This window comes from Heptranchias perlo, chromosome 7 (assembly GCF_035084215.1).
Source record: "Heptranchias perlo isolate sHepPer1 chromosome 7, sHepPer1.hap1, whole genome shotgun sequence".
In the NCBI taxonomy this organism is placed as follows: Eukaryota; Metazoa; Chordata; class Chondrichthyes; order Hexanchiformes; family Hexanchidae; genus Heptranchias; species Heptranchias perlo.
The window spans coordinates 3611000-3740552 of record NC_090331.1 but is presented as its reverse complement, the minus strand read 5'-3'; the positions used below and the strand labels follow the sequence as shown (position 1 = coordinate 3740552).

The 129553-nt window shown below is 46.6% G+C and overlaps 1 protein-coding gene and 1 pseudogene across 1 annotated transcript; both read left to right on the top strand.

The window, feature by feature from the left end:
• The first annotated feature begins 46192 nt into the window (after positions 1-46192).
• Positions 46193-84995, top strand: LOC137323244 (C-X-C chemokine receptor type 1-like). The gene is made up of 3 exons (XM_067986734.1): positions 46193-46337; positions 47987-48104; positions 83580-84995. Exon 3 carries the CDS (start codon positions 83583-83585, stop codon positions 84621-84623), a length of 1041 nt encoding a protein of 346 aa, XP_067842835.1. The 5' UTR covers positions 46193-46337; positions 47987-48104; positions 83580-83582; the 3' UTR covers positions 84624-84995.
• Positions 84996-99744: 14749 nt separating this feature from the next.
• Positions 99745-126733, top strand: LOC137323419 (C-X-C chemokine receptor type 2-like; annotated as a pseudogene).
• The last annotated feature ends 2820 nt before the right edge of the window (positions 126734-129553 follow it).

Genomic DNA, 129553 nt, shown 5'->3' with positions numbered 1-129553 from the left:
GGGATAAACCCGGCAATTACAGGCCAGTCAGCCTAACGTCGGTAGCGAGGAAACTTTTAGAGACATTAATCCGGGACAAAATTGACACTTGGAAAAATATGGGTTGATAAATGAAAGCCAGCATAGATTTGTTAAAGGCACGTAATAGACTTGTTGGCAAAACTGAAGCCCAAGGGATTAAAGGGACAGTGGCAGCGTGGATACAAAATTGGCTCAGGGACAGAAAGCAGAGAGTAACGGTGAACGGTTATTTTTCAGACTGGAGGGAAGTTTACAGTGGTGTTCCCCAGGGGTCAGTATTAGGATCACTGCTCTTTTTGATATATATTAATGACCTGGATATGGGTATACAGGACATAATTTCAAAGATTGCAGATGACACGAAACTCGGAAATGTAGTAAACAATGAGGATGACAGTAACAGACTTCAGGAGGATGTAGACAGATTGGTGAAATGGGCATACACGTGGCAGATAAAATTTAATGCAGAGAAGTGTGAAGTGATGCATTTTGGTAGGAAGAATGAGGAGAGGCAAAATAAACTAAATAGCACAATTTTAAAGGGGGTGCAGGAACAGAGAGTCCCGGAGGTGTACGTAAACAAGTTGTTGAAGGTGGCAGGACAAGTTGAGAAGCCTGTTAAAAAGGCATATGGGTTTCTTGGCTTTATAAATAGAGGCATAAGTACATAAGCATGGACCTTATGCTAAATCTTTAGAAAACACTGGTTAGGCCCCTCTGGAGTATTTGTGTCCAATTCTGGGGACCACACTTTAGGAAGGATGTCAAGGCCTTAGAGAGGAAGCAGAGGATATTTACTAGAATGATACCAGGGATGAAGGACTTCAGTTACGGGGGAGATCAGAGAATCTGGGATTGTTCTCTTTAGAGCAGAGAAGGTTAAGGGGAGATTTGACAGAGGTGTTCAAAATCATGATGGGTTTTGATAGAATAAATATGGAGAAACTGTTTCCAGTGGCAGAAGGGTCGGTAACCAGAGGACACAGATTTAAGGTAATTGGCAAAAGAACCAGGGGGGAGATGAGGAAAAACTTTTTTACGCAGCAAGTTGTTATGATCTGGACTGCATTGCTTGAATGAGTGGTGGAAACAGATTCAATAGTAACTTTCAAAAGGGAACTACATCGAAGCTACAATACAGAAACAGGCCATTTGGCCCAACAGGTGTTTATGCTCCCTTCCGACTTCATCTCACCCTATCAGCATATCCTTCTATTCCTTTCTCCCTCATGTGCTTTTCTAGCTTCCCCTTAAATGCATCTATGCTATTTGCCTCAAATACTCCTTGTGGTATTGTGTTCCATATTCTTACACTCTTGGGGTAAAGAAGTTTCTCCTCAATTCCCTATTGGATTTATTAGCGACTATCTTATATTCACGACTGCTAGGGACCAATTTTCGGATGGCCGAGTGGGTGTGTTGGGGGGGTGGGGGCTCCAAAAATGGTGGAATCCCGGAGCGGGTTCGGAGCCCGGCTCCAACCCGCTGACTTCCGGGTTCCCGAATGAAGCGTTCGGGTGCATGCACAGCTCCCGCATGCGGGACTCCCACCGGCAATTAAAGCCGGCGGGATGATAATTTAGATACTTATTTAGATACTTGAAGTACTTGACAGACCTCATTGACTGGAGATTTTGGCAGGGATGCAATTTTGAAGGATCATCAGCGTATTTCCCGTGCTGTGGGAAACACTCCCTGTTGGAGCAGACATGTTACAGCCATCAGCCAGTGGGAGATGCAAAGGATTTTTTGACAGGTGGGGGAAGTACCTCATTTATTGCAGCAGGGCACTCTGTCACTTCAGACAAAGTTTTGGCTGCAACACCTTTGTCTTTCCACTCAAAATTATTAATTTACACCCAAAACTCTGTTGTGCATTTACCTACTTTGCGGACCCCCTCAAACTCACACCGTCAGGATGGGGGGGCGCCATAGCTGCATTCATCACTTCATCCGAGGAGGAGCAGCATCACCGGCCTCGCCAGGCACGCCGTCCACCTCCGCCACCCGAAGCTCCACAACACAGTGCTGCACCACAGGCACCTGCACAAAATAGTCGTGCAACTACACATACACCCACTGTAGAGTGACCCCATGGGTGGCATCAAGTGTGGGTGCTCATGGTGAACCTCATGAAAGCGACTTATTACACAAGCCAGTCAAGAATGGCCAAGACGTGGCAGTAGTGGTGACAATAATATTTAATGTGCCATTAACAAAAATCAAATATAAATAAAAAACATGACAAACCATCAAACACCCCTGTGCTTCTCCTTTGTGCTCACAAAACCTTTGCCTTTCGCTTCCGACTACTCCTACGTGGTGCTTCCCCTGTGGCTGCAGCAGAGGTAGTGGCAGGTTGCTCTTGGTCATGTCCTGACCGATTAGATGATTTGTGCCTACGCCCTCTGGGTTTCGGTGCCCGTGAGGGCCCCTCCAAAGATTGCTCCACCTCCACCGCACTTACCCGCGACACTATCTCAGAGATGCCCTCACGTCCCTGTGACAGTATCTCAGAGATTCCCTCCTGTAGCTGTGCCACCATTCCACTCATGCAGGAGTTGGACTCCTCCATCCTCTGCACGATTGTGGAGAGTGCGCATGGCACCTGTTCCAGCACCTCGCAAATGTGCTGCTGTGCCTCGATCAATCTCTTTTTAAAGGATGGCCCCCAGGGTTCAGCATCTGTGTCCAGCTGAGCAGAGCCTGGAGAAGAGTGCTCCCACCAACGAGGACTCTCCACAGCTGCCCCTGCCACCAGTGTCTGCTCGTGCTCACACGTGTGTGGTGACTCGCCATGTGCCACCCCAACTAAGTGAGGACAGGGTCCCACCGAGGTGTGTGTATCTGCGCTGGCTCGCTCAGATGTGATGGTGCTCCCTCAGAGGCCGGCAGGTCCTCTGAGGAATCGCCCTCCACCGTCACGGCGGTCGCTGAAGGCCCAGTAAGAGAACAGAAGACAATATTAAGCATGACGACAGATGTTGAGGTGCTGAAGAAGGCAAGGCATGTTATCACCATTTGCTATTGTGAGTGCTGAATGTTAAAGTTCTGTCACCAGCCGTTTGTTGGGTGCCAGTCTCGGCTTCCCCGACGGACAGGCACTCGAGGGTGCGACTCAATTCAAGAGCCTCCTGCTCCGCGTCCGTGAGGACGACCTGATGTTGTGGCCCCCCTCTGGTCTTCGTTTTCTCCCGTGCATTCTGGGCTCTCTTCTCCTATAAGGGGAGAAAGTAGAGAGGCGTGAGTGAGAGATGGTGACGTGGCCAACCGCTGAATGCATTAGTTTGGGTAAGGCTGACCGTGAAAGAGATGCATTAGAGGGTGAGTATGAGACAGAGCCATGAGATTGTATGCGGATTGGGTTGAGTGGTAGTGGTGGGATGAGTACTGGGGAGGTGAGTAAGTGCAGGTAAGTTGAGCATGAGCTTTGAGTGGGTGTGAGCAGGTGATGTGATAGAGTAGTGTTGGCATGTACAGAAGGAGTTGTGGGGTAGGGGCAGTGATGTGGAAGACAGAGTGTAGGAGAATGAGTAAGTGTACTCACTTTGGCTGACCTAGTTAGGTCATTGAAGCGCTTCCTGCACTGGATCCATGTGTGGGAGACGTTGCTACTGCTGGTGACCTCCTCTGCCACCTCAAGCCAGGCCTTCTTGGTGGCAGAGACAGGCCACTTCCTCCGGTCCGCCAGGTAGAAAATATCCCTCCTCCTCCTCACCCCATCCAGTAAGACCTGGAGTGAGGCATCAGTAAATCTGGGAATAGCCTTTCCCCTGGGTTGCTCCATTCTATAATTTTGGTTCTTTGCTGCAGGAGCAGCATTGGAGGGCTGCCCCTTTAAAGAGGGCTCCTCCAGCAGACAGCCTGTGATGCGGGTGCACGGTCCGCCCGCTGCGCAGGTCTCCCGGAAACCACGTTAAGTGGCTTCAATTTACCCGCAATCGCGTGGGGAACGGACGGATTTCACTGGGCGGGTCACCCACACTCCCCGCCACCCCGGCTGCCATCCCTTCTCCCTGGTAATATCAGGGCCCCAGTGTTGGTCTCACCCACAAGTGGAAACATTTTCTCTAATTGGGGGGTGTGGGACGAATTGGAGAACTCTTTCAAAGAGCCGGCACAGGCACGATAGGCTGAATGGCCTCCTTCTGTGCTGTATGACACTATGATTCTATAGGGAAGGACGACTGATAGATTGTGGCCAGAGTCTCCACAATTTCCTCCCTTACTTCATATCTGGACCGGGTGACTTTTCCACTTTGAGCACTGCCAACATTTTAAGTCCCTCCCCTTTATCTATTTTTATCCTATCCCAGACCTCTACGACCTCCTCCTTTACTGTGGCATTGGCAGCATCCTCTTCTTCAGTGAAGACCGATGCAAAGTACTGATTTAGTATCTCAGCCATGCCCTCTGCCTCCACAAGAAGATCTCCTTTTTGGTCCCTAAATGGTCCCACCCTTCCTTTGACTACCCTTTTACAATTTATATGTTTATAAAAATGGTGAAAGTGGTAAAAGTGAATGGTGGTGGACAATTAAACAACTAAGGAGAGGAGGAGGCTCCGTGAACATCCCCATCCTCAATGATGACGGAGTCCAGCACATGAGTGCAAAAGACAAGGCTGAAGCGTTTGCAACTATCTTCAGCCAGAAGTGCCGAGTGGATGATCCATCTCGGCCTCCTCCCGATATCCCCACCATCACAGAAGACAGTCTTCAGCCAATTAAATTCACTCCACGTGATATCAAGAAACGGCTGAGTGCACTGGATACAGCAAAGGCTATGGGCCCCGCAACATCCCGGCTGTAGTACTGAAGACTTGTGCTCCAGAACTAGCTGCGCTTCTAGCCAAACTGTTCCAGTACAGCGACAACACTGGCATCTACCCGACAATGTGGAAAATTGCCCAGGTATGTCCTGTCCACAAAAAGCAGGACAAATCCAATCCGGCCAATTACCGCCACATCAGTCTACTCTCAATCATCAGCAAAGTGATGGAAGGTGTCGTCGACAGTGCTATCAAGCAGCACTTACTCACCAATAACCTGCTCACCGATGCTCAGTTTGGGTTCTGCCAGGACCACTCAGCTCCAGGCTTCATTGCAGGCTTGGTCCAAACATGGACAAAAGAGCTGAATTCCAGAGGTGAGGTTAGAGTGACTGCCCTTGACATCAAGGCAGCATTTGACCGAGTGTGGCACCAAGGAGCCCTAGTAAAATTGAAGTCAATGGGAATCAGGGGGAAAACTCTCCAGTGGCTGGAGTCATACCTAGCACAAAGGAAGATGGCAGTGGTTGTTGGAGGCCAATCATCTCAGCCCCAGGACATTGCTGCAGGAGTTCCTCAGGGCAGTGTCCTCGGCCCAATAATCTTCAGCTGATTGATCAATGACCTTCGCTCCATCATAACGTCACAAGGGCTGCAGGCACATGGAACAACACCACCTGCAAGTCACACACCATCCCAACTTGGAAATACATCGCCGTTCCTTCATTGTTGCTGGGTCAAAATCCTGGAACTCCCTACTTAACAGCACTGTGGGAGAAGCTTCACCACACGGACTGTAGCGGTTCAAGAAGGCGGCTCACCACCACCTTCTCAAGGGCAATTAGGGATGGGCAATAAATGCTGGCCTTGCCAGCGACGCCCACATTACATGAACGAATAAAAAAATACAACTTCATACAGGTGGTTAAGCTTACCGCCGCCTCATCACCTGAATTGTATTTCCCAACCCCTGCCTAGCCGGGACTGCTGCTCGACTCTCGTTCACCACCCACCACATGTAAATGGTGGCAGGACGGTGGAGCCTGGGCGCCTGGGGGATTCTCTCCTATCTTCCCATGTTACTACTTCTTCCCAGAGCTTTAACGGGGAAGGTGGTGGTAGGTCCAGGGAAGTGGCAGCAATCGCTGTGAACTGCCCCCATGGAGGGAGAGGGCGATGTTGTTGCCACCTCTCCCTCCATTCCGCCACCAGCATTTACCTGATATGGGGTAATGGTGTTGGCCGAGGCCTTCAGTGCGACATTGCTTCCAATCTTCGGGGTATTTCTGCCTCTTAAGGTGCCATACGAACATATGAATTAAGAGCAGGAGTAGGCCATTCGGCCCCTCGAGCCTGGTCTGCCATTTAATAAGATCATTGCTGATCTGATTGCGACCTCAACCCTACTTTCCTGTCTACCTACTATTGCCTTTGACTCCCTTGTTAATCAGAAATCTATCCAACTCAGCCTTAAAAATATTAAATGACAGAAGTGCCGAGTGGATGATCCATCTCGGCCGCCTCCCGAAATCCCCACCATCACAGAAGCCAGTCTTCAGCCAATTCGATTCACTCCACGTGATATCAAGAAACGGCTGAGTGCACTGGATACAGCAAAGGCTATGGGACCCGACATCATCCCGGCTGTAGTGCTGAAGACTTGTGCTCCAGAACTAGCTGCGCCTCTAGTCAAACTGTTCCAGTACAGCTACAACACTGGCATCTACCCGACAATGTGGAAAATTGCCCAGGTTGGACCTGTCCACAAAAAGCAGGACAAATCCAATCCGGCCAATTACCGCCCCATCAGTCCACTCTCAATCATCAGCAAAGTGATGGAAGGTGTCACCGTCTGTGCTATCAAGCGGCACTTACTCACCAATAACCTGCTCACCGATGCTCAGTTTGGGTTCCGCCAGGACCACTCGGCTCCAGACCTCATTACAGCCTTCGTCCAAACATGGACAAAAGAGCTGAATTCCAGAGGTGAGGTGAGAGTGACTGCCCTTGACATCAAGGCAGCCTTTGACCGAGTGTGGTACCAAGGAGCCCGAGTAAATTTGAAGTCAATGGGAATCAGGGGGAAAACTCTCCAGTGGCTGGAGTCATACCTAGCACAAAGGAAGATGATAGTGGTTGTTGGAGGCCAATCATCTCAGCCCCAGGACTTTGCTGCAGGAGTTCCTCAGGGCAGTGTCCGAGGCCCAACCATCTTCAGCTGCTTCATCAATGACCTTCCCTCCATCATAAGGTCAGAAATGGGGATGTTCGCTGATGATTGCACAGTGTTCAGTTCCATTCGCAACCCCTCAGATAATGAAGCAGTCCGAGTCCGCATGCAGCAAGACCTGGACAACATCCATCTTTGGGCTCATAAGTGGCAAGTAACATTCGCGCCAGACAAGTGCCAGGCAATGACCATCTCCAACAAGAGAGAGTCTAACCACCTCCCCTTGACATTCAACGGCATTACCATCGCCGAATCCCCCACCATCAACATCCTGGGGGTCACCATTGACCAGAAACTTAACTGGACCAGCCATATAAATACTGTGGCTACGAGAGCAGGTCAGAGGCTGGGTATTCTGCGGCGAGTGACTCACCTCCTGACTCCCCAAAGACTTTCCACCATCTACAAGGCACAAGTCAGGAGTGTGATGGAATATTCTCCACTTGCCTGGATGAGTGCAGCTCCAACAACACTCAAGAAGCTTGATACCATCCAGGACAAAGCAGCCCGCTTGATTGGCACCCCATCCACCACCTTAAACATTCACTCCCTTCACCACCGGCGCACAGTGGCCGCAGTGTGTACCATCCAAAGGATGCACTGCAGCAACTCGTCAAGGCTTCTTTGACAGCACCTCCCAAACCCGTGACCTCTACCACCTAGAAGGACAAAAGCAGCAGGCACATAGGAACAACACCACCTGCACGTTCCCCTCCAAGTCACACACCATCCCGACTTGGAAATATATCGCCGTTCCTTCATCGTCGCTGGGTCAAAATCCTGGAACTTCCTTCCTAACAGCACTGTGGGAGAACCTTCACCACACGGACTGCAGCGGTTCAAGAAGGCGGCTCACCACCACCTTCTCAAGGGCAATTAGGGATGGGCAATAAATGCCGGCCTCGCCAGCGACGCCCACATCCCATGAACGAATAAAAAAAAATGACCGTGCCTTCATCGCTTTCTGGGGAAGGGAATTCAAAAGACTCACGACGCTCTGAGAGAAAATTTTTTTTCCTTATGTCCGTCTTAGATGGGAGACCCCTTATTTTTAAATTGTGACCCCTCGTCTAGTCTCTCCCAAAAGGGGAAACGTCCTGTCAGCATCTACCTCTTCAAGTCCCCTCAGGATCTTATATGTTTCAATAAGATCACCTCTCATTCTTCTAAACTTCAGTGTATACAGGCCCAACTTGTCCAACCTTTCCTCATAAGATAACCCCCTCATCCCAGGAATCAGTCGAGTGAACCTTCTCTGAACCGCCTCCAAAGCAATTATGTCCTTACTTAAGGTGCTCTTCAGGTGCTGCACCATCGAGATCCTCCTCTTAGCACTGGTAGACGCCCTCTTGGCAGTGGGAATCCTTCCAAGAATCCACCATGCATCACAAATGCGTCCCAAACCAGGGAAACGGTCAGCGCTGGGGTCGATTCGCTGAAACTCTTTCCCAAAGATGAGAATCCTGAGCTTCATGGATTCTGTGCTCGCGCTGAAACATCACATTTGCTCAGAAGAATGCACAAAGGATTATGGAACAATTTCATCAGACTCTTGGGCCCCTTGCATGAACAGGGGTACGGTGACGCCTCAGAAGGCTAACACTATCCACTCAGAGGAAGACGAGGCAACTAGTTCATCCACGTCAGTTCACATAGATGAGGTCAAATAAGTTTTGGAAACATTGTTGACTACAAGCATACCATCGCTGAATCCCCCACCATCAACATCCTGGGGGGTCACCATTGACCGGAAACTTAACTGGACCAGCCATATAAATACTGTGGCTACGAGAGCAGGTCAGAGGCTGGGTATTCTGCGGCGAGTGACTCACCTCCTGACTCCCCAAAGCCTTTCTACCATCTACAAGGCACAAGTCAGGAGTGTGATGGAATACTCTCCACTTGCCTGGATGAGTGCAGCTCCAACAACACTCAAGAAGCTCGACACCATCCAAGATAAAGCAGCCCGCTTGATTGGCACATCATCCACCACCCTAAACATTCACTCCCTTCACCACCGGCACACTGTGGCGCAGTGTGTACCATCCACAGATGCACTGCAGCAACTCGCCAAGGCTTCTTCGACAGCACCTCCCAAACCCACGACCTCTACCACCTAGAAGGACAAGGGCAGCAGGTACATGGGAACAACACCACCTGCACGTTCCCCTCCAAGTCACACACCATCCCGACTTGGAAATATATCGCCGTTCCTTCATCGTCGCTGGGTCAAAATCCTGGAACTCCCTTCCTAACAGCACTGTGGGAGAACCTTCACCACACGGACTGCAGCGGTTCAAGAAGGCGGTTCATCACCACCTTCTCAAGGGAAATTAGTGATAGGTAATAAATGCCGGCCTCGCTAGCGACGCCCACATCCCATGAACAAATAATTTAAAAAAATATTGACACCTTAATTTGTAAAATAGACTGGCTATCTATGCTGTTAACTTGTCAACTATCTAAGGGGTCTAACCTAAATTGTTCTCATCAATTTATATCAATCTCAGAAACTGATCTCAACTGAAAATTTATAATCAGCAAACAGTTAATGCTGAATTACTGTAACATAACTGAACTTCATTTGTAACACGTAGTTTTTTACTTTATCAATTAACCATATCTACTAATTATTTGCATACCAATGTTTAATTTTAAGGGCTACTTACTATGATTCTGAAGTTCAGAAATTGGGGCTATTTTTGTTAGAACAATAGATTATGGGGTGATTTGATAAAGGTGTTTAAAATTATGAAGGGATGGGAATCAGTGGATAGAAAGAGACTGTTTCCAGTGATTGAGGGGTCAAGAACAAGGGGACAAGAGTAGGAGAAACTTTTTTTTACATAGAGGATTGTGTGGCTGTGGAAAACACTATGAGAGTTAGTGATTGAAGCAGAGACCATGTAAACATTTAAGAATGGGTTAGATCGGTGGTCGAAAGAAAGGGGAATAAAAGGATATGGGAACAGAGCGGCACATGGGAATAGGATATTGCTTGTGTGGAGGGTAAACACCAGCATGGACAGGTTGGAAAGAACAGCCTGTTTCCATGTTGCAATTTCTGTGGAACCATTTGCAAGAATGCAGGATGGAAAGTCTGAATAACTCACATTGTTCAATATTCCAATTACTAAGTATGGATTGTGACCCTGCAGTTTCAAACAATGACAAAACTAAAATTTCAAATACTGTTTTGTGGCAGCAGTTTCCCTTATTACCCAATCTAAGTTTCCTTACATTACAACAGTGACTACACTTTAAAAATAATTAATTGATAGTGAGATATCCTGAGGTTATGAAAGATGCTATATAAATGCAAGTTCATTATTTTCTTTCTTAAGTCTATGATGTAAGACTATTATTAATTGGCACTTGCCGACCTCTGCTTGATTCTAGAGAGTTCCTACAACATATAGGAGTGAGGGAGCTGTCACAATGACAAAGATCCTCTATCACTATAAGGATATGATGAAGGCAATGGTATACAAAATTCTATCCTGGAGAGACACTGATCTGGGGCTCAGAGAAAATGTCCTTTGTGAAGTTTACCAGTAGTTCTAAACCAGCTTTGCAAATGAACGTAGGAACATAGGAACAGGAGTAGGCCATTCAGCCCCTCGTGCCTGCTCCGCCATTTGATAAGATCATGGCTGATCTGTGATCTAACTCCATATACCTGCCTTTGGCCCATATCCCTTAATACCTTTGGTTGCCAAAAAGCTATCTATCCCAGATTTAAATTTAGCAATTGAGCTAGTATCAATTGCCGTTTGCGGAAGAGAGTTCCAAACTTCTACAACCCTTTGTGTGTAGAAATGTTTTCTAATCTCGCTCCTGATAGGTCTGGCTCTAATTTTTAGACTGTGCCCCCTACTCCTAGAATCCCCAACCAGCGGAAATAGTTTCTCTCTATCCACCCTATCCATTCCCCTTAATATCTTATAAACTTCAAACAGATCACCCCTTAACCTTCTAAACTCCAGAGAATACAACCCCAATTTGTGTAATCTCTCCTCGTAACTTAACCCTTGAAGTCCAGGTATCATTCTAGTAAACCTACGCTGCACTCCCTCCAAGGCCAATATGTCGTTCCGAAGGTGCGGTGTCCAGAACTGCTCACAGTGCTCCAGGTGCGGTCTAACCAGGGTTTTGTATAGCTGCAGCATAACTTCTGCCCCCTTGTACTCCAGTCCTCTAGATATAAAGGCCAGCATTCCATTAGCCTTATTGATTATTTTCTGCACCTGTTCATGACACGTCATGTACCTGAACCCCTAAGTCCCTTTGGACATCCACTGTTTTTAACTTTTTACCATTTAGAAAGTACCCTGTTCTATCCTTTTTTGATCCAAAGTGGATGACCTCACATTTGTCTGCATTGAATTCCATTTACCACAGTTTTGCCCATTCACCTAATCTATCAATATCGCTTTGTAATTTTATGTTTTCATCTACACTGCTTACAATGCCACCAATCTTTGTGTCATCGGCAAACTTAGATATGAGACTTTCTATGCCTTCATCCAAGTCGTTAATAAATATTGTGCATGTCAGCACTAAGTCAATGAATCGATAAGTTTGTAATTTGGAAAATTAAATTATACTGAATCATAATGAGCATTGATAAATGCTAATTCAAAATTTATTGTTAGTAATGTTTAAAGAACTGGAAGAACAAAATTTGTTGTAAAGTGTTGCATAAAGACAGGAACGTGGTCCCTGAAGTGGGTGAGTTGGTGATAACAGACACGGCATAATTATTAGGAGATTAAAATTAGACATTAGATAAAAATAATTGAGCAAACTAGCTGGAAGCTCAATTTTCTAAATGTTCACCTGGATTTTTGATATAACTAATTTTTAAATGGGGGAAGACAGATGTGTAGCAGGTAGGGTTGCTACCACCTTTGCTAAGTCCAAAAATGCAATGTCAGAATCCCAGTACATAAGAAACAGAAGAAATAGGAGCAGGAGTAGGCCATACGGCCCCTCAGGCCTGCTCCGCCATTTAATCAGATCACGGCTGATCTTTGACCTCAACTTCACTTTCCCGCCCTATCCCCATATCCCATGATTCCCTTAGTGTCCAAAATTCTATCGATCTCAGCCTTGAATATACTCAACAACTCAGCATCCAGAGCCCTCTGGGGGAGAGAATTCCAAAGATTCACAACCTCTGAGTGAAGAAATTTTTCCTCATCTCAGTCCTAAATGGCCGATGCCTTATCTTAAGACCATGACCCCTGGTTCTAGACTCTCCAGCCAGGGGAAACAGCCTCTCAGCATCTACCCTAAAACCCTCTAAGAATTTTAGATGTTTCAATGAGATCACCTCTCATTCTTCTAAACTTCAGAGAATATCGGCCCATTCTACTCAATCTCTCTTCATAGGACAACCTTTTCATCCCAAGAATCAATCTAGTGAACCTTCGTTGCACTACCTCTAAGGCAAGTATATCCTTCCTTAGGTAAGGAGACCAAAACTATACACAGTACTCCAGGTGTGGCCTCATCAAAGCCCTGTACAGCTGCAGCAAGACTTCCTTACTCTTGTACTCCAACCCCCTTGCAATAAAGGCTAACATACCATTGGCCTTCCTAATTGCTTGCTGTACCTGCATGTTAACTTTCTGTGTTTCGTGTACCAGGACACCCAAATCCCTCTGAATACCAACATTTCTTAGTCTCTCACCTTTTAAAAAATATTCTGCTTTTCTATTCTTCCTACCAAAGTGGATAATTTCACATTTCCCCAAATTATACTCCATCTGCCACATACTCGTCCACTCAATTAACCTGTCTCTATCCCTTTGCAGCCTCTTTGCGTCCTCCTCACAGTTTACTTTCCCACCTAGCTTTGTATCATCAGCAAACTTGGATACATTACACTTGATCCCTTCATCTAAGTCATTAATATAGATTGTAAACAGCTGAGGCCCAAGCACTGATCCTTGAGGCACCCCACTAGTTACAACCTGCCAACCTGAGAATGACCCGTTTATTCCTACTCTCTGTTTTCTGTCCGTTAACCCATCCTCAATCCATGCTAATACATTATCCCCAATCCCATGAGCCCTAATCTTGTATAACAACCTCTTGTGTGGTATCTTATCGAATGCTTTTTGAAAATCCAAATATACTACATCCATTGGTTCCCGTTTATCTACTCCACTGGTTACATCCTCAAAAATCTCTAATAGATTTGTCAAACACGATTTCCCTTTCATAAAACCATGTTGACGCTGCCTAATCACATTGTGATTTTCTAAGTGCCCTGTTACTGCATCCTTAATAATGGATTCTAGCATTTTCAAGTCCTCGAAAGTTCACGAAAAACTTCAAAAATCTAAATTTCTTGAGGGGCATTCCTTCAGAACCCTTAAACAATCAAATTTTCATCATCAGAATTCAATTCCCTCGAGCCTGCTCCGCCATTCAATAAGATCATGGCTGATCTGATCCTAATCTCAAATTTAAATTCATGTCCAATTTCCTGCCCGCTCCCCGTAACCCCTAATTCCCTTTACTTCCAGGAAACTGTCTATTTCTGTTTTAAATTTATTTAATGATGTAGCTTCCACAGCTTCCTGGGGCAGCAAATTCCACAGACCTACTACCCTCTGAGTGAAGAAGTTTCTCCTCATCTCAGTTTTGAAAGAGCAGCCCCTTATTCTAAGATTATGCCCCCTAGTTCTAGTTTCACCCATCCTTGGGAACATCCTTACCGCATCCACCCGATCAAGCCCCTTCACAATATTATATGTTTCAATAAGATCGCCTCTCATTCTTCTGAACTCCAATGAGTAGAGTCCCAATCTCATGGCTATGTCTCACACGCACCCTCCCATGCATCTCCCTCACGGTCACCCCCACCCACACCAATGCATGCAGCGGGTCACCATGCAACCATCACTCAATCACACCTCTCTGTGTTTTGCCTTGATAGGAGAAGAGATGCCAGAAGGCCCAGGAGAGGGATGATGGCAAAAGGGGGCATGGAAGTGGGGACGCCCACGTTGCTCCCCTCTCAACCAGTACCCGCAATGCTGCCTCCTCTCCAGGTGGCCGAGTCTGCCTCTGCACAGGTGCAGGTGGAGCAGTCTTTGGAGGGGCCCTCAAGGGCACTGAAACCCAGAGAGCATCCGCACAAAGCATCTCAACATTCACCTGAGGAAGGAGGAAGCCTCCGAAAGCTTGTGAATTTCAAATAAAATTGCTGGACTATAACTTGACATGGGAAATAGAGCCAATGCAGTTTTGTCACTGGATGAAGTACAGGGGTACGAGGGAACCAAAGAAATCAGGAATACTTCTTTAACTCTTGTATTCTACGACCTTATTTATAAAACACAAAATGCTGTTGACCCTTTTTATAGCTTTATCCACCTGCACTTGCACTTTCTGAGAATTATCAGTCAAAATTCTGTGGCTGTAATTTCAGAATGGTCACAAATTCAGCAAGGATCCATACACACTGTGGGGCGAAGTTTCCAGGATGGCCTTGTGCGATCGGGTGCTGAATAAGGCCATCGATGTAAGGGGAATGTGGGACTCTAGGAGGGAAGTCCCTAAATCGGGATTTCACATGCCCCTCAGTCAATACCTGGTGTAAGGTCGGTGGAGGTACACCTGGTCTTTGGAGCAGATGTGGAGCCCATGTGGTCCAGGCCAGAAACGGAACCTCGAAACCCAAATATGAAGAGCAGAAACTTTTCTTAAAAGCAGCCTCTTCCCCTTTTCAAGGAGGTAGGAACACGTAGCATTCCCCTGCCCACAAGGTAGCAGACGTCCTCTGGATTTCCTGCCCACTTTGGTGTGGAGGCGCCCTACATGCACTCCCAATCTGTTACTATTTGTGACCATTCCCCCTGACCCCATGAATGTTTGCAAGATTAGAAGAAGAGGCTACAGGCATGGTCTTCACAGCACTTATAATTGCATGCAACCCCTGTGGATTTTTGGGGCCAATGTATTTAAACAATTAGGCCTCTGTCTATCCACACTCTTCAGTGTCTTTCCAGTGAGTGTATCCTCCCAGTTCTTGTTTCTCCCCCCAAAATATATTACTTCACACTTACCCACATTAAATCTGCTGTGTGTCTTCTGTTAACCTGTTCAGCATTTCCGAAAGTCTTTTACAGTCCGCCACGCTTTTTTGCCAAACCCCTGCTTTTGTGGCATCAGCAAATTTTGAAATTGTGCTCCCTATATCCCAGTCCAAATCCACTACTGAGCATAAAAATGGACCCAGCACTAAATCCTCTCCATCACCAAGACCGCCTACTTCCATCTCCATAACATCGCCTGTCTCCACCCCTGCCTCAACTCATCAGCTGCTGAAACCCTCATCAATGCTTTTGTTACCTCTAGACTCAACTATTCCAATGCTCTCCCACCTTGCACCCTCCATAAACTTGAGCTCATCCAAAACTCTGCTGCCCGTGTCCGAACTCGCACCAAGTCCCGTTCACCCATCACCCCTGTGCTCGCTGACCTACATTGGCTCCTGGTCTGGCAATGCCTCGATTTTAAAATTCTCATCCTTGTTTACAAATCCCTCCATGGCCTCGCCCCCCCCCCTTATCTCTGTAACCGACTCCAGCCCTACAAACCTCCAAAATCTCTGCGTTCCTCCAATTCTGGCCTCTTGTGCATCCCCGATTTTCATCACCCCACCATTGGCGGCCTTCAGCTGCCTAGGCCTTAAACTCTGGAATGCCCTCCCTAAACCGCTCCGACTCTCTAGCTCTCTCTTCTCCTTTAAGAAGCTCCTTAAAACCTATGACCACGCCTGTCCTAATATTTCTTTATGTGGCTCATGTCAAATTTTGTTTGATAACGCTCCTGTGAAGCGTCTTGGGAAGTTTTACTATCTAAAAGGCGCTATATAAATGCAAGTTGTTATTGTTGTACACCACTTCCAATCCTTCTCCATCCAAGCAACAATCATTAACCATCACTGTTTGTTTCTTGTGAACCTTTCTATCCATATTGTTACATTTCCTCTTCTAACTTGCACCTGAATTTTTCTAACAAGGCTCTTGTGGGATACTTTATCAAATGCCTTCTGCAAATTCATATACACTATATCTGCTCTCAACTTGACTGAATGATTACATTTTTCCTTCTGGGTTTCACGTCCACAATCTGCGCATGACACGCTTGGAAGTCCACTGTTTAAAGGACCAATGCAAAAATGGAATTTGGAGGAGCCAGGAGGTATCTATCTCGGATTCACAAAGAGCAAGGCCTGCACCCAGATTCAATGATGCTTCCCTTGAAGTACTGCTGGGTGCAGTCGGGAGCAAAAGGGGGCATCGTTTTCCACAGCAATGTGTTGAAGAAACCTGCTGCTTTTACTAAGAAGGCGTGGCTGGAGGTAGCTGAGGAGGTGAGTAGCAGGAGCATTGGGCAGTGTCTTGGATGCAGTGCAGGAAGTGCTTTAATGACCTAATCAGGTCAGGAAAAGTGAGTACAGTTGCTGATTCACCCATATCCTGTGGTGTACAACAACCCCTTCTCACTCTGTCTTGCCAAGCATACTCCATCACATCACTCCTCACATTCACTTAAGTTTCAGCAGCACCCATCCTTCACTTTCTATGTACTTCCTCACCTCCCCAGGTATCCATCCACCACTGCCACTCACTCCAATCCTTACACAATGTGATGCATCCGTCGGATAGCCACCCACTGATTCATCCGTCTGATAGTCACCCTCTGATGCATCTGTGTGATAGTCACCCTCACTCAAAGCATTGCATCTATCAGGTGAATACATGACCATTTGATCTTTCGCCCCTTGTAGGAGAACATAAGAACTTAAGAAATAGGAGCAGGAGTAGGCCATACGGCCCCTCGAGCCTGCTCCACCATTCAATCAGGTCACGGCTCATCTTCGGCCTCAACTCCACTTTCCCGCCCGATCTCCATATCCTTTAATTCCCCTCGAGTCCAAAAATCTAACCATCTCAGCCTTGAATATATTCAATGACTCAGCATCCACAGCCCTCTGGGGTAATGAATTCCAAAGATTCACAACCCTCTGAGTTTTTTTTTATTCGTTCATGTGATGTGGGCATCGCTGGCAAGGCCAGCATTTATTGCCCATCCCTAATCGCCCTTGAGAAGGTGGTGGTGAGCTACCTTTTTGGACAGCTGCAGTCCGTCTGAGTGAAGAAATTCCTCCTCATCTCAGTCTTACATGGCCGGCCCCTTATCCTGCGACTATGCCCCCTAGTTCTAGACTCTCCAGCCAGGGGAAAGCATCTACCCTGTCAAGCCCCCTCATAATCTTATGTATTTCAATTAGATCACCTCTCATTCTTCTAAACTCTAGAGAGTATAGAAGAGAGTGCAAAATGCAAGGGAGAGGGAGAGGACTGGAGATAGCCCTCTGCAAGTAGTGCTGCTGACAGATGCAGTGGAGGATACCATGGAGATAAATGGCACATCTGCATCTCTTTCAATCAGAGATGGAGAGACTGGGAACTTGCAGATGCCTGGTGACAGAATTTTAAAAATCTCTGACAGACATGCTAACTTTATTTCATCAATGACTGAACTATGAGATGCCTAAGTATGGTGATTGTCAAGATTGTTACTTTGCCATGACTAATTCATGGTGCTTGGGCCTCAGCTATTTGCAATCTATATTAATGACTTAGATGAAGGGACCGAGAGGAATGTATCCAAGTTTGCTGACGATACAAAGGTAGGTGGGAAAGTAAGCTGTGAGGAGGACACAAAGAGTCTGCAAAGGGATACAGATAGGTTAAGTGAGTGGGCAAGAAGGTAGCAGATGGAATATAATGTGGGGAAATGTGAGAGTATGTTTGTGCAGGTACAGCAGGCAATTAGGAAAGCAAATGGCATGTTGGCCGTTATTGCAAGGGGGTTGCAGTACAAGAGTAAGGAAGTCTTACTACAATTGTACAGGGCTTTGGTGAGACCTCACATGGAGTAATGTGTACAGTTTTGGTCTCCTTATCTAAGGAAGGATATACTTTCCTTAGAGATGGTGCAATGAAGGTTCACCAGATTAATTCCTGGGATGAGAGAGTTGCCCTATGAGGACAGATTCATAGAATGATAGAAAGGTTACAGCACGGAAGGAGGCAATTCGTCCCATTGAGTCCGCGCTGGCTCTATGCAAGAGCAATCCAGCTACTCCCACTCCCCTGCCCTATCCCCGTGGCCCTGCAAACTTTTTCCTTTCAAGTACTTATCCAGTTCCCTTTTGAAAGCCAGCATTGAATCTGCCTCCGCCACCCCCTTGGGCAGTGCATTCCAGATCCTAACCACTCGCTGTGTAAAAAAGTTTTCCTCATGTCACCTTTGGTTCTTTTGCCAATCACCTTAAATCTATGCCCTCTGGTTCTTGACGCTTCTGCCAATGGGAACAGTTTCTCTCTATCTATCTGTCTACACCCTTCGTGATTTTGAATACCTCTATCAAATCTCCTCTCAACCTTCTCTGTTCCAAGGAGAACAAACCCAGCTTCTCCAGTCTATCCACGTAACTAAAGTCTCTCATCCCTGGAATCATTCTCGTAAATCTGTTCTGCACCCTCTCTAAGGCCTTCACATCTTTCCTAAAGTGCGGCGCCCAGAACTGGATACAATACTCCAGCTGTGGCCAAACCAGTGTTTTATAAAGGTTCATCATGACTTCCTTACTTTTGTAATCTATGCCTCCATTTATAAAGCCCAGGATGCTGTATGCTTTTTTAACTGCTTTCTCAACCTGCTCTGCCATCTTCAATGATTTGTGCTCATATACGCCCAGATCTCTCTGTTCCTTTACCCCTTTTAGAGTTGTGCCCTTTAGTTTATATTGCCTCTCCAAATTTTTCCGACCGAAATGCATCACCTCGCATTTTTCTGCGTTAAATTTCATCTGCCACGTGTCTGCCCATGCCACCAGCCTCTCTCTATCCTCTTGAAGTCTATCACTATCCTCCTCACTGTTCACTACACTTCCAAGTTTTCTGTCATCTGCAAATTTTGAAATTGTGTCCTGTACACCCAAGTCCAAGTCATTAATATATATCAAGAAAAGCAGTGGTCCCAGCACCGACCCCTGGGGAACACCACTGTACACCTCCCTCCAGTCCGAAAAACAACCGTTCACCACTACTCTCTGTTTCCTGTCATTTAGCCAATTCTGTATCCATATTTCTACTGCCCCCTTTATTCCATGGGCTGCAATCTTGATGACAAGCCTACCATGCGGAACTTTATCAAACACCTTTTGAAAGTCCATATACACAACATCAACTGCATTGCCCTCAACTACCCTCTCTGTTACCTCATCAAAAATCTCGATCAGGTTAGTTAAACACGATTTGCCTTTAACAAATCCGTGCTGACTTTCCCTAATCAATCCACCCTCGTCCAAGTGACTGTTAATTCTGTCCCGGATTATCGTTTCTAAAAGTTTCCCCACCACGGTTAAACTGACTGGCCTGTAGTTCCTTACACCTTTTTTTGAACAAGGGTGTAACATTTGCAATTCTCCAATCCTCTGGCACCACCCCCGTGTCTAAGTATGTTTGGAAGATTATGGCCAGTACCTCCATAATTTCTACCCTTACTTCCCTCTGCAACCTAGGATGTATCCCACCCTGACTGGGTGACTTATCTACTTTAAGTACAGCTAGCCTTTCTAGTACCTCTTCCATATTAATTTTTAGCCCATCCAGTATCTCAACTATATCTTCCTTTACTGAGACTCTGGCAGCATCGATGGGTGTATACTCTCTGGAGTTCAGAAGAATGAAATGTGATCTCATTGAAACCTATAGGATTATGAGGGGGCTTGACAGGGTAGATGCTGAGAGGTTGTTTTCCCCGGCTGGAGAGTCTCGAACGAGAGGGCACAGTCGCAGGATAAGGAGTCGGCCATTTAAGGCTGAGATAAGGAAGAATTTCTTCAATCAGAGGGTTGTGAATCTTTGGAATCTCTACCCCAGAGGGCTGTGGATGCCGAGTCATTGAGTATATTGAAGGCTGAGATGGATAGATTTTTGGACTCTCGGGGAATCAAGGGATATGGAGATCAGGCAGGAAAGTGGAGTTGAGGTTGAAGATCAGTCGTGATCTGACTGAATGGCGGAGCAGGCTTGAGGAGCCGTATGGCCTACTCCTGCTCCTATTTCTTATGTTCTTATGTTCATGTCGCTTTCTTTTGCCTTCCAGGGCCTTCACACGAAGAGCAAGTGTCTGCGGAGATGCATGACGCCAATTCCTCTGAGGACCTCACTGCTTCTGAGGGTGGACTATCTCAAGATGTACAAACATGCACCAGTGCAAATACTCGCACTTTGGTGGGTCCAATTAGATAGTTAGTTGGGTTTTCACCTGCTGATTCAAAATTCACAAGTGAGCACGAGCAGACAAGGTTGCAGGGGCAGCTGTGGAAAGTCTGTGTGAGAGGGCGCACTCCTCTCCAAGCTCTGCTCAGCTGGATACAGATGCTGAACCCTGTGGCCATCGTTGAGAAGGAGAATGATCGAGATGACAGAGGTACAGCAGCAACTTTGCAAGGTACTGACACACGTGCCACGCACACTCTCCGCAATAGCGGAGAGGATGAAGGAGTCCGACTCCATTGCTAGTGGATTGGTGTCGCAGGTAATTGCGAGAATGTCTGTCATGGGGAGAGTAGCCGCCTCCATTGAACTTCAAGCACGACTCTCAAATGAGTCTATGCTGGCCATGACCATGGCCGTGCAGGAGATGTCTGCCGGCTTAAACAGGATGACAGATGCCTTATCCGTGGCCTTACAATGCATCACTGATCTTCACCAAGCTGCTCTCCAGCAGAGTGGTGGAAGTGATGTGGTGCTGGCCCAGGAGGGGGATGATGGCGAAAGGGGACATGGAAGTGGGAACTCCACTCAAAACGCTCCCACGTCTCACCTGTTGCCCCCCACTCAACCAGAACTGGTCATGCTGCCCCCTCACGAGTCTGCCCCTGCACAGGTACAGGTGGAGCAGTCTCTGGCAGGTCCTCAGGGGCTCCGAAACCAGGGGTTGTAGGCCAAAAACATCTCAGCAGTAAGGGCAGGGATCTGAACAGCCTGTCTACACCTCTGCTGAAGCCACAGGGGATGCATCAGGTAAAGTGGTCGGAAGTGTAAGTTAAAGCAATTGTAATTCACCAAGGGGCTTCACCTAGGTGTTTGAAAAAATGTTCTGTTGTGAAGTTTCCTTTTTTTTATAACGGCATATAAAATTTATTGATTATCACCACTGCCACGTCTTGCCCTTTATTGCATCCAAGTGACAACTCGCCCTTTCATTTGCTTCATGATGAATGTCAATACATGACGGGACCCAATGGGCGGATGTGCAATGGCTGTACGTATGGTTGTGCAAAGGCGGGGTGGTGGGAGGGGGGACAGTTTGTGGTGGTGGTGTTGAGAGCAGGGGCTGGAGGATTTCGAATTTTATTTTTCCCAATCTGACTAAGTAATTGAACCTTTGACATACGAGGGCATCCCTGGCAGTAATATACGCACCTGGTCTGGCAATGGATGCTTCATTATCATATTGTTTGTCATCCTGGAACTCGTCCTTCTCCTCCTCCTTTTCTTCAATGTTCTTATCATCAGAAGATGATTGATGAGCGCCTTGGTCGTCCTCCACCTCTAATCCTCTCTGCTGCACAATGTTGGGCAGGACACAGCACACCACTATCATTTAGGACTCCCTCGCTGTCGAGTATTGAAGGGCACCTCCAGACCCGTCCAGGCACCTGAAGCGATTCTTCAGCATGCCGATGGCTTGCTCCATGACACACCTGGTGTAGGGCTCTTGCGCCTCATTGGTGGGGTTCCTCACAGGTGTCATGAGCCAAGTTTGAAGTGCGTAGCCCTTGTCTCCTACGAGCCAGCCCATAAGTCTGTTTCCTGGTACAAAGAGGTCTCAAATGTTGGACTGCTGGAGTATAAAAGCATCATGACAGCTCCCAGGGAATCATGCGCACAAATGCACAAACCTCTTCTTGTGATTGCACACCAGCTGTGCATTGATGGAGTGAAATCTCTTGCAATTGATAAAAACTCCTGGTTCATGTGATGGTCCTCGGATTGCCACGTCTGTACAATTGATGGCACATCGTATCTGTGGGAAGCCAGCCAGAGAGGTGAAATCGACAACCCGCTCATTCTGGCTATTGTCATTGCGGGGGAAGTTGACATAGGTGGATGCCCTGGCAAACAACCCATTCGGAAACTGCCTTATACATTTATGTGCAGCCGACTGAGAAACCCTCAGGATGTCTCTGGTGATGCAATGGAAGGAGCCAGAGGCAAAGAAATTGACGGCAGTGGTGACTTTGACAATGACGGGCAATGCGTAGCCACCAAGTCCAGCAGGGAGCAGGTCATTTTGAAGGAGGCTGCAGGTGTCTGTGCCGACTCAATCTGAGCCTGCGTAGGCACTGCTCTTGGTCAAGGAGGCTGAGCCTCTGTCTGTAGACCCACTCACGTGGGTCACCTCCTGCGACCTTGACCCCTCTGTTGCTCTCCTCCCTGCTGTTTTCCACACTGCAGAGGGCATGGCTGAGATACTAAATGAATACACTGCATCTGTCTTTACCAAAGAAGAAGATGCTGCCAGAGTCACAGTGAAAGACGAGATAGTTGAGATACTGGACGGGCTAAAAATTGATTACGAGGAGGTACCAGAAAGGCTGGCTGTACTTAAAGTAGATAAGTCACCCAGCCCGGATGGGATGCATCCTAGGTTGCTGAGGGAAGTAAGGTTGGAAATTGTAGAGGTACTGGCCATAATTTTCCAATCATTGTTAGATATGGGGGTGGTGCCAGAGGACTGGAGAATTGCAAATGTTACACCCTTGTTCAAAAAAGGGTGTAAGGATAATCCTGGCAACTACAGGCCAGTCAGTTTAACCTCAGTGGTGGGGAAGCTTTTAGAAATGATAATCCGGGACAGAATTAACAGTCATTTGGACAAGTGGGGATCAATAAAGGAAAGCCAGCACGGATTTGTTAAAGGCAAATTGTGTTTAACTAACTTGATTGAGTTTTTTGATGAGGTAACAGAGAGGGTTGATGAGGGCAATGCGGTTGATGTGGTGTATATGAACTTTCAAAAGGCATTTGATAAAGTGCCATAATAGGTTTGTCAACAAAATTGAAGCTCATGGAATAAAAGGGACAATGGCAGCATGGATACAAAATTGGCTAAGTGAGAGGAAACAGAGAGTAGTGGTGAACGGTTGTTTTTCGGACTGGAGGGAGGTGTACAGTGGTGTTCCCCAGGGGTCGGTGCTGGGACCACTGCTTTATTTGATATATATTAATGACTCGGACTTGGGTGTACAGGACACAATTTCAAAATTTGCAGATGACTCAAAACTGGGAAGTGTAGTAAATAGTGAGGAGGATAGTGATAGACTTCAAGAGGACACGGACAGGCTGGTGGAATGGGCGGACACATGACAGATGAAATTTAACACAGAGAAGTGCGAAGTGATACGTTTTAGCAGGAACAATGAGAAGAGGCAATTTAAACTAAATGGTACAATTCTAAAGGGGGTGCAGGAACAGAGAGGTCTGGGGGTATATGTACACAAACTTTTGAAGGTGGCAGGACAGGTTGAGAAAGCGGTTAAAAAAGCATACGGGGTCCTGGGCTTAAAAATAGAGACATGGGGCAAATTTCCGGATGGCCGAGTGGATGCGTTCGTTGCGGGGGGGCTGCTAAAATTGGGGGTTCCCGGGGCGGGTCCGGAGCCTTGCTCCAACCCGCCCACTTCCGGGTTCCCCAATGACGCGCTTCGATGCGCACGCAGCCCCCACATGCGGGTCTCCAACTGGCAATTAAAGCCGGCGGGATCCCACTTAAACCAATTAATTACATAGTTCAGGTCATTTGCAGACCTGATTGGGAGGATATTTTAGGAGGGGTGGGATTTTCATGGCAACAGAGCGTGTTTCCCGTGCTGGGGGAAACACTCCCAGTTGAAACAGACGTGTTGCAGCCACCAGCCAGGTGAGCTGCAAAGGTCCATTTGACAGGTGTGGGGGGAGACCCTCACTCATTGCAGGAGGCCACTCTGTCACCTTGGACAAAGTTTGGCCTCCAGCACCCTCCTCCTAACACTAAAATTCACCAATTTGGAGCCTCAACAAAGTAGGTAAATGTGCAGACACATGTACCTACCTTGCGGACCCCCTCAAACGTACATCTTGCGGATGGGGGCCGCCATAGCTGCAGTCATGACCTCCTCGGAGGACGAACAGCATCACCAGCCTCGCCGGCCACACCGTCCACCTCTGACACGTGGAGCTCCACAACACAGTGCTGTGACACAACCACCTGCACAGCAGGAGGGAGGGCAACCACAGAAAGAGATGCGTCGCAGAGGGCACTACCCTCGCCACAGGGTCCACAGACCGAGGCTCAGCTTCCTGGACCTCTCTGAGGAGCAGTGCACACGGAGGCTCAGAGTCACTCGACATGTAGTCGTGGACATCTGCAGCCTCATTGATGCCAAGCTGCTCCCGGCTGGCCCGAGCACCATCTTCTTACCTGTCGCTGTCAAAGTCACCACTGCCCTCAACAACTTCTCCTCCAGATCCTTCCAAGGTGTCACCGGGGACATCGCCGGCGTCTCTCAATCGTCTGCACAAAAGAGCCCTGCAAATACACCTACACCCACTCTGCAGTGACACAATGAGTGGCATCAGGTGTCGCTCTTCATGGTGATCCTCAGGAAAGGGAATTATTGCACAAACCAGACAAGATTTGCAAAGACGTGGCAGTAGTGATGATAACTAAATTTAATGTGGTTAGCAAAACAAACAAATCTAAATGAAAAACATGACATTCCGTCATACACCCTTGTGCATCCCCTTTGTGCTCACAAAACCTTAGCCTTATGTTTACGGGAACCCTAACGTGGTGCTACCCCTGTGGTTTCAGCAGAGGTGGTGGCAGGTTGCTCTTGTCCATGCCCTGACTGATGAGATGCTTTGCACAGACCCTCTGGGTATTGGTGCCTGTGAGGGCCCCTCCAAAGACTGCTCGACCTGCACCTGTGCAGGGCAGACCCGGCCACCTGGAAAGGAGGCAACATTGCGGGTACTGATTGAGGGGGGGCAACGGGTGAGATGTGGGAACGCTTTGAGTGGCATCCCCACTTCCATGTCCCATTTTCCATCATCCCTCTCCTGGGCCAGGCCCACATCACTCCTTCCACCCTGCTGGACGACAGTTTGGAGGACTTGCGTGAAGCCTTGGAAGGCCAGTTGTAACGTATCTGTCAGCCTGTTTAAGGCGGCAGAATGTTGCTCACCCTGAATCCGAATAGCCGTTGTCAGGGCCTGAATGGACTCATTGTTGAGCCGTGCTTGAAGCTCGATGGAGGCTAATCTTCCCTCCATCGCAGACATTCCCGCACCTACCCGCGACACTATCTCAGCGATTTGCCTTCACGTCCCTGTGACAGTATTCCACTCATGCAGGAGTGGGAATCCTCCATCCTCTGCACGATTGTGGAGAGTGCGCGAGGCGACTGTTCCAGTACCTCGGCAATGTGCTGCTGGCCCTCGATGACTCTCCTTTTCATGGCTGGCCCCCAGGGTTCAGCATCTGGGTCCAGCTGAGCAGAGCCTGGAGAAGAGTGCTCCCACCAACGCGGACTCTCCACGGCTGCCCCTGCCACCAGGGTCTGCACGTGCTCACATGTGCGTGGTGACTCACCATGTGCGACCCCAACTAACTGAGGACAGGGACCCACCGAGGTGTGTGTATCTGCGCTGGTGGATGGCTGGCTCAGATGTGACAATGCACCCTCAGAGGCCGGCAGGTCCTCTGAGGAATCGCCCTCCGCAGTCACGGTGGTCACAGATGGCCCTGCAAGAGAACAGAAAGCAATATTAAGCTTGTGGACAGATGTTGAGGTGCTGCAGATGCCAAGTGATGTTAAGATCATTCGCTATCATGAGTGCTGAGTGTTAGATTTCTGTCACCAGCCGCTTGTGCGCTCCCAGTCTCGGCGTCCGCTACGGACAGGCACTCCAGCGTGCGGCTTATTTCTAGTGCCTGCTCCTCCGCGTCCGTTAGGACCACCTGGTGTGGCGGGCCCACTCCGGTCCTTGCCCTCTCCCGGGCTTTCTGGCATTTCTTCTCCTATCAAGGCAAAACACAGAGAGGCGTGATTGAGTGATGGTTGCATGGTGACCCGCTGCATGCATTGGTGTGGGTGGGGGTGACCGTGAGGGAGATGCATGGGAGGGTGCGTGTGAGACATAGCCATGAGATTGTATGAGGATTGGGTTGCGTGGTAGTGTTCGAATGGGAACTGGGGCGGTGAGTAAGTGCAGGCAAGGTGAGGATGATGGTTGAGTGGATGTGAGGAGTGATGCAAGAGCGTTGTGGTGGCAGTGCAGAAGGAGTTGTGTGGTGGTGGAGGTGATGTGGAAGACAGAGTGTGGGAGAATGCGTAAGTGGTCATTAAAGCACTTCCTGCACTGGACCCAGTTTCGGGCGACATTGCTGCTGCTGCTGACCTCCTCTGCCACCTCGAGCCAGGCCTTCTTGGTGGCAGAGGCAGGCCACTTCCTCCCGTCTGATGGGAAAAACATTTCCCTCCTCCTCCTGACCCCATCAAACAGCACCTGGAGTGAGGAGTCAGAAAGCCTTGGAGCAGCCTTGTCTCTGGCCTGCTCTATGCTGTCAATACGGTTCTTTGCTGCAGGAGGAGCATCGGAGGACTGCCCTTTTAAATAGGGCTCCTCCTGCTGACAGCCTGTGATGCGGGTGCGCAGTCCGCCTGCTGCGCAGGTCTGCAACGGGAAACCCGGAAGCTCGCGTAAATACCTTCAATTAGGCTGCGATCGCGTGCGGAGCACATCTATTTCACTGGGCACATTACCCACGTGCCCGGTCGACCCCCCGCTGGCAACCCGCCTCCCTCCTAATATCGGGCCCATAGAGTACAAAAGGAAGGAAGTTATGTTGAACTTTTATAAAACACTGGTTCGGCCACAACTGGAGTATTGTGTCCAGTTCTGGGCACCGCACTTTAGGAAGGATGTGAAGGCCTTACAGAGGGTGCAGAAAAGATTTACTAGAATGGTTCCAGGGATGAGGGAGTTCAGTTATGTGGATAGACTGGAGAAGCTGGGGTTGTTCTCCTTGGAGCAGAGAAGGTTAAGGGGAGATTTAATGGAGGTGTTCAAAATCATGACGGGTTTAGATAAAGTAAATGAAGAGAAACTGTTCCCATTGGCTGAAGGGTCAAGATCCAGAAAACACAGATTTAAGGTGATTGGCAAAAGAACCAAAGTCGACATGAGGAAAAACATTTTTACACAGTGAATAGTTATGATCTGGAATGCACTGCCTGAAAGGGTGGTGGAAGCAGATTCAATAGTGGCTTTCAAAAAGGAATTGGAAAAATACTTGAAGGGAAAAAATTTGCAGGGCTATGGGGAAAGAGCGGGGGAATGGGACGAACTGCATTGCTCTTACAAAGAGCCGGCACAGGCTCGATGGGCCGAATGTCCTCCTTCTGTAACCATTCTATGATTCTGGTCTGCTCTCTGCTGTTCTCCACTCTGCTCTCCATTCTGCTGTTCTCCTCTCTGCTGTTCTCCACTCTGCTGTTCTCCACTCTGCTCTCCATTCTGCTGTTCTCCTCTCTGCTGTTCTACACTCTGCTCTCCATTCTGCTGTTCTCCTCTCTGCTGTTCTACACTCTGCTCTCCACTTTGCTGTTCCCCACATTTGTGTTTTGCATCTCTCTCTTGTGAACCTCTCTCTTGTGCATCTGCCAATCCCACCACAACACGACGCAGCTGCCGTGGATGGTGATTGTCTCCCTCATCCGATGTCCTATCAAAAACATCCATGGCGCCCCCCTCATCCTGATGTTGTCTGTTTGAAAGCCTCCAAACTTCTGAAAAATCTATATGATTACAAGAACTCTCTGCAAAACGTTTGCCAGAGGGAACTGATAAAGTATCTGCAAGCACTGAGCTTTTATTCATATCGGGCAATCAGAACTTTAAACATGCCCATGAAGTGTGGCTCAATCTCGTCTCTGTTTCCCTGGCCAGTTTCCCGAGCCCCTGGAAACCCATGTTGGAAGCATTAAATTCAAATGCCTGTTGAAATCAATTCAAAATCGCCTCATTACCAAGTGCTAATTATGTAAACAGCTATACTAATTACCGACCCACCTGTCCTAATCATCGACACACCTCTGGCAGGTTACTCGCACCTGGAGTCATACCGAGCACAAAGGAAGATGGTAGTGGTTGTTGGAGGCCAATCATCTCAGCCCCAAGGCATTGCTGCAGGAGTTCCTCAGGGCAGTGTCCTAGGCCCAACCATCTTCAGCTGCTTCATCAATGACCTTCCCTCCATCATAAGGTCAGAAATGGGGATGTTCGCTGATGACTGCACAGTGTTCAGTTCCATTCGCAACCCCTCAGATAATGAAGCAGTCCGAGCCTGCATACACAAAGACCTGGACAACATCCAGGCTTGGGCTCATAAGTGGCAAGTAACATTCGTGCCAGATAAGTGCCAGGCAATGACCATCTCCAACAAGAGAGAGTCTAACCACCTCCCCTTGACATTCAACGGCATTACCATCGCCGAATCCCCCACCATCAACATCCTGGGGGTCACCATTGACCAGAAACTTAACTGGACCAGCCATATAAATACTGTGGCTACGAGAGCAGGTCAGAGGCTGGGTATTCTGCGATGAGTGACTCACCTCCTGACTCCCCAAAGCCTTTCCACCATCTACAAGGCACAAGTCAGGAGTGTGATGGAATACTCTCCACTTGCCTGGATGAGTGCAGCTCCAACAACACTCAAGAAGCTCGACACCATCCAAGATAAAGCAGCCCGCTTGATTGGCACCCCATCCACCACCCTAAACATTCACTCCCTTCACCACCGGCGCACTGTGGCTGCAGTGTGCACCATCCACAGGATGCACTGCAGCAACTCGCCAAGGCTTCTTCGACAGCACCTCCCAAACCTGCGACCTCTACCACCTAGAAGGACAAGGGCAGCAGGCGCATGGGAACAACACCACCTGCACGTTCCCCTCCAAGTCACACACCATAATGAGAATCCCTACGTGGTCAGTTTTCGGTAAAATATTAAAATGTCTACGTGGCAAAGAAGCAGAATGCAAAATGGTTAGAAAGGGTTAATTAGTTAGTAACTGAGATTGGTACAGGTGGCCTGGCCTCCTGCTGGGCCATATGTTTGCGTAGTCAGCAGGTTTGCATGGTCTTAGCAATGTAGAGTCTTTGATGTGATTCAAGGACTGGTCTGAATGTCTCCATGTTTATGGCAGATCAATATAGGTAACGAGCTTAGCCAAAGTTGAAAGACATTCCAGGTTGGGAGATAAGGAACAGAAGGAACAGGGAAGAACATTCCAGGTTGGAAGGTGAGGAAGTATCCCCTTTGATGTCTAACAGCAGCATGATCAGCACATGGACGATTTATGATTGGCCGGAAATAATGTAACCTCGCATGGCAACCTATGCCCGGCTTATGATTGGTGTTGACCCTCGTTAAGTATGTTCCAACCCTATTCATCTGTAGAAAAACGTGTGGATTTCTGTATGTTTCTTGTTCTTGCTCTGCCAGCAGAGGGACTCTATCAGGAGTCCAAATCAATGCTGCAGACTAAGAAACCTGCTATTAAAGTTGTGATGAACTTTAAAATGTATTCGACTTCAGTTTTTACTGAACCAGACTGAGGGGAAAGAATCCGGATCGTCAATCCCGACTTGGAAATATATCGCCGTTCCTTCATCGTCGCTGGGTCAAAATCCTGGAACTCCCTTCCTAACAGCACTGTGGGAGAACCGTCACCACACGGACTGCAGCGGTTCAAGAAGGCGGCTCACCACCACCTTCTCGAGGGCAATTAGGGATAGGCAATAAATGCCGGCCTCGCCAGCGACGCCCACATCCCGTGAACGAATAAAAAAAAAAAAACCCCCAAAGCCTTTCCACCATCTACAAGGCACAAGTCAGGAGTATGATGGAATACTCTCCACTTGCCTGGATGAGTGCAGCTCCAACAACACTCAAGAAGCTCGACACCATCCAGGGCAAAGCAGCCTGCTTGTTTGGCACCCCATCCACCACCCTGAACATTCACTCCCATCACCACCGGCGCACAGTGGCTGCAGTGTGTACCATCCACAGGATGCACTGCAGCAACTCGCCAAGGCTTCTTCGACAGCACCTCCCAAACCCGTGACCTCTACCACCTAGAAGGACAAGAGCAGCAAGTACATGGGAACAACACCACCTGCACGTTCCCCTCCAAGTCACACACCATCCCGACTTGGAAATATATCGCTGTTCCTTCATCGTCGCTGGGTCAAAATCCTGGAACTCCCTTCCTAACAGCACTGTGGGAAAACCTTCACCACACGGACTGCAGCGGTTCAAGAAGGCGGCTCACCACCACCTTCTCAAGGGCAAATAGGGATGGGCAATAAATGCCGGCCTCGCCAGCGACGCCCACATCCCATGAACGAAAAAAAAAACGCAGCCAGGCGCGCCTCCGTCATACCCAGAAGTTGGAGCCGGGTTGCGGTCGCGCTTCAAATTTTTACAATTTTTATTTCGCACCCGACGCCAACCCACCTGCTCTTGGGGGTTAAAATTTCCCCCTAAGAGTTTGCCCACAGCTGATGTTAGATTAATTGGTCTGTAGTTACCCAGTTTATCCTTCTCTCCCTCCTGGCTCCAAAATGCTGCTTTCAGTGATTTCGGTGTGTGAGGATTTACCAACACGCGCCTGTTGCTTGCTGGTGGGGGCTCACAAAATTGGGGCTTCCAGGGAAATTGATTCCTTCACACACACTCCACGTTGGTAGAAGCTTGTTGGGTTTATGCAAGATTTTGCTCATGGAGTCACTCATTGGGGTGAATTTCCATTGGGGTTCTCCCAATCAGTGGAAGAGCCATGGAAACTCTGGAAAGACAGCGTAAATAAAGTTACAACCAACAATCATTAGAACATTCTTAGAAATTCACCCCAAGGTATCTGTTATGAGGAAATCCTCTACAATTCTGGTACTTAGCTATATTTGCTTCTTGAGTCTGTTTAGCAACAGTCAATGTTGCTCAATCCACCGTGTAAGATGCAGTGCTCAATCTGATAAAGAATTGTTTTTCTGTCATTTTCTCAGTTAACGGAATTACCACGAATTGGTGATTACTTAACCCAGCCCGCCTGGTGGAAATGAGGTTATAGCGGAGATAATTTAGCTGTGGTGAACCTCCCACCCTGTTCTTACTCCTCCACCATATTTACTGGGGCTTTCCGCTGGAAAGCCCAGGTGCCCACCTGAATCAGGCAGGAGACTCAACACTATGCAAACCGTATACATAGGACCCTGATGCAATTTTGAGGGATAAATGGATGGAGCATGCACCATGTGTGCTCTACCCAATTGTACCAGGTGGTAACGAGGAAGAAGCCCCAGAAAGGTAAGTGAAAAAATATTTTTGTGGGGCCAGGAGAAGCCAGAATACTCCTCCATGCTCCTTAAGAATAATGTGGCCACTACTACTTCGGGCTCCCCCCAGCCACCCTTCACGATCATTTCCTCTCCCCCCCCCCCACCACAGTTGGTAGGATATGCTATTTGAAGATTGAACTCACTCACTTTGACAACTCGCATCAGATCATTAAACTTCTTCCGACACTGCTTCCGCATTCTTGGAGCTGTACTCCTGGCATTGACCTCTGCTGTTACTTCCTCTCACTGTCTCCTGAACATATGACTTGAGGACCTCCTGCCTCCCTGCAGATACAGGATGTCTCTCCTTCTTTCCACCTCTTGCACCAAGGCTTCCACTGCTTTATCAGAAAACTTTGGTGCATGCTCTCTTGCAGGTTGAGACATCTTCACAAAACTTCTTCCAAAGCAATCCAGTTCCTAACACCAATTCCATCAGCCACAGTGCACCTCCCCTTTAAGAGGTGCAGGTTGCCTTTAAGAAGTGCTAGCCACACGCGATGTCGGGGCTCTGCTGATGCATGCAGCCAATGAACAGCACGGGTAGCATTGGCTGCATGCAGCAATTATGGAAAACAGCAGGCATCACGAATTCAACGTCCTGAAGATAAAGAAGTAGGAATAGGCCATTTGGCCCTTCAAGCCTGCTCCGCCATTCAATAAGATCATGGCTGATCTTCGACCTCAACTCCACTTTCCCGCCCGATCCCCATATCCTTTGATTCCCCATGAGTCCAAAAATCTATCAATCTCAGCCTTGAATATACTTAACATCTGAGCATCCACAGCCTTTTGGGGTAGAGAATTCCATAGATTCACAACCATCTGAGTGAAGAAATTCCTCCTCACCTCAGTCCGAAATGGCCGGCCCCTTATCCTGAGACTATGCCTCCTAGTTCATGCTCTCCGGCCATGGGAAACATCCTCTCAGCATCTACCCTGTCAAGTCCTCTTAGAATCTTATGTGTCTCAATGAGATCACCTCTCATTCTTCTAAACTCCAGTGAGTATAGGCCCATTCTACTCAATCTTTGCTCATAGGACAACCCTCTCATCCCAGGAATTAATCTCGTGAACCTTCATTCCACCGCCTTTAAGGCAAGTATATCCTTCCTTAGATAAGGAGACCAAAACTGTACACAGTACTCCAGGTGTGGTCTCACCAAAGCCCTGTACAATTGCAGCAACATTTCCTTACTCTTATACCCTAACCCCCTTGCAATAAAGGCCAACATGGCATTTGCCTTCCGAATTGCTTGCTGTACCTGCATATTAACTTCCTGAGTTTTGTGTACAAGGACACCCAAATCACTCTGAACACCAGCATTGAATAGTTTCTCACCATTTAAAAAATATTCTGTTTTTCTATTCTTCCTACCAAAGTGAATAACCTCACATTTCCCCACATCATACTCCATCTGCCACCTTCTTGCCCACTCACTTAACCTGTCTAAATTCCTTTGCAGACTCTTTGTGTCCTCCTCACAGCTTACTTTCCCACCGAGCTTTGTATCATCAGCAAACTTAGATACATTACACATAATCAACGGGTGTGGGTTAAATGCAGACCACAATCCCCATGCCCATTTTCAGGGTTTATCCAATTTAACCCCCACTGGCTTTTCCCACTGGTCCGACCCTCATCTCCACTCCCTTAAGGCCAAGGGACGCAGACTTGAACGTTCATGGTGGACTACTGGTTTAGCAATTCATCGCTTGCAGAGGCTTCTATTCCAGCTCCCACACCGTTACCTTTGGAGTCCCCCAAGGATCTACTCTTGGCCCCCTTCTATTTCTCATTTATATGCTGTCCCTCGGTGACATGATCCAAAAACACGTCAGGTTCCACATTAACACTGATGACACCCAACTCTACCTCACCACCAACTCTATTGACCCCTCCACTGTCTCTGATTTGTCACAGTGCTTGTCTGACATCCCGTACCGGATGAGCTGAAACTTCCTCCAATTAAATACTGGGAAGACTGAAGCCACTGTCTTCAGTCCTGGCCACAAACTCTGTTCCCTAGCCACCAGATCAGTCACAACCTTGGCGTCCTATTTGATCGAGATGAGTTTCTGGCCACATATCCGCTCCATCGCCAAGACCACCTGCTTCTACCTCCGTAACATTGCCCATCTCCGCCCCTGCCTCAGCTCATCTGCTGCTGAAAACCTCATTCATGCCTTTGTTACCTCTAGACTTGACTATTGCAATGCTCTGCTGGCTGGCCTCCCATAGTATCATTGTAGGTGCAGCATAGGAGGAGGCCATTCGGCCCATTGTGCCTGTGCTGACTCTTTGATAGAGCTATCCAATTAGGCCCATTCCCCTGCTCTTTCCCCATAGCCCTGTAAATTTTTCTCTTCAAGTATTTATCCAATGCCCTTCTGATAGTTACTATTGAATCTGCTTCCACCGCCCTTTCAAGCAGTGCAATCCAGATCATTACAACTCGCTGCGTAAAAAAATGTTTCCTCATGTCGCTTCCTGTGGCTCGGGAAAAGCAATGCTAGGAAGTAACTGGTAAGAAGAAACATAAGAACATAAGAAATAGGAGCAGGAGTAGGCCTCATGGCCCCTCGAGCCTGCTCCGCCATTGAATCAGGTCATGGCTGACCTTCGACCTCAACTCCACTTTCCTGCCCGATCCCCATATCCCTTGATTCCCCTAGAGTCCAAAAATCTATTGATCTCAGCCTTGAATATATTCAATGATTCAGCATCCACAGCCCTCTGGGATAGATAATTCCAAAGATTTACAACCCTCTGATTGAAGAAATTCTTCCTCATCTCAGTCTTAAATGGTCGACCCCTTATCCTGCGATTATGCCCCCCAGTTCTAGACCCTCCAGCCATGGGAAACAACCTCTCAGCATCTACCCTGTCAAGCCCCCTCAGAATCTTATATGTTTCAATGAGATCACCTCGCATTCTTCTAAACTCCAGACAGTATAGGTCCATTCTCCTCAACCTCGCCTCATAGGACAACCCTCTCATCCCAGGAATTAATCTCGTGAACCTTTGCACTGCCTCTAAGTATATCCTTCCTTAGATAAGGAGACCAAAACTGTACACCAAAGCCCTGTACAATTGTCATAAGACTTCCTTACTCTTGTACTCCAACCCCCTTGCAGTAAAGGCCAACATGCCATTTGCTTTGATAATTGCTTGCTGTACCTGCATGCTAACTTTTTGTGTTTCTTGTAACGAGAACACGAAAGTCTCTCTGAATATCAACATTTAATAGTTTCTCACCATTTAAAAAATATTCTGTTTTTCTATTCTTCCTACCAAAGTGAATAACCTCACATTTCCCCCACTTTATATTCCATCTGCCAACTTCTTGCCCACTCACTTAATCTGTCCATATCCCTTTGCAGACTCTCTGTGTCCTCCTCACAGCTTACTTTACCACCTAGCTTTGTATCATCAGCAAATTTGGATACATTACACTCGGTCCCTTCATTTAAGTCATTAATATAGATTGTAAATAGCTGAGGCCCAAGCACCGATCCTTGTGGCACTCCACTAGTTACAGCCTGAAAATGTCCCGTTTATCCCGACTCTCTGTTTTCTGTCCGTTAACCAATCCTCTATCCATGCTGACATGTTACCCCCAAACCCATGAGCCCTTATCTTGTGTAACAACCTTTTATGTGGCACCTTATCAAATGCCTTTTGAAAATCCAAATATATGACATCCACTGGTTCCCCTTTATCTACCCTGCTTGTTACATCTTCAAAAATCTTGAATAGGTTTGTCAAACACGATTTCCCTTTTGTAAGCATCGGTGCAGGCCCCAGGGATTTACAAACAGACATTTTGTGGACTTTTGTGTTTTAAGATTTTTCTGCTGAAAAAAAACAGCAGCCCATTTGAAAAGTGGGTGTGGCTCAGGTATGTGTAATGGACAAGGGATTCCGACCAGACCCCTAAGCCAATTAAGGGAAATGTCTGAGCGGACAGATTTTCTCTCGGAACACAATGAGGCAGGAAGGACAATGCAAACGGTAATTGGCAGGAGATGGAGACACCATTGTTAATCAATGTTAAACCACTTAACCCAGGACCGGGTGCGAATTGAAACCCACTATCAGCCATGACCACCACTGCCTAGATGAGGTAACCCCGAAGGGCGGGAAACCAAACAAAGGAGGGCCATCAAAATCCCAGACTGGTTGGAAGCAAAAGGACATCACTGTAAGATTACTGACTACACAAAAACAGCAGGCTACGAAAACAGCACCACAGGAAAACTAATGTTTCTTTTTTTTGGCGCGAAGAAGTTTGGAACTTTGGGGGTTATAAGAGGAGGCAGTTTTGGGGCTTTTCGCTCTCTTGCTTCCTCGCCCGCTCCTATCTTCACTTGTCCTCACCTTCACAACAAGAACCGAGCACTCTGCCTGGGGCGGAGAGAAGAAACCACCACGAGAAGCAGAGCCTCGCTCTTCAACTGTATGGACGAACCTCAAACTGAGACTTGAATACTGCGCGGTGGTCCGGAACCAGGAGACATGTTTTCTACAAGGGGAAGCAGCAAAAAAGTCAAGGGACGATCGGGTGCGTTCCTGGTGGGGGGGCTCCAAAAATTAGGGATTCCCCTGGCGGGTCGGGAGCCCAGCTCCAAACCGCTCACTTCCGGGTTTCCCACTGACATACACGCGCAGCCCCCGCATGTGGGACTCCCACCGGCAGTTAAAGCCGGCGGGGTGCCACTTAAGCTATTTATTTTGGCATTTCAGGTCGTTTACAGACCTGATTAACGAGATATCTTAGGATAGTTGGAATTTTACATACAACTGGGACTGTTTCCCGCACAGGGGGAAACACTCCCAGTTCAAATGGACGTGTTGCAGCCATCAGCCTGTGGCAGCTGCAAAGGTCCATTTGACAGGTGGTCGGTGCGGGGGGGGGCGAAGATCCTCACTCATTGCAGGAGGCCACTCTGTCACTTTGGACAAAGTTTGGCCTCCACCACCCTTCTCCTAACAATAAAATTCACCAACTTGCACACTTACCCCGGGGTCCAGACACGGGTTGCAGACCCCCTCAGATGTACATCTTCCGGATGGGGGCCGCCGTAGCTGCAGTCATGACCTCCTCGGAGGGCGAACAGCATCACCAGCCTCGCCGGCCACGCTGTCCACCTCTGACACGTGGAGCTCCACAACACAGTGCTGTGACACAACCACCTGCACAGCAGGAGGGAGGGCAACGGCAGAGAGAGATGCGTCGCAGAGGGCACTACCCTCGCCACAGGGTCCACAGAACGAGGCTCAGCTTCCTGGACCTCTCTGAGCAGCAGTGCACACAGAGGCTCAGAGTCACTCGACATGTAGTCGTGGACATCTGCAGCCTCCTTCATGGCGAGCTGCTTCCGGCTGTCCCGAGCACCATCTTCTTACCTGTCGCTGTCAAAGTCACCACTGCCCTCAACAACTTCTCCTCCGCATCCTTCCAGCGTGCCACAGGGGACATCGCCGATGTCTCTCAGTCGTCTGCACAAAAGAGCCCTGCAAATACACCTACACCCACTCTGCAGTGACACAATGGGTGGCATCATAAGAACATAAGAAATAGGAGCAGGAGTAGGCTAATCGGCCCCTCGAGCCTGCTCCGCCATTCAATAAGATCATGGCTGATCTGATCCTAACCTCAAATCTAAAGAACACAAGAAGTAGAAGCAGGACCCGGCCACTCAGCCTCTGGGCCCGCTCCACCACCCACAGGGCCTTGACCAATCCGAACTCAGCTTCATTTCAATTTCCTGCCCGCTCCCCGTAACCCCTAATTCCCTTTACTTCTAGGAAACTGTCTATTTCTGTTTTAAATTTATTTAATGATGTAGCTTCCACAGCTTCCTGGGGCAGCAAATTCCACAGACCTACTACCCTCTGAGTGAAGAAGTTTCTCCTCATATGTCTGACGATCCGGATTCTTTCCCCTCAGTCTGGTTCAGTAAAAACTGAAGTCGAAAACATTTTAAAGTTCATCACAACTTTAATAGCAGGTTTCTTGGTCTGCAGCATTGATTTGGACTCCTGATAGAGCCCCTCTATGCTGGCAGAGCAAGAACAAGAAACATACAGAAATCCACACGTTTTTATACAAATCAATAGGGGTTGGAACATACTTAACGAGGGTCAACACCAATCATAAGCCGGGCATAGGTTGCCATGCGAGGTTACATTATTGCCAGCCAATCATAGATCGTCCATGTGCTGGTCATGCTGCTGTTAGACATCAAAGGGGATACTTCCTCACCTTCCAACCTGGAATGTTCTTTCCTGTTCCTTCTGTTCCTTATCTCCCAACCTGGAATGTCTTTCAACTTTGGCTAAGCTCGTTACCTATATTGATCTTCCATAAACATGGAGACATTCAGACCAGTCCTTGAATCACATCAAAGACTCCACATTGATAAGACCATGCAAACCTGCTGACTACGCAAACATATGGCCCAGCAGGAGGCCAGGCCACCTGTACCAATCTCAGTTACTAACTAATTAACCCTTTCTAACCATTTTGCATTCTGCTTCTTTGCCACGTAGGCATTTTAATATTTTACCGAAAACTGACCACGTAGGGATTCTCATTCCCCCCTTTTATCATTTCATGATAACCAATTATTACGGTGCTCACTGGTTCTGCAGGTTCTGCAGCGCAGCAACATTTAAGTAAGCAATAAACTATAAGAATTATAACAATGAATATGACTAGCCCTTGAACTAGAGAAGTCCCAATAGAACACAGACATGTTTCATCAATACGCCTTTGTACTCTTATCTGTTCTCAGGAACAGACTCCTTCTAAACATCTTTCAAGTAAGCTGCGAATGTCCTTGGTCAGCTAAACCTATTCATGTTAGTTTGAAAAGGCTAACATAGTCAAATATCCTATGGTGCTTTATATTTTGTTTCCAGCCTAACTGGACTGAATGGTACCTTTCAGACCATTTTACACCTGTGAATTGGTGCCCTCCCCATTATATCCCTTAATCCAAATTCTCCCTACAATATCCCGTTAGATGCTGTACCTCATCTTAACCAGGTTCCCTTCGTGTTGGCCACCAGTCCGGGTGGAAGAGAGGCAGAGCATCTGATAATCCTATCAAACTATAATTGTCTTCCCTTTTACATGCACCTTACCCCAGCGGGTGCTACTCCCGGTACCATTAAGATGTGTTCTTAGTTGAAACCACAGAGACAATGGGGACATTCTCACCCAGGCTCTGTTTTACTATCTTTGCCAAACCCTTCATCCTCTGCTTACATTTATTACATGCAATGAAAATCAAGAAGCACATTACAACAAACTGCACTATGACTAATACATATGAAATTAATCTAATCCAAAGATGGATCTGTATATTCAGTCCCAAATTCCAGAGGTCATTTCACCAGGTGGTGACTTTAATTTGGTCAATGTCATGCTTAATGTTGTTATTGTCCTGTTGTAGGTTATAATAAACCTTCTGGGAGAGGCGTATCTCCATTCGCAATGCTTTCAAGTATTTAGGCAACAGGGGTGTCAGATACCCAAATGTGTCCTGATATGCTTTTAAGTCCTTTCTGACATTCTCAGAAACTTGTAAGGTGGTGAGGTTATGTCGGTGTATCTCTACCAGTTCCTCGGGTCCAATCCGAACCAGGACTTCAGAAATGGAGTAGAATTCTGCACTTAAAATATCACAAGTTAGATTGGCATATTTAAACTTTTTCAAATTAGTTGTAACACAATATTCGCCCTCTCCGGCATATGCCACTTAAGTGGGTTTTAGATCCGCCTCTAGGGCCTCCATGGTACAGTTAATATCCGGATTGGTACCGGTATTATTAAACCCACACTGTGCTTCTAGGCTGTGTCTAACACTATGTGGACACACAGTGACAGCATGTCTAGTAACACATCCCTTTAATTTTGTTCCAGCCAATCAGCTTAATCTCCGTCCTCGAGTTCTTGAACCCTCTGCTAGGGGAAACAGGTACTTCCTGTCTACTTTATCTGGGCCCCTCATAATCTTGTAATTTTGTATCCATCGTGCGGATATCTTCTAAATAGTGTTTCTCCCAATTTTATTGTTAACTGATGGGAACCTAACCCTGAATTTTGGAAATCCAAATTACTGTGTCCCTCTTTACTTTAATTTCAGTCCTTTTGATTGATACCAGTGTTTCCTGATTGTTTCATTAATTAGTTGGTTTCTCTATGGACCATGTGTCAGTGCCTTGTTTAAAAGGATTTCTCACTCGCCTGGACCACATTAACCATTTTCCTGTTGTGCTGTTGTCAAGTAACTGAGCCTGTCTGAGACTCATTCTTCACTGTATCTTCTTCATGTATCTCCGCATACTAGCAGCATCTCATAGGAATGAGCTTAGTGTTCTTGGATATTAACTTTCTGCTGGCCAGTCTCTTCTTCCTCATGGCATTTCCGAACATTTTCCATGGCACACATCATATGTCCTGTAGGATTCAGTCCTTTAAAAGCAACTGGTTTGTTTCAAGAGTGGTTGCAATAGCTCACCAGGCCATAGGCCTTTGTAATCATGTTCTTCATCCTGATCTCCGTTTCAGATGATGGCAACATACATTTGTATCTTTTATGTCCACTGTAGCCATTCTTAGATTTTCAGGTTATCTTATCAAAAAGATCAGGGGTGTCTAGAGTGCTTATCTCCCCCTGCATGGTCCCGATGTCAGGGTAGTGGCCAGGCTATTGAGTGTAGTTTTCTCATTATTCATTATAGGCAAGGACACAAATATCTCCACGAGAAAGCTATCAATTTACTATTCTTAACTACACTTTCCTGACTTCCACTAGATTGTATATTTATGCCAGATTGATTTTTTATCATGCCCAATTCAATGACTTCAGGGAAATTCCCATATCTCCCCACCTCGAGCACTCTGTCTCGGAAGACAACAAATAGGTTAAAACAAAACAAATCAAAATGTTTTCAAAAGAAGAGAATCAGGTTGATATCACCACGCTGTGACATTTGGTATCCGCTGATGTCTGCAGCTAGTCTTAAATCTTTAACACCACTGGATCGTTTCCTGCAGCAAATTTCTCCAGCAAAGGTTGCACCGTAACTTTGTAACTACTCTTGGTAATCCTGCACCATCAACACTCACGTGGTCCTAAAAAAAACCAGGGTCACCTGTTCTAAAAGAAACACAGAAAATCCATTGCGGCTCTTCTTGAGAGCCCAAGTGATTAATTTGTCAAATCTTCATTTATTATTTATTTATCCAAAGAAATAATCCCTTTACCCGAAACAAATTCAGAAAACAAAACAGGAGAGAGAAATTGCCTAGTCCCTCTCTCACTCTCTCTTTGAAGCACGCAGCCTGTCTGAAATAAACACTGTCTCTCCCACATACAGATGTACGCAGGGCTGCAGACTGGAATTTCTAACTCCAAGTCCTAATCTCTGTGTTTTCAAGATGTAACCACATTAAGCAGATATCATTAGCAGCCGCCTGCTAAGATATGTTATATTCCTCTTTTATTAATTTATTAATGGTTTGGGCATGTGTTTCTAGCACTGTAGCTATCCTTTGCAAATATATGGTCAGCATTTGATCCTCAGACAATTCCTTATCTGTATTTTCATTTATTTTTTTAATATATCTTTAATGCGAGACCCTAAATCTCTGACCTTTTGATCTAATGTTGTCAAATCAATGGTGTTAACAACTGAGGCAAAGGCAGTTGCTATATCACTTATCACAGATCTTTACGTCTCCATATTTGCCTATCTCTTTTTACGATGTCCACCTCCATTCCATGTCGCTCTTTGTTTTAACACTTGAGTTCGGAGGTGTTGATCTAATTGTTGAGTTTTCTTAGCAGTCTCAATGCGAGTTATATAATTTGTCAGGGAAGGTCTCCCCTCTTTGGTCAGATCTTGTATTCTACTATTAATTTCAAATAAAATTGAATAGCCCCAGAACTTGTCAAAACTTCCTTATCATACTGTGGCAGGGTAAAACTGATAGGCGTTTAGTACCCTGTGTCAGTACATAGCTCAAGTAATGGACTTCCAATTGTCTAACCTATGCTTCCTTTTCATATGATTTGTTTTACATTCCTTTCTTATCAATTTTTCACTGTAGCGTGAAAACTTATATCTCAGTCAATTGTAGCCTTTGGCATTTCCGAGTGATTGGGACAATTTTACTAATATAACCTATACCAATTAATCCCTCATGTTCACCTGTGTTCTGGGCAAGCCTCAGACAGTTCTCAACCGACTGGGTCATTTCTATCTGTTTGAACTGCTCTTGGCATGACAGTCTGGCTTCTTGGGATGGAAGGGGTTAATATTAACTTGCTCTTGTGGTTGGAGTAACTTGATCCGTCTCCCTTTGAGATTAAGTTTCCACCTTCAAAATTTCTCTTCACACAGGTTTGACTGATTTTTTTACTTCTCACATTTGTGGATTGCTTTATACTATATTTTTGCACACTATTTTTTCACATACTTTTCGTGGATGTGTTTATAATCAACGCTCCGAGCTGTTCCAGCTTTCCGACTTTTCCTATCACAGTGATACCAGATAGTTTTTTTAATCTATCCCGTTAATTTTTAACCTCTTTTTAAACCACAGCCAATCACAAAATAAACATTCAAAATGCCAATTTTTTGAAGATCCCATGTCTGGAATTTCACATGCCCACACTTTATAAGAACCAGAATTTAATAGGTCACTTAACCTCAATAACTCCAATTTTAATTCAGCAGTATCAGAATTAAACACACGACAAGACAGATACATTACACAAAGGAAGAAAACACGTAAGACACAGTAAGAAGGGGGCGTGGCCCACAACACCAACAAAAAAAACACTGATCAAGACAGGCTTTTTAAAGGGACAGTACACTTAAACAACAGAACCTTTCTTTTTCGGGTCTCTGTCTTTTAAACATTTGTCGAGTCACTTAATTCTATCCATATTTTTTTTTACAGTACTGTCTCCATAAAGCAATTAGTTCTTTGGCTGTGGTACCTCTGTTATTTTTCCAAATTAATTCCTGAGCCTTTTTGGCGGCATCTAAGTTTTTAGTCAGTGATATTTTGATCACTAGTTCCTGTTTATATCCAATCACCAGGAACTTAAACCCTGACTACCCTCAGTGATATTAACCACTGATCTACCGCTTACAAGTTATTCCCTCAGTACATACGCTGACCCTCAGCCGGAGCTGACCCTCAGTGATATTCGACCACTGACCTCTTCCTGCTATTTCTGTGTATTCGCCAGACTGACCTGAATCTTGTAAGGACGCCACATGAGTGTTAGCGATTGGACGATTCGTCGTCAGACTGATGGATTGGAGGAAAACCGACGTAGTAAATTAAGACTACTTACATCAGGGCGCCATTTCCTTCCACCGTGTCTGAGACAATCCGCCTCTTACTCCGCGAACTCTCGGTGAACGACCGTTAAGATCCCCATACGGGCCACCAAATGACGATCCGGATTCTTTCCCCTCAGTCTGGTTTAGTAAAAACTGAAGTCGAATACATTTTAAAGTTCATCACAACTTTAATAGCAGGTCTTAGTCTGCAGCATTGATTTGGACTCCTGATAGAGCCCCTCTGCTGGCAGAGCAAGAACAAGAAACATACAGAAATCCACACGTTTTTACACAAATCAATAGGGGTTGGAACATACTTAACGAGGGTCAACACCAATCATAAGCCGGGCATAGGTTGCCATGCGAGGTTACATTATTGCCGGCCTATCATAGATCGTCCATGTGCTGATCATGCTGCTGTTAGACATCAAAGGGGATACTTCCTCACCTTCCAACCTGGAATGTTCTTTCCTGTTCCTTCTGTTCCTTATCTCCCAACCTGGAATGTCTTTCAACTTTGGCTAAGCTCGTTACCTATATTGATCTTCCATAAACATGGAGACATTCAGACCAGTCCTTGAATCACATCAAAGACTCCACATTGATAAGACAATGCAAACCTGCTGACTACGCAAACATATGGCCCAGCAGGAGGCCAGGCCACCTGTACCAATCTCAGTTACTAACTAATTAACCCTTTCTAACCATTTTGCATTCTGCTTCTTTGCCACGTAGGCATTTTAATATTTTACCGAAAACTGACCACGTCGGGATTCTCATGTCCACCCACTCATCCCCGGGATTAACCGAGTGAACCTTCTTTGTACTGCCTCGAGAGCAAGTATGTCTTTTCTTAAGTATGGACACCAAAACTGTATGCAGTATTCCAGGTGCGGTCTCACCAATACCTTGTATAACTGCAGCAATACCTCCCTGTTTTTATATTCTATCCCCCTTGCAATAAAAGCCAACATTCCATTGGCCTTCTTGATCATCTGCTGCACCTGCATACTAACTTTTTGATTTTCTTGCACTAGGACCCCCAGATCCCTTTGTACTGCAGTACATTCCAGTTTCTCACCATTAAGATAATAACTTGCTCTCTGATTTTTCCTGCCAAAGTGCATAACCTCACATTTTCCAATACTGTATTGCATCTGCCAAATCTCAGCCCACTCACCCAGCCTGTCTATATCCCCTTGTAGGTTTTTTATGTCCTCCTCACTCTCTACTTTCCCTCCCATCTTTGTATCATCTGCAAACTTTGATATGTTACACTCGGTCCCCTCCTCCAAATCGTTAATGTCGATTGTAAAGAGTTGGGGACCCAGCACCTACCCCTGCGGAACACCACTGGCTACTGGTTGCCAGTCCGAGAATGAACCATTTATCCCAACTCTCTGCTTCCTGTTAGATAACCAATCCTCCACCCATGACAGAATATTACCCCCAATCCAGTGATTCTTTTCTATATCAGTTGTGGGTCTTCACTGTGATCCTCAGGAAAGGGCATTATTGCACAACCCAGACAAGATTCGCAAAGATGTGGCAGTAGTGGTGCCAATATAATATGTAATGTGAGTTGCTCAGAAATTAAATATAAGTAAAAACCATGACAAACCCTCAAACACCCTTGTGCATCCCCTTCATGCTCACGACACGTTTGCCTTACGCTGCCTACTGCACATATGTGGTGCATGCCCTGTGGCTGCAGCACAGGTAGTGGCAGGTTGAGTGAGGCTGACTGTGAAAGAGATGCATGAGAGGGTGAGTATGAGATAGAGCCATGAGATTGTATGAGAATTGGGTTGAGTGGTAGTGGCGGGATGAGGACTGGCGAGGTGAGTAAGTGCAGGTAAAATGAGGATGAGGTTTGAGTGGGTGTGAGGGGTGATGTGACAGAGTAGTGTTGGCAGTGTAGAAGGAGATGTGGGGTGGGGGCGGTGATGTAGCAGACGGAGTGTAGGGGAAAGAGTAAGTGTACTCACTTCGGCTGACCTACTTTAGTCATTGCAGTGCCTCCTGCACTGTATGCAGGTGGGCAATATGTTGGTGATGCAGGTGACCTCCTCTGCCACCTCGAGCCAGGCCTTCTTGGTGGCAGAGGCAGGCCGCTTCCTCCCGCCCGCTGAGAGGAAGATCTCTGGCCTCCCCCTCCTCCGCACCCCATCCAATGATACCTGGAGTGAGGCATCATTAAACCTGGGAGCAGCCTTCCCCCTGGGCTGCTCCATGCTGTACTTTTTCCTATTTCTTGCAGCATCAGTCAGTGGAGGACTGCCCCTTTAAATAGAGTTCCTCCAGCTGACAGACCTTACTGCGCATGCGCAGTCCGCCCGCCGCGCAGCTTAGCAGCGGGTAACCCGGAACAAGAGGTAAGTGGATCCAATCAGCCTGCGATTGCGCGCGGGGCAGACTGATTTCACCGGGTGTGTTACCCACGTGCACAATTGCCCCCCCCCCCACTGCGAACCCGCCACCCTGGTAATATCGGGCCCAAAATATTTGTTTAATGCATCTGCCATTTTCTGATTCCCCATTATAATTTCTCCTGTCTCAGCCTCTAAGGGACCAACGTTTACTTTTGCTGCTCTCTTCCTTTTTACATACTTGTAGAATCTCTTGCAATCCATTTTTATATTTCTTGCTAGTTTACTTTCATATTCTATTTTCTCTCTTTTGATCAAATTTTTGGTCGTCCTTTGCTGGTTTCTAAAACTCTCCCAATCCTCAGGCTTACTACTCTTCTTGGCAACATTATCGGCCTCTTCTTTTAATCTAATAATATCCTTAACTTCTTTAGTTAGCCACGGGTGGATCACTTTTCCCGTGGAGATTTTATTTCTCAATGGAATGTCTATTTGTTGAGAATATTGAAATATTTCTTTAAATGTTTGCCATTGCTTTTCAACCTTCATACCCTTTAATTTGATATCCCAATCTTCCTTTGCCAACTCGCCCCTCATACCTATGTAATTGGCTTTATTTAAATTTAAGACTCTAGTTTCTGACTTAAGTACGTCACTCTCAAACTCAATGTGAAATTCTATCATATTATGATCATTCTTCCCCAGAGGATCGCTTGCTGTGAGATTGCTAAATAACCCTGTCTCATTAAACAATACAAGGTCTAAACCAGACGGATCAGTTGCCGAGATAAGGAAGCAAGGCCCGTAAACTGTTAAGAGATTCTTTGATGTTTGATAATTAAACGGCTGTTTTTGGAGAGGAAACTTTACAAAACAGCTCAATCTACAAGGCTTTTCAGAAGGGCTCGGGACGACATCAGAACCAGATGGTGTGGGAAAGAAGCCTTTGTTTTCTCCCCAAGATAAAGAATCCGATCAATTCTTTGGCTCGAGCTGTACTTGCTAGAAAGGAAAGGTTGTATGAAAATTATTATTTCTTACTGGTACAAGCTGTCGCGTTGTATGTCAAATTAAATTCTTTAAAGTTAGAAAATAAGTACAGTGTATCGTTTGATTTCTTAGCCTTTTGTATTTTGAACAGAGAAAAGTAATCTTACACAGGTTCCTGTGATTATTTTTAATAAGCTTCTATGTTTATTTGTTCTCAGGTTTTGTTCTTTTTTCCAGGTTCCTGTGTCTTTTTTCAGATTCTTTGGTTTTTGCCTTTGTTGCTTTTTCAGGTTTTAATTTTTGGCGAGTTTTAAGTTTTTATATTTACTCAGTTTTGCTCTTTATTTTTTTCCATTCTTTGATTTTTATTTTTCTGGATTTAATTTTATTTTCCATATTTTTTCAGCTCTGATGTTTATGTTTTCCAGGTTAATGCATTTTTATCTAAGATTTGATATTTTTTTCTGATCTTGTTCACTCTGTTTTCCAGATTCCTGTGTTTTTCCCAGGTTTCGCTGTCTCTTTTCTCCATGTATATTTTTCAGAGTTTCTGGGGTTCTCTTTTATTTGGCCATTTGTTTTTTTTGACTTTTTGTTTTTTAAAGATTTGTTGCTAATTTTCTGTGTTTTTTTCCTTGTTTGATTGATTATTTTTTTCTAGGTTACTGTGTTTTTCCCCCAAGTTTTGCTGCCTCTTTTAGAGGTTATGTTGTTTATTTTTTTCTTGATTCCTGAGTTTATTTTATTGCAGATTTTGTTATTTATTTTTTTCACGTTTCTGTGTTTTTCCCAAGGTTTTGCTGTATTTTTTCTTCGGGTTTTGTTGTACCTTTCCATGTTTGTCAGTTTATTTTTTTCATGGTAATGTGGTCCCCCAGATTTTACTGTCTTTATTCTTCATGTTTTGTTGTTTATTTTGCTGGAATTCTGGGTTTATTTTTTCAGACTCTTGTGTTTATTTTTTTCCAATTTTGGTGTTTATTTTTCTGCATTTATTTTTCCATGTTTCACTATCAACTTTGCTGTATTTCTCGCTTTATTTTTGCTGGGTTTTTATTGTTCATATTTTCTGCTATTTAGTGTTCTGTTTTTTCTATGTTTTCATTCCTGTGTTTATTATTTACTACATTTTATTTTTGTTGGATTTCAGGCTTTTTTTCCACGTTAAAATTTTCTGTGTTTCTAGTTTCGTTGTTAATATTATCCAGTTTCATTTGTTTATTGTTTCCTGTTTTGATTTTGTTCATGTTTTTAACATTTGTATTTTCTACATTTCTATGTTAATTTTAGTAGTTTTTTGTTTCACTGAATCAGCATGTTTTTGATATTTTAATTATTATTTGATATCAATTCGCCACCCTCGTCAGGTTTCCAATGGTCTTTCCTCTGCCCAAGTGACACTGCCGCCAACCCACTCAAATTTCTTGAACTAGCAATCATTAATTATGCGGAGCAGGTTCAGGGTGATAATGCTGCTTGTTATTAGTTTACTGCTGCTGGGAGGGAGAGGAATTGAGTTTTGTTGCAGCTTTTAAACTGCTGCAGCTGATTAAGGTTCACACATTCTTCAGTGAATATGTGAGTATTAATCATGGTATGGATGCAGACATCTGAGTGAAAACAAGTGTGAGTGATAACCAGGTTTCTCTAAAATTGTGTTCACCATTTTCAAAGGAAAAGGCAGCACATAACGAGCACTGAAGAATTATAACTGGAGGAGGAAAACTACAAGTGCAATACAAAGAGGAGGCTTTCCAGCTCGTAGGTGTACAAACAGGAGAGGCTATAGGAGGTGAGGTGCTAAGATCAGGTTGGTAAAGACAGAGCTTAGCCATTTCAACTTCACATGAATTGTTAAAGTAATAGTAATTGTCATGCTGTCTATTTCTTCAAGAAGTGATGTAACCTAAACAAACTTTTGTGTTTTTGAAATCCTTGGGGATGTTTTGGAGGAAGAGGCCAGTTGCTCAGAGGAACAGCAGGGTTCGTCAAGATCCATAACTCTTGCCCCATTCTCACCAATTTCATTAGGACATCTTACCTGCCCAAGCACCAGGTCACATACACCCTCTCCGGAGGAAGTAGCTAATGAGTCTGAAGGGGTTTCACTGAGTGAAGCATTGAGCACTAGTGAGCATAAGAACTTGGGAATGGAAGAAGGGAAGTGTACTATTCTTCCATGGAGGGTGAGGAAACAACCGCCCTCTGTTAAGAATCCTCGGGACCCAGTTTTGAAAAGAAGAATAATTCGTAGAAAGATAGGAACATCGGAATTGTTAGATGAAAAAAGACCAAGGTGCATCTAGTTCGTTATCCTGGTAGTAGCATGATACAACGATAATGGAGTTATTGACTAATCATGGCTTACAATCCCTATCAATTCGTCTACAACAGACCCAGACGCGAGGAAAACCCCCAGTGGTGGAGAGCTTTAGGAACCATAGGTTCAAAGTCACTAATTTTTCTCAAATATTTCATGCCTCGGATTACTCATAATCCCAAAATATTATTTTCTGAAAGAAATCTATCTAATTTGCATTTGAATGAATCAATACTTCCTGCATCCACCATCTCCCCAGGGAGCCTGTTCCATAGATTGACCACTCACTCACTTAAATAATGGCCTCAATTTTAACTCCCCCTCCCCCGACGGGCGTGAGGGTGGGGTGCGGGATTAAAATATCAGGATCGGGTAACCTCATTCCCGGCCCTTTCAATTTTAAAATGCAGGAATCAGGCCATGGACAAGGCTGCTGCAAAAGGCAGGTGGGGGCCTAATTAACATACCAAAGTCACGGCCTGATAAATTTGATTTGTCCTCTAGTTCTACCCAGAAAGCTGGAACAACTCGTCATGACCTATATTATCTATTCCCTTTAGAATTTTAAAAACAGTAATTACATCATCCCTCAATCCTTCTTTTCTCCGGTGTGAACATGCCGAAGCTGCATAATCGGTCTTTATAATCCAGTCCCTCCATCCCCTCAGTCATTCCGGTTGCACTCTTCTGTATCCTCTTGATCATTGTAACATCCTTTTTGTACTGTGGTGATCAAAACTGTACACAGTATCCCAAGTGCAGTAGCACAGTGATAAATAAAACGACAGGATTACCTCACTATTTTGGCTCAATGTTGACCTTTAATACATCCCAACATCTGATTTGCTTTACTCACTGCCACTGAGCGTTGTTGTCAATTGTTGTCAATCGGGACCCCCAGATCTCTTTCATTTTCCATACATATTATTTTCTTTCCATTTAAATAATAATCCTTTCCTGGATATTTTGACCCTGTGTGAAGCACTTTGCTCAAAGTTTTCAGCTTTGGAGTCTGCCACCTTCATGAGCTTTGTCTCATCTGCAAATTTAGCCACTGCGTTTGTGACCCCAAGTTCCAGGTTGTTTATGAAAATGTAGAACATAACAGGTCCCGAAACAGACCCCTGCAAAGCCTCACTGGTAACATTCCCCCAGTAAGATGGTTCCTGTACACCATCCTCTGGGTTCTATCAGTCAACCAATTACGTATCCATTGTAAGATATTTCTGCTGATTTCCCCTTTCTTTATTTTTATTACCAGCCTTTCATAGAATCATAGAAGTTACAACATGGAAACAGGCCCTTCGGCCCAACATGTCCATGTCGCCCAGTTTATACCACTAAGCTAGTCCCAATTGCCTGCACTTGGCCCATATCCCTCTATACCCATCTTACCCATGTAACTGTCCAAATGCTTTTTAAAAGACAAAATTGTACCCGCCTCTACTACTGCCTCTGGCAGCTCGTTCCAGACACTCACCACCCTTTGAGTGAAAAAATTGCCCCTCTGGACCCTTTTGTATCTCTCCCCTCTCATCTTAAATCTATGCCCCCTCGTTATAGACTCCCCTACCTTTGGGAAAAGATTTTGACTATCGACCTTATCTATGCCCCTCATTATTTTATAGACTTCTATAAGATCACCCCTTAACCTCCTACTCTCCAGGGAAAAAAGTCCCAGTCTGTCTAACCTCTCCCTGTAAGTCAAACCATCAAGTCCCGGTAGCATCCTAGTAAATCTTTTCTGCACTCTTTCTAGTTTAATAATATCCTTTCTATAATAGGGTGACCAGAACTGTACACAGTACTCCAAGTGTGGCCTCACCAATGCCCTGTACAACTTCAACAAGACAGCCCAACTCCTGCATTCAATGTTCTGACCAATGAAACCAAGCATGCCGAATGCCTTCTTCACCACCCTATCCACCTGTGACTCCACTTTCAAGGAGCTATGAATCTGTACTCCTAGATCTCTTTGTTCTATAACTCTCCCCAACGCCCTACCATTAACGGAGTAGGTCCTGGCCCGATTCGATCTACCAAAATGCATCACCTCACATTTATCTAAATTAAACTCCATCTGCCATTCATCGGCCCACTGGCCCAATTGATCAAGATCCCGTTGCAATCCCAGATAACCTTCTTCACTGTCCACAATGCCACCAATCTTGGTGTCATCTGCAAACTTACTAACCATGCCTCCTAAATTCTCATCCAAATCATTAATATAAATAACAAATAACAGCGGACCCAGCACCGATCCCTGAGGCACACCGCTGGACACAGGCATCCAGTTTGAAAAACAACCCTCTACAACCACCCTCTGTCTTCTGTCGTCAAGCCAATTTTGTATCCAATTGGCTACCTCACCTTGGATCCCATGAGATTTAACCTTATGTAACAACCTACCATGCGGTACCTTGTCAAATGCTTTGCTGAAGTCCATGCACAGCCCTCATCTATCTTCTTGGTTACCCCTTCAAAAAACTCAATCAAATTCGTGAGACATGATTTTCCTCTCACAAAACCATGCTGACTGTTCCTAATTAGTCCCTGCCTCTCCAAATGCCTGTAGATCCTGTCCCTCAGAATACCCTCTAACAACTTACCCACTACAGATGTCAGGCTCACTGGTCTGTAGTTCCCAGGCTTTTCCCTGCCGCCCTTCTTAAACAAAGGCACAACATTTGCTACCCTCCAATCTTCGGGCACCTCACCTGTAGCGGTGGATGATTCAAATATCTCTGCTAGGGGACCCGCAATTTCCTCCCTAACCTCCCATAACGTCCTGGGATACATTTCATCAGGTCCCGGAGATTTATCTACCTTGATGCGCGTTAAGACTTCCAGCACCTCCCTCTCTGTAATATGTACACTCCTCAAGACATCACTATTTATTTCCCCAAGTTCCCTAACATCCATGCCTTTCTCAACCGTAAATACCGATGTGAAATATTCATTCAGGATCTCACCCATTTCTTGTGGTTCCGCACATAGATGACCTTGTTGATCCTTAAGAGGCCCTACTCTCTCCCTGGTTAGCCTTTTGCCCTTTATGTATTTGTAGAAGCTCTTTGGATTCACCTTTGCCTGATCTGCCAAAGCAATCTCATATCCCCTTTTTGCCCTCCTGATTTCTCTCTTAACTCTACTCCGGCAATCTCTATACTCTTCAAGGGATCCACTTGATCCCAGCTGCCTATGCATGTCATATGCCTCCTTCTTCTTTTTGACTAGTGCCTCAATCTCCCGAGTCATCCAAGGTTCCCTACTTCTACCAGCCTTGCCCTTCACTTTATAAGGAATGTGCTTACCCTGAACCCTGGTTAACACACTTTTGAAAGCCTCCCACTTACCAGACGTCCCTTTGCCTGCCAACAGACTCTCCCAATCAACTTCTGAAAGTTCCTGTCTAATACCATCAAAATTGGCCTTTCCCCAATTTAGAATTTTAACTTTTGGGCCAGACCTATCCTTCTCCATAGCTATCTTAAAACTAATGGAATTATGATCACTTGTCCCAAAGTGATCCCTCACCAACACTTCTGTCACCTGCCCTTCCTTATTTCCCAAGAGGAGGTCAAGTTTTGCCCCCTCTCTAGTCGGGCCATCCACATACTGAATGAGAAATTCCTCCTGAATACACTCAACAAATTTCTCTCCATCCAAGCCCCTAATGCTATGGCTGTCCCAGTCAATGTTGGGAAAGTTAAAGTCCCCTACTATTACCACCCTATTTTTCTTGCAGCTGTCTGTAATCTCCTTACATATTTGCTCCTCAATTTCCCGTTGACTATTTGGGGGTCTGTAGTACAATCCTATCAAAGTGATCTCTCCCTTCTTATTTTTCAGTTCTACCCATATAGACTCAGTGGGCGAACCCTCGGATATATCCCCTCTCACTACTGCCGTGATGTTCTCCCTAATCAAGAACGCAACTCCCCCTCCTCTCTTACCTCCTGCTCTATCTTTCCTATAGCATCTGTACCCTGGAACATTGAGCTGCCAGTCCTGCCCCTCCCTTATCCATGTTTCAGTAATAGCTATAACATCCCAGTCCCATGTACCCATCCATGCCCTGAGTTCATCTGCCTTGCCCATCAGACTTCTTGCATTGAAATAAATGCAGTTTAATCTGGACTTCCCTTGGTCTTTGCCCTGCTTTCTCAGACCATCTGTCCGGTCATGTTCTGTACACTCTCCCTTACTGCCTTTTGTTTCTGTCACCATTTTATTTCCCACTGACTTCCTGCATCGGTTCCCATCCCCCTGCCACATTAGTTTAAACCCTCCCCAACAGCACTGGCAAACACTCCCCCTAGGACATTGGTTCCAGTCCTGCCCAGATGTAGACCGTCCAATTTGTACTGGTCCCACCTCCCCCAGAACCGGTTCCAATGGCCCAGGAATTTGAATCCCTCCCTCTTGCACCATCTCTCAAGCCACGTATTCATCTTAGCTATCCTGTCATTCCTACTCTGACTAACCCGTGGCACTGGTAGCAATCCTGAGATTACTACCTTTGAGGTCCTACTCTTTAGTTTAACTCCTAACTCCCTAAATTCAGCTTGTAGGACCTCATCCTGTTTTTTACCTGTATCGTTTTACCTATATGCACCACGACAACTGGCTGTTCACCCTCCCCCTCCAGAATGTCCTGCAGCCGCTCCGAGACATCCTTGACCCTTGCACCAGGGAGGCAACATACCATCCTGGAGTCTCGGTTGCGTCCGCAGAAATGCCTGTCTATTCCCCTTACAATCGAGTCCCCTATCACTATAGCTCTGCCACTCTTTTACCTGCCCTCCTGTGCAGCAGAGCCAGCCACGGTGCCATGAACCTGGCCACTGTCACCTTCCCCTGGTGAGCCATCTCCCCCAACAGTATCCAAAACGGTATACCTGTTTTGGAGGGAGATGACCGCAGGGGACCCCTGCACTGCCTTCCTACTCGTCCTCTGTCTGTTGGTCACCCATTCACTATCTCCCTCAGTAATTTTTATCTGCGGTGTGACCAACTCACTGAACGTGCTATCCACGACTTTCTCAGCATCGCGGATGCTCCAAAGTGAGTCCATCCGCAGCTCCAGAGCCGTCAAGTGGTCAAACAATAGCTGCAGCTGGACACACTTCCCGCAGGTGAAGGAATCAGGGATACAGGAAGGAGCCCTGAATTCCCACATCTCACAAGAGGAACATGACACGGCTCTGGGATCTCCTGCCATGACTTAACCCTTAAGTTAGCTTAACAACAACTGCAATGTCAAGAGAAAAAAAAGGAAAGAAAAACTACTTACCACTCCCTTTAAGGAGTTTACTATCAAAGGCCTTTCTAAAATTCAATTATCGAACATCCATTGCCTCACCCTTATCAAGCTCCTTTGTCACACCCTCAAAAAAACCCAGTAAATTTAATTGACAAGAACTTCCCTTCATGAACCCATATTGACTATCCCTTACGATTTTACTCCCGTCCAGGTGCTCCATTATTTTATTTTTAATAAGGGTCTCCATAACTTTACCCACAATGGACGTCACTGGTTTGTAGTTTCCTGGTCACTTCTGCTACTTTTTAAAAAAATTGAAGTAACATCTGCCTTTTTCCAGATTCCCTACACCAAATCCATATCCATACATTGGCCTGCCTAATTACCCTCTGTCTCTCTTCACTTGTATGTGATACAGGTAGTATTTCAGAAAATACTACACGTGAGGTCCTTTCCTTAAGCTTCCTTCCTAATGCCCGAAATTTAGCTTGAACGGCCTCTGGTCTACTTCTATCTGTTATTCGTTCCAACGTGGATGACAATAACTGTTCCCTCTAGCATTTTCTTAACTCAGAATGTCAACTCTTCAACTAATGCAACCAGGAGGCAAGATACCAGGGGCTCGATTTTGGCGTCGGGTTTCCGGCGGGTTTCCAGCGGGGGGGCCCGGAAAATCCCGATATCCGGTCACGTGACCGGATCGCGACGAAATCCCGGCCACTTCCGGGTACCGCGCTGACGTGCGGGGCTGCGCGCGCAAGCCCCGCTGGTGGGAATCCCGCAGGCAATTAAAGCCAGCGGGGTTCCACTTGAGTGTACTTACCTTGCTTGTTGAGGTCAGTTAATGAGCTGAATCAGCTGTCAAAAGAGGAAGTGTGGGATTTTAGGTTCAAGGCAGTGAGCTTCACACACTGGGGGAAACAGTCTCTCTCCAACCAGGCGTGTTGCATCCAGCAGCCTGTGGCAGGTGCCAAGGTGCACTCCACGGGGGACAGCCCTCACCCATGCAGGAGGCCACCGCGTCACATAGGGCAACCCCTGCCCCCCACCACCCCCCGCCAAGCCAGAGGACAGACCGACACGAAACCGCAGCCCCAGTCCGAGGAACCACCCACCTACCCTGCACAACCCCTCAGACCAACACCTGCCAGATGGGTGGTGTGTGGACACCCTCGGAGGACGAAGAGCATGACCAGCCCCAGCAGCCTCGCAGTCCACGCCGTCCGCCGCAGAGACGTGGATCCCCCCAACACGGTGTTGTTGCACGCCCACCTGCACAGCAGGAGGGAGGGCTACCGCAGAGAGAGACGCATTGCAGAGGGCACTACCCTCGCCACAGGGTCCACAGACCGAGGCGCAGCTCCCCGGACCTCTCCGAGCAGCAGTGCACAGGGAGGCGCAGATTCGCTCGACATGTAGTCGTGGAGATCTGCAGCTCTTTCATGCCGAGCTGCTCCTGGCTGGCCCCAGCACCAACTGCTTACCTGTCGCTGTCAAAGTCACCACTGCCCTCCACACCTTCTCCTCCGCATCCTTCCAGGGTGCAGCCGGCTACACCGCCGATGTCTCTCAGTCGTCTGCGCGGACGAGCCCTGCAAATACACCTGCACCTACTCTGCAGTAACACAATGGGTGGCATCAGTGGTGGGTCCTCATAGTGATACCCAGGAGCGGGCATTATTGGACACAACGGACAGGATTCGCGGAGACATGGCAGTGGTGGTGTCAATATAATGTGTGCTGTTTGTTGCTCTGAAATTCAATATAGGTAACACCCATGACAAACCCTCAGACACCCTTGTGCACCCCCTTCATGCTCACGACACGTTTGCCTTACGCTGCCTACTGCACATATGTGATGCATGCCCTGTGGCTGCAGCACAGGTGGAGGCAGGTTGAGTGAGGCTGGCCGTGAGGGAGATGCACGAGAGGGTGAGTATGGGATGGAGCAACGAGATTGTATGAGGATTGGGTTGCGTGTTAGTGGCAGGATGAGTACTGGCGAGGTGAGTAGGTGGAGGTAAGATGAGGATGGGGTTTGAGTGGGTATGAAGGGTGATGTGACAGAGTAGTGTTGGCGGTGCCGAAGGAGATGTGGGGTGGGGGCAGTGTTGTGGCAGACGGAGTGTAGGGGAAAGACTTCGTGTTCTCACTGCGGCTGACCTACTGCGGTCATTGCAGCGGCTCCTGCACTGTATGCAGGTGGGCCATATGTTGGTGGCGCAGGTGACCCCCTCTGCCACCTCGAGCCAGGCCTTCTTGGTGGCAGAGGCAGGCCGCTTCCTCCCGCCCGCTGGGTGGAAGATCTGTGTCCTCCCCCTCCTCCTCACCCCATCTGATGATACCTGGGGTGAGGCATCATTAAACTGGGAGCAGCCTTCCCCCTGGGCTGCTCCATGCTGCAATTTGTTCTATTGGTTGCAGCATCTGTCAGTGGAGGACTGCCCCTTTAACTAGAGAGCCTCCAGCTGACAGATCGTACTGTGCATGCGCAGCCCGACCGACGCGCAGGCCAGCGCCGTGGACCCCGGAGGAGCAGGTAATTGATTCCTATTAGTGGGTTGCCTGCTACGATCGCGCGGGCAACCCACTAATTTCGCCGAGCGTGTTGACCACGCTCCCGGAGGACCACCCGCTGGGAACTCGCAGGCCTGCTAAATTCGAGCCCCAGGTGTCTTTCTGGGTCCAGTTTGCCGATCTGTTATCTGTGCACCGAATAATCGAATCTCCTAACATCACAACTTGTCTGTGTCAGTCTTTGCTCAGTAGTAGCACTCTTGCCTCTGAGTCGGAAGGCTATGGGTTCAAGCTCCACTCTAAAAACTTGAGCACATAGGTCTTAATTTTCGGATGTCCGAGCGGGTGCGTTCGTGGCGGGGGCTCCGAAAATTGGGGATTCCCAGGGCGGGTCCGGAGCCCAGCTCCAACCCGACCACTTCCAGGTTCCCCAGTGACGCGCTTAGATGCGCGCGCAGCGCCCGCATGCAGGACTCCCGCCGGCAAATAAAGCCGGCGGGATCCCACTTAAATCAATTAATTGGATACTTCAGGTTATTAGCAGACCTGATTTGTAGGATATTTTAGGAGGGGTGGGATTTTCATCTAAACTGAGAGTGTTTCTCGTACTGGGCGAGTCACTCCCAGTTGAAATGGACGTATTGCAGCCACCAGTCTGTGGCAGCTGCAAAGGTCCATTTGACAGGTTGGGGGTTGAGACCCTCACTCGTTGCAGGAGTCAGGGGGAAAACTCTCCAGTGGCTGGAGTCATACCTAGCACAAAGGAAGATGGTAGTGGTTGTTGGAGGCCAATCATCTCAGCCCCAGGACATTACTGCAGGAGTTCCTCAGGGCAGTGTCCTAGGCCCAACCATCTTCAGCTGCTTCATCAATGACCTTCCCTCCATCATAAGGTCAGAAATGGAGACGTTCGCTGATGATTGCACAGTGTTCAGTTGCATTCGCAACACCTCAAATAATGTGTCACAGCACTGTATTGTGGAGCTCCACGTGTCAGAGGTGGATGGCGTGGCCAGCAAGGCTGGTGATGCTGTCCACCTCGTAGCCACATTATTATATGGCTGGTCCAGTTAAGTTTCTGGTCAACGGTGACCCCCAGGATGTTGATGGTGGGGGATTCGGCGATGGTAATGCCGTTGAATGTCAAGGGGAGGTGGTTAGACTCTCCCTTGTTGGAGACGGTCATTGCCTGGCACATATCTGGCCCTTGAGAAGGTGGTGGTGAGCCGCCTTCTTGAACCGCTGCAGTCCGTGGTGACGGTTCTCCCACAGTGCTGTTAGGGAGGGAGTTCCAGGATTTTGACCCAGCGACGATGAAGGAACGGCGATATATTTCCAAGTCGGGATGGTGTGTGACTTGGAGGGGAATGTGCAGGTGGTGTTCTTCCCATGTACCTGCTGCTCTTGTCCTTCTTGTCCAAAGTTTGGCCTGTACCACCCTCCTTCTAACACTGAAATTCACCAACTTGCAACCTCAACCCCGGTGAGCAGACACATTTACCTATCTTGCGGACCGGCTCAAACGTATATCTTCTGGATGGGGGCCGCCGTAGCTGCAGTCATGACCTCCTTGGAAGATGAACAGCATCACCAGCCTTGCTGGCCACGCCGTCCACCTCTGACACGTGGAGCTCCACAATACAGTGCTGTGACACATCCACCAGAACAGCAGGAGGGTGGGCAACCGCATAGAGAGATGCGTGGCAGAGGGCACTACCGTCGCCACTGGGTCCACAGACCAAGGCTCAGCTTCCTGGACCTCTCTGAGCAGCAGTACACACGGAGGCTCAGAGTTGCTTGACATGTAGTTGTGGACATCTGCAGCCTCATTGATGCCGAGCTGCTCCCGGCTGGCCCGAGCACCATCTTCTTACCCGTCACTGTCAAAGTCACCACTGCCCTCAACTACTTCTCCTCCGCATCCTTCCAGGGTGCCACCGGGGACATTGCCGGTGCTCTCAGTCGTCTGCACAAAAGCGCCCTGCAAATACACCTACACCCCTCGGCAGTGACACAATGGGTGGCATCAGTTGTGGGTCTTCATGGTGATGCTCAGGAAAGGGCATTATTGCACAAACCAGACAAGATTTGCAAAGATGTGGGAATAGTGGTGACAATATTTTTTTTTATTCGTTCATTGGATGTGGGCGTCGCTGGCGAGGCCGGCATTTATTGCCCATCCCTAATTGCCCTTGAGAAGGTGGTGGTGAGCCGCCTTCTTGAACCGCTGCAGTCCGTGTGGTGACGGTTCTCCCACAGTGCTGTTAGGGAGGGAGTTCCAGGATTTTGACCCAGCGACGATGAAGGAACGGCGATATATTTCCAAGTCGGGATGGTGTGTGACTTGGAGGGGATTGTGCAAGTGGTGTTCTTCCCATGTACCTGCTGCTCTTGTCCTTCCAGGTGGTAGAGGTCGCGGGTTTGGGAGGTGCTGTCGAAGAAGCCTTGGCGAATTGCTGCAGTGCATCCTGTGGATGGTACACACTGCAGCCACTGTGCGCCAGTGGTGAAGGGAGTGAATGTTTAGGGTGGTGGATGAGGTACCAATCAAGCGGGCTGCTTTATCTTGGATGGTGTTGAGCTTCTTGAGTGCTGTTGGAGCTGCAATCATCCAAGCAAGTGGAGAGTATTCCATCACACGCCTGACTTGTGCCTTGTAGATGGTGGAAAGGCTTTGGGGAGTCAGGAGGTGAGACACTCGCCGCAGAATACCCAGCCTCTGACCTGCTCTCGTAGCCACAGTGTTTATATGGCTGGTCCAGTTAAGTTTCTGGTCAACGGTGACCACCAGGATGTTGATGGTGGGGGATTCGGCGATGGTAATGCCGTTGAATGTCAAGGGGAGGTGGTTAGACTCTCTCTTGTTGGAGACGGTCATTGCCTGGCACATATCTGGCGCGAATGTTACTTGCCACTTATCAGCCTAAGCCTGGATGTTGTCCAGGTCTTGCTGCATGCGGGCTCCGACTGCTTCATTATTTGAGGGGTTGCGAATGCAACTGAACACTGTGCAATCATCAGCGAACGTCTCCATTTCTGACCTTATGATGGAGGGAAGGTCATTGATGAAGCAGCTGAAGATGGTTGAGCCTAGGACACTGCCCTGAGGAACTCCTGCAGTAATGTCCTGGGGCTGAGATGATTGGCCTCCAACAACCACTACCATCTTCCTTTGTGCTAGGTATGACTCCAGCCACTGGAGAGTTTTCCCCCTGATTCCCATTGACTTCAATTTTACTAGGGCTCCTCGGTGCCACACTCGGTCAAATGCTGCCTTGATGTCAAGGGCAGTCACTCTCACCTCACCTCTGGAATTCAACTCTTTTGTCCATGTTTGGACCAAGGCTGTAATGAGGTCTGGAGCTGAGTGGTCCTGGCGGAACCCAAACTGAGCATCGGTGAGCGGGTTATTGGTGAGTAAGTGCCGCTTGATAGCACTGTCGACGACACCTTCCATCACTTTGCTGATGATTGAGAGTAGGCTGATGGCGGGTAATTGGCCGGATTGGATTTGTCCTGCTTTTTGTGGACAGGACATACCTGGGCAATTTTCCACATTGTCGGGTAGATGCCAGTGTTGTAGCTGTACTGGAACAGCTTGGCTAGAGGCGCAGCTAGTTCTGCAGCTGTGAGTTGATCAGAAATCAAATATAAGTAAAAACCATGACAAACCGTCAAACACCCTTGTGCATCCCCTTCATGCTCACGACATGTTTGCTTTACGCTTCCTAATACACATATGTGATGCATGCCCTGTGGCTGCAGCACAGGTAGTGGCAGGTTGGGTGAGGCTGACCGTGAAAGAGATGCATCAGAGGGTGAGTATGAGATAGAGCCATGAGATTCCATGAGGATTGGGTCGAGTGGTAGTGGTGGGATAAGTACTGGCGATGTGAGTAAGAGCAGGTAAGATAAGGATGAGCCTTGAGTGGGTGTGAGGAGTGTTGTGACAGAGTAGTGTTGGCAATGCAGAAGGAGATGTGGGGTGGGGGCAGTGATGTGGCAGACGGAGTGTAGGGGAATGAGTAAGTGTACTCACTTCGGCTGACCTACTTAGGTCATTGCAGCGCCTCCTGCACTGTATGCAGGTGCGTGATATGTTAGTGGTGCTGGTGACCTCCTCTGCCACCTCGAGCCAGGCCTTCGTGGTTCCTATGTTCCTATGGCAGAGGCAGGCCACTTCTTCCCGTTCGCCGGGGAGAAGATCTCTGTCCTCCCTATCCTCCTCACCCCATCCAGTAGGACCTGGAGTGAGGCATCATTAAACCTGGGAGCAGCCTTCCTCCTGGGCTTCTCCATGCTGTAATTCTGTCTATTTTCTGTAGCATCAGTCAGTGGAGCACTGCCCCTTGAAATAGGGCTCCTCCAGCTGACAGCCTATGATGCGGGTGCACAGTCCGCCCGCTGCACAGCTTTCCAGCGCGAAACCCGGAAGCCAAGGTAAGTGCCTTCAATTAGGTTGCAATCGTGTGCGGAGCACCCCGAATTCACTGGGCGCGTTACCCACGTGCCCAGTCGACCCCCTGCTGCCAACCCGCCTGCCTCCTAATATCGAGACCATAATCTCAGCCGGCACTTCAGTGTAGTACTGAGAGAACGCTGCACTGTGGGAGGTGCAACCTTGCAGATGAGGTTTAAACTGAGGCCCCATCTGCCCTCTCAGGTAGACGTAAAAGGTCCCATGGTACTATTCGAAGAAGAGCAGGGAAGCTTTCCCAGTGACCTGGCCAATATTTATCCCTCAATAAACACCTAAGTACAGATGATCTGGTAAATTATTTCCTTGCTCTTTGTGGAGCATTGCTGTGCGTAAATTGGCTTCAATGTTTCCTAAATTACAACAGTGACTTCATTGGCTGTAAAGCGCTTTGGGACGTCCTGAGGTTGTGAAAGGCGCAATATACATACAAGTCTTTCTTTACTCTTTCTCTTTTTGCCCCCTTCCCTGGTGGACTGCTGATTGCCTCACGAAATGGTACATTCTCACCTGGCACAGCCATCTCTTGAGTCTCCAAATTATCTCTCTCCAGAGAGAAACCATTGGAAAGCACCAGGGCTGATTGCTCCTGGCGTACTACCTGACCACAACTTCTGACTCCCGAAGTATTGGGGACTCCTCTCCTTCTTGACCCCCTCTAATACCACATTCATAAAAACTTTCATCTCCCGAATGCTTTGATGTGTATCCAATTGCTCACTAAGGCCGACCACTTCAGTCTTAAGTGTATTAATCAGCTTGCAGTTGCTACAGATGAATTAAAATTGACAAACCCAGTGGAGGGGTTCATCTGTAGCAACTGTTTCAGGCGAATGGGCTGCTTGCCCATTTACAGGCCTGGGCATCAATGGGGCATCCAAGGTGCCCCTCATTTTTCAGGGGTCGGCAGTTGAAAACCACCCCAACACTGTCAAGACTCACACGTGAATAATGGCTGCTGGGGAAAGGTGCTGAAGAGTGTCCGATACCCATGGATCTGTACCCCAGTCAAATTGAAATAGTCTTTCAATTAAAACAGTTCAGCAACAACACCACCGAGAACATGCAGATGCTGTTGTCAAGTACATTGATGAAAAGAGTAAACCAGAAGAAAGGTGAATAAAAATTCACAATAATAGTCCACTGGTTCCAACCTAATTATAACAGAATCAGCACACTCCCAGTGTGAATAACACCTGAATTTAAAAGTCTGCAGCAGCTTAAATGGAAGTCTGTTTTTTGCCAGTTAAATTGAATTGCAAGTTCCTGACATATTAAAAGATGTCTGGAAGAAGTTGAGCGGGATCTAAAATGCCTGGCTCACTTATGCAGGTACAACAATGTTATTGGAACAAGTGCGCCAGAGGAAAGTGGTCCTGTTTGGGATTGAATGACTCTGAGCTCACAGTTGAGCTTCACAAAATGCGTGAGAGGAGATGGCAGTGAGTATAAATGCACAGTGGACCATTCAGTGGCTCTGGAAGCTATGCTGCAAAAAGTTTTAATAACTTAACCAGGCTAGCTAAGGTAGCATTATCCACCATTACTTTATATTAAGCCAGTGTCCAAAGTATACCCAACAATAGAATTTCCACCCCCTTTACTCTGCTTACCTTGAATGTCCATTATGCAACAGGGTACATTTTGCACCAGCAAATTACACCTTCAGTCGTACCCTTAAGCGTTCTTTCAGTCACCTTCTTAGCTACATTCATCCAAGACAAATGCTTTAATCTAATTTAACTGCATGAGGCATGTACATGTAATCATATCCACGATGGGCTGCACAACAACACAAGGGTATTCCTGTATGTACCCCAAATAATTTGAACTTTTAAATTCTGCATGTATAAGACTGCACATAAAAGGAAAGCATAAACACACACAGGAGAGTCCCCCAAACTATGCACTGTTGCCCCATTTGAGGTGGTGACACTTGAGATACTAAGCAAAGAGACCGAGGGAGTAGGGGGGAGTAGGGGATAGAGAAGTTGAAGGCCCATCACCAGTTCAGTGTCAGTACTAGCCTTCTCTTCCTCTTTCAACAACAACAACTTGCATTTATATAGCGCCTTTAATGCAGCAAAACGTCCCAAGGTGCTTCACATCTTTTTCTTATCCTATTCACTCATTCATTGATTAGCACCAAAACATGCACTGAAGCACAATAACATGTGCCTCGTTCTGCTGTAAGCTATATCTGAGGTTTTTCTGTGACAGTAGCATAGTAGACAGAAGTTTCTTTTCTCTTTCTCTTGGTGTGTCACAGGAAGCATAACCAGTGACCGGTGACACGAAACAAGTCAATACCTCTCAGCATGCAGCATAACGCACTCTCACCCTCCAAAGCAGCAGGTCAAGGACAGCAAACCAATAGGATTTTGAAACTGAGGCACAGGAGGGCACACTAGATGATGCACAAAGCATGAATGAGCAGGCGGCAATGGAGGAGAAGGAACTTGGTCTCCAGCAGGCCAGCCTTCCTCCATCCTTGGGTGATGAGGCCAGGGATCTGGACCTTACATTACCTTCTTTTACGAGAAGAATGCTTTCTGAGCATCATTGATCAATACAATCATTGGATAACGCACCAAGCAATCCACAACAGATGATGGGGCTAATATGGGAGGGTCCATTACCCAAATCAAAATAGTGTTAGTGGATAGGGTTATAACACTGCAATCCAGCATAGATCATTTGGCAATTCCAGGTACATCTACAGCAGAGCACATTGTGGCAGAGGTCCTTAGGCCAGTCATTGCATCTCTCATGAAAGCTCATAGAGCTGCCGCAGAGGCTTTGGGTTCGAATGTGCAACATACTCTTTTCAGCTCCAGAACTAGCTGCACCTCTCGCCAAGCTGTTCCAGTACAGCTACAACACTGGCATCTACCCAACAATGTGGAAAATTGCCCAGGTATGTCCTGTCCACAAAAAGCAGGACAAATCCAATCCGGCCAATTACCGCCCCATCAGTCTACTCTCAATCATCAGCAAAGTGATGGAAGGTGTCGTCGACAGTGCTATCAAGCGGCACTTACTCACCAACAACCTGATCACCGATGCTCAGTTTGGGTTCCGCCAGGACCACTCAGCTCCAGACCTCATTACAGCCTTGGTCCAAACATGGACAAAAGAGCTGAATTCCAGAGGTGAGGTGAGAGTGACTGCCCTTGACATCAAAGCAGCATTTGACCGAGTGTGGCACCAAGGAGCCCTGGTAAAATTGAAGTCAATGAGAATCAGGGGGAAAACTCTCCAGTGGCTGGAGTCATACCTAGCACAAAGGAAGATGGCAGTGGTTGTTGGAGGCCAATCATCTCAGCCCCAGGACATTGCTGCAGGAGTTCCTCAAGGCAGTGTCCGAGGCCCAACCATCTTCAGCTGCTTCATCAATGACCTTCCCGGCATCATAAGGTCAGAAATGGGGATGTTCGCTGATGATTGCACAGTGTTCAGTTCCATTTGCAATCCCTCAGATAATGAAGCAGTCCATGCCCGCATGCACGAAGACCTGGACAACATCCAGGCTTGGGCTCATAAGTGGCAAGTAACATTCGCGCCAGAAAAGTGCCAAGCAATGACCATCTCCAACAAGAGAGAGTCTAACCACCTCCCCTTGACATTCAATGGCATTACCATCGCCGAATCCCCCACCATCAACATCCTGGGGGTCACCATTGACCAGAAACTTAACTGGACCAGCCATATAAATACTGTGGCTACAAGAGCAGGTCAGAGGCTGGGTATTCTGCAGTGAGTGACTCACCTCCTGACTCCCCAAAGCCTTTCCACCATCTACAAGGCACAAGTCAGGAGTGTGACGGAATACTCTCCACTTGCTTGGATGAGTGCAGCTCCAACAACACTCAAGAAGCTCGACACTATCCAGGACAAAGCAGCCCACTTGATTGGCACCCCATCCACCACCCTAAACATTCACTCCCTTCACCACCGGCGTACAGTGGCTGCAGTGTGTACCATCCACAGGATGCACTGCAGCAACTCGACAAGGCTTCCTCGACAGCACCTCCCAAACCCGCGACCTCTACCACCAAGAAGGACAAGAGCAGCAGGTACATGGGAAGAACACCACCTGCACGTTCCCCTCCAAGTCACACATCATCCCGACTTGGAAATATATCGCCGTTCCTTCATCGTCGCTGGGTCAAAATCCTGGAACTCCCTTCCTAACAGCACTGTGGGACAACCTTCACCACACGGACTGCAGCGGTTGAAGTAGGCGGCTCACCACCAACTTCTCAAGGGCAATAAGGGATGGGCAACAAATGCCGGCCTCGCCAGCGACGCCCACATCCCATGAACGAATAAAAAAAAATCTGAGGTAAGTTTGGGGATCAGATTGAGAGAGCTGCTGTTTGAGGCTACACCAATTTAATTTGTTCCATCAGATCTGCTCTCATATGGATCAGTGGCAACAGCTAATGCCCAGCAGCATGTGCTTGAAATGGGCACGGATATTGGTGCTCTCTTTCAAGATAACAACACATCTGAGCTCTTTTGCCATTCTTCCAATGCTGCACGAGCAGCAGAAAGCAACAGGTCAGGACAACCCAGATCTGCAGAAGTAGCAGAGCAAGTCGCCAGATTACCTCAGGATTGGGCTCCTGGAGGGCAAGGGTCACCTCAGTCATAGGAACATAGGAACAGGAGTAGGCCATTCAGCCCCTCGTGCCTGCTCCGCCATTTGATAAGATCATGGCTGATCTGCGATCTAACTCCATATACCTGCCTTTGGCCCATATCCCTTAATACCTTTGATTGCCAAAAAGCTATCTATCTCAGATTTAAATTTAGCAATTGAGCTAGTATCAATTGCCGTTTGCGGAAGAGAGTTCCAAACTTCTACCACCCTCTGTGTGTAGAAATGTTTTCTAATCTCGCTACTGAAAGGTCTGGCCCCCGAGTCCTAGAATCCCCAACCAGCGGAAATAGTTTATCTCTATCCACCCTATCCGTTCCTCTTAATATCTTGTAAACTTCGATCAGATCACCCCTTAACCTTCAAAACTCCAGAGAATACAACCCCAATTTGTGTAATCTCGCCTCGTAACTTAATCCTTGAAGTCTGGGTATCATTCCAGTAAACCTACGCTGCACTCCCTCCAAAGCCAATATGTCCTTCCGAAGGTGCGGTGCCCAGAACTGCTCACAGTACTCCAAGTGTGGTTTAACCAGGGTTTTGTATAGCTGCAGCATAACCTCTGCCCCCTTGTACTCTAGTCCTCCAGATATAAAGGCCAGCATTGCTTTAGCCTTATTGATTATTTTCTACACCTGTTCATGACACTTCAATGATCTATGGACCTGAACCACTCGGTCCTTTTGGACATCCACTGTTACTAACTTTTCAGCATTTAGAAAGTACCCTGTTCCATCCTTTTTTGATCCAAAGTGGATGACCTCACATTTGTCTACATTGAATTCCATTTACCACAGTTTAGCCCATTCACCTAATCTATCAATATCGCTTTGGAATTTTATGTTTTCATCTACACTGCTTACAATGCCACCAATCTTTGTGTCATCGGCAAACTTAGATATGAGACTTTCTATGCCTTCATCTAAGTCGTTAAGAAATATTGTGAAGAATTGAGGCCCCAAGACAGATCCCTGCGGGACTCCACTCGTCACATACTGCCAATGTGAATACTTACCCATTATCCCTACTCTCTGTCGCCTTTCGCTCAGCCAACTTCCTAACCAAGTCCGTACTTTTCCCTCAATTCCATGGGCTTCTATCTTAGCTAACAGTCTCTTATGTGGGACCTTATCAAATGCCTTCTGGAAGTCCATATAAATAACATCCATTGACATTCCCCTGTCCACTACTTTAGTCACCTCTTCAAAAAATTCAATCAGGTTTGTCAGGCACGACCAACCTTTCACAAATCCATGCTGGCTCTCTGATTAACTGAAAATTCTCGAGGTCTTCAGTCACCCTATCCTTAATTATAGACTCCAGCATTTTCCCCACAACAGATGTTCGGCTGACTGGTCTATAATTCCCTGGTTTCCCTCTCTCTCCTTTCTTAAAAAGCGGAGTGACATGTGCAATTTTCCAATCCAGAGGGACAGTTCCTGAATCTATATAACTTTGAAAGATTAGAGTTAGGGCATCTGCAACGTGCTCACCTACTTCCTTTAAAACCCTGGGATGGAAACCATCTGGTCGTGGGGATTTGTCACTCTTTAATGCTATGTTCTTCATTACTGTTGCTTAACTTATATTAGTTTTATTGAGTCTATGTCCCCGACTCAATATTAGTTTTCTTGGGATTTCCGGCATGCTATCCTCTTTTTCTACTGTAAATACTGACGCAAAGGAATCGTTCAACATGTCCGCCATTTCCCCATTGTCGATGACAATATCCCCACTTTCAGTTTTTAAGGGGCCAACACTGCTCCTGACCACCCTCTTTTTCCTAATATAACTGTAAAAGTTCTTCGTATTGGTTTTGATATCCCTTGCAAGTTTCTTTTCATACTTTCTTTTTGTAGCTCTCACCATCTGTTTTGTGACCCTTTGTTGATCGATGTATCATTCCCATTCGGCAGGATCTGTGCCATTTTATGCCTTTTTGTATGCCCTTTCCTTATGTCTTATACTGTCCCTTACCTCTTTGGTTGTCCAGGGCTGTATTTTTTAGCAAGTAGAGTTCTTGCCCCTCAGGGGTATAAACCGATTCTGTATCACGTCAAATGTTTCTTTAAACATTTCCCACTGATCATCAGTCGTTTTACCCATTAACAGATTTGTCCAGTTTACTGTGGACAGTCTCTGTCTCATCCCATTGAAGTCGGCCTTACCCAAGTCTGGAATCTTCGCGGCTGACTCACTTTTTTCCGTTTCAAACACTACATTGAACTCGATCATGTTATGATCGATATTGGATAGATGTTCGCGTACAGTTAAGCCGTTAACTAAATCTGGTTCATTACTCATTACTAAATCTAGTATGGCTTGCCTCCTTAGTCATAGAGTCATAGAGTTATACAGCACGGATAGAGGCCCTTCGGCCCATCGTGTCCGCGCCGGCCATCAGCCCTGTCTACTCTAATCCCATATTCCAGCATTTGGTCCGTAGCCTTGTATGCTATGGCATTTCAAGTGCTCATCCAAATGCTTCTTGAATGTTGTGAGGGTTCCTGCCTCCACAACCCTTTCAGGCAGTGAGTTCCAGACTCCAACCACCCTCTGGGTGAAAAAGTTCTTTCTCAAATCCCCTCTAAACCTCCCGCCTTTTACCTTGAATCTATGTCCCCTTGTTATAGAACCCTCAACGAAGGGAAAAAGCTCCTTAGTATCCATCCTATCTGTGCCCCTCATAATTTTGTACACCTCAATCATGTCCCCCCTCAGCCTCCTCTGCTCCAAGGAAAACAAACCCAATCTTCCCAGTCTCTCTTCATAGCTGAAGCGCTCCAGCCCTGGTAACATCCTGGTGAATCTCCTCTGCACCCTCTCCAAAGCGATCACATCCTTCCTGTAGTGTGGCGACCAGAACTGCACACAGTACTCCAGCTGTGGCCTAACCAGTGTTTTATACAGCTCCATCATAACCTCCTTGCACTTATATTCTATGCCTCGGCTAATAAAGGCAAGTATCCCATATGCCTTCTTTACCACCTGATCTACCTGTTCCGCCGCCTTCAGGGATCTGTGAACTTGCACACCAAGATCCCTCTGACCCTCTGTCTTGCCTAGGGTCCTCCCATTCATTGTGTATTCCCTTGCCTTGTTAGTCCCTCCAAAGTGCATCACCTCGCACTTTTCCGGGTTAAATTCCATTTGCCACTGTTCCGCCCATCTGACCAACCCATCTATATCGTCCTGCAGACTGAGGCTATCCTCCTCGCTATTTACCACCCTACCAATTTTTGTATCATCAGCGAACTTACTGATCATACCTTTTACATTCATATCCAAGTCATTAATGTAGACCACAAACAGCAAGGGACCCAGCACCGATCCCTGTGGTACCCCACTGGCCACAGGCTTCCAGTCACAAAAACAACCTTCGACCATCACCCTCTGCCTTCTGCCACTAAGCCAGTTTTGTATCCAAAGTGCCAAGGCACCCTGGACTCCATGGGCTCGTACCTTCTTGACCAGTCTCCTGTGGGGGACTTTATCGAAGGCCTTACTGAAATCCATGTATACCACATCCACTGCGTTACCCTCATCCACACGCCTAGTCACCCCCTCAAAAAATTCAATCAAATTAGTCAGACATGATCTTCCCTTGACAAAGCCATGTTGACTATCCCTGATTAATCCTTGCTTCTCCAAGTGGAGACTAATTTTGTCCTTCAGAATTTTTTCCAATAATTTTCCTACCACTGATGTTAGGCTCACTGGCCTGTAGTTCCCCGGTTTTTCCCTACTCCCCTTCTTGAATAATGGTATTACATTAGCGGTTCTCCAGTCCTCTGGCACATCCCCTGTGGCCAGAGAGGTTCTGAATATATGTGTCAGAGCCCCCGCAATCTCCTCCTTTGCCTCACACAGTAGCCTGGGATACATTTCGTCCGGGCCTGGGGATTTATCCATTTTTAGGCCTGCTAAAACCGCCAATACCTCCTCCCGCTCGATGTTAATATGTTCGAGTATATCACAGTCCCCCTGCCGTATTTCTATGTCTACATCGTCCTTCTCCATAGTGAAAACAGATGCAAAAAATTCATTTAGAACCCCTCCTACATCTGCCGGCTCCACACACAGATTGCCATTTTTGTCCCTAATGGGCCCTATTTCTTCCCCAGTCATCCTCTTACCCTTAATATACCTATAAAACATCTTAGGATTTTCCTTTATTTTGCTCGCCAGTGTTATTTCATGGCCCCTCCTTGATCTCCTAATTTCTTTTTTAAGTATCCCCCTGCACTTTTTGTACTCCTCCAGGGCTTCCTCCGTCTTTAGCCTTTTGTATCTGCCAAAAGCCCTCCTTTTTTTCCTAATCCATTCTCGTATATCCCCTGACATCCAAGGTTCCCTGGAGTTCTTGGAACCACCCTTGACCTTTACGGGAACATGTTGCCATTGTATGGTCTCAATCTCCCTTCTGAAAGACTCCCATTGCTCCGATGCGGATTTTCCTACAAGCAGCTGATCCCAGTCCATTTTGGCCAGATCCTGCCTTATCCTATTAAAATCGGCCTTCCCCCAATTTAGAACCTTTATTTCCGGCCCCTCCCTGTCCTTTTCCATGACCACCTTAAATCTCACCGAATTATGGTCACTGTCACCAAAGTGCTCACCTACTAGCACTTCTTCCACTTGGCCGGCCACATTCCCTAGAATTAGGTCCAGTACCGCCCCCTCTCTTGTAGGACTTTCTACATGCTGGCTCAAAAAGCTCTCCTGGATGCACGTTAAGAATTTTGTACCCTCTAAGCCTTTTACACTCTGAGTATCCCAGTTAATATTGGGGAAGTTGAAATCCCCCACTATTATTACCCTATTATTTGCACAATTTTCTGAGATTTGCCTACATATCTGTTCCTCTATCTCCCCCTGACTGTTTGGGGGCCTATAGTACACTCCCATCAAAGTGCTTGCCCCCTTTTTGTTTTTAAGCTCCACCCATATGGCCTCATTAGAGGAAACTGCTGATATATCATCCCTCCTTATGGCAGTAATTGATTCTTTAATTAATATTGCGACCCCCCCTCCTCTTATACCTCCCCCTCTGTCTCGCCTGAAGATTCTGTACCCCGGAATATTGAGCTGCCAGTCTTGCCCCTCCCTCAACCATGTCTCTGTGACAGCAACAATATCATACTCCCATGTGTTTATCAACACCTTCAGTTCATCCACCTTATTCGCAAGACTCCTTGCATTAAAATAGATGCCATCCAGCCTTGCCCTCACATATTTGCCCTGTCTTCCAAGCTGACTTGTTTTTTTCTCTATATTTGGCTGCACATCACCCCCTATTGTAGCTCCACTCTGTATCCCATCCCCCTGCCAAGTTAGTTTAAACCCCCCCCAACAGTGCTAGCAAACCTCCCCGCAAGGATATTTGTCCCGCTCTGGTTCAGATGCAACCCGTCCGACTTGTACAAGTCCCACCTTCCCCAGAAGCAGGCCCAGTGATCCAGGAAACTGAAACCCTCCCTCCTGCACCAACTCTTTAGCCACGCATTCATCTGTTCTATCCTCCTATTTCTATACTCACTAGCCCGTGGCACTGGGAGTAATCCAGAGATTACAACCTTTGAGGTCCTGCTCTTTAATCTGCTACCTAGCTCCCTAAATTCTTGATGCAGGACCTCATCTCCCTTCCTACCTATGTCGTTGGTCCCAATGTGGACCACGACCTCTGCCTGCTCACCCTCCCCCTTGAGAATGCCCTGTCGCCGCTCAGTGACATCCATGACCCTGGCACCAGGGAGGCAACAAACCATCCTGGAGTCACGTTTACGGCCACAGAAACGCCTGTCTGTTCCCCTTACGATAGAATCCCCTACCATTATAGCTCTTCCACTCTTTTTCCTCCCAGCCTGTGCAGCAGAGCTACCCCTGGTGCCAGGAAGTTGGCTGCTGCTGTCTTCCCCTGATAAGTCATCCCCCTCAACAATATCCAAAGCGGTATATTTGTTTGAGAGGGGGACGGCCACAGGGGACCCCTGCACTGCCTGCCTGCTCTTCTTACTCTGCCTGGTGGTCACCCAATTACTTCCTGCCTGTACAACCTTTACCTGCGGTGTGACCATCTCACTTAACGTGCTATCCACGACGTTCTCAGCATCGCGAATGCTCCTTAATGAATCCATCCGCAGCTCCAGTGCCGCAATGCGGTTTGTCAGTAGCTGCAGCTGGATACATTTCCTGCACACATGGTCGTCAGGGACACCGGAAGGGTCCCTGATTTCCCACATAGAGCAGGAAGAGCATAACACGGGGCTGGGCTGTCCTGACATGACTTACCCTTTAACTAATTAATTCAAATTAAATGAATCCCACCAATTTCACTTCAATTCAAAAGGTATACTCAAGGGTCCTTGCTGAACAGCAGTCCCCCACTGCACAACAGAGACCAGAGAATCCACAAACTCTAACCTTAGACAAATTCAGCAGGAAAATACTCACCAGCCAATCACTTACCTCTTCCTTGGTGACGTCCCACTTGGATTACTTTTTGCTTCTTATTTATCTTAGGTCCAGGAGTTAAGTCCCTGTGATGTCGCACAGTAGTTGTCTCTTGGTGCAGGTCTGCTGCTGCTTTTATTCCACAATCTCAGTCTTCTACTCTCAGGTCCACTACTGCTCTGCAGGAAAAGTTTGGAAAAGCAAGGCAAAGCAGCACCTCCTTCCCCCACTTCACCAAACTCCCACACTTACCGAACTCTCAGCACCTTGTTGCCTCCAGGACATACTGCTGTAGAAAACGATCCCAAACACACTCAAGAAATTCACTCCCTCTCTGACAGTTGCTCGTCTGCTTTTCCCAATCTATGTGAAGGTTAAAGTCCCCCATTAAGACCACTATGCCTTTCTTACACGCTTGTCTAATCTCCGAATTTATACAATCGGGCACGTCAGAGCTGCTGCCAGGTGTCCCAAGAGACCCTCATAGGCAGACCACAATCAGCCAGTTCCTGTTCTCCTGACACTGGGAGAACACCTAGAAGAAGCATTAGGTTAGGTTTTAGAGCAGTTCAGTCATACATTTTCACCACGGAAACCACCACAGTGCAAGCAGTAGCACACATGATCCACATCACATTTTCGAGAATAAAATTTGGTTGCAGTGAAGTTGCACTGTGTGCTGAGAATGTTCTTGTTATGATGTAGGATAATGGGCAGGAATTTCAGCTCGAGTAACGCCAGTTTCCTGGTGTGACTCAAGTAGACTGGGATGGAAAATGTCTTTAGAAATCACTCTACTCGCTCCCTGATGTCTTATGAAACTTCCAGAATTTTCTGATGGAAGATAATGAGTGGGTATATTGTAATGCTGTACAAGTGATGAAAACACATCATGTAATTTATTTCCAATTATTTGCACCCTGGCAATGCTGGGTGCTGGTGAGTTGGATTGTATGCATATGGCAATTGATTACAGACACCAAGACACTTTATAAAAAAATGTAAAAAATGTTTTTAATTTCTTCACCCAGCAGAAAGGTCGCTGGCTGTGCTGTGCTGCAAGTCCTCAAAAGCCTGCGTAGTCATTCTCCACCTCACCCCACCATACAAGTATGCCAGGGAGGCCGCAAAATTTTACAAATCAGCCTGACCCCAGGCAATTGGCACTGGAACCCTGCCAGCATTAAACCAGAGGAGCGAACCCCGAATCGGGGTTCAGCAGGTGACGGGAATAAGATATTTTCAGCCACATTGGAGCTAACAACAAAAACAACAATTTGCATTTATATAAGGACATAAGAAATAGGAGCAGGTGTAGGCCATCCAGCCCCTCGAGCCTGCTCCGCCATTCAACAAAATCATGGCTGATCTTCTACCTCAACGCCATTTTCCTGCACCGTCCTCATATCCCTTGATTCCTTTAATATCTAGAAATCTATCGATCTCTGTTTTGAATGTACCCAATGACTGAGCCTTCACAACACTCTGGGGTAGAGAATTCCAAAGATTCACCACCCTCTGAGTGAAGAAATTTCTCCTCATCTCAGTCCTAAATGGCCTACCCCTTATTCTGAGACTGTGAACCCTGGTTCTAACTCCCCAGCCAGGGGAAACATCCTCCCTTCATCTACCCTGTCGAGCCCTGTAAGAATTTTGTATGTTTCAATGAGATCACCTCTCATTCTTCTAAACTCTAAAGAATACGGGACTAGTCTACTCAATCTCTCCTCACACAAAAATCCCGCCATCCCAGGAATCAGTCTGGTGAACCTTTGTTGCACTCCCTCTATGGCAAGTATATCCTTTCTTAGGGAAGGAGACCAAAATTGTACACAATACTCTAAGTGCGGTCACACCAAGGCCCTATATGATTGCAGTAAGACATCTTTACTCCTGTACTCAAATCCTCTTGTAATAAAGGCCAACATACCATTTGCTTATAGCGCCTTTGACGTAGTAAAATGTCCAAAGGTGCTTCGCAGTAGCGTTATCAAACAAAATTTGACACCGAGCCACATAAGAAGATACTAGGACAGTGGTCAAAGAGGTAGGTTTTAAGGAGTGTCTTAAAGGAGGAGAGAGAGGTAAAGAGGCGGAGAGATTTAGGGAGGGAATTCTGGAGCTTAACGCCGAGGCAGCTGAAGGCACGGCCGCCAATGGTGGAGCGATTAAAATCAGCGACTGCAAGAGGCAAGAATTGGAGGAGCGCAGAGATCTCGGAGTGGCATTGTAGTAATCAATTAAATAAATAAAATAGTTATGGCAGGGCAGGAGATGTGTTGCAGCTGCAATATGTGGGAGCTACTGGACAGTTTTGTCCAGGGTGACTACATCTGCGGTAAGTGTCTGCAGCTCGAGGAACTTCGGCTCCGAGTTGAGGGGCTGGAGTCCGAGCTGCAGACATTGCGAGGCATCAGGGAGGGACAAAGTTACCTGGACACTTTGATCCAGGAGGCAGTCACACCCCTTAGACTAAATATTGTAGAATTGGCACTTGGTCAGGGACAGGAGGGTGTGACTGCGAGTGAGGCAGGTACGGGGATCCAGGAGGTAGCATTGCAGGAGCCTCAGTCCCTGAGCTTGTCCAATAGATACGAGGTTCTTGCAGCCCTTGTGGACGAGTGCAGGGAACGCAGGGAGGATGAGCAAACTGGCCACAGCACCGTGGTTCAGGGGGCCATTCAAGTGGGGGAAGTAAAAAGGAATGTGGTTGTAGTAGGCGACAGTATAGTTCGAGGGAAGGCTGTGTTGCCTACCTGGTGCCAGGGTTAAGGACATCTCCTCAGGGCTGTACAGAAACTTGGAGTGGGAGGGGGAGGATCCAGTTGTCGTGGTCCACTAGGTACCAACGACATAGGTAGGACGAAGAAAGAGGTTCTGCTGAGGGAGTTTGAGCAGCTAGGGACTAAATTAAAAAGCAGAACCACAAAGGTGATAATCTCCGGATTATTACCTGAGCCATGAGCAAATTGGCACAGGGTAAATCAGATCAGAGAGATGAATGCGTGGCTCAAAGATTGGTGTGGGAGAAGTGGGTTTCGAAACATGGGGCACTGGCACCAGTACTGGGGAAAGAGGGAGCTGTTCCGTTGGGACGGGCTTCACCTGAACCATACTGGTACCAATGTTCTGGCAAACCGAATAACTAGGGCGATAGAGAAGGGTTTAAACTGAATAGAGCGGGGGAGAGCTCAGGTGGGGCGAAGTTTAGATTGATAAAAAGACAAGGAAGTAGTACAGGAAAGTGATGGGGGGAATGATAAACAGAGTGTGTCAGGAAGGGACAGTGCGTGCAAACATAAGAGTGCAGGAGCAAATGGGGCCAGGGTAGGAAAAAATGGTAAAAAGACAAAATTAAAGGTTCTTTATCTGAATGTGCGCAGCATTCGTAATGAGTTAGATGAATTGACGGCACAAATAGAAACAAATGGGTATGATCTCGTGGCCATTACAGAGACGTGGTTACAAGGTGACCAAGGTTGGGAGCTAAATATTCGGGGTTATTTAACATTTCGGAAGGATAGGAAAAAAGGTAAAGTTTGTGGGGTAGCTCTGTTAATAAAGGATGAAGTTGGTATAATAGTGAGAAATGATCTTGGCTCAGAAGATAAAGATTTCGAATCAATTTGAGGGGAGGTAACAAATAGCAAGGGAAAGAAATCACTGGTGGGAGTAGTATGTAGGCACCCTAACGGTAGCTACACTGTTGGGCAAAATATTAATGAGGAAATATGGGGGGCTTGTAAAAAAGGTAATGCAATAATCATGGGCGATTTTAACTTTCACATAGATTGGACAAATCAAATTGGCAAAAATAGCCCTGAGGAGGAGTTCATAGAGTGTATTAGGGACTGTTTCTTAGACCAATACGTCGGGGAACCAACCAGGGAACAGGCCATTTTGGATCTGGTAATGGGTAACAAAATAGGATTAATTAATGATCTCAAAGGATCACCTGGGAAGCAGTGATCATAACATGATAGAATTTCACATCCAGTTTGAGAGCGAGGATCTTGGGTCTGAAACTATTGTATTAAACTTAAATCAGGGCAATTATAAAGGAATGAGGGCAGAATTGGCGAAAGTGGACTGGGTAAACAGATTAGATGGGATGATGGTGGATAAGCAGTGCCAAACATTTAAAAAGATATTTTATGACTCACAACAAAAATATATCCATGTGAGGAGGAAAGACCCCACAAAAAGGATGAACCAACCATGGCTAACTAAGGAAGTCAAGGATGGTATCAGGTTAAAAGAAAAAGAATACAACATGGCAAAGATTACTGGTAAGCCCAAAGATTGGGAAAACTTTAAAAACCAGCAAAGGATGACTCAAAGAACAATGAAGAGGGAGAAAATAACTTATGAGAGTAAACTAGCACCAAATATAAAAACTGACAGTAAAAGTTTCTACAAGTATATAAAAAGGAAGAGGGTAGCTAAAGTAAACATTGGTCCTTCAGAGGATGAGACTGGGGAAATAATAATGGAAAACAAGGAAATGGCAGAGGAATTGAACAGATATTTTGTATCTGTCTTCACAGTAGAAGACACCAATAATATACCAATAATAGTAGAAAATCAAGGGGCAAAGGGGAGGGAGGAACTAAAAACAATCACTATCACTGGAGAAAAAGTACTAGATAAACTAATCGGTCTAAAGGCTGACAAGTCCCCTGGACCTGATGGCTTGCATCCGAGGGTCTTAAAGGAAGTGGCTACAGAGATAGTGGATGCATTGGTTGTAATCTTCCAGAATTCACTCGATTCTGGAAAGGTCCCAGCGGATTGGAAAACCGCAAACGTAACAACCCTATTCAAGAAGGGAGTGAGACAGAAAGCAGGTAACTATAGACCAGTTAGCCTAACATCTGTCATTGGGAAAATGCTAGAATCCATTATTAAGGAAGTAGTCGCAGGACATTTGGAGACTCACGATACAATCAAGGAGAGTCCACATGGTTTTATGAAGGGGAAATCGTGTCTGACAAATTTATTAGAGTTCTTTGAGGAAGTAACAGGCAGGGTAGATAAAGGGGAACCAATGGATGCAGTACATTTGGACTTCCAAAAGGCATTCGATAAGGTGCCACATAAAAGATTACTGCACAAGATAAGAGCTCATGGTGTTGGGGGCAATATACTGGCATGGATAGAGGATTGGCTAACTAACAGAAAACAAAGAGTCAGGATAAAAGGGTCATTTTCAAAATGGCAATCTGTAACTAGTGGGGTGCTGCAGGGATCAGTGCTGGGGCCTCAACTATTTACAATATATATCAATGACTTGGATGAAGGAACAGAGTGTCTTCTGGCCAAATTTGCTGACGATACAAAGATAAGTGCAAAAGCAAGTTGCAATGAGGACACAAAGGGCTCGATGTTAGCAGGGCTGCGGGTCCGCGGCAGGGGGGCTATCGGGCGCGTGGGTAACGCGCCCGGTGAAATTAGTCAGCCACCCGCGCGATCGCAGCCCAATTGGATCCACTTACCTTGTCTTCCGGGTTCCCCGCTGCTGATCTGCGCGTCGGGCGGGCTGCGCATGCGCAGTAAGATCTGTCAGCTGGAGGAGCTCTATTTAAAGGGGCAGTCCTCCACTGACAGATGCTGCAACAAATAGAAAAAATTACAGCATGGAGCAGCCCAGGGGGAAGGCTGCTCCCAATTTAATGATGCCTCACTCCAGGTATCAATACATGGGGTGAGGAGGAGGGGGAGGACCGAGATCTTCCTCCCAGCGGGCGGGAGGAAGCGGCCTGCCTCTGCCACCAGGAAGGCCTGGCTCGAGGTGGCAGAGGAGGTCACCTGCACCACCAACATATCGCCCACCTGCATCCAATGCAGGAGGCGCTCCAATGACCTCAGTAGGTCAGCCAAAGTGAGTACACTTACACATTCCCCTACACTCCATCTGCCACATCACCGCCCCCACCCCACACCTCCTTCTGCACTGCCAACACTACTCTGTCACATCACCCCTCATACCCACTCAAACCTCATCCTCATTTTACCTGCTCTTACTCACCTCGCCAGTACTCATCCCGCCACTACCACTCAACCCAATCCTCATACAATCTCATGGCTCGATCTCATACTCACCCTCTCGTGCATCTCTTTCACGGTCAGCCTCACTCAACCTGCCACTACCTGTGCTGCAGCCACAGGGCATGCATCAGATATATGCAGTCGGCAGCGTAAGGCAAATGTGTCATGAGCATGAAGGGGATGCACAAGGGTGTTTGAGGGTTTGTCATGGTTGTTATTTATGTTGAATTTCTGACCAACTTACATTACATATTATATTGGCACCACTACTGCCATGTCTTTGCGAATCTTGTCTGGTTTGTGCAATAATGCCCTTTCCTGAGGATCACTATGAAGACCCACAACTGATGCCACCCATTGTGTCACTGCAGAGTGGGTGTCGGTGTATTTGCAGGGCTCTTTTGTGCAGACGGCTGAGAGGCGTTGGCGATGTCCCCGGTGGCACCCTGGAAGGATGCGGAGGAGAAGTTGTTGAGGGCAGTGGTGACTTTGACAGCGACAGGAAAGAAGATGGTGCTCGGGCCAGCCAGGAGCAGCTTGGCATGAAGGAGGCTGCAGATGTCCACGACTACATGTCGAGTGACTCTGAGCCTCCGTGTGCACTGCTGCTCAGAGAGGTCCAGGAAGCTGAGCCTCGGTCTGTGGACCCTGTGGCGAGGGCTGTGCCCTCTGCGACGCATCTCTCTCTGCGGTAGCCCTCCCTCCTGCTGTACAGGTGGATGTGTCACTGCACTCTGTTGTGGAGCTCCACGTGTCAGAGGTGGACGGCGTGGATGGCGAGGCTGGTGATGCTGTTCGCCCTCCGAGGAGGTCATGACTGCAGCTACGGTGGCCCCCATCCGGAAGATGTACATCTGAGGGGGTCTGCAAGGTAGGTACATGTCTCTGGACCCCGGGGTAAGTGTGCAAGTTGGTGACTTTGATTGTCAGGAGGAGGGTGCTGGAGGCCAAACTTTGTCCCAAGTGGCAGAGTGGCCCCCTGCAATGAGTGAGGGTCTCTCCCCCCCACACCTGTCAAATGGACCTGTGCAGCTGCCACAGGCTGATGGCTGCAACAGGTCCATTTGAACTGGGAGTTTTTCCCCCAGTATGGGAAACAGTCCCAGTTTGCGATAAAATCCCACCCCTCCTCACATAATCCCTTAATCAGGTCAGTTAATGACATGAACAAGCAAAATAAATACTTTCAAGTGGAACCCCGCCGGCTTTAATTGCCTGCGGGATTCCCAACAGTGGGGGCTGCGCGCGCACGCCGGCGCGTCAGTGGGGAACCCGGAAGTGGGCGGGTTGGAGCCGGGCTCCGGACCCGCTCCGGGATTCTCCGATTTTCGGAGCCCCCCAGCCAGGAACTCACCCGACAGCGGGTGCTAAAATGATGCCCAAAGTGTCTGCAAATTAATATTGACAGGTTAAGCAAATGAGCAAAAATTTGGCAGATGGAATATAATGTGGGAAAATGTGAAGTCATCCACTTTGGGAGGAAAAATAAAAAAGCAAAATATTATTTGAATGGAGAAATACAAGAAAATGCTGCGGTACAGAGGGATCTGGGTGTCCTCGTATATGAAACACAAAAAGTCAACATACAGGTGCAGCAGGTAATCCGGAAGACAAACGGAATATTGGCCTTTATTTCTAGGGGGATTGAGTATAAAAGCAGGGAAGTCATGCTACAACTGTACAGGGTGCTGGTGAGACCACACCTGAAGTCCTGCGTACAGTTCTGGTGCCCTTATTTAAGGAAGGACATACTTGCATTGGAGGCAGTTCAGAGAAGGTTCACTAGGTTGATTCCAGGTATAGAAGGGTTGTCTTATGAGGAAAGACTGAACAGGTTGGGTCTATACTCATTGGAGTTTAGAAGAATGAGAGGAGATCTTATTGAAACATACAAGATTCTGAGGGAATTCTTTACCCAAAAAGCTGCGAAGGCTGAGTCATTGAATACATTCAAGGTTGAGTTAGACAAATTTTTGATCAGCAAGGGAGTCAAAGGATGTGGGGAAAGGTGGGAAAGTGGAGTTGAGGTAAAAATCAGATCAGCCATGATCTCTTTGAATGGCAGTGCACGCTCGAGGGGCTGAATGGCCTACTCCTGCTCCTATCTCTTATGGTCTTATACCCCGTATCCTGAGACTGTGACCCCTCGTTCTAGACCCCCCCCAGCCAGGGGAAACATCCTCCCTGCATCCAGCCTGTCTGGTCCTGTCAGAATTTTATACGTTTCAATGAGATCCCCTCTCATTCTTCTAAACTCTGGTGAATACAGAACTAGTCAACCCAATCTCTCCTCATACGACAGTCCTGCCATCCCAGGAATCAGTGTGGTGAACCTTCGCTGCACTCCCACTATGGCAAGTATATCCTTTCTTAGGTAAGGAGACCAAAACAGCACACAATATTCCAGGTGTGGTCTCACCAAGGCCCTGTATAACTGCAGTAAGACATCCTTGTCTTAGATAGAAGCAGATTGTTTCCCGTAGCTGAGGGGATTAAAATGACAGGCCATAGATACAAGGTTAAATTTAGAACAGTGCATCAGATTATATGGAGTTGTAAGGTTGTGAAATTCACTTCCAGGGTTAGTGGTTGAGGCAGAAACTATTGCCCTGATTTTAACTGGGGTGGAAGTGCAGTGTGCAGAGGCCGGGGCGGGCAGGAGTGTCAGTGTGAGGCCCGGGCGATTTTAACCCCCGGACCTCAATGCCATTTTCTAATGCTGACTCCTGCCCAAACCCAGCAGGAATGAAGAGGTGGCCAGTAGGCGGGAGCAAGATGTCGAGTGGCAGGCGGCCGCCGCCGAGGGCACGAGGGAATGGTCCCCAGCATAAGTCAGTGATTGAGAGGACGATTGGGAGGAGAGGAGGGGAAGCCCGGGGCAGGGGAGCCCAAAGTTTCCTTGTGGGGCAAAGAGAATCACTCCTGCGCCACCGGGCCCACAGGGAGATCTTATTGAAACATACAAGATTCTGAGGGGACTCGATAGGGTAGATGCTGTAAGGATGTTACCCCTCATAGGGGAATCTAAAACTAGGGGGCATAGTCTCAGAATAAGGGGTCACCTGTTTAAGACAGAAATGAGGAGGAATTTCTTCTCCCAGAGGGTCGTGAATCTTTGGAATTCTTTACCCCAAAAAGCTGTGAAGGCTGAGTCATTGAATAAATTTTTGATCAGCAAGGGAGTCAAAAGATATGGGAAAAAGGCGGGAAAGTGGAGTTGAGGTAAAAATCAGATCAGCCATGATCTCATTGAATAGCGGAGCAAGGGTCTAATGGCCTAATCCTGCTCCTATCTCTTCTGGAGCGTTGCAGGGTTAGAGGAGGTTACAGAGATAGGGAGGGGCGTGGCCATGGAGGGATTTGAAAACAAAGATGAGACTTGTAAAATCGAGGTGTTCCCGGACCAGGAGCCAATGTCGGTCAGCGAGCATAGGGTGATGGGTGAATGGGACTCTGTGCGAGTTAGGATACGGGCAGCAGAGTTTTAGATGAGCTCAAGTTTATGGGGGGTCGAAGGTGGGAGGCCTGGAAGAGGAGAGGGTGGAAGAGGAGAGCACTGGAATAGTCAAGTCGAGAGGTAACATGAGGGTTTCAGCAGCAGATAAGCTGAGGCAGGGTCAGAGACGGGCGATGATAAAGGTAAATGCAATCACCTCAGGACAATGTAGGTGAAGATTTATTACTTGATAACATGATGAAGATGCAGAGGGCGGTTGATGAAATGAGTGGTTGAGGTATTTAGCAGAAGGTCTCATCATTGTGACCTATCTTATGGGTGGAACAGCCAGCAAAGGTGCTTCAACAGCAGGGTCTTTTGGCTCCTCCTGGTTTCTTGGTCATCTTCTTTCTGTAGTTGGTTGACATTCTCCTTTGGGTGTTCCATGTTGCTGCCTCACTGGATAGCAAAGTTGTGGAGCATGCAGTAGACAATGATGATCCTGAACACCTTGGCCAGGCATCAATGTCGGATACCCCTTTTTTGGCTCAACATCTAAAGCACTGCTTTCACATGCCCATGGGAGCTAAATGCACCTCATTGCACTTGAGCTTGGCAGGTATATATGGTTTCTGAGGTGGTGTTACTCTCCTAGGAGCCAACCATGCACTTTTCTTTGGTGGTATTATAATAGGAGCACAGTACATTGTCTTAAATTAACTACATAATGACTGCTGCCTGAGAAGCAGACATTCAGCTGAATGATCCTGCGCAGATAGTCACAAATGAGCTGCATGTTGATGGAGTGATAACCCTTGCAATTCAAGAATGCACAGCTATTGTGTGCAGGATGTAGAACCACACTGACGCCACTAAAGATGCGGGCAATCCTGCAATTTGGAAAAACTGCAATGCCTTTTATGCCTTTGTTAGTTGTCAGTGGGGAAAGTGATAAAGTTGATTGCTCTAGCAAATAAAGTATGAGTCACTTTCATGATCCATCTGAGTATTGCAGATTGATTGATGAGCCTGGAAGGATTCTGAGGCATACACACTGAGGGCTGTAATGATCTTGAGAGCCACTGGCCATGACGTTGGTGCAGTTTGGCTGGAAGTCAGTTTGCAGCACATGGCACATCTTGGTGACACTCCAACATGTGAAATGCTGCTTATGGAGATGCAGTTCCTGAGACAAATTCAAGTGTGCCTCTGAGTGTTTGTATATGTGCATTGGTGGGTAATAGCAGGTAGGTATAGTTCTCCTCTGATGCCATCTCACCTGCCTGATATCCTTCCATTGCTTCTTTTGTTCCTCCAAGAGACCATTTCTAATCAAGCTGGTCTGTGCTGCTGTCTGGGTGCTGGCCATTGTTCTATCTTTACCTAGTGGCACAATATCTTTTAAACCATCTGTCCCATTTTTTCCTACAAAGGTTAGTGGAAATTTGGAACTCATTTCCCCAAAAGGCTGTGGATGCTGGGGGTCAATTGAAATTTTCAAGACGGAGATTGATAGATTTTTGTTGGCTAAGGGTATCAAGGAATCTGGAGCAACAGCAGATAAATAGGGTTGAGTAACAGATCAGCCGTGATCCAATTGAATGGAGGAACAGGCTGGAGGGGCTGATTGGCCTCCTCCTGTTCCTATGTTCCGATGACAGAACAAGACCCCGACTGACATGTAATAATGAGGCTCCCAACCAAGTCAGGCGGGTGCCTCAGCCACCCACGAAAGGGTTCTGTTAAGATGGCGGTGGGCGAGAATGTTGAGGACCCTGCAAGGATCCCACTGTGTGGGAAGGGTTAAAAATCCGCCCACTGTTTTCAAGAGATGAGAGCAAAATCATTCCCATTATCAGTGGATACGGGCATATAACACATGATTAGAGGATAACAAAAAGCACTTGTTTCCGTGGGGATTCTCCTGATCTCCCACTGTAACTTCAGCGGTCATTCAGCGGGCACCCTAGAGAAATGGGAGATCGGGAGAACCCCCATGAAATTTTACCCATCCATGTTTAACATATGTGTTTAGCATAATTGTACAAATCACTCTCATTTCCTGATCTACTTTTTGTTTCTTTCAGAAAATGGCTGCTCAAAAGTTCAAACTTGACATTGATGAAATTGCCAACATTACTGACAGCTTCACTGTTGATCCGAAGACAATTATCTGTACATCAGAGATAAATGAGGCAATCAACGCTGCAATTGCTGCTGTCTACAGCCTGTTCTGTTTCCTCGCTGTGATAGGGAACATGATCGTAATGATTGTCATACTTTATAATCGATGCACAATATCATCCACAGACATCTACCTGCTTCATCTGGCAGTAGCCGATCTCCTCTTTGCCGTGACCTTGCCCTTTTGGGCAGTGGATGCCATATCTGGGTGGGTGTTTGGTGATGCCATGTGCAAGATTATCAGCATGTTACAGGAAGTTAACTTTTACAGTGGGATTCTGTTGCTGGCTTGTATCAGTATTGACCGCTATCTGGCCATTGTCTACTCTGCTCAGGCTCACAAGCACAAGAGACCATTTCTAATCAAGCTGGTCTGTGCTGCTGTCTGGGTGCTGGCCATTGTTCTATCTTTACCTAGTCTGTACAAGGGCGAATATATACCCAGATCCAGCAAAATGATGTGTCATGAGATACTCTACGGTAAATCGGCTGAAACATGGAGAGTAACCACCAGGTTTTTGCGACACTTTATTGGGTTCCTCATCCCTCTGGTTGTCATGATCTTCTGCTACAGCGTGACAATCCAGAAACTGTGTCAAACGAAGGGATTCCAGAAACAGAAAGCCATGAAGGTCATCATAGCAGTAGTGCTGGCTTTTCTCATTTGTTGGCTGCCGTACAATATCACTGTCTTCATCGACACGCTGATGAGGATGCAGTATATTGACGAGACTTGTGACATGCGCACTCATGTCGACAGGGCTCTGTCTGCAACCCAAAGTTTGGGATTCCTGCACAGCTGCATTAACCCAATCTTATACGCATTCATCGGGGTGAAATTCAGGAGGAAACTGGTCAAACTCTTGACTATGAAAGGAATCATTAAACAAAGTGCAGAGTCACCGTACGAGAGATCTGCATCGTCCTCTAAATCTGGACTTACTTGAACCACAATACAGGCTGCTTGTGTCAGAGATAGTTCAACCAATCAGTAAGACGGCAAATACAAAACATTAATAAATGAAAGTCATCGAGTTAGAGTCATAGAGTTATACAGCACGGATAGAGGCCCTTCGGCCCATCGTGTCCACGCCGGCCATCAAGCCCTGTCTACTCCAATCCCATATTCCAGCATTTGGTCCGTAGCCTTGTATGCTATGGCATTTCAAGTGCTCATCCAAATGCTTCTTGAATGTTGTGAGGGTTCCTGCCTCCACAACCCTTTCAGGCAGTGAGTTCCAGACTCCAACCACCCTCTGGGTGAAAAAGTTCTTTCTCAAATCCCCTCTAAACCTCCCGCCTTTTACCTTGAATCTATGTCCCCTTGTTATAGAACCCTCAACGAAGGGAAAAAGCTCCTTAGTATCCATCCTATCTGTGCCCCTCATAATTTTGTACACCTCAATCATGTCGCCCCTCAGCCTCCTCTGCTCCAAGGAAAACAAACCCAATCTTCCCAGTCTCTCTTCATAGCTGAAGCGCTCCAGCCCTGGTAACATCCTGGTGAATCTCCTCTGCACCCTCTCCAAAGCGATCACATCCTTCCTGTAGTGTGGCGACCAGAACTGCACACAGTACTCCAGCTGTGGCCTAACCAGTGTTTTATACAGCTCCATCATAACCTCCTTGCTCTTATATTCTATGCCTCGGCTAATAAAGGCAAGTATCCCATATGCCTTCTTTACTACCTTATCTACCTGTTCCGCCGCCTTCAGGGATCTGTGAACTTGCACACCAAGATCCCTCTGACCCTCTGTCTTGCCTAGGGTCCTCCCATTCATTGTGTATTCCCTTGCCTTGTTAGTCCCTCCAAAGTGCATCACCTCGCACTTTTCCGGGTTAAATTCCATTTGCCACTGTTCCGCCCATCTGACCAACCCATCTATATCGTCCTGCAGACTGAGGCTATCCTCCTCGCTATTTACCACCCTACCAATCTTTGTATCATCAGCGAACTTACTGATCATACCTTTTACATTCATATCCAAGTCGTTAATGTAGACCACAAACAGCAAGGGACCCAGCACCGATCCCTGTGGTACCCCACTGGCCACAGGCTTCCAGTCACAAAAACAACCTTCGACCATCACCCTCTGCCTTCTGCCACTAAGCCAGTTTTGTATCCAAAGTGCCAAGGCACCCTGGATTCCATGGGCTCGTACCTTCTTGACCAGTCTCCTGTGGGGGACTTTATCGAAGGCCTTACTGAAATCCATGTATACCACATCCACTGCGTTACCCTCATCCACACGCCTAGTCACCCCCTCAAAAAATTCAATCAAATTAGTTAGAAAGGAATGAACTATTTCAGACCTAATTGATTAACAGTGCCATATAAGTTTCAGGTCTGAACACAGTAAATACTAAGTGGTTACTAGATGATATGATGTATTGGTGACCAACCACAATGGTCAGAAAAGAAGGCTTTGAGTTTTTCAAAGTGTGACCTGTGGGCTCTTCGTCACACAGGAGCTAACAATACAGTTTGCTACCCAAAGCACTGCTGCGCTTCAGGAGGCAGTGATTCTAATTATCGAGAGCAGAGCCAATGCACACTTGTACATTGCATTGCAATTCAGAAGCACTTTGATCAATTATGGAGACAAATTTTATTTAAATTAAGGGCAAACCCAAAAATGCACCTCAAGCTCCTGAGCAGTGCTCAAGATGCTCAACACCCAGTTAAAATGGGAGTTTCAAGAGAAGCCATACAAAAATGAATCTCCAATTTGCACCATGGCCTCTGCATCATTCGAAGGATTGGGCCTTTCTTCCTCCCCTTTGAAAGAAAAGGCACAACGCTAGCAACCACTTGAGAAATACTGGTCAACAATGACCCATCAATGTGACGTTTGGCACTGCACCAATGCATCATGTGCTATGCAAAGGGACCGCTGTCTACGCATTTAAATTAGCTGAGCTCGCATTATCGAACAGGATCAGCTTGCTGGCATACAAAGGTGGCCAGTACCTGATGCATGATAGTCCCAGCACAGCTGAGCTGGTACCAATGATCTACTTCCTGGGGTCATAATGAACAGTAAAATAAAGGAAGCAGTCAGGTTTTAAACAAAGGACTGTGAGACACAGCTCTTGGCCTGGTGCTGAAAGCTAAATATGCAGGAAGTCAAGTCTTGCAATAGAAGTTCTCTAGAGAGGGATGTATGCCAAAAACAAGTAAGCCAGGCCATGAAAGGACATGGTGTGTAGTTTAATACTTTTCCCCATTTTTTGTTCAGAGAAGTGTGATTGAATTAAGTATTGAATTTGCTTTGACTTATACTCTGTATGTTCATTTCCTGTCTGTGAAATAAAGCAGCTTAACAATTCATGTCTGGCCTTGTCTCACCAAGTTGTTCAGTTTGCCTTCAAAAAAGAGTGGAGGAGCACACAAGGACACGTTAAAGACAAGGAGGGGGAATTTTAACGCCAAAGAACGGGGCGGAAGGTGAAAATCGAAGTTCTTTTGATCCCGACTGGAACCCGGCTCCAACGCGCCAACTTTTTAACGTGGGCACATTTGGATCCGTGTGTGAAATGTGCTCGCTGAGGTCGTGTCCCCAATTAGTGCCAGCGGGCGGGTCACGAGCGGGGCAATTAATGTCGTTATGAGATGTCAAGAACCTGTTCTTGATTAAATTTAACATAAGTTCAAATTTTAACTTCTCGAGCATGGGTTTCCGGGGGCTTCTGATTCTTGCTAGTGAGAAAGGTCGGATCATCAGGTGATTATTGCACTACTTGTGGACCAGGAGAAGCAGGAGTGTTTCCTCTCGGCCCAACAAGCTTAACAGCCGCGATTGGGTCCCCGTGATCAGCTGAACCCTCAACAATGTTGGAGACACCCCCAGATGTCCAACCTCCTCCCCGCCATGTCTGACCTACCCCCCATGTCTCAGCCCCTGCCCTACCACCAATCACCAACTCTTCTCCTGATGTCTTCCACGGCCTTTTCTCACGATCGTCTCAATGGCCACTCTTCTCCCGATGTCCTCCACACAAGGGTACATATGAAAGCCATGGTGGGGGGTGGGGGGGGGAGTTTTAATCAGCCTGTCAATCAGGCTGGCTGCTGGGCACGAAGCCCGGAAGTAAAATTTTCATCATTCAATTAGGTCGCGATCGCACATTCCGACCAGCCAACTTTATTTCTGGCTTTCACAGCCGAAAAACATTCCCCCAGCTCTCTTCCTGGCTCCAAATCAAAATCATGCCCATGATATCCAGATCATAATGAGGTCCTATTGTTACACCCCTGGGCTATGCTATCATATAGATAAATATTGGGCAGCACAGGTGCAGTCCTGAACGTAAGATACTCAGATCAAATATGAGAGTGACCAACCTCAATGTACCGAAGAGAGCATCTGAGGCAGACTCGAAGCTCGGAATAGGATATTTCTTCATTCACACCACTCTCAGAACTGACCTTGTTCCACCTTTATTTTGCTGCAGACAGGTTGCCCGTGTGCTCCAGTTCTCCAGGGTGTTCTCATTTATTCAGACTGAAACCCTCCAGCAACAGTGTTCTTACAATGAGCTCCTCCTCTGCATGGCTTTTCTCTTGAGAGGAACTTGACCCAGTTTTACTGGAAAGCACTCAAACAGGGCCATCTCTGAATTTACTATTTTACCATCAAAACCTTTCAACAGGCCAATGTCCTTCAGTCTATGTTACTCACTCCTCACAAATAGCATTCACCATCAGGTCTCAGCATTTCTTACCTTGGAGTCAATCTGAAATACAAATGTAAAGAAACAATTGAAAAATTGAGCCTTTTCCATTTGAACAATGCAGATTACAGGGCAATATAATAGAAGTGTTTAAAATTATGAAAGAAGCAAGCAGATATGGCTAAGGGAGGGGCAGGACTGGCAGCTCAATGTTCCAGGGTACAGATGCTATAGGAAAGATAGAGCAGGAGGTAAGAGAGGAGGGGGAGTTGGGTTCTTGATTAGGGAGAACATCATGGCAGTTGTGAGAGGGGATATATCCGAGGGTTCGCCCACTGAGTCTATCTGGGTAGAACTGAAAAGTAAGAAGGGAGAGATCACTTTGATAGGATTGTACTACAGACCCCCAAATAGTCAACGGGAAATTGAGGAGCAAATATGTCAGGAGATTACTGACAGCTGCAAGAAAAATAGGGTGGTAATAGTAGGGGACTTTAACTTTCCCAACATTGACTGGAACAGCCATAGCATTAGAGGCTTGGATGGAGAGAAATTTGTTGAGTGTATTCAGGAGGAATTTCTCATTCAGTATGTGGACGGCCTGACTAGAGAGGGGGCAAAACTTGACCTCCTCTTGGGAAATAAGGAAGGGCAGGTGACAGAAGTGTTAGTGAGGGATCACTTTGGGACCAGTGATCATAATTCCATTAGTTTTAAGATAGCTATGGAGAAGGATAGGTCTGGCCCAAAAGTTAAAATTCTAAATCGGGGAAAGGCCAATTTTGATGGTATTAGACAGGAACTTTCAGAAGTTGATTGGGAGAGTCTGTTGGCAGGCAAAGGGACGTCTGGTAAGTGGGAGGCTTTCAAAAGTGTGTTAACCAGGGTTCAGGGTAAGCACATTCCTTATAAAGTGAAGGGCAAGGCTGGTAGAAGTAGGGAACCTTGGATGACTCGGGAGATTGAGGCCCTAGTCAAAAAGAAGAAGAAGGCATATGACATGCATAGGCAGCTGGGATCAAGTGGGTCCCTTGAAGAGTATAGAGATTGCCGGAGTAGAGTTAAGAGAGAAATCAGGAGGGCAAAAAGGGGACATGAGATTGCTTTGGCAGATAAGGCAAAGGAGAATCCAAAGAGCTTCTACAAATACATAAAGGGCAAAAGAGTAACGACGGAGAGAGTAGGGCCTCTTAAGGATCAACAAGGTCATCTATGTTTTGTTTTATTCGTTCACGAGATGTGGGCGTCGCTGGCAAGGCCAGCATTTATTGCCCATCCCTAATTGCCCTCGAGAAGGTGGTGGTGATGTGCGGAACCACAAGAGATGGGTGAGATCCTAAATGAATATTTCACATTGGTATTTACGGTTGAGAAAGGCATGGATGTTAGGGAACTTGGGGAAATAAATAGTGATGTCTTGAGGAGTGTACATATTACAGAGAGGGAGGTGCTGGAAGTCTTAATGCGCATCAAGGTAGACAAATCTCCGGGACCTGATGAAATGTATCCCAGGACGTTATGGGAGGTTAGGGAGGAAATTGCGGATCCCCTAGCAGAGATATTTGAATCATCGACAGCTACAGGTGAGGTGCCTGAAGATTGGAGGGTAGCAAATGTTGTGCCTTTGTTTAAGAAGGGCGGCAGGGAAAAGCCTGGGAACTACAGACCGGTGAGCCTGACATCTGTAGTGGGTAAGTTGTTGGAGGGTATTCTGAGAGACAGGATTTACAGGCATTTGGAGAGGCAGGGACTAATTAGGAACAGTCAGCATGGTTTTGTGAGAGGAAAATCATGTCTCACGAATTTGATTGAGTTTTTTGAAGGGGTAACCAAGAAGATAGATGAGGGCTGTGCAGTGGACGTGGTCTACATGGACTTTAGCAAAGCCTTTGACAAGGTACCGCATGGTAGGTTGTTACATAAGGTTAAATCTCACGGGATCCAAGGTGAGGTAGCCAATTGGATACAAAATTGGATTGACGACAGAAGACAGAGGGTGGTTGTAGAGGGTTGTTTTTCAAACTGGAGGCCTGTGACCAGCGGTGTGCCTCAGGGATCGGTGCTGGGTCCGCTGTTATTTGTTATTTATATTAATGATTTGGATGAGAATTTAGGAGGCATGGTTGGTAAGTTTGCAGATGACACCAAGATTGGTGGCATTGTGGACAGTGAAGAAGGTTATCTAGGATTGCAACGGGATCTTGATAAATTGGTGTGGAGATGCCGGTGATGGACTGGGGTTGACAATTGTAAACAATTTTACAACACCAAGTTATAGTCTAGCAATTTTATTTGCAATTCACAAGCTTTCGGAGGCTTCCTCCTTCATCAGGTTCCACAACATTCACCTGAGGAAGGAGGAAGCCTCCGAAAGCTTGTGAATTTCAAATAAAATTGCTGGACTATAACTTGGTGTTGTAAAATTGTTTACAATTGATAAATTGGGCCAGTGGGCCGATGAACGGCAGATGGAGTTTAATTTAGATAAATGTGAGGTGATGCATTTTGGTAGATCGAATCGGGCCAGGACCTACTCCGTTAATGGTAGGGCGTTGGGGAGAGTTATAGAACAAAGAGATCTCGGAGTACAGGTTCATAGCTCCTTGAAAGCGGAGTCACAGGTGGATAGGGTGGTGAAGAAGGCATTCAGCATGCTTGGTTTCATTGGTCAGAACATTGAATACAGGAGTTGGGATGTCTTGTTGAAGTTGTACAAGACATTAGTAAGGCCACACTTGGAATACTGTGTACAGTTCTGGTCACCCTGTTATAGAAAGGATATTATTAAACTAGAAAGAGTGCAGAAAAGATTTACTAGGATGCTACCGGGACTTGATGGTTTGACTTATAGGGAGAGGTTGGATAGACTGAGACTTTTTTCCCTGGAGAGTAGGAGGTTAAGGGGTGATCTTATAGAAGTCTATAAAATAATGAGGGGCATAGATAAGGTAGATAGTCAAAATCTTTTCCCAAAGGTAGGGGAGTCTATAACGAGGGGGCATAGATTTAAGGTGAGAGGGGAGAGATACAAAAGGCTCCAGAGGGGCAATTTTTTCACTCAAAAGGTGGTGAGAGTCTGGAACGAGCTGCCAGAGGCAGTAGTAGAGGCGGGTACAATTTTGTATTTTAAAAAGCATTTGGACAGTTACATGGGTAAGATGGGTATAGAGGGATATGGGCCAAGTGCAGGCAATTGGGACTAGCTTAGTGGTATAAACTGGGCGACATGGACATGTTGGGCCGAAGGGCCTGTTTCCATGTTGCAAACTTCTATCATTCTATGATTCTATAAGAACATAAGAAATAGAAGCAGGAGTAAGCTGTACAGCCCCTTCGTGCCAGCTCCGCCATTCAATGAGATCGTGGATGATCTTCGACCTCAACTCCATTTTCCCCGCCTGAGCCCCATACCCCTTGATTCCCTTAGAGTCCACAAATCTATCGATCTCAGTCTTGAACATACTCAACGACTCAGCATCCACAGCCCTGTGGGGTAGAGAATTCCAAAGATTCACAACCCTCTGAGTGAAGAAATTTCTCCTCATCTCAGTCCTAAATGGCCAACCCCATATCCTGCCACAATGCCCCCTTGTTAGAAAGTTAGAAAATAGGAGCAGGGATAGGCCATTTGGCTCTTCCAGCTTGCTCCGCCATTCAATATGATGAAGGCTGGTCCTCTATCTCAACACCAAATTCCTGCTCTCTCCCCATACCCCTTGTTGCATTCTGTGTCTAGAAATCTATCCAGCTCCTTCTTAAATATATTCAGTGACTTGGCCTCCACAGACTTCTGTGGTAGAGAATTCCACAGGTTCACCACCCTCTGAGTGAAGAAATTTCTCCTCATCTCAGTCCTAAAAGGGTAAATCAGATCAGAGAGATGAATGCGTGGCTCAAAGATTGGTGTGGGAGAAGTGGGTTTCAATTCGTGGGGCACTAGCACCAGTACTGGGGAAAGAGGGAGCTGTTCCGTTGGGACGGGCTTCACCTGAACCATGCTGGGACCAGTGTTCTGGCAAACCGAATAACTAGGGCGGTAGAGAAGGCTTTAAACTAAATAGAGGGGGGGAGGGCTCAGGTGGGGCGAAGTTTAGATTGATAAAGAGAAAAGACATGGAAGTAGTACAGGAAAGTGATGGGGGTAATGTTAAACAGAGTGTGTCAGGAAGGGACAGAGCGTGCAAACATAAGAGTGCAGGAGCAAATGGGGCCGGGGTAGGAAAAAATGGTAAAAAGACAAAATTAAAGGTTCTTTATCTGAATGCGCGCAGCATTCGTAATAAGATAGATGAATTGACAGCGCAAATAGAAACAAATGGGTATGATCTCGTGGCCATTCCAGAGACGTGGTTGCAAGGTGACCAAGGTTGGGAACTAAATATTCAGGATAATTTAACATTTCAGATGGATAGGATAAAAGGTAAAGGTGGTAGGGTAGCTCTGTTAATAAAGGATGAAATTGGTATAATAGTGAGAAATGATCTTGGCTCAGAAGATCAAGATTTTGAATCAATTTGGGTGGAGGTAAGAAATAGCAAGGGAAAGAAATCACTGGTGGGAGGCGTATATAGGTCCCCTAACAGTAGCTACACTGCAGGGCAAAATATTAATCAGGAAATAAGGGGGGCTTGTAAAAAAAGGTAATGCAATAACCAGAGGCGATTTTAACTTTCACATAGATTGGACAAATCAAATTGGCAAAAACAGCCCTGAGGAGGAGTTCATAGAGTGTATAAGGGACTGTTTCTGAGACCAATATGTCGGGAAACCAACCAGGGAACAGGCCATTGTTCCTATGGGAAACATAGGAACAGGAGTAGGCCATTCAGCCCCTCGTGCCTGCTCCGCCATTTGATATGATCATGGCTGATCTGTGATCTAACTCCATATACTCTTATAAAGATGGGTGAAACTAGAACTAGGGGGCATAATCTTAGAATAAGGGGCTGCTCTTTCAAAACTGAGATGAGGAGAAACTTCTTCACTCAGAGGGTGGTAGGTCTGTGGAATTTGCTGCCCCAGGAAGCTGTGGAAGCTACATCATTAGATAAATTTAAAACAGAAATAGACAGTTTCCTAGAAGTAAAGGGAATTAGGGGTTTTGGGGAGCGGGCAGGAAATTGGACATGAAGCTGAGTTCGGATCGGTCAATGCCCTGTGGGTGGCGGAGAGGGCCCAGGGGCTATGTGGCCGGGTCCTGCTCCGACTTCTTGTGTTCTTTAGATTTGTGGTTGGGATCAGATCAGCCATGATCTTATTGAATGGCGGAGCAGGCTCGAGGGGCCGATTGGCCTACTCCTGCTCCAATTTCTTATGTTCTTATGTTCTTCTACCAGCCTTTGGCCCACAGTTTGGGTGGAGATAAGGAATAATAAGGGAAAAAAAACATTAGTGGGCGTAGTATATCGGCCTCCTAATAGTTGCAACTCTGCTGGAAGAAGTATTAATCAGGAGATAGTCGGGGCATGTAATAAGGGAACAGCCATAATTATGGGGGATTTTAATTATCATATTAACTGGACAAATCAAATTGGGCAGAGCAGCCTTGAGGACGAGTTCATTGAGTGCATCAGGGATGGATTTCTTGAGCAGTATGTAACTGATCCTACAAGGGGGCAGGCAACCTTGGACCTGGTCCTGTGTAATGAGTCAGGATTAATTAATAATGTCCTAGTTAAGGATCCCCTTGGAACGAGCGACCACAACATGGTTGAATTCCATATCCAATTAGAGGGTGAGAAGGTTGATTCTCAAACAAGCGTACTGAGCTTGAATAAAGGAGACTATGATGGTATGAGAGCGGAATTGATTAAAGTGGACTGGGAAAATAGATTAAAGGGTAAGACGGTACATGAGCAGTGGTGTTCATTTAGGGAGTTATTTTACAACTTTCAAAATAAATATATTCCACTGAGGAAAAAAGGGTGTAAAAGAAATGACAGCCACCCGTGGCTAAGTAAAGAAATCAAGGATAGTATCCGACTAAAAACAAGGACATATAAGGTAGCCAAACTTAGTGGGAGGATAGAAGATTGGGAATTCTTCAAAAGACAGCAAAAAGTAACTAAAGGATTGATTAAGAAAGGGAAGTTAGATTATGAAAAGAAATTAGCAAAAAATATAAAAACAGATAGCAAGAGTTTCTATAGTTATATAAAAAGAAAAAGGGTGGCTAAGGCAAACATAGGTCCCTTAGAGGATGAGACCGGGAAATTAATGGTGGGAAACATGGAGATGGCAAAAATGCTGAACAAATATTTTGTTTCAGTCTTTACAGTAGAGGACACTAAGAATATCCCAACACTGGACAAACAGGGGACTCTCGGGGGGGAGGAGCTGAATACGATTAAAATCACTCAAGAGATGGTACTCAGTAAAATAATGGGACTCAAGGCGGATAAATCCCCTGGACCTGATGGCTTCCATCCTAGGGTCTTGAGGGAAGTGGCAGTAGGGATTGTGGATGCTTTGGTGATAGTTTTCCAAAATTCCCTGGACTCAGGAGAGGTCCCGGCAGATTGGAAAACTGCTAATGTAACACCGTTATTTAAAAAGGGTAGTAGGCAGAAGGCTGGAAATTATAGGCCAGTTAGCTTAACATCTGTGGTGGGTAAAATTTTGGAGTCTATTATTAAGGAGACAGTAACGGAACATTTAGATAAGCATAATTTAATAGGACAAAGTCAGCATGGCTTTATGAAGGGGAAGTCATGTCTGACAAATTTGCTTGAGTTCTTCGAGGATATAACGTATAGGGTGGATAAAGGGGAACCAGTGGACGTAGTGTATTTAGACTTCCAGAAGGCATTCGACAAGGTGCCACATAAAAGATTATTACTTAAGATAAAAAATCACGGGATTGGGGGTAATATTCTGGCATGGGTGGAGGATTGGTTATCAAACAGGAAGCAGAGAGTTGGGATAAATGGTTCATTTTCGGACTGGCAACCAGTAACCAGTGGTGTTCCACAGGGGTCGGTGCTGGGTCCCCAACTCTTTACAATCTATATTAACGATTTGGAGGAGGGGACCGAGTGCAACATATCAAAATTTGCAGATGATACAAAGATGGGAGGGAAAGTAGAGAGTGAGGAGGACATAAAAAACCTGCAAGGGGATATAGACAGGCTGGGTGAGTGGGCGGAGATTTGGCAGATGCAATATAATATTGGAAAATGTGAGGTTATGCACTTTGGCAGGAAAAATCAGAGAGCAAGTTATTTTCTTAATGGCGAGAGACTGGAAAGTACTGCAGTACAAAGGGATCTGGGGGTCCTAGTGCAAGAAAATCAAAAAGTTGGTATGCAGGTGCAGCAGGTGATCAAGAAAGCCAACGGAATGTTGGCTTTTATTGCTAGGGGGATCGAATATAAAAACAAGGAGGTATTGCTGCAGTTATATAAGGTATTGGTGAGACCGCACCTGGAATACTGCATACAGTTTTGGTCTCCATACTTAAGAAAAGACATACTTGCTCTCGAGGCAGTACAAAGAAGGTTCACTCGGTTAATCCCGGGGATGAGGGGGCGGACATATGAGGAGAGGTTGAGTAGATTGGGACTCTACTCATTGGAGTTCAGAAGAATGAGAGGCGATCTTATTGAAACATATAAGATTGTGAAGGGTCTTGATCGGGTGGATGCAGTAAGGATGTTCCCAAAGATGGGTGAAACTAGAACTAGGGGGCATAATCTTAGAATAAGGGGCTGCTCTTTCAAAACTGAGATGAGGAGAAACTTCTTCACTCAGAGGGTGGTAGGTCCGTGGAATTTGCTGCCCCAGGAAGCTGTGGAAGCTACATCATTAGATAAATTTAAAACAGAAATAGACAGTTTCCTAGAAGTAAAGGGAATTAGGGGTTATGGGGAGCGGGCAGGAAATTGGACATGAAGCTGAGTTCGGATCGGTCAATGCCCTGTGGGTGGCGGAGAGGGCCCAGGGGCTATGTGGCCGGGTCCTGCTCCGACTTCTTGTGTTCTTTAGATTTGTGGTTGGGATCAGATCAGCCATGATCTTATTGAATGGCGGAGCAGGCTCGAGGGGCCGATTGGCCTACTCCTGCTCCAATTTCTTATGTTCTTATGTTCTTATCCCTTAATACATTTGGTTGCCAAAAAGCTATCGATCTCACATTTAAATTTAGCAATTGAGCTAGTATCAACTGCCGTTTGTGGAAGAGAGTTCCAAACTTCTACCACCCTTTGTGTGTAGAAATGTTTACGAATCTCACTCCGGAAAGGTCTGGCTCTAATTTTTAGACTGTGCCCCCTACTCCTAAAATCCCCAACCAGTGGAAATAGTTTCTCTCTATCCACCCTATCCGTTCCCCTTTATATCTGATAAACTTCGATCAGATCACCCCTTAACCTTCGAAGCTCCAGAGAATACAACCCCAATTTGTGTAATCTCTCCTTGTAACTTAACCCTTGAAGTCCGGGTATCATTCTAGTAAACCTACGCTGCACTCCCTCCAAGGCCAATATGTCGTTCCGAAGGTGCGGTGTCCAGAACTGCTCACAGTACTCCAGGTGCGGTCTAACCAGGGTTTTGTATAGCTGCAGCATAACTTCTGCCCCCTTGTGCTCCAGTCCTCTGGATATGAAGGCCAGCATTCCATTAGCCTTATTGATTATTTTCTGCACCTGTTCATGACACTTCAATGATCTGTGGACCTGAACCCCGAAGTCCCTTTGGACAGCCACTGTTTTTAACTTTTTACCATTTAGAAAGTACCCTGTTCCATCCTTTTTTGATCCAAAGTGGATGACCTCACATTTGTCTACATTGAATTCCATTTGCCACAGTTTTGCCCATTCACCAAATCTATCAATATCACTTTGTAATTTTATGTTTTCATCTGCACTGCTTGCAATGCCACCAATCTTTGTGTCATTGGCAAACTTAGATATGAGACTTTCTATGCCTTCATCTAAGTCGTTAATAAATATTGTGAATAATTGAGACCCCAAGACAGATCCCTGCGGGACTCCACTAGTCACATCCTGCCAATGTGAGTACTTACCCATTATCCCTACTCTCTGTTGCCTTTCGCTCAGCCAATTTCCTAACCAAGTCTGTACGTTTCCCTCGATTCCATGGGCTTCTATCTTAGCTCACACTCTCTTATGTGGGACCTTATCAAATGCCTTCTGGAAGTCCATATGAATAACATCCATTGACATTCCCCTGCCCACTACTTTAGTCACCTCTTCAAAAAATTCAATCAGGTTTGTCAGGCACGACCTACCTTTCACAAATCCATGCTGGCTCTCTCTGATTAACTGAAAATTCTCGAGGTGTTCAGTCACCCTATCCTTAATTATAGACTCCAGCAATTTCCCCACAACAGATGTTAGGCTAACTGGTCTATAATTCCCTGGTTTCCCTCTCTCTCCTTTCTTAAAAAGCGGAGTGACGTGCAATTTTCCAATCTAAAGGGACAGTTCCTGAATCTAGAGAACTTTGAAAGATTATAGTTAGGGCATCTGCAATCTGCTCACCTACTTCCTTTAAAACCCTGGGATGGAAACCATCTGGTCGTGGGGATTTGTCATTCTTTAGTGCTATTATTTTCTTCATTACTGTTGCTTTACTTATGTTAATTTTATCGAGTCCCTGTGCCCGATTCAATTTTAGATTTCTTGGGATTTCCGGCATGCTTTCCTCTTTTTCTACTGTAAATGCTGACGCAAAGTAATTCTTCAACATGTCCGCCATTTCCCCATTGTCAATGACAATATCCTCACTTTCAGTTTTTAAGGGGCCAACACTGCTCCTGACCACCCTCTTTTTCCTAATATAACTATAAAAATTCTGATGATACAAAGATAGGTGGAAAAGCAAGTTGCGATGAGGACACAAAGTGTCTGCAAAGGGATATTGACAGGTGAAGCAAATGGGCAAAAATTTGGCAGATGGAATATAATGTGGGAAAATGTGAAGTCATCCACTTTGGGAGGAAAAATAAAAAAGCAAAATATTATTTGAATGGAGAAATACTACAAAATGCTGCGGTACAGAGGGATCTGGGTGTCCTCGTACATGAAACACAAAAAGTCAACATACAGGTGCAGCAGGTAATCCGGAAGTCAAACGGACTATTGGCCTTTATTTCTAGCGGGATGGAGTATAAAAGCAGGGAAGTCATGCTACAACTGTACAGGGTGCTGGTGAGACCACACCTGGAGTACTGCGTACAGTTCTGCTGCCCTTATTTAAGGAAGGACATACTTGCATTGGAGGCAGTTCAGAGAAGGTTCACTAGGTTGATTCTGGGTATGGAAGGGTCGTCTTATGAGGAAAGACTGAACAGGTTGGGTCTATACTCATTGGATTTTAGAAGAATGAGAGGAGATCTTATTGAAACATACAAGATTCTGAGGGAACTCGATAGGGTAGATGCTGAGAGGATGTTACCCCTCATGGGGAAATCTAAATCTAGGGGACGTAGTCTCAGAATAAGGGCTCGCCCATTTAAGACGGAAATGAGGATGAATTTCTTCTCCCAGAGGGTCGTGAATCTTTGGAATTCTTTACCCAAAAAGCTGTGGAGGCTGAGTCATTGAATACATTCAAGGCTGAGTTTGACAAATTTTTGATCAGCAAGGGAGTCAAAGGATATGGGGAAAGGTGGGAAAAAGGAGTTGAGGTAAAAATCAGATCAGCCATGATCTCATTGAATGGCAGAGTGGGCTCGAGGGGCCGAATGGCCTACTCCCGCTCCTATCTCTAATGGTCTTATACCCCGTATCCTGAGACTGTGACCCCTCGTTCTAGACCCCCCAGCCAGGGAAAACATCCTCCCTGCATCCAGCCTGTCTAGTCCTGTCAGAATTTTATAAGTTTAATTGAGATCCCCTCTCATTCTTCTAAACTCTGGTGAATACAGAAATAGTCAAACCAATCTCTCCTCATACGACAGTCCTGCCATCCCAGGAATCAGTGTGGTGAACCTTCGCTGCACTCCCTCTATGGCAAGTATATCCTTTCTTAGGTAAGGAGACCAAAACAGCACACAATACTCCAGGTGTGGTCTCACCAAGGCCCTGTATAACTGCAGTAAGACATCCTTGTCTTAGATAGAAGCAGATTGTTTCTCGTAGCTGAGGGGATTAAAATGACAGGCCATAGATACAAGGTTAAATTTAGAACAGAGAAACAGATTACATAGAGATGTAAGGTTGTGAAATTCACTTCCAGGGTTAGTGGTTGAGGCAGAAACTATTGCCCCGATTTTAACTGGGGTGGAAGTGTAGCATGCAGAGGCCGGGGCGGGCAGGAGTGTCAGTGTGAGGTCCGGGCGATTTTAACCCCCGGACCTCATTGCCATTTTCCAATGCTGACTCCTGCCCAAACCCAGCAGGAATGAAGAGGTGGCCAGTAGGCGGGAGCAAGATGTCGAGTGGCAGGAGGCCGCCGCCGAGGACACGAGGGAATGGTCCCCAGCATAAGGTGAGTGGTTGGGAGGACGATTGGGAGGAGAGGGGGTGGAGGTGGGAAAGCCTAAAGTTTCCTTGTGGGGCAAAGAGAATCACTCCTGCGCCACCGGGCCCACAGGGAATCCTTTAAAAAATCTAAAGGTTATAGATACCTGGGCCTGAACTGGAGACGATCCTGCCTCCTGCCAGATTGGAAGTTATGTTACAGCTGTGCAGAGCTCTGGTTACACCTCACCTGGAGAACTGCATTCAGTTCTTGTCGCCGAAGCTCAGGAAGGATATATTGGCCTTGCAGGGTGTGCAGTACAGATTCACCAGAATGTTACTGGGGCTAAAAGGTTTAAATTATGGGAACAGGTTGCATACCCTTTGCTTGTATTCCCTTGAGTGTAGAAGTTTAAGAGGTGATCTAATTTAGGTCTTTAAAATGATGAAAGGATTTGATAGGGTAGATAGGGATAGGATAAAATTAGAGCTTCGCCGTTCAGGGGTGATGTCAGGAAACACTTCTTCACACAAAGGGTGATGGAAATCTGGAACTCTCTTTCCTCAAAAAGCTGTTGAGGCTGGGGGTCAAGTGAAAATTTCAAAACTGAGATCGATCGATTTTTGGAAGGCAAGGATATTAAAGGTTACGGAACCAAGGCAGGTAGATGGAATTAAGATACAGATCAGCCATGATCTAATTGAATGGCGGAACAGGCTTGAGGGGCTAATTGACCTCCTCGTGTTCCTATGTTCCTATATTTCGTTGGCGGATCTGGCACTGGGTGTCACTGTTACAATCATGTCGGGGTCCGAATAATGTCATTGAACCATGTCATTTAAATACTGACGAGACCCCCACCGACCATCGGTGGGTGTCTTCCGCGTGACTATAACTGGCGGGGTTAAAATGAAGGCGGGGAGGTTCGAAGTCGCAATTTGTGGGGTGGGAGGGCAACAGCCGACAGCAGCCAGCATGGTTTTAATGTAGGGTCGGGAGGAGCACTCCTGTTCCACACTCGGTTAAGTATATTTTAAACACTTACCTTGTTGGTTGCACACTGCAGCGGTCCCTGTGCAAAAAACAGGTGCTGCGCCATGGAATTTCTAGGCCCGAGTTATTAATAACGCATTAGTACTAATAAATATAGATTTAAATGTTTTAATATATTTACTTTCCCTTATTTATTCTGGGTACCACAGAATATGCAGCTACCCTAATGACTGAGAGGATAAATGCACCATTCTGCATGTGCTGAACCACACAAACCAGAAAGGTTTGATCGTCGCACTGCGCTGAGTCATATGATCTCAGCCTCAGCCTTGGTGACAGTGGAGATGGAACAATTTCCCTCAGCCTCCTTTGTTCCAAAGAGAACAACCCCACCCTATCCAATCTTTTCAAATAGCTAAAATTCTCCAGCCCTGGCAACATCGTCGTAAATCCCCTCTGTACCCTCTCAAGTGCAATCACATCTTTCCTGTAATGTGGTGTCCAGAACTGTACACTGTACTCAAGCTGTGGCCCAACCAATGTTTTATACAGTTCTAGCATAACCTCCTTGCTCTTATATTCTATGCCTCGGCTAATAAAGGAAATAAAGAATGGTTCCAGGGATGAAGGACTTCAATTACGTGGATAGACTGGAGAAGTTGGAGTTGTTCTCCTTGGAATAGAGAAGGTTGAGAGCAGATTTGATGGAGGCATTCAAAATCATGAAGGGTGTAGACAGAATAGATAAAAGGAAACTGTTCCCATTGGTGGAAGGGTCAAGAACCAGAGGACATAGATTTAAGGTGATTGGCAAAAGAACCAAAGGTGACATGAGGAAAAACATTTTTACACAGCGAGTGGTTAGGATCTGGAATGCACTGCCCGAGGGGGTGGTGGAGGCAGATTCAATCATAGCTTTCAAAGGGAATTGGACAAGTGCTTGAAGGGAAAAAATTTGCAGGGCTAGGGGGAAAGGGCGGGGCAGTGGGACTAGCTGAATTGCTCTTGCAGAGAGCTGGCACAGGCTCGATGGGCCGAATGGCCTCCTTCTGTGCTGTAACCATTCTATGATGCTATGAAATTAACATACTTAAAGCACTTAAGGGGATTAATTCTTTGTGTATCGAGTTACGCAAAGCATTTTAACTTCTGAACGTGTCTCCCGTGGCCTCTGAAGCATGCCATGGAAACGGAGGCAATTTCCAGCCAACCCTCATTTGGGCCTTTAAACCAGTGATTAACACGTGAACAAAGGGTGATTTTTTTTTGCAGTTGGGCACTCCAGTTCCCTCAGACAAACCTTTAGCTGGGAGTTCTTTGTGTTTAGGCTGAGATTTCTTTGTTCGCACTGAGAATTCTCGAGTTCAGACATATTTACCTACATTTGGACACCCTCAAACTGACAACATCAGGATGTGGGGTGGGTGGGGGGCGCAATGGATCTATTGAACAGTGCATCTGAGGAGGAGACACATCACCATCCACGGCAGGCACAGCGTGCAGGTCTGGCAGTTGCAGGTGCACAAGACAGAGGTATGCCACAAGGACCTGGAGGAGAACAGAGAGGGGACCAACGGAGGGGCTGAGATCGCAGGAGGCACTACCCACATGAGAGGGTGTACAGGTAGAGGCTGAGCTTCCTGCACCTCTCTGAGATGCAGTGCCGACGTAGGCTCAGATTGAGTCGCCAGGTGGTCGCAGACATCTGCAGGCTTCTTCATGCAGAGCTGCTCCTGGCTGGGCCTGGTGGCCAAGCATTGCCCATCACAGTTAAAGTCACCACTGCCCTCAATTTCTTCACTTCTCGATCCTTCCAGGGCACCACTGGTGACATCTTCAGGGTCTCTCAGTTATCTGCACGTAAGTGTATACGACAGGTCATTGATGGCTCGTTCGCCTGGGCATCCAACGATGTCAACTTCCCCATCGATGACATCAGCCAGACTGAGAGGGCAGTGGGTTTCAACTCTCTGGCTGGCTTCCCATGGGTGCAAGGCCCAATTGATTGCAAATATGTAGAAATCCGAGGACCTCCACATGAGCCAGGGCTGTTCATCAACCGAAAGGGATATCGCTCCATCAATGCGCCGGAGTACGCCAAATCTCCTGGCAGCTACCATGATTTCTTCATTTTGCGCGAGTCCAACATCATGGCCCTCTTCCACGCACAAGACAGACTTAAGGGCTGGCTCCTCGGAGACAAGGGATACCCCCTGCAGATGTGGCTCATGACACCTGTGAGAAACTGCACTGACGGGGCACAACAGTGGAATGACAACAGTCACATCACCACCAGGTCCATCATTGAACAAGGGTGGAGGAGTGGGACTCGCTGGATTGCTCTTGCATAGAGCCGGCATGGACTCGATGGGCCGAATGGCTTCCTTCCGTGCTGTAACCATTCTATGATTGTATCTCCGACTTTTCAACCATTTTTGAGGCTTAAGGAATTTTTCAAATTTAAAAATGTGTAAACTGCATAAACAATGAACTTTTGAATATTTGTTTTTTGTTTCTGGAAATTTATGTTCATTGAAGACCGTATAAGCTGGCAAACTTATTAATAGTGCACTGACCATTCCACTTCTCCTCCCCTTACATACTCCCAGATTGTGATTTTCCATCCATTAATTTTAAAAAGCACAAAATTTCTACTTAAATGCTTTAATACAGCAACCTAAAAACAGAAAGCGGCTGGTGATTGGGAAAATGGTGGTGTGAATAGCTGAGGGTACAAAGGAGCTGCGAATGGGTCAGGTGGGGACACAATGGGTCAGGGTCTGAAAATACTAAAGGGACCAATGGCAATTTGTGTTCCATTTTCCTAAGCCATCTTCCCAAGACTGTTAGACCCTGCTCCCCCCAATCTCACCATAGCCCCACCATGCTCCAACCCCCCCTCCCCACCCCATCCTGCTCTTCCATATGACACCTCCACAGAATCAACCCCCCCCTCACTCCCAGATCTCAGACTCTCCCTCACCACCCCATGCTCAAAAAGCCCTGTACCAGATATCCAGAGCTCCCTGATCCCAGAAACTACTCCAATGCCCCCAGATCGTAGGATCTCTTTCGCAGTTACCCCAGGATCCTCGAACCCTGCAACCTTGCCACCCAGGGCTCCCAACCCTTGGGAGCCTCCCTCAAAAAGCATACGGGATCCTGGGCTTCATAAATAGAGGCATAGAGTACAAAAGCTAGGAGGTTATAGTAAAACACTAATTCGGCCACAACTGTGTCCAATTCTGGGCACCGCATTTTAGGAAAGATGTGAAGGCCTTAGAGAGGGTGCAGAAGAGATTTACTAGAATGGTTCCAGGGAAGAGGGTCTTTAGTTAGGTGGAGAGACTGGAGAAGACGGGGTTGTTCTGATTAGAGCAGAGAGTTAAGAGCAGATTTGATCGAGGTGTTCAAAATCATGAAAGGTTTAGATAAAGTAAATAAAGAGCAACTGTTCACACTGGCGGAAGGGTCGAGAACCAGAGGACACAGATTTAAGGTGATTGGCAAAAGAACCAAAGGCGACATGAGGAAAAACTTTTTTACGCGGCGAGTAGTTATGATCTGGAATGCGATGCCTGAAAGAGTGGTGGAACCAGATTCAATCGTGGCTTTCAAAAAGGAATTGGATAAACATTTGAAGGGAAAAAATTTGCAGTGCTACTGGAAAGAGTGGGGGGATTTGGATGAACTGGATTGCTCTCACAAAGAGCTGGCAAGGGCTCATAAGAACATAAGAAATAGGAGCAGGAGTAGGCCAAACGGCCCCTCGAGCCTGCTCCGCCATTCAATAAGATCATGGCTGATCTGATCCTAACCTCAAATCTAAAGAGCACAAGAAGTAGGAGCAGGACCCGGCCACTCAGCCTCTGGGCCCGCTCCGCCACCCACAGGGCCTTGAACTCAGCTTCATGTCCAGTTTCCTGCCTGCTCCCCGTAACCCCTAATTCCCTTTACTTCTAGGAAACTGTCTATTTCTGTTTTAAATAAGAAGGGAGAGATCACTTTGATAGGATTGTACTACAGACCCCCAAATAGTCAACGGGAAATTGAGGAGCAAATATGTAAGGAGATTACAGACAGCTGCAAGAAAAATAGGGTGGTAATAGTAGGGGACTTTAACTTTCCCAACATTGACTGGGACAGCCATAGCATTAGGGGCTTGGATGGAGAGAAATTTGTTGAGTGTATTCAGGAGGAATTTCTCATTCAGTATGTGGATGGCCCGACTAGAGAGGGGGCAAAACTTGACCTCCTCTTGGGAAATAAGGAAGGGCAGGTGACAGAAGTGTTAGTGAGGGATCACTTTGGGACCAGTGCTCATAATTCCATTAGTTTTAAGATAGCTATGGAGAAGGATAGGTCTGGCCCAAAAGTTAAAATTCTAAATTGGGAAAAGGCCAATTTTGATGGTATTAGACAGGAACTTTCAGAAGTTGATTGGGAGAGTCTGTTGGCAGGCAAAGGGACGTCTGGTAAGTGGGAGGCTTTCAAAAGTGTGTTAACCAGGGTTCAGTGTAAGCACATTCCTTATAAAGTGAAGGGCAAGGCTGGTAGAAGTAGGGAACCTTGGATGACTCGGGAGATTGAGGCACTAGTCAAAAATAAGAAGGAGGCATATGACATGCATAGGCAGCTGGGATCAAGTGGATCCCTTGAAGAGTATAGAGATTGCCGGAGTAGAGTTAAGAGAGAAATCAGGAGGGCAAAAAGGGGATATGAGATTGCTTTGGCAGATCAGGCAAAGGTGAATCCAAAGAGCTTCTACAAATACATAAAGGGCAAAAGGGTAACTAGGGAGAGAGTAGGGCCTCTTAAGGATCAACAAGGTCATCTAAGTGCGGAACCACAAGAGATGGGTGAGATCCTGAATGAATATTTCACATCGGTATTTACGGTTGAGAAAGGCATGGATGTTAGGGAACTTGGGGAAATAAATAGTGATGTCTTGAGGAGTGTACATATTACAGAGAGGGAGGTGCTGGAAGTCTTAACGCGCATCAAGGTAGATAAATCTCCGGGACCTGATGAAATGTATCCCAGGACGTTATGGGAGGTTAGGGAGGAAATTGCGGGTCCCCTAGCAGAGATATTTGAATCATCCACCGCTACAGGTGAGGTGCCTGAAGATTGGAGGGTAGCAAATGTTGTGCCTTTGTTTAAGAAAGGCGGCAGGGAAAAGCCTGGGAACTACAGACCAGTGAGCCTGACATCTGTAGTGGGTAAGTTGTTAGAGGGTATTCTGAGGGACAGGATCTACAGGCATTTGGAGAGGCAGGGACTAATTAGGAACAGTCAGCATGGTTTTGTGAGAGGAAAATCATGTCTCACGAATTTGATTGAGTTTTTTGAAGGGGTAACCAAGAAGATAGATGAGGGCTGTGCAGTAGACGTGGTCTACATGGACTTCAGCAAAGCATTTGACAAGGTACCGCATGGTAGGTTGTTACATAAGGTTAAATCTCATGGGATCCAAGGTGAGGGAGCCAATTGGATACAAAATTGGCTTGACGACAGAAGACAGAGGGTGGTTGTCGAGGGTTGTTTTTCAAACTGGATGCCTGTGTCCAGCGGTGTGCCTCAGGGATCGGTGCTGGGTCCGCTGTTATTTGTTATTTATATTAATGATTTGGATGAGAATTTAGGAGGCATGGTTAGTAAGTTTGCAGATGACACCAAGATTGGTGGCATTGTGGACAGTGAAGAAGGTTATCTAGGATTGCAATGGGATCTTGATAAATTGGGCCAGTGGGCCGATGAATGGCAGATGGAGTTTAATTTAGATAAATGTGAGGTGATGCATTTTGGTAGATCGAATCGGGCCAGGACCTACTCCGTTAATGGTAGGGCGTTGGGGAGAGTTATAGAACAAAGAGATCTAGGAGTACAGATTCATAGCTCCTTGAAAGTGGAGTCACAGGTGGATAGGGTGGTGAAGAAGGCATTCAGCATGCTTGGTTTCATTGGTCAGAACATTGAATGCAGGAGTTGGGATGTCTTGTTGAAGTTGTACAGGGCATTGGTGAGGCCACACTTGGAGTACTGTGTACAGTTCTGGTCACCCTATTATAGAAAGGATATTATTAAACTAGAAAGAGTGCAGAAAAGATTTACTAGGGTGCTGCCGGGACTTGATGGTTTGACTTACAGGGAGAGGTTAGACAGACTGGGACTTTATTCCCTGGAGAGTAGGAGGTTAAGGGGTGATCTTATAGAAGTCTATAAAATAATGAGGGGCATAGATAAGGTCGATAGTCAAAATCTTTTCCCAAAGGTAGGGGAGTCTATAACGAGGGGGCACAGATTTAAGGTGAGAGGGGAGAGATACAAAAGGATCCAGAGGGGCAATTCTTTCACTCAAAGGGTGGTGAGTGTCTGGAACGAGCTGCCAGAGGCAGTAGTAGAGGCGGGTACAATTTTGTCTTTTAAAAAGCATTTGGACAGTTACATGGGGAAGATGGGTATCGAGGGATATGGGCCAAGTGCAGGCAATTGGGACTAGCTTAGTGGTATAAACTGGGCGACATGGACATGTTGGGCCGAAGGGCCTGTTTCCATGTTGTAACTTCTATGATTCTATGATTCTATGATTTAATGATGTAGCTTCCACAGCTTCCTGGGGCAGCAAATTCCACAGACCTACTACCCTCTGAGTGAAGAAGTTTCTCCTCATCTCAGTTTTGAAAGAGCAGCCCCTTATTCTAAGATTATGCCCCCTAGTTCTAGTTTCACCCATCCTTGGGAACATCCTTACTGCATCCACCCAATCAACCCCCTTCACAATCTTATATGTTTCAATAAGATCGCCTCTCATTCTTCTGAACTCCAATGAGTAGAGTCCCAATCTACTCAACCTCTCCTCATATGTCCACCCCCTCATCCCCGGGATTAGCCGAGTGAACCTTCTTTGTACTGCCTCGAGAGCAAGTATGTCTTTTCTTAAGTATGGAGACCAAAACTGTATGCAGTATTCCAGGTGCGGTCTCACCAATACCTTATATAACTGCAGCAATACCTCCTTGTTTTTATATTCTATCCCCCTAGCAATAAAAGCCAACATTCCATTGGCCTACTTGATCACCTGCTGCACCTGGATACTAACTTTTTGATTTTCTTGCACCAGGACCCCCAGGTCCCTTTGTACTGCAGTACTTTCCAGTTTCTCACCATTAAGATAATAACTTGCTCTCTGGTTTTTCCTGCCAAAGTGCATAACCTCACATTTTCCAATATTGAATTGCATCTGCCAAATCTCCGCCCACTCACCCAGCGTGTCAAAATCCCCTTGTTGGTTTTTTATGTCCTCCTCACTCTCTACTTTCCCTCCCATCTTTGTATCATCTGCAAACTTTGATATGTTACACTCGGTCCCTTCCTCCAAATCGTTAATACAGATTGTAAAGAGTTGGGGACCCAGCACCGACCCCTGCGGAACACCACTGGCTACTGGTTGCCAGTCTGAGAATGAACCATTTATCCCAACTCTCTGCTTCCTGTTAGATAACAATCCTCCACCCATGCCAGAATATCACCCCCAATCCAGTGATTCTTTATCTTGAGCAATAATCTTTTATGTGGCACCTTGTCGAATGCCTTCTGGATGTCGAAATACACTACGTCCACGGCTCGACTGGGCCGAATGGCCTCCTTCCCTGCTGTAACCATTCCATGATTCTAAAATACTTCTGCACCCCAAGACCCAATTTCAGCACTGCCAGACCCCAACCTCTCTTCCCAAATGCTCCCAGATCCCATCGGCCACCCCCAGTGCTCGCAAGTCAGTGTCCTGGTAACACTGTTTGGCATAAACACCCCTGTCCTTTTTAGAACTCTTGATTCACAGTGACCAATGCCATTGGGGATCTGCTGGTATGTTACATAAAAAGTATTCACATTGCCTCCAACCAAACCAAAAGGACAACTGCCAGGGGACTTGATCCCTCCATAGCCAAAATAAGCAGGGCAATATTCTGTGCATTTACCTAACTAGTGGTGCACAATCCTGCAGTGATCGATTCCAGTGGGATGGCATTGCATTTCTTCTGTAAACCTCTCTGGGCAAAAGCTGCGAAAGTCTGGCTGTGGTACGGTGCCATTTTGTCCTTCAATAAACACTGTAGATACTGAATAAGACCCATATTTATTGTGAAGGAGTGTTTAAAACCTGCGTAAGGTGTGGACATCTTGAGATTCTTCTTCATTGCACAAAATACAATGGAGAAACATTGTTGAGTACCCCAACTGCTGACAATGGGGAAGAAAGCTGACAGGTCAGGGAGCCATCTTTGCATTGGTAAAAGTTGGGATGGGCTCCCTCTCAAAGTAAGAATTCCAACTCTCCAGTTCAGCTAAGTTTTCTCATCACATCTAATGCTTCTTAAAATTAGTAGGTTTATTGGATTTTTTAATATCCTCAATGGACCATCTCTTGTGTGGTCTTCCTTTTGTTTTGTCAGATTAAATACCCTGGAACTATTAAATAATGAATTTTTGCTCGTCTCTGCTCCTTGTCCCGTTTCCCACTCTCTTCACCTCGCTCCTCTACTCTGCAGCACCTCGGACGCCCTTTTTCCCGCTCCTTTCTCTCTCGGCTCGCGCCCGCAGAAGTTTCTAGGCGCCCCGGTCTCACTGAGCGCCTCCCCGGGTTCGCGCCCGCAGAAGTTTCCAGGCGCCCCGCTCTCACTGAGCACTTTTCACCTTTCCATTCAAATTTGAATCTAACGGCCATTTCTAACGACTGATTCCAAGGTCCCGGGAATGAGCAGCTTCCCCGTTCCTTCTTCGCAGCGCTCCCCAGTCAGCGTTAGTCCAACTGAGGATAATAATGGGCATATGGATTTAGAGAGGGAAATGTTAGGAGTGATATTCGAGAACAGTGGCAGAGAATAAGCAGAGAACCAGCATAGTTTATTGAACTAATTTGATTGAATTTTTTGAGGGGGTGACGAGGCGTGTGGATGAGGGTAACGCAGTGGATGTGGTATACATGGATTTCAGTAAGGCCTTCGATAAAGTCCCGCACAGGAGATTGGTCAAGAAGGTACGAGCCCATGGAGTCCAGGGTGCCTTGGCACTTTGGATACAAAACTGGCTTAGTGGCAGAATGTGGAGATGCCGGTGATGGACTGGGGTTGACAATTGTAAACAATTTTACAACACCAAGTTATAGTCCAGCAATTTTATTTTAAATTCACAAGCTTTCGGAGGCTTCCTCCTTCGTCAGGTGAACGATGTGAAAATGAAATCCTCGAAATGAAATCGCATTTATAATTCACAGAACAATGCTTGGTGACTACAGACAGTTTTTTCAACTGCCCGTTGCCAAGGCAATCAGTGTGCAGACAGACAGGTGTTACCTGCCAGGTCTCACAGAATATACAAATCACCAAAAACAAAACAACAAACAAAAAAAAACAGAGATAGAGAGGTAGAAACATAGAAAAGACAGCAACTGACCCGTTATATTAAAAACAGGTAACATTTGTTCGCTGGTGGGGTAACGTGTAGCGTGACATGAACCCAAGATCCCGGTTGAGGCCGTCCTCATGGGTGTGGAACTTGGCTATCAATTTCTGCTCGACGATTTTGCGTTGTCGTGTGTCTCAAAGGCCGCCTTGGAGTACGCTTACCCGAAGGTCGGTGGATGAATGTCCATGACTGCTGAAGTGTTCCCCGACTGGGAGGGAACCCTCCTGTTTGGCGATTGTTGCGCGGTGTCCGTTCATCCGTTGTCGCAGAGTCTGCATGGTCTCGCCAATGTACCATGCTCTGGGGCATCCTTTCCTGCAACGTATGAGGTAGACAACGTTGGCCGAGTCACAGGAGTATGAACCATGCACCTGGTGGGTGGTGTCCTCTCGTGTGATGGTGGTATCTGTGTCGATGATGTGGCACGTCTTGCAGAGGTTACCGTGGCAGGGTTGTGTGGTGTCGTGGACACTGTTCTCCTGAAAGCTGGGTAATTTGCTGCGAACGATGGTCTGTTTGAGGTTGGGTGGCTGTTTAAAGGCGAGTAGTGGAGGTGTGGGGATGGCCTTAGCGAGGTGTTCGTCGTCATCGATGACATGTTGAAGGCTGCGGAGAACATGGCGTAGTTTCTCCGCTCCGGGGAAGTACTGGACGACAAAGGGTACTCTGTTGGTTGCGTCCCGTGTAAGTCTCCTGAGGAGGTCTATGTGATTTTTTGCTGTGGCCCATCGGAACTGTCGATCGATGAGTCGAGCGTCATATCCCGTTCTTACTAGGGCGTCTTTCAGCGTCTGTAGGTGTCCATCGCGTTCCTCCTCGTCTGAGCAGACCCTGTGTATTCGCAGGGCCTGTCCATAGGGGATGGCCTCTTTGACGTGGTTAGGGTGGAAGCTGGAAAAGTGGAGCATCGTGAGGTTGTCCGTGGGCTTGCGGTAGAGTAAGGTGCTGAGGTGCCCGTCTTTGATGGAGATTTGTGTGTCCAAGAAAGAAACTGATTCTGAGGAGTAGTCCATGGTGAGCTTGATGGTGGGATGGAACTTGTTGATGTTATCGTGTAGTCTCTTTAGTGATTCCTTGCCGTGGGTCCATAGAAAGAAAATGTCGTCGATGTATCTGGTGTATAGTGTTGGTTGGAGGTCTTGTACAGTGAAGAAGTCCTGCTCGAACTTGTGCATGAAAATGTTGGCGTATTGGGGTGCGAATTTGGTCCCCATGGCTGTTCCGTGTGTTTGGGTAAAGAACTGGTTAACGCAAAATCGTCGAGCAGAAATTGATAGCCAAGTTCCGCACCCATGAGGACGGCCTCAACCGGGATCTTGGGTTCATGTCACGCTACACGTTACCCCACCAGCGAACAAATGTTATCTGTTTTTAATATAACGGGTCAGTTGCTGTCTTTTCTATGTTTCTACCTCTCTATCTCTGTTTTTTTTTGTTTGTTGTTTTGTTTTTGGTGATTTGTATATTCTGTGAGACCTGGCAGGTAACACCTGTCTGTCTGCACACTGATTGCCTTGGCAACGGGCAGTTGAAAAAACTGTCTGTACTCACCAAGCATTGTTCTGTGAATTATAAATGCGATTTCATTTCGAGGATTTCATTTTCACATCGTTCACCTGACGAAGGAGGAAGCCTCCGAAAGCTTGTGAATTTAAAATAAAATTGCTGGACTATAACTTGGTGTTGTAAAATTGTTTACAATTAGTGGCAGAAGGCAGAGGGTGATGGTCGAAGGTTGTTTTTGTGACTGGAAGCCTGTGGCCAGTGGGGTACCACAGGGATCGGTGCTGGGTCCCTTGCTGTTGGTGGTCTACATTAATGACTTGGATATGAATGTAAAAGGTATGATCAGTAAGTTCGCTGATGATACAAAAATTGGTAGGGTGGTAAATAGCGAGGAGGATAGCCTCAGTCTGCAGGACGATATGGATGGGTTGGTCAGATGGGCGGAACAGTGGCAAATGGAATTTAACCCGGAAAAGTGCGAGGTGATGCACTTTGGAGGGACTAACAAGGCAAGGGAATACACAATGAATGGGAGGACCCTAGGCAAGACAGAGGGTCAGAGGGATCTTGGTGTGCAAGTTCACAGATCCCTGAAGGCGGCGGAACAGGTAGATAAGGTGGTAAAGAAGGCATATGGGATACTTGCCTTTGTTAGCCGAGGCATAGAATATAAGAGCAAGGAGGTTATGATGGAGCTGTATAAAACACTGGTTAGGCCACAGCTGGAGTACTGTGTGCAGTTCTGGTCGCCACACTACAGGAAGGATGTGATCGCTTTGGAGAGGGTGCAGAGGAGATTCACCAGGATGTTACCAGGGCTGGAGCGCTTCAGCTATGAAGAGAGACTGGGAAGATTGGGTTTGTTTTCCTTGGAGCAGAGGAGGCTGAGGGGGGACATGATTGAGGTGTACAAAATTATGAGGGGCACAGATAGGATAGATACTAAGGAGCTTTTTCCCTTCGTTGAGGGTTCTATAACAAGGGGACATAGATTCAAGGTAAAAGGCGGGAGGTTTAGAGGGGATTTGAGAAAGAACTTTTTCACCCAGAGGGTGGTTGCAGTCTGGAACTCACTGCCTGAAAGGGTTGTGGAGGCAGGAACCCTCACAACATTCAAGAAGCATTTGGATGAGCACTTGAAATGCCATAGCATACAAGGCTACGGACCAAATGCTGGAATATGGGATTAGAGTAGACAGGGCTTGATGGCCGGCGCAGACACGATGGGCCGAAGGGCCTCTATCCGTGCTGTATAACTCTATGACTCTAACCAGAGAAAGATTGCAACACGGAAGGAGGCCATTTGGCCCATCGAGTCTGCACCGGCTCTATGCAAGAGCAGTCCAGCGAGTCCCATTCCCTCGTCCTATCCTGGTAACCTTGCAATTTCTTTTCCTTTCAAGTACTTATCCAGTTCCCTTTTGAAGGCCATGATTGAATCTGCCTCCGCCACCACCTCAGGCAGCGCATTCCAGATCCTAACCACTCGCTGTGTAAAAAAGTTATTCCTCATGTCACCTTTGATTCTTTTGCCAATCGCCTGAAATCTGTGTCTTCTGATTCTTTACCTTTCTGCCAATGGGAACAGTTTCTCTCCATCTACTCTATCGAGACCCTTCATGATTTTGAACACCGCTATCAAATCTCCTCTCAACCGTCTCTGCTCCAAGAAGAACAATCCCAGCTTCTCCAGTCTATCCATGTAACTGAAGTCCCTCATCCCTGGAATCATCTACTAAATCTCTTCTGCACCGTCTCTTAAGGTCTTCACATCTTTGCGAAAGTGCGGTGCCCAGAACTGGACACAATACTCCAGCACTGGCCGAACTAATGTTTTATGAAGGTTCTTCATGACTTCCATATTTTTATACTCTATGCCTCTATTTATACAGCCCAGGATCCCATATGCTTTTTTAACTGCTTTCTCAACCTGCCCTGACAACGATTTGTGTACAGATATCCCCAGATCTCTCTGCTCTTGTACACCTTTCAGAATTGTGCCCTTTAGTTTATGTTGCCTCTCCTCATTCTTCCTACCGAAATGCAGCACCTCGCATTTTTCTGCGATAAATTTCATCTGCTATGTGTCCGCCCATGTCACTAGCCTGTCTATCTCCTCTTGAAGTCTATCACTATCCTCCTCACTGTTCACTACATTTCCAAGTTTTGTGTCATCTGCAAATTCTGAAATTGTGCCCTGTACACCCAAGTTCAAGTCATTAATATATATCAAGAAAAGCAGTGGTCCTCGTACCGACCCCTGGGGAACACCACTGTACACCTCCCTCCAGTCTGAAAAACAATCGTTCAAAACTACTCTCTGTTTCCTGTCACTTGCCCAATTCTGTATCCATGCGGCTACTGCCCCTTTTATTCCATGGGCTTCAATCTTAATGACAAGCCTATTATGTGGCACTTTATCAAACGCCTTTTGAAAGTCCATATACACCACAGTTTATTTCAACCATTGCCTGGTCTGATTCAACTGGCACAGTGGGTACATATATTTCAATTTAGTCTCTTGCCCATTTTCCTGGCTCCCAGTCCAGTCTGTGCTGACCCTCAGCCTGAGATACTGCAGATTTTGATTTGGTGTTGCTGGCTTATTGTTTTTAGTATATTTGCATTATATTTTCTGACCTAGTGTAGTCATGGTTGTAAAGTAGGAAACACCGCAGCCAATTTGCACACAGCAAGATTCCACAAAGAGCTAAATGATAATGTCCCGATAATCAGTGATGTTGATTGATTGGCCAGGACACTGGGAGAATTCCCCTGATTTTCTTCCACACTTCCACACTTTGCCTGGATCTCTGATGGTGTGAATTAGGATGAGTTAGTTAAGACCTTTTGCAAGCCATCGCCTTTGTCCCAGCCTTCAGAGATATCTCTGGAAAACACTAAAAGGGTGAATTCTGGAAAGTGGTTGACAGTCCCACCTGCAGAAGTCAAATGACATAGAATCATAGAATCATAGAAGTTTACAACACGGAAACAGGCCCTTCGGCCCAACATGTCCATGTCGCCCAGTTTATACCACTAAGCTAGTCCCAATTGCCTGCACTTGGCCCATATCCCTCTATACCCATCTTACCCATGTAACTGTCCAAATGCTTTTTAAAAGACAAAATTGTACCCGCCTCCACTACTGCCTCTGGCAGCTCGTTCCAGACACTCACCACCCTTTGAGTGAAAAAATTGCCCCTCTGGACCCTTTTGTATCTCTCCCCTCTCACCTTAAATCTATGCCCCTTCGTTATAGACTCCCCTACCTTAAGAACATAAGAAATAGGAGCAGGAGTAGGCCAATCGGCCCCACGAGCCTGCTCCGCCATTCAACAAGATCATGGCTGATCTGGTCCTAACCTCAAATCTAAAATCATGTCCAATTTCCTGCCCGCTCCCCGTAACCCCTAATTCCCTTTACTTCTAGGAAACTGTCTATTTCTGTTTTAAATTTATTTAATGATGTAGCTTCCACAGCTGCCTGGGGCAGCAAATTCCACAGACCTACCACCCTCTGAGTGAAGAAGTTTCTCCTCATCTCAGTTTTGAAAGAGCAGCCCCTTAGTCTAAGATTATGCCCCCGAGTTCTAGTTTCACCCATCCTTGGGAGCATCCTTACCGCATCCACCCGATCAAGCCCCTTCACAATCTTATATGTTTCAATAAGATCGCCTCTCATTCTTCTGAACTCCAATGAGTAGAGTCCCAATCTACTCAACCTCTCCTCATATGTCCGCCCCCTCATCCCCGGGATTAACCGAGTGAACCTTCTTTGTACTGCCTCGAGAGCAAGGATGTCTTAAGTATGGACACCAAAACTGTATGCAGTATTCCAGGTACGGTCTCACTAATACCTTATATAACTGCAGCAAAACCTCCCTGTTTTTATATTCTATCCCCCTAGCAATAAAAGCCAACATTCCGTTGGCCTTCTTGATCACCTGCTGCACCTGCATACTAACCTTTTGATTTTCTTGCACCAGGACCCCCAGATCCCTTTGTACTGCAGTACTTTCCAGTTTCTCGCCATTGAGATAATAACTTGCTCTCTGATTTTTCCTGCCAAAGTGCATAACCTCACATTTTCCAATATTGTATTGCATCTGCCAAATCTCCGCCCACTCACCCAGCCTGTCTATATCCCCTTGTAGGTTTTTTATGTCCTCCTCACTCTCTACTTTTCCTCCCATCTTTGTATCATCTGCAAACTTTGATATGTTACACTCGGTCCCCTCCTCCAAATCGTTAATATAGATTGTAAAGAGTTGGGGACCCAGCACTGACCCCTGCGGAACACCACTGGCTACTGGTTGCCAGTCCGAGAATGTACCATTTATCCCAACTCTCTGCTTCCCAACCTTTGGGAAAAGATTTTGACTATCTACCTTATCTATGCCCCTCATTATTTTATAGACTTCTGTAAGATCACCCCTTAACCTCCTACTCTCCAGGGAAAAAAGTCTCAGTCTATCCAACCTCTCCCTATAAGTCAAACCATCAAGTCCCGGTAGCATCCTAGTAAATCTTTTCTGCACTCTTTCTAGTTTAATAATATCCTTTCTATAATAGGGTGACCAGAACTGTACACAGTATTCCAAGTGTGGCCTTACTAATGTCTTGTACAACTTCAACAAGACATCCCAACTCCTGTATTCAATGTTCTGACCAATGAAACCAAGCATGCTGAATGCCTTCTTCACCACCCTATCCACCTGTGACTCCACTTTCAAGGAGCTATGAACCTGTACTCCTAGATCTCTTTGTTCTATAACTCTCCCCAACGCCCTACCATTAACGGAGTAGGTCCTGGCCCGATTCAATCTACCAAAATGCATCACCTCACATTTATCTAAATTAAACTCCATCTGCCATTCATCGGCCAACTGGCCCAATTTATCAAGATCCCGTTGCAATCCTAGATAACCTTCTTCACTGTTCACAATGCCACCAATCTTGCTGTCATCTGCAAACTTACCAACCATGCCTCCTAAATTCTCATCCAAATTATTAATATAAATAACAAATAACAGCGGACCCAGCACCGATCCCTGAGGCACACCGCTGGTCACAGGCCTCCAGTTTGAAAAACAACCCTCCACAACCACCCTCTGTCTTCTGTCGTCAATCCAATTTTGTATCCAATTGGCTACCTCACCTTGGATCCCGTGAGATTTAACCTTATGTAACAACCTACCATGCGGTACCTTGTCAAAGGCTTTGCGATAGTCCATGTAGACCACGTCTACTGCACAGCCCTCTATCTTCTTGGTTACCCCTTCAAAAAACTCAATCAAATTCATGAGACATGATTTTCCTCTCACAAAACCATGCTGACTGTTCCTAATCAGTCCCTGCCTCTCCAAATGCCTGTTGATCCTGTCTCTCAGAATACCCTCTAACAACTTACCCACTACAGATGTCAGGCTCACCAGTGTCTTGCAGAAAACTGTCCAGTTAGCTTGCTTGGCTGCAAAAACTCCAGTAGCTGCTGTTAAACATGCCTTTGAATGCAAGAAGATTTTTTGGCGGGCAAGTTGAATAACTGTTAGGATCTTTAAGCCATTCTTCGACTGACACCAAGGGTCAGAGTTTATCACTGTGGGACTATCCACCTAGATTATAGATCTAGCAAGGTTTCACAGCAGAGTAAGTTCTTTTGTGGTTTTGCCCAAGGTTTCTTAGCAGTGTCCCTACTGCCACTGGGGTCCAGAATTCTCAACTGGAACCCAGACCTCATGATTCTCACCACAGACATCTCATGGAATGAGGTCCATACCCATCTTTCCAGCAGACTCATATTTTTCCAACCAATGATGTATTAGGGTAGAAAATTGCTTGACAACTTTCCGAGCAGAGGGAGGAGGATCACCAGACATGCTTGGAAGGCCAACAGCAGTGGTGCTCGCTACATTTTAGTGACAATCCCCACAATTTCCAATGTAATCTGATCTTGCCCCTTCCTACATTTTCAAGCACTGAATTGATTCTACAGAATCGTTTGAATTGGTAACATAGTCTCACCTTATCTGTGCAGTGTGTCCAGGAGACTGGCAGGTTGCAATAGACCTCAAGGATACCTAAGGGGTCAATGGTCTCAAATCTGTTTTCAGTCTGATTGCAGCAGTTATCTTGGTCACCCCATTTTCTCAACAGTTTTTGGGGAGCCAGCAGGACCAGAGCCAGTAGGAGCACTCCTGCTCCTCCTGACGCCACCAAAACTCTGCCCCCAAAAATGGCTGAGCCCTTTCCTTTCATGACCACCAGCGGTCCCTCTAAAGACCGCTGCACACTCCACCCATTTGTACTTCAAAATTGTAATCAGGGTCCTACAACCTGTCTTTAATCAGTCTTATGCTTGAAACAAGCAGGCACGCTGCTCTCCCATTTAAAGGCCCGCTTGGAAATTACATCAGCTGGGTCTTGGGCATTAATATGGGGGTCGAAGCACCCTGCCCCCCGCCCCTGCAATTTTCAACTGCCAGCTGGCAGAAATAGGCGGTCAGCAGTTAAAAATTGCCCTCATCAGTAGCAGAGGGTTGTCCTATGATGAAAGGTTGAGTAAAATGGGCTTCTATTCTCTGGCGTTTAGAAGAATGAGAGGTGATCTCATTGAAACATATAAGATTCTGAGGGGGCTTGATTTGAGAGGTTGTTTCCCCTGGCTGGAGAGTCTCGAACTAGGGGGCAAAGTCACAGGATAAGGGGTCGGCCATTTAAGACTGAGATGGGGAGGAATTTCTTCACTCAGAGGATTGTGAATCATTGGAATTCTCTACCCCAGAAGGTTGTGGCTGCTGAGTCGTTGAGTATTTTCAAGGCTGAGATAGACAGATTTTTGGATTCGAAGGGAATCAAGGGTTATGGGGATCAGGCGGGAAAGTGAAGTTGAGGTTGAAGGTCAGCCATGATCTTATTGAATGGTGGAGCAGGAGCGAGGGGCCGTTTGGCCTACTCCTGCTCCTATTTCTTATGTTCTTATTTAAGCTAAGCAAAGGAGAGAATGCTTCACGAACAAAATTTATTTTGTTGTTTTTTAGAGTTACCCAAAAAAATAGTCTTGAGGACAAATTTCAAATACTCCAGTCAGGTAAAATTTATATTTAGTGTTTTTTGCAAAGAGAAGGGTGTGTGTACATGTCTGTGTGTTGGAGAGAAAAAAAAACTGTACTATTTATACACCTGTAAGTTTCTAATTATAAATACTTTAGAAACTTCGGTAAGTATAGTAAGCTGAAGAACAAAACACTGCCTTTGCTCATCCTAATTCGGTTTATTTAAGAAAACAAATGAGTTAAATTTTGAAACAGACGGTTTGAAAGATCCCATCGAACATTTCCTGGCACTAAGGTAAGTGTTTGGGACGGGAGTCGGAGGGTGTGGGGAGGCCCGAAGTTTCCTTGTGGGACCTGGAGGAGAACTTCTGTTCCTCCTGGCCCAGTGGGAAACAAAAGAAATGAAAGAAACTTAACATTCTGGGCCTTTTTTGGCCCCTTATCTTCACCTCATCCCAACAGTTTTGGCATGTCAGGGATGCCCCCAGTTTTTCCACGGGGTTAAGATTGCATTCGTGTCCCCATGATGTCATCGGAGCCCAATCTGCATACCTCATACTTTTCTGGATTGAATTCCATTTGCCACTTTTCTGCCCACCTGACCAGTCCATTGATAACTTCCTGCAGTCTACAGCATTCCTCCTCACCATCATCCACACGGCTAATTTTTGTACCATCTGCAAACTTCTGAATCATGCCCCGACATTTAGGTCTAAATCATTAATATATACCACAAAAAGCAAGGGACCTGGTACTTTTTTTATTCGTTCATGGGATGTGGGCGTCGCTGGCAAGGCCAGCATTTATTGCCCATCCCTAATTGCCTTTGAGAAGGTGGTGGTAAGCCGCCTTCTTGAACCACTGCAGTCCGTGTGGTGAAGGTTCTCCCACAGTGCTGTTAGGAAGGAAGTTCCAGGATTTTGACCCAGCGATGATAAAGGAACGGCGATATATTTCCAAGTCGGGATGGTGTGTGACTTGGATGGGAATGTGCAGGTGATGTTGTTACCATCTGCCTTCTGCCCTTGTCCTTCCAGGCGGTAGAGGTCACGGGTTTGTGAGATGCTGTCGAAGAAGCCTTGGCGAGTTGCTGTAGTGCATCTTGTAGATAGAACACACTGCAGCCACAGTGCACTGGTGGTAAAGGGAGTGAATGTTTCGGGTGGTGGATGGGGTGCCATTCAAGCGGGCTGCTATGTCCTGGATGGTGTCGAGCTTCTTGAGTGTTGTTGGAGCTGCACTCATCCAGGCAAGTGGAGAGTATTCCATCACACTCCTGACTTGTGCCTTGTAGATGGTGGAAAGGCTTTGGGGAGTCAGGAGGTGAGTCACTCACTGCAGAATACCCAGCCTCTGACCTGCTCTTGTAGCCACAGTATTTATGTGACTGGTCCAGTTAAGTTTCTGGTCGATGGCGACCCCCAGCATGTTGATGGTGGGGGATTCAGCGAGGGTAATGCCATTGAATGTCAAGGGTAGGTGGTAAGACTCTCTTGTTGGAGATGGTCATTGCCTGGCACTTGTCTGGCGCAAATGTTACTTGCCACTTATCAGCCCAAGCCTGGATGTTGTCCAGGTTCGCTGCATGTGGGCACGGACTGCTTCATTATCTGAGGGGCTGTGAATGGAACTGAACACTGTGCAATCATCAGCGAACATCCCCATTTCTGACCTTATAATGGAGGGGAAGTCATTGATGAAGCAGCTGGAGATGGTTGGGCCTAGGACACTGTCCTGAGGAACTCCTGCAGCGATGTCCTGGGGCTGAGATGATTGGCCACCAACAACCACTACCATCTTCCTTTGTGCTAGGTATGACTCCAGCCACTGGAGAGTTTTCCCCCTGATTCCCATTGCACACTCGGTCAAATGCTACCTTGATGTCAAGGGCCGTCACTCTCACCTCACCTCTGGAATTCAGCTCTTTTGTCCATGTTTGGACCAAGGCTGTAATGAGGTCTGGAACCAAGTGGTCCTGGCGGAACCCAAACTGAGCATCGGTGAGCAGGTGAGTAAGTGCCGCTTGATAGCACTGTCGGCGACATCTTCCATCACTTTGCAGATGATTGAGAGTAGACTGATGGGGTGGTACTTGGCCGGATTGGATTTGTCCTGCTTTCCGTTCCTATGTTTTGTAGACAGGACATACCTGGGCAATTTTCCACATTGTCGGGTAGATACCAGTGTTGTAGCTGTACTGGAACAGTTTGGCTAGAGGCACAGCTAGTTCTGGAGCACAGTCTTCAGCACTATAGCCGGGATGTTGTTGGGCTCCATAGCCTTTATTGTATCCAGTGCACTCAGCCGTTTCTTGATATAACGTGGAGTAGAATCAAATTGGCTGAAGACTGGCTTCTGTGATGCTGGGGATATCGAGAGGAGGCCGAGATAGATCATACTGAGCCCTGCGGAACCCCACTGGAAACAGCCTTCCAGTCACAAAAACACCCGTCGACTATTACCCCTTCCTTCCTGCCACTGAGCCAATTTTGGATCCAAATTGCCACTTTCCCATGGGCTTTTACTTTTTTGACCAATCTGCCACGTGGGACCTTGTCAAATGCTTTGCTGAAATCCATGTAACATAGAAACATAAAAAATAGGAGTAGGAGTACGCCATTCGGCCCTTCGAGCCTGCTCCGCCCATTCAATATGATCATAGCTGGTCCTCTATCTGAATACCATATTCCTGCTCTCTCCCCATACCCCTTGATGCCTTTTGTGTCTAGAAATCTATCTAGCTCCTTCTTAAATATATTCAGTGACTTGGCCTCCACAGCCTTCTGTGTTAGAGATTCCACAGGTTCACCATCCTCTGAGTGAAGAAATTTCTCCTCATCTCAGTCCTAAATATCCTACCCCGTATCCTGAGACTGTGACCCCTCGTTCTAGACCCCCCAGCCAGGGGAAACATCCTCCCTGCATCCAGTCTGTCTAGCCCTGTCAGAATTTTATATGTTTCAATGGGATCCCTTCTCATTCTTCTCAATTCGAGTGAATACAGGCCGAGTCGACCCAATCTCTCCTCATATGACAGTCCTGCCATCCCAGGGATCAGTCTGGTGAACCTTCGCTGCACTCCCTCTATGGCAAGTATATCCTTTCTTAGGTGAGGAGACTAAAACTGCACACAATATTCCAGGTGTGGTCTCACCAAGGCCTGGTATAACTGCAGTAAGACATCCTTGCTCTTATACTCAAATCCTCTTGCAATGAAGGCCAACATACCATTTGCCTTCCTAACTGCTTGCTGCACCTGCATGTTTGCTTTCAGTGAGTGGTGGACAAGGAGCTTTGCTAAAATCCATGTAGACTTCATCAAACGCATTACCCTCATCGACCCTCCTTGTTACCTCAAAGAATTGAATCAAGTTAGTCAGACAAGCCCTTCCCTTAACAAAAATCCATGCTGACTGTCCTTGATTAATCTGTGCCTTTCTAAATGATGATTCATACTGTCCTTCAGAATTGTTTCCAATCATTTGCCCATCACTGAGGTTACCTGACTGGCCTGTAATTACACGGTCTATCCTTTTCTCTCTTTTTAAACAATGGTACAAGATTAGCAGTCATCCAATCCTCCGATCTTTTAGAAAGTTACAAACTAGTGCTGCCAGACCGAGATATCCCACCCCTCGTGGCATTAGGCTCATACTCTCCCTTCCCCAATTGCTGAACCTCAGAATCCCCCTCCACAGTTTTGTCAATTGCAGATTTGCTCTCCACATTGATGCCAAACCAAAGGATACCCCGCCAATTCTGAAAAACCCCAGTCGCTCCACTGCAGTGGTGCCAAATTCCAGGACTCCCACCCAGGGCTATCACGATGCAGACCCACCGGCAGTGTAACTAAACCCAAGCCCCTAACTAGGAATGTAAACAGCAGTTATCTAACTCCAATGACATGTCTTGCATTCCATCTTTCTTTGCATTTTCAGTTTTAAAACTGGTAAGGGATAAAAATTTAATCTATAGGTGACAGAATATGGGGCTGAAAATCCACGAGTTTTGATCCCAGAGGTTGTACCAGGATTTTGCCTGCCGGTGCACTCCAGCGAAATTCTCGTTGTACTGATAGTGGGGTCAGTGGGGGAATTCTGCATTACAATGAGACAGGCAGCCCCAAACACTACATCAGGCGCATCTCTGGCCCCCCTTCCCAAACTTGCCGGGGAAGGGACCATAGTCATAATCCGCATGGCGTCTTTGATACAGGCTTTTTGTTCAGGGTCCAGGCCACTTGCCTGCCCTGTAATGAGGCCAACATCCTGCGCTACCCAGTAGTGAGGCCAACATCCACCCTTGTTGAGGCCGGTAGGCCTCACCTCACTGGGTGTATCATCTCCCACTGATAGGCTGAGTCCCAACTGAGCCGAAGAAGCATTAATCCATTTATTTTAAGTACGTCAACACCTCCATTAAAACAGTAGTTGAAGGAAAGTGTTCGTATTGAACAGTAATACTTTCACAGTTGATACTCATGTCTGTTCCCAGAGTCTTGTAACATTTGTTTTTGCAACATATGTGAACAGTCCCAAAGTTAAGATTGCACGACTTATTTTCTTTGTTTGTTTAAGGTTAACATTTTGCAAGGGAAACCCATAAACCCATAAGCCTTGGCATAGATATTTACACTTTTCTCTGGCTCTCACCTTAAGGTGAGAGGGCTGTGAATCTTTGGAATTCTCCAGCCCAGAGGGCTGTGGATGCTTAATCGTTAAGTATATTCAAGATGAGATCGATGGATATTTGAACACTAAGGGAATCAAGGGATATGGGGATAGGGCGGGAAAGTGGGGTTGAGGTAGAAGATCAGCCATGATCTTATTGAATGGTGGAGCAGGCTCGAGGGGCCAGATGGCCTACTCCTGCTCCTGTTTCTTAGGTCTGTGAGCGCGGGCATGGGCATAGGGTCTGTGAGCACGGGGGAAGTGCGGGCACGTAGACCGGGGTCTGTGGGCACGGGCACTGGGGTCTGTGACTGCGGAGGATGTGCGGGCACGGGGCGGAGGGTCGCCGCCCCCCCCAGACATGGGCTAATTCTACCGTCAGGGACTGAGGCTGCTCTATGAGTTAAAGAAAGAAAGGCTTACATTGAGGGGGTTAAGTAGGGGCCTGAGATCTTAGGGGTAATTGGGGACCCTGAGATCTGAGGGCTAATTGGGGGCGTGAGCTACAGGAGGTAATTGGGGGCGTGAGCTAGAGAGGGTAATTGGGGGAGGGAACTACAGGGGGCGCCTCTAGCCAAGCTGTTCCAGTACAGCAACAACACTGGCATCTACCCGACAATGTGGAAAATTGCCCAGGTATGTCCTGTCCACAAAAAGCAGGACAAATCCAATCCGGCCAATTACCGCCCCTTCAGTCTACTCTCAATCATCAGCAAAGTGATGGAAGGTGTCGTCGACAGTGCAATCAAGCGGCACTTACTCACCAATAACCTGCTCACCGATGCTCAGTTTGGGTTCCGCCAGGACCACTCGGCTCCAGACCTCATTACAGCCTTGGTCCAAACATGGACAAAAGAGCTGAATTCCAGAGGTGAGGTGAGTGACTGCCCTTGACATCAAGGCAGCATTTGACCGAGTGTGGCACCAAGGAGCCCTAGTAAAATTGAAGTCAATGGGAATCAGGGGGAAAACTCTCCAGTGGCTGGAGTCATACCTAGCACAAGGGAAGATGGCAGTGGTTGTTGGAGGCCAATCATCTCAGCCCCAGGGCATTGCTGCAGGAGTTCCTCAGGGCAGTGTCCTAGGCCCAACCATCTTCAGCTGCTTCATCAATGACCTTCCCTCCATCATAAGGTCAGAAATGGGGATGTTCGCTGATGACTGCACAGTGTTCAGTTCCATTCGCAACCCCTCAGATAATGAAGCAGTCCGAGCCCGCATGCAGCAAGACCTGGACAACATCCAGGCTTGGGCTCATAAGTGGCAAGTAACATTCGCGCCAGATAAGTGCCAGGCAATGACCATCTCCAACAAGAGAGAGTCTAACCACCTCCCCTTGACATTCAACGGCATTACCATCGCCGAATCTCCCACCATCAACATCCTGGGGGTCACCATTGACCAGAAACTTAACTGGACCAGCCATATAAATACTGTGGCTACGAGAGCAGGTCAGAGGCTGGGTATTCTGCGGCAAGTGACTCACCTCCTGACTCCCCAAAGCCTTTCCACCATCTACAAGGCACAAGTCAGGAGTGTGATGGAATACTCTCCACTTGCCTGGATGAGTGCAGCTCCAACAACACTCAAGAAGCTCAACACCATCCAAGATAAAGCAGCCCGCTTGATTGGCACCCCATCCACCACCCTAAACATTCACTCCCTTCACCACCGGCGCACTGTGGCTGCAGTGTGCACCATCCACAGGATGCACTGCAGCAACTCGCCAAGGCTTCTTCGACAGCACCTCCCAAACCTGCGACCTCTACCACCTAGAAGGACAAGAGCAGCAGGCGCATGGGAACAACACCACCTGCACGTTCCCCTCCAAGTCACACACCATCCCAACTTGGAAATATATCGCCGTTCCTTCATTGTCGCTGGGTCAAAATCCTGGAACTCCCTTCCTAACAGCACTGTGGGAGAACCGTCACCACACGGACTGCAGCGGTTCAAGAAGGCGGCTCACCACCACCTTCTCGAGGGCAATTAGGGATGGGCAATAAATGCTGGCCTTGCCAGCGACGCCCACATCCCGTGAACGAATTTTTTTTAAAAATTGGGGGCGTGAGCTGGAGAGGGTAATTGGGGGAGGGAACTACAGGGGGTAATTGGGGGCGTGAGCTCCTGTAAAGGCCTGAACTCCAAGGGGTAATTAAATAAAATCTTTTTTAATAAAAGAAAAAAAAAGCTGGCACAGGCTCAACGGGCCGAATGGCCTCATTCTGCGCTGTAACCATTCTATGATTCCATGATTCTAAGTTAAAATTAAATCAACATCCATTTTAGTGACTCGATAGTAGCCTTTTTAACACTTGTTTTTTGTTTAATTCCAGGATTATACGCAACATGAGTATGGCTGAATTAGAGCAAGTAACGATAGGGACCGCTAATTTCTCATACATCAATTACACTTATAAATGGGAAGATTATAGTCCATGTGAAGAGATCAATCCAATGAATATTAACTTTCATGTCATTGCTGCCGTATATTCTATTATTTCCACCCTTGCTATTGCGGGGAACTCTGTTGTTGTGATGGTTATATCTCTGCAAAATATGCCAGATCTTCCACAGACCTTCTGAATCTGACTTTGGCAGACCTCCTCTTTGCTTTCACATGTTGGGCTGTGTACACTGTGGATGGTTGGAGTTTTGGAGATTTCATGTGCAAAGCCATTTCAGTCCTACAGGAAGTCAACTTTTCCAGTGGTATTTTGTTGTTAGTTTGCATCAGCGTGGATCGATACTTGGCAATCATTTGTGTCACGCAATATAGTAGCAACAAACGCTCTCTGGTCAAGTACATTTGTGTTGCAGTATGGGCATTGGGAGTTGTACTTTCTCTGCCAGTTCTGCTCTTCAGATCAGCTTTTGTGGCACTTGACACAAATCAGACAGTTTGCTACGATCAAAGTCCCAAATCAAATGATAATTGGAAAATTGGTACCAGGTTTTTACATCATTCAGTTGGCTTCATTATCCCATTGCTCGTCATGCTCTTTTGCTGTGAAGGCCCTCTTCCGAACAAGGAGCTATCAAAAACATAAAGCCATGAAAGTTATCACAGCTGTGGTGTTGATGTTCCTGATCTGCTGGCTTCCCAACATCATCGCTGTTTGCATTGACACACTATTGAGAGCCAGCCTTATTACAGATAGCTGTAACTTCAGAACCCACCTTGACAGAGCCTTGTCTGCAACCCAAAGTTTAGGATTCACACATAGTTGCATCAACCCAATATTATATGCCTTCATTGGATAGAAATTCAGACACAACCTTATGAAATTATTGTACAGGAAAAGACTCATCAGTTAAGGGACTGTGGCAAGACACGGGAGGCCATTATCTCATGAACATAAGAACATAAGAAATAGGAGCAGGAGTAGGCCAATCGGCCCCTCGAGCCTGTTCCGCCATTCAATAAGATCATGGCTGATCTGACCCTAACCTCAAATCTAAATTCATGTCCAATTTCCTGCCCGCTCCCCGTAACCCCTAATTCCCTTTACTTCGAGGAAACTGTCTATTTCTGTTTTAAATTTATTTAATGATGTAGCTTCCACAGCATCCTGGGGCAGCAAATTCCACAGACCTACTACCCTCTGAGTGAAGAAGTTTCTCCTCATCTCAGTTTTCAAAAAGCAGCCCCTTATTCTAAGATTATGCCCCCTAGTTCTAGTTTCACCCATCCTTGGGAACATCCTTACCGCATCCACCCGATCAAGCCCCTTCACAATCTTATATGTTTCAATAAGATCGCCTCTCATTCTTCTGAACTCCAATGAGTAGAGTCCCAATCTACTCAACCTCTCCTCATATGTCCACCCCCTCATCCCCGGGATTAACCGAGTGAACCTTCTTTGTACTGCTTCGAGAGCAAGTATGTCTTTTCTTAAGTATGGACACCAAAACTGTATGCAGTATTCCAGGTGCGGTCTCACCAATACCTTATATAACTGCAGCAATACCTCCCTGTTTTTATATTCTATCCCCCTAGCAATAAAAGCCAACATTCCGTTGCCTTCTTGATCACCTGCTGCACCTGCATACTAACTTTTGTAAGATTCTCAAAATTCACAGATCCCCCAAAAACTCAGAGAAAAACCCTAAAGAAATTCACCTTTTCCCTGAGTATGGAAAAACTTTGGCCCCTGACTAAAATCCTAAGATGGAAGGATAGGTGAGAGGTCAACAGACGAATCCACAACCCACACGTGGAAGGTGGGAGAATTACTGCTTCAGACATGTCTCTGTTTTAATGCAAAACGGACAGCAGGGGGTCGACAATCACTCCCATTGAAACACTCCCATGTCCAACAACGTTCACCTGAGGAAGGAGGAAGCCTCCGAAAGCTTGTGAATTTAAAATAAAATTGCTGGACTATAACTTGGTGTTGTAAAATTGTTTCCCATTGAAAGAGGCAACTTTTCCAGACATGGTGGGGCCATGCTTTTGTTTTAAAGCAAAACGATCAACACCTTGGATGTTGGATACAAAAGGAAGCCTTATGTGACAAGCTCTAAATCAGAATTAAAACAATGACTCATTGGGAGAAGCAATTTGCAATATGATTGGGACCATCAAAAAGCCATCAAAGAACTTGGTAAGATCTGTTTAAACAGACCATTGTAAGAGAGACATCCACAAGGCGAAAGCTCTCTCTCTCTCTCTCTCTGGCTTGCTGGCTCTGGTGGGCTGCTTGTCTTGGTTCTGCCTGTGTCTGGAAAGAAGAGCAGTTTCCAGCAAACAAGGAAAGCAGTTCGACAGGGAAGGTCAGCAGCTCTCGAAGCAGGCCGACACACAAGAAGAAACCAGAGCAACAGTCCCAGTGACCATCAGACACCTCGCGGCGACAAGGGCCTTGCGAAACAACCAACCGAATATTACCACCAACCAACCGGGTAATATTGAGCCACCGCGACCAAAGAAAACCAACTCGGGAGAAAACCGAAGATCCGCAAAGTTTCCACTCGACAATCTATTTCTGACTTACCTCTGGGTGAATTACTGTCAAGGTTTCGTTTGGTGAGCATTATCCCTGGTCCTTTAGAGTCCAACCTAACTAGTACAGTGGGATTGGGAGGGGTGAGGTATCCTTCCGACTGTAATTTCCCTCGTGTGTACTGAAGTGTTTCCCATTTTATGAGAGTGTTAAGATTGTCGTGTTGTATTTTCTCTCTTGAATAAAGGTCAAAGTTTCTTGCACCGAAACCAGTTGTTTGCTGCACTTTTGTCACAACCCCCAAATAAGTCCAAGGTCTAGAACCCAGGGAGTGGGAGCGATTCGGACCGCTCAGAAGTCAGAGGTGAAGCTGACACACACCACCACCCCCTACACTTTTTGATTTTCTTGCACTAGGACCCCCAGATCCCTTTGTACTGCAGTACTTTCCAGTTTCTCGCCATTAGGATAATAACTTGCTCTCTGATTTTTCCTGCCAAAGTGCATAACCTCACATTTTCCAATATTGTATTGCATCTGCCAAATCTCCGCCCACTCACCCAGCCTGTCTATATCCCCTTGTAGGTTTTTTATGTCCTCCTCACTCTTTACTTTCCCTCCCATCTTTGTATCATCTGCAAACTTTGATATGTTACACTCGGTCCCCTCCTCCAAATCGTTAATATAGATTGTAAAGAGTTGGGGACCCAGCACCGACCCCTGCGGAACACCACTGGCTACTGGTTGCCAGTCCGAGAATGAACCATTTATCCCAACTCTCTGCTTCCTGTTAGATAACCAATCCTCCATCCATGCCAGAATATTACCCCCAATCCAGTGATTCTTTATCTTGAGCAATAATCTTTTATGTGGCACCTTGTCGAATGCCTTCTGGAAGTCTAAATACACTACGTCCACTGGTTCCCCTTTATCCACCCTGTACGTTATGTCCTCAAAGAACTCAAGCAAATTTGTCAGACATGACTTCCACTTCATGAAGCCATGCTGACTTTGTCCTATTAAATTATGTTTATCCAAATGTTCCGCTACTGTCTCCTTAATAATAGACTCCAAAATTTTACCCACCACAGATGTTAGGCTAACTGGTCTGTAATTTCCAGCCTTCTGCCGACTACCC

What these genes read in the sequence shown, in the direction of transcription:
- LOC137323244 (XM_067986734.1), top strand. Translation starts at nt 83,583, where the DNA reads ATGGCTGCTCAAAAGTTCAAACTTGACATTGATGAAATTGCCAACATT.